The following is a 125,014-nucleotide window of genomic DNA, read 5'->3' as shown; positions in this document are numbered from 1 at the left end:
AGACAGATGGGTAAGGGGAGAAAGAGAGAATGACCACTTGGGAGAGATGAGGATCCCGGTGCCACCACCCTGCTGACCAGAAGGTCTCGGCGTGTCAAAGACGTGTTAAATATAAAAAATGGAAATACCGGATTTACATAAGTATTCAGACCCTTTGCTATGAGACTCAAAATTGTGCTCAGGTGCATCCTGTATGTATCCTGTGCATCCATTCCATGTATCATTCTTGAGATGTTTCTACAACTTGATTGGAGTCCGCCTGTGGTAAATTCAATTGATTGGACATGATTTGGTAAGGAACACACCTGTCAATATACGGTCCCACAGTTGACAGTACATTTCAGAGCAAAAACCATTGTGTCGAGGCACAGATCTGGAGAATGGTACCAAAAACATTCTGCTGCATATTTAGATCCCCAAGAACAGAGTGGCCTCCATCATATTTAAGTGGAAAAAGTTTGGAACCACCAAGACTCTTCCTAGAGCTGGCCGCCCAGCCAAACTGAGCAATAGGGGGAGAAGGGCCTTGGTCAGGGAGGTGACCAATAACCTGATGGCCACTCTGACAGAGCTCCAGAGTTCCTCTGTGTAGATGGGAGCACCTTCCAGAAGGACAAACATCTCTGTAGCACTCTACCATTTAGGCCTTTATGGTAGCAAGTGGGCAGACGGATGCCACTCCTCAGTAAAAGGCATAAGACAGCCTGCTTGGAGTTTGCCAAAAGGCACCTAAAGGACTGACACCATGAGAAACAAGATTCTCTGATCTGATGAAACCAAGATTGAACTCTTTGGCCTGAATGCCAAGCGTCACGTCTTAAGGAAACCTAGCACCATCCCTACGGTGAAGCATGGTGGTGGCAGCATCATGCTGTGGGTATGTTTTTCAGCGGCAGGGACTGGGAGACTAATCAGGATAGAGGGAAAGATAAACGGAGCCAAGTACAGAGAGATCCTTGATGAAAACCTGCTCCTGAGTGCTCAGGACCTCAGACTAGTGTGAAGGACAACGACCCTAAGCACACAGCCAAGAAAACATAGAAGTGGCTTCGGGACAAGTTTCTGAATGTCCTTGAGTGGCCCAGCCAGAGCCCGGACTTCAACCCGATCTAACATCTCTGGAGAGACCTGAAAAAACGCTGTGCAGCGACACTCTCCATCTAACCTGACAGAGTTTGAGAGGATCTGTAGAGAAGAATGGGAGAAACTCCCCAAATATAGGTGTGCCAAGCTTGTAGCGTCACACCCAAGACGACTTGAGGCTGTAATTGTTGCCAAAGGTTCTTCAACAAAGTACTGAGTAAAGGGTCTGAAAACTTATGTTAATATGATATTTCAAAAAATGTATGTTTTTGCTTTGTCATTATGGGGTATTGTGCGTAGATTGATGAGAGAAATCAATTATTTAATCAGTTGTATAATAAGGCTGTAACGTAACAAAATGTGGAAAAAGTCAAGGGGTCTGAATACTTTCCGAATGCACTATATGTATGTATGTATGTATGTATGTATGTATGTATGTATGTATGTATGTATGTATGTATGTATGTATGTATGTATGTATGTATGTATGTATGTATGTATGTATGTATGTATGTATGTATGTATGTATTGCTGTATTACCCACACAGGCAAAAGTACTACCCAACCAACTGCTATTCCACCACTAGATAACCTTCTTTCTGTTAGTCACGATCAAGCTAAGACCAGCAACAATTTGTTTCTGATCTACTCATAGCTAAATATATAAAAATCACAAATAATTTATCACTATTCTGTTTTGATGAGTAAAATGGTGAACGTATCCATCTTTCCTAGAAATAAGTGTATTTTCATGTTCTCCATGCAATAGATGTGTGAAGTAGCTATTTCTACCCAGTGGATTTGAATATCACACCTCTAAGATTTAGATAACAGGTGGAGCTCATTCAAGATAACGTCACGACTTCCGCCGAAGTCGGTCCCTCTCCTTGTTCGGGCGGCGTTCGGCGGTCGACGTCACCGGCCTTCTAGCCATCACCGATCCACTTTTCATTTTCCATTTGTTTTGTCCTTGTCTTACACACCTGGTTTCAATCCCCCAATTACTTGTTCATTATTTAACCCTCTGTTCCCCCATGTTTGTTTTGAGTGATTGTTTATTGTATTGCGGTCCGTTATTGTGGCCTTGGATTTATTTGACGTGTATTGTGATTATTGTTGAGTAAAGTTGCGTACATTACTCATATCTGCTGTCCTGCGCCTGACTCATCTACACCAGCTACACACAGACGCAATACAGATACATTCTTCTTACATTACTGATATATTCACCTGGCACTGAAGGAAATCCTTATGTAAAATACCATATTTGGCAGTACATTATATGCTTGATATATTTCAACAAAGATATAAAATCTTTCAACTAATATCCCCGACTCCCCCCCAAATATCAGGCATAGCCATTAATTTTTTCAACATCAGCCCATACATTTCTAATATTTAAGCCCCATTTATGTACTTTAATTAGCTTTTATAACATGCAAATACATCAAACACAAACTTAAATTGTCTCCTGTGGTCCATCAACTACATTACTCTAGACTGAGTTGAATATGGAACCTCAAGCACTACTTATGTCATAGTTTCCTGTGTGTATGTGTGTGTGTTCTTGGAGGCCATGTTGTTGAGCTGTCAGTCCATGCCCAGTACAGTCTGGCCTCCCAAACCACCCCCATCATCCCCTCCAGGGAGATAAATCACTCCCCAGACTACAGCTTGCACCTTTGTGTCACTTGGAGCTCCCTCACGCAACCTTTAGGAAAAGGCCCAACCCAGTGTCAGCACGGGCACGGCTAGTGCCATAACAGTGTAGGTTAGAAGAGCTGTAAGGGAGGAGTCAGCAGTGTAAAGGCATAGGGGCAGGCCAGGGCTGGATAGACTGACAAAGGCTGTGTGTGTGTGTGTGTGTGTGTGTGTGTGTGTGTGTGTGTGTGTGTGTGTGTGTGTGTGTGTGTGTGTGTGTGTGTGTGTGTGTGTGTGTGTGTGTGTGTGTGTGTGTGTGTGTGTGTGTGTGTGTGTGTGTGTGTGTGTGTGTGTGTGTTGGGGGGGACCTCCCCTGGCAGAAGTGTGGTAGCCGATTAGCGCTCGTGACCCCAAGGCTGATTTCCATCCTCCCTGTCTTGGCTTGCGTGACCTAGTCTGCCCTGTAATATCCTACGCTAATCTGGTCTCACTGTCCTCCCCCTCCCCCTTCTCCCATCCTAATAATGGATCACCTGTAAGCACTTCTTGTGTGTTCAGGACTCAGGGACTATTCATATTTTTTCCTTTCTAAGATGAGTTATTTTCGACCTTTCGAAATGAATTCGGATGTGTTTTCCTCTCCTCTTTCTCCTGACCTTGTGATGTGAGCACTTTGGGTTGATTTGGTGAACCATGCATCGTCTTCTCTACGCCCATGTCTTCTTGTGCTGCTTCAGTGTGGCCCATTCCTTCTGTCCTTCCCAGTGCACTTGTGTTTACCACGGACGGAGTGATGGAACGGGGACCAGGTATTTACGATTGTTTCTTAGAGGACGGTGTCTATAGATATTGTATTATAGTGTAATCTGGACCCTTTTTCCACAGATATACAGCATCACTATCTTTTTAAAATGGTCCATGACTGTATAATAACTAACATAATTCATCAGTTTTATTGTGATTATTTTACCTGTTTTGCCATCTGGCAACTATGAAACATTTACATTTGGATTAATTATTATGTCAAGACAGTGGGTCCTTCTCAGTATTTATTTTAATTTTTATCAAATTCATTCATTCATTCTAGCAGACGTGTAGGAGGTTTGCTGTTTGTTTTCCCCTGGCAACTGGATTGTAGGTTTGATTGAATATACAGATATAGAGTAGTAGAACATGTGATCCAAAGGTCTCTAATAATTCACATAAGGCCCCTCTTAGACTTATTATGAGTTCAATAGAGGAGCACTTTTTTTTCTCTCTCAATATCTATCACACGTTTAGGATGACCGGAATTCAAGAGTTCTGGACATTTTTGGAGTCTTGAAAAACAGTCTGCTTGCAAGTAGATAAAGGAAAAGGATGATAGAACAACTTTTCTAAAGTTCCCCAAGTATGTGAGAAATAAACTGTGCAGGTGGAAGCACAAAGTATAAGCCTACACGCCATCCAGCTCAGAGGTCTATAATCCTGGTCCGTTGTCTGGGCCTTTGTACCAGCCCAGCACTAACACACATGACTCAACATATTAAGTGCTGGATTATCAGATGAATCAGGTAGTTTAGTAGGCTACTGGGCTGAAACAAAATCCTGCACACCCTGTGGTTCTCAAGGACACAGACTGAACCCCCCCCCCCCCCCCCCCTGAATTGTAATCACTTATCTGACTAGACTTGATAGGCCGAAGCTATGTAATGGATCCCTAGATTTGACCAATCCAGAAAAATGATAACTCCATGGAACGGAGAGAGGAAAGATTTGTGATGCAAACTACATGACCAAAAGTATGTGGACAGCTGCTCGTCGAACATCTCATTCCAAAATCATGGGCATTAATATGGAGTTGGTCCCCCCTTTTGACGCTATAACAACCTCCACTCTGTTGAAAGTCACTGAGTTATTCAGTAAGGCCATTCTACTGCCAATTTTTGTCTATGAAGATTGTATGACTTTTCACCTGTCAGCAATGTGTGTGGCTGAAATAGCCGAATCCACAAATTCTTTTGTATGTATCATTTTTTTATTTTTTTTATTTAACCTTTATTTAACCAGGTAGGCCAGTTGAGAACAAGGTCTCATTTTCAACTGCAACCTGGCCAAGATAAAGCAAAGCAGTGCGACAAAAACAAAAACACAGAGTTACACATAAACAAACATATTTAAACCAAGTCCATGTTTTCTGTTCCTCTCAGATCGGTGCTATGCAATGACCCAGACATGTCCGACATTCCGGTCAACGTCCCCATAGATACGGTCAAACTGCGGGTGGAGAAGACGGCTGTGCGGCGCATCCCCACTGAGGCCTTCTACTACCTGAACGACCTGCGCTACCTGTGGATCACCTATAACTCTATCTCCTCTGTGGACGCTGCCGCCTTCTACAACCTCAAGGTCCTCCACGAACTGCGTCTGGACGGGAACCTGATTTCCACCTTCCCCTGGAAGTCCCTGAAGGAGATGCCCAGTCTGAGGACGCTGGATCTTCACAACAACCGCTTGAACACTGTGGCCGTGGAGGCTACCCCATACCTGGTCAACATCACCTATCTGGATATCTCCAGCAACAAGCTGACCACTCTGTCTTCGGACTTCTTGGATATCTGGTTGCCTTTCAACGGAATGCCCGTCTCCTCCAACTTGTCCCAGAAAGTGGTGCTAGGTAAGAGAACTGAGATTAGGGTGTGAGTGGGTGATATGGAGATGAGGGTTTAAGGTTAGGACTTAACACACCCTCACTAGCTACTAGTTGTGCATGCTTTTTCCCCATCTCTAGCAAACTTGCTTCTACTGATCAGCTGCTCTTCAGGAAGACTTTGATTAGCTGACTCAGTTGTATTAGAGCAGGGCTGGAGCAAAACCCTGCACTCCCAGTGGCTCTCCAGGAGGTGGGTTGGCCAACCCTACAGCAAAGCAGGTATTCAGAGATAACAGAAGATGGGATTTACCTGCATAGGAGTGTGTAGAGTTTTTGGTCGTTACATAGCCCATAAATGCATTGTGTATACTTAGTGACTGCTAACTTTAACCCAAAGGCATATTTCAATCTTCACATTGAGGTTCCAATACCTAGTTGGGTAACTCTTTATTTGGAAAGTCCTACTATAGATGCTCAAAAAACTATCAACAGACTATCAACATCATGTCCACAACTTTTGGAAGTGGACTTTAAGGTCCAGTACCTACAGGTTACCGGAGGCGTGTTCAACAAGGAGAATAGTTTGCGAACGTTCGCTAACGTTAGCAAATGCTCGTTAACGTATAATGAATATATACATTTTGAGGCAACGAGGCTCAAAAAGGTAGCGGGCGACGAAGAGAAAATGGACTTTGCCGAGATGGATTCAAGTGAGTCGATATTATTTACATATGTATTGAAGACCTAGACGTAATAGACAATATATTCATCATGTATGGCTCTTTTACTTTGCGTCTATTGACCTTTCATATCATTTTGTTTAGGTTTTCCATCTTTTTTTGACCCTCTTGACTTGTTGTAACGTTACAGGCGAGAGAGATGCACAACAATGTTGTGGGGCTACTGGAGAAAAAGGTAAGCCAACTTGTAGCTAACTATCACAAAACAGTAACAGTATAGCGCGTAAATACTTAGCTAGCTAGCTATCTAGATACCCATCTGTTCATTTCTTTGGTTGATCTACAAATATGGATATTGGTAATGAAATAGCCTAGCTAAAGATAAAGTCAGCCATTCAACGTTATGTGATCTAGCTAACGCTAGCTAGCTAACAGTAAAAGTGAACCTAGCTAGCTAATGGTTTCCCATTTCATCTGTGGTTAGGTGTTACAAGATAATCATAGTTATTATTGTTAAATTATGAAGTGAGGAGACACACACACCATAGTTAGCTAGTAGGAAACATGAATGACTTTATCTGTCTTCAACACAGTATGTATCAACTCAGTCACCTTGCACCCCCTTACGGAGGGGGATCCCTTGCATTAACTGCAGTCGACTGTGGCATTTTGGATGCAGTAATTGTGGAGTAAGTTAAACTGCACTCCAGCTTCAGTTATGCAGCAAAATTACTGCAGTAATTTTTTTTTATTTTGGACACAGTATTTGCACCATACCGCAGTTATACTGCACTCTAATTGCAATCTTGTTTCGTAAGGACAAATGTAACTACTCCCACAATTATTATAAACATTCACACCATCCTAAGGTTAACCATTACAAAATTGAATAAATCTGATCCTGTACCAGTGGTTAGGGGAGACTTGGCCTTATCGCCCAAAATCAGTGCCCGACCTCACTAATGCTCTTGTGGCTGAATGGAAGAAAGTCCCTGCAGCAATGTTCCAACATCTAGTGGAAAGCCTTCCCAGAAGAGTGGAGGCTGTTATAGCAGCAAATGGGGGATCAACTCCATATTACTGTCCATGATTTTGAAATTAGATCTTTGACGAGCAGGTGTCCACATACTTTTGTTCATGTATTATATATAGCCTATATGAAGGAAGAGAAGCTTAGGCCTAACCCCAGAGAGATAGAGAAAGAGAGAGATAGAGATATGCTGGTGGCATGCTACAACACCAACATGCATTTATTTATGTCAGATGGCTACTGCGTCTGCTATACAGATATAGATGTACAGAAGGAGGCTAATTTGTACATTTTCTATCAGAATATTTTGTGTAAAGATAAGCATTATATTGTTAGATTATAGGACTATCTATTGTAGGCCTGAAACAGTGATTGTGAAATTGAAGTCGATCATTGTTTATCAATTTTATAGTCAATTAAATCCCTTTTTTAAATGTTTTTCGATTTTATAGTCTTGTTATTTATGTATGCAATCTCAAAGAAAATGTTTGTCTGTTTTCCCTGTCAGTTCTTCTCTTGTTCTCTCTGCAAAACTAAGTTATTTCTGTAAAAGTTATTTTATTCCATTACATTCTACAGCATGTCAAGCACCTCAACCATTGAAAGTGCTATTTCTTTAAACATGGACACCAGAAAAAACGTATCAACAACAATTATACATTTTTGAAGAGCAGGTGCATTATGTTGTCCCTCTTCTGGACAGCCAGGTTCCGGAGGGCCACTCTGTTGTCTGCAGGATCAGGGACTGGCTCTATGTAATATATGCCACAACATGGTCTTCATCTACAGAACCAGTAAAAGTTTGGACACACCTACCTATTCAAGGTTTTTCTTTATTTTTACTATTTTCCACGTTATAGAATAGTAGTGAAGACATAAAAACTATGAAATAACACATATGTAATCATGTAGTAAACAAAGCTAAATATATTTTTGATTCTTCAAAGTAGCCACCCTTTGCCTTGATGACAGCTTTGCACACTCTTGGCTTTCTCTCAAACAGCTTCATGAGGTAGTCTGTCAGAGTCGTTTGTATAGGTGGCAGGGAAGTCAGGCGCAGGAGAGTCAAACGTAGTGTAAAATGGAGTCTTTTAATGTAAGTCCAAATACATGCTCCATAACACTAAATAAGAAGTGAACAAAACAAATATGGGTACAAAGACCCGTCGCGCACCTATACACATAAAAACAATACTAACAGGAAACAATCTCTGACAAAGACATGAGGGGAAACAGAGGGTTAAATACACAAGAGGATAATGGATGGGATTGAAAACAGGTGTGTGGGAAGACAAGACAAAACCAATGGAAAATGAAAAATGGATCGATGATGGCTAGAAGACCGGTGACGTCGACCGCCGAACACCGCCCGAACAAGGAGAGGCAACGACTTCGGTAGAAGTCGTGACATAGTCACCTGTAATGAATTTTAATTAACAAGTGAGCCTTGTTAAAAGTTCATTTGTGGAATTTCTTTCCTTCTTAATACGTTTGAGCAAATCAGTTGTGTTGTGACAAGGTAGGTGTGGTACACAGAAGATAGGCCTATTTGGTAAAAGACCAAGTCCGTTTTATGGCAAGAACAGCTCAAATAAGCAAAGAGAAATGACAGTCTGTCATTACTTTAAGATATGAAGGTCAGTCAATGCGGAACATTTCAAGAACTTTGAAAGTTTCTTCAAGTGCAGTCGCAAAAACCATCAAGAGCTATATTGAAACTGACTCTCATGAAGACCGCCACAGGAAAGGAAGACCCAGAGTTACCTCTGCTGCAGAGGATAAGTTAATTAGAGTTACCATCCTCAGAAATTGCAGCCCAAATAAATGCTTCACAGAGTTCAAGTAACAGACACATCTCAACATCAACTGTCCAGAGGAGACTGCGTGAATCAGCCCTTCGTGGTCAAATTGCAGCAAAGAAACCACTACTAAAAGACACCAATAAGAAGATGAGACTTGCTTGGGCCAAGAAACACGAGCAATGGGCATTAGACCTTGTGGAAATCTGTCCTTTTGTCTGATGAGTCCATATTTGAGATTTTTGGTTTCAACCGCCGTGTCTTTGTGAGATGCAGAGTAGGTGAATGGATGATCTCTGCATGTGTGGTACCCAGCGTGAAGCATGGAGGAGGAGGTGCGATGGTGTGGGGGTGCTTTGCTGGTAACACTGTCAGTGATTTATTTAGGATTCAAGGCACACTTAACCAGCATGGCTACCACAACATTCTGCAGCGATACACCATCCCATCTAGTTTGCGCTTAGTAGGACTATCAATTGTTTTTCAACAGGATAATAACCCAACACACTTCCAGACTGTGTAAGGGCTATTTGACCAAGAAGAAGTGTGATGGAGTGCTGCATCAGATGACCTCAACCCAAAAAGATGGTTTTGGATGAGTTGGACCGCAGAGTGAGCAGCCAACAAGTGCTCAGCATATGTGGGAACTCCTTCAAGACGGTTGGAAAAGCATTCTAGGTTATGCTGGTTGAGAGAATGCCAAGCATGTGCAAAGTTGTCATCAAGGCAAAGGGTGGCTACAGTACCTTGAAGAATCTAAAATCTAAAATATATTTTGAATTGTTCTTCTTCTTTTGGTTACTACATGATTCCATGTGTGTTATTGCATAGTTTTGATGTCTTTATTATAATTCTACAATGTCGGAAATTGTAAAAATAGAGAAAAACCCTTGAATGAGTACGTTTGTCCAAACTTTTGACTGGTACTGTAAGACTGGTACTGCCCTAATGGATGAGGACCATGTTGAATGAGAACCAGTTAAATAAAGGTTAAATAAAAACATTTTAAAATGTTGTGGATGACTCAAGCATTGGCCATGGTATCTGTGATTTTCTCCAGCAGCAGCATGTTCAGAAGTGGGAACCTATTCCCTTTGCACTTTAACAGCCCAAAGGACGTCTCAATTTGGACTCGGGTGGATCTGCTTCAATCTCTTGTGCTCGTCCAATAGTTGACCATTGTCCCCGAATGGCACATGTAGATCCAGGCTTAGGGGATAAGCAGTAGCCCAAGAGGTGGTACTGCTCTGACAGAGGGTGGGCCTTTACGTTTTTTGCCTGCATAGCCATGCCGCACACAGCTTGCAGCTGGAAGCTGGGCTGGCCTTTACGATTTATGTAGGCATCCCGTATTTCGGAAGGCCCCCTGATGGGAATGTGAGTGCCATCAACATGTATGCACCCAATCACACCAGGGAACCCTCTGATCCTCTGGAACCAAGCCTCCAGAACTAGAAACTGGGTGGGTGTTTGTCACTTTATGTAGGTGGTCATAAGCTGGTTCAGGCCATCTCCTATTTGGAGCAGTTACTGGAGCAAAATCCCTTTGCAAAGAGGTCGGAAACACCACAAGAACTCTGCTGTTTGGCCAACAGCCACAGAAAGGCCAGCATGCGATCCTACAGGCGTTCTCCTCTGTATGGAACCAGAGGGTTGAGTTCCTCACGCAATATCTGAAAAACAAAACAAAATTGTATTCTGTCATGTTAGTGTTTTTGTCCTTCAGCACTGTAACACAGAGGCAATTATTAACGATACAATTATCTATTGTTCATTATAGTCTTACTGTTCACAATGTAGGCTACATTTGAATTATGTGCCCTTTTTGGCAAGTGTTGATAGATAAGGGGCCTTATAAATAATATACAGTACTTACTGTATAACGTTGTAACGTCTGCTTCCAACTCACACTCTCAAACACCTAGATCCCCTGAACGCAGCTCACGCTCCAGATCCCAATCACCTGAATTCTGATGACCTGTTCACACACCTGTATGTCATTATCACACACTATTTAGTTCCGTTCTTTGCACCCCATCATTGTGAGGTATTGTTCGTTTTGTGACACTTCTATTCGGAGCTCTGTTTTTCCCGTAGGTTTGATCCTCCCATGTATAATAGTTTTTTTCCTGCCTCACTAACAACGCCTTTTGCCTATTCCCTGCCTGTCATTTAGCCTCTCGGATTTCCTGTTATCAACCTATTGCCTGATCTCCCGGACGACGTTACTAGCCTTTTCCCTGCCTGTACTGTTGCCTTTTTGGACCCCCTGTGTATGACCTTCTGCCTGCCCCTGGACCCAACTACCTGCCTCCCCCGGCGGTCCCTTACAAATAAACACCTGCTGCGCCCTGCGCTTGAAACCAGCTCTCTGTCTCACATCGTGCTCATTACAAACGTGCATAAATAACAGTTTTACTGATTATAAAGTAATTGGGTACGGTATTGCATTTTTATAGCCTATCAGTTATCACACCCCGGCCGTCTGGTTGGTTGACTGTACACCTCACCCACCCAGCTGTCTGGACGGTCAACTAACTTGCTGGCTGGTGTGCATTTGCAATTACTTATAGATAGATAGCTAACTAGATGCTGCAATCATTGGGGATTTCCGTGACGCTTAACTTTATTAAGACTACTTTAATCAAAACAAAGAGGCCGTCTAGACATGCAAATTACCTGAAAGGTTTCCAAATCAAATGTTATTGGTCACATACACATGGTTAGCAGCTGTTAATGCGAAATGCTTGTGCTTCTAGTTCCGACAATGCACTAATATCTAACAAGTAATCTAACAAAATCACAACAACTACCTTACACACAGAAATGTAAAGGGATGAATACGAATATGTGCATATAAATATATGGATGAGCGATGGCCGTGCGGCATAGGCAAGATGCAGTAGATGGTATAGAACACAGTATATACATATGAGATGAGTAATGTAGGATATTTAAACATTATTAAAGTGACGTTATTTAAAGTGACTAGTGATACTTTTATTAAGTCCATTAATTAAAGTGTCCAGAGATTTCAGTCTGTATGTTGGCAGCAGGCTCTCGGTGTTAGTGATACACCATCCAAAGTGTAATTAGTAATTTCACAATGCTCAAAGGGAAATTCAATGTCTGCTTTTTTTATTTTTACCCATCTACCAAAAGGTGCCCTTCTTTGAGAGGCATTGGATAAACTCACTGGTGTTTGTGGTTGAATCTGTGTTTGAAGTTCACTGCTCGACTGAGGGACCTTACAGATAATGTAGGTGTGGGGCACAGAGATACTGTAAAGTAGTCATTCAAAAATCATGTTTAACACTATTATTGCACACGGAGTGATTCCATATAATTTATTATGTGACTTGTTAAGCACATGTTTTACTGTTGAACTTATTTAGGCTTACCATTCCAAAGGGGTTGAATACTTATTGACCTAAGATATTTCAAATCAAATGTTATTTGTCACATACACATGTTTAGCAGATGTTAATACGAGTATAGAGAAATGCTTGTGCTTCTAGTTCTGACAATGCAGTTATATCTAACAAGTAATCTAACAATTCCCCAACAACTACCTAATACACACAAATCTAAAGGGGTGAGTGAGAATATATACATGTAAGTATATGGATGAGCAATAGATGGTGTAAAATACAGTATATACATGGGATATGAGTTATGTAAGATATGTTAACGTTATTAAAGTGGCATTATTTAGAGTGCATTGTATAAAGTGACTAGGGATCCATTTATTAAAGTGGCCAGTGATTGGGTCTCAATGTAGGCAGCAGCCTCTCTGAGTTAGTGATTGCTGTTTAGCAGTCTGATGGCCTTGAGATAGAAGCTGTTTTTCAGTCTCTCGGTCCCATCTTTGATGTACCTGTACTGACCTCGCCTTCTTGATGATAGCGGGGTGAACAAGCAGTGGCTCGGGTGGTTGTTGTCCTTGATGATCTTTTTGGCCTTCCTGTGACATCAGTGCTCTAGGTGTCCTGGAGGACAGGTAGTTTGATGCGTTGTGCAGACCGTACTACCCTCTGGAGAGCCTTGCGGTTGAGGGCGGTGCAGTTACCGTACCAGGTGGTGATACAGCTCGACAGAATGCTCTTGATTGTGCATCTGTAAAATTTTGTGAGTGTTTTAGGTGACAAGCCACATTTCTTCAGCCTGCTGAGGTTGAAGAGGTCGCTGTTGCTCCTTCTTCACCACGCTGTCTGTGTGGGTGGACCATTTCAGTTTGTCCTTGATGTGTATGTCGAGGAACTTAAAACATCCCACCTTCTCTGCTACTGCCCCATCGATGTGGATGGGGGGTGCTCCCTCTGCTGTTTCATGAAGTCCACAATCATCTGACACCACACTCCGAGGGCCCTCACCTCCTCCCTGTAGACCGTCTCGTTGTTGTTGGTAATCAAGCCTACCACTGTAGTGTCGTCGCAAACTTGATGATTGAGTTGGAACCGTGCATGGACACACAGTCATGGAAGGAGTACAGAAGCGGGCTGAGAACGCACCCTTGTGGGGCCCCAGTGTTGATGATCAGCAGGGTGGAGATGTTGTTTCCTACTTTCACCACCTGGGGGTGGCCCGTCAGAAAGTCCAGGACTCAGTTGCACATGGCAGGGTCGAGACCCAGGGTCTCCCCCAGGTGGTAAAGGTAGGAAACAACATCTCCACACTGCTGATCCTCAACACTGGGGCCCCATAAGGGTGCGTGGTAGCAAGACGTCGATGTCCGCGACGGGGCTTGTTTTCTTTTTGTAATCTGTGATTGACTGCAGACCCTGCCACATACGTCTCGTGTTTGAGCCGTTGAATTGCGACTCTATTTTGTCTCTATACTGACTCTCTGCTTGTTTGATTGCCTTGCGGAGGGAATAGCTGCACTGTTTGTATTCGGTCATGCTCCTTGCCTTGATTAAAAGCAATGGTTAACGCCTTCAGTTTTGCGTGAATGCTGCCGCCAATCCACGGTTTCTGGTTAGGAAAGGTTTTAATTGTCACGGTGGATTCGACATCACCGATTCACTTGCTAATAAACTCATTTTGCATGGTCGGTTCATTATGTTATCAGAAAGAATAGCTAGAACTGACGGAATGCAAATGTTTGTGCAAAAAAAAAAAAACGTTACAAATGATGTTTTTAACAAACATAGTTCACAGCAAATGTTTGCAAATGCATTGCTTGTTGAATGCGCCTCTTGTCAACTTATTTTAGATCCACCTCATAAGAAGTGTGGAGTTGAAGTTATCATGCGATGATAGTCCTTTCTGACCCCTGGCTTTGACAAATCTAATTTGCTATTTTTCCATGCTTCGATTTGCACAAACATGCCATGTATTTTGGGCTTTACTCTAAATCTCACAGATTGTGAAGGTGTCTGAAGGTGTAAGCAGGCCCTCAGATGTACTCAACTTTGAATTGACATGTCAGATGCTGAATAGAAAGCTGATGTACCAACTGATTTTTCCACTGGTGTATCCATCTTTAAGAGCATTCGGATACAATAAAGCATAACAAATAAATAGATAGGGACTTGGTTTGGGACTTACAGTTACAATGGGACATTCATTTAAAAAAACTGAATTAATGAATTATTGATTAAGCAATAAGGCTCGAGGGGGTGTCGTATACGGTATATGGCCTATAAACTGTACCTTGGCTAAGGACTATTCTTTTTTTGCACGACGCAACTTGGAGTGCCTGGATACAGCCCTTAGCCGTGGTATATTGGCAATATAACAAAAATACCTGATATGCCTTATTGCTATTTTAAAGTGCTTACCAATGTAACCAGTTTATAATATACTATACTCTTTGTGATATACTCTTCAGATCACATGTACAATAGACACCTATCAACTAAGCCAGCTGCAAAATATGGACTTCATTATGACTGAAGAAATATGTATAGACTGTTATGACTGAAGATTGTCCAGCTTAAAGAAAACACTCCCTGTTCCACTCTCTGTCTGAGAACTAGCTTGAAGAGTGGGGTACAGCGGCGGCCGCTGATTGGCTGGATATCCAGGGCACGAGGTGGTTGGATTTGTCAACAAAGCAGCATGACAGAAATAGGATGGCAAGTTTTTGAACTACCGGAGAGTTTCTGTGAGAAGATAATGTATATAAAGTGATCTGTGAGAAGATCATGTATATAACGTGATCTGTGAGAAGATAATGTATGTAAAGTGATCTGTGAGAAGATAATGTATATAAAGTGATCTGTGAGAAGATCATGTATATAAAGTGATCTGTGAGAAGATAATGTATATAAAGTGATCTGTGAGAAGATAATGTATGTAAAGTGATCTGTGAGAAGATCATGTATATAAAGTGATCTGTGAGAAGATAATGTATGTAAAGTGATCTGTGAGAAGATAATGTATATACAGTGATCTGTGAGAAGATAATGTATATAAAGTGATCTGTGAGAAGATAATGTATATAAAGTGATCTGTGAGAAGATCATGTATATAACGTGATCTGTGAGAAGATAATGTATATAACGTGATCTGTGAGAAGATAATGTATATAACGTGATCTGTGAGAAGATAATGTGTATAAAGTGATCTGTGAGAAGATAATGTATATAAAGTGATCTGTGAGAAGATAATGTATATAAAGTGATCCGTGCATTTGAACAACAGCATTTCACTTTTGCATGTCAAAAACGGAACAAAAATATAAACGTAACATGCAAAGTGTTGGTACCATGTTTCGTGAGCTGAAATAAAAAATCCCCGAAATTTTTCAAACGCACAAAAAACGTATTTGCCTCAAATGTTTTGCACAAAGTTGTTCACATCTTTGTTAGTGAGCATTTCTCTCCAGTGGGAGAAAGCAAATAGGATGCAGTCTATCACAGTGCCATCCATTTTGTCACCAAAGCCCCATATACTACCCACCGCTGCGACCTGTATCCTCTCATTGGCTGGTCCTCACTACATATTCGTTGCCAAACCCACTGGCTCCAGGTCATCTATAAGTCTTTGCTAGGTATAGCTCGCGCTCCAGCAGGTATATTTCACTGGTCATCCCCAAAGCCAACACCTCCTTAGGCCACCTTTCCTTACAGTTCTCTGCTGCCAATTACTGGAACAAATTGCAAAAAGCACTGAAGTTGGAGACTTATATCTCCCTCACTAACATTAAGCGTCAGCTGTCAGAGCAGCTTACCGATCGCTGCAGCTGTACACAGCCCATCTGTAAATAGCCCATCCATCCAACCAACTACCTAACTCATCCCCATATTTGTTTTTGTTTTTCTGCTCTTTTTTTACATCAATATTTCTACTTGCACATCCTCATCTGCACATATATCACTCCAGTGTTAATTGCTAAATTGTAATTACTTCGCCACTATTGGCCTATTTATTGCCTTACCTCCTTACTTCATTTGTACACACTGTATACAGATTTCTTTTCTATTGTGTTATTGACTGTACGTTTGTTTATCCCGTGTGTAACTCTGTGTCATTGTTTTTGTTGCACTGCTTTGCTTTATCTTGGCCAGGTCGCCGTTGTAAATGAGAACTTGTTCTCAGCTGGCCTATCTGGTTAAATAAAGGTTAAATAAAAAATCTATACAAAAAAAAATAAATACATGGCTGCACCCCTGCCCTGGGCCCTGTGAAATTCATAGAATACGGCCTAATGAATTGATTTACATTTACTGATTTCCTTATATGAACTGTGACTCTGTAAAATCTTTGAAATTGTTGCATGTTGTGTTTATATTCTTGTTCAGTGTATATAGAACAAGCAGCAAGCTCACGAACAAACGAGTGCACCGGGGAGAATGGTCGTCACTAGTTACCACAGCTACAATTTCTCTTCTTAAAATGTGATTTTAAACCTAACCTTAACCCTAACACTAACCACACTACTAACCTTATGCCTAACCCTAACCTTCTTGTTTTCATGAATTTTTACAATATAGGCCCTAGACTGTTTTGACTTGGCTGTGTCTGTGGTAACTACTGGAAAACCAGCGAGAATGCAACATGCATGCAGATGCAATAAGAGGAAACACATTGTCTAACTGGAGATAGCTAACTAACATAATGTCACAAAATATTATGCACTAGACAGTTACATTTCATTCTGAAATAACTTAATATTTCAGAGTTAGTCAGATATTAGTTTAAAAAGACGAGACATTGGCATGGGAGCTAACCATATCCGTGATGAGAAGGTTTTAGCGAGTGTATCCCTCTGTCCTTTGACTCTTGTTGGATGTTGTTGTCCGGTTTATCAGGTCCTAGGATTCCATGACTGTTATGATTATTTATTTACAAGTTAATTACAATTTGCTTTTTGCTTTAGGGTCATCTGTACCTGATAGAGCAGATCTAGTCTCAAGTGTGGAAGTAAGCCGTCTGGCACGAGAGACTCATTGGGTTGGACACCAGAGCAGACCCTGAAGTTCTGACTGAACGGATGCACATTTGAGCGCCCCAGGATGGTCTTTGTGCTGTTATAATTTATGCTATCAAATCCTGCTATTTCATTGGGGCAGTTTCCCCTCACAGCAAATAGCTGGCAAAACAATCCAAGCAATGTTTGCACGACCTATGCTCCCCACAGAGGCAGAGCTGCTGCTGCTGGCTGTCACTGAGGGGCAAATTAGTACGTAACTAAATAGCTTGTTTTAAACAATATATTTTTGAAACAGAAACATTTGCAAATTTACCACACTTTTATGAGCATTTAAAACATAATCCATTAATTATATAATCAATTAGTTTTTATTCAAATGTTTGTACTTATTTTTTAGACCAATTGCAATTTAAAAAAAAAACATGCTTTAACCAATCATAAGTGGGGCACAGCCCATAATGCCCAATGGTGGGGTAATAGGGTGTTTAAGGACAGGCTATTTTATCCCTGACGAAAAAGCTTGTTGTACTGTATGCCCTGGCGGACTGGAAGGAGAAACAAGATTGGCTTTTCCTAAGGAAGACACACAATGTCCCATGTACAGAATATAGATACCTCCCGTACCATCACATGATAGAATACCCTTTTCAGCACTGTTCAGAGGTTGGCCCACTTCCATTTTTTATTTTTTTGGAACTTCTTCCATTTTCTAATAATTGCGCCAACAGTTGCAAATGTATATTAATTACTTAAAAATCATACAATGTGATTTTCTGGATTTTTGTTTTAGATTCCGTCTCTCACAGTTGAAGTGTACCTATGATAAAAATTACAGACCTCCACATTCTTTGTAAGCAGGAAAACCTGCAAAATCGGCAGTGTTTCAAATACTTGTTCTCCCCACTGTAATGCATTCGGAAAGTATTCAGACACCTTGACTTTTTTAACATTTTGTTACGTTACAGCCTTATTCTAAAATGTATTAAATTGTTTTCCCCCCTCATCAATCTCCACACAATACCCCATAATGACAAAGCAAAAACAGGTTTTTAGAATTTTTGTTTGCAATTGTATTAAAAAAAATAAATGATATGACATTTACATAAGTATTAAGACCCTTTACTCAGTACTAGTTGAAGCACCTTTGGCAGCGTTTATAGCCTTGAGTCTTCTTGGGTATGACACTACAAGCTTGAAACACCTGTATTTGGGGAGTTTCTCAAATTCTTCTCTGCAGATTTTCTCAAGCTCTGTAAGGTTGGATGGGGAGCATCACAGCACAGCTTTTTTCAGGTACCTTTTCAGGTCTCTCCAGAGATGTTCGACCAAGTTCAGGTCTGGGCTCTGGCTGGGCCACTCAAGGACATTCAGAGACTTGTCCCAAAGCCACTCCTGCGTTGTTTTGGCTGTGTGCTTCGGTTCATTGTCCTGTTGGAAGGTGAACATTTCCCCAGTCTGAGGTCCTGAGCGTTCTGGAGCAGGTTTTCAGGATCTCTCTGTACTTTGCTCCGTTCATCTTTCCCTCAATCCTGACTAGTCTCCCAGTCCCTGAAGCTGAAAGAATCTCCAAAGCATGATGCTGCCACCACCATGCTTCACCATAGGGATGGTGCCAGGTTTCCTTAAGACGTGACGCTTGACATTCAGGCCAAATAGTTCAATCTTGGTTTCATCAGACCAGAGAATGTTGTTCCTCATGCTCTGAGTCCTTTAGGTGCCTTTCGGCAAACTCCAAGCGGGCTGTCATGTGCATTTTACTGATGATTGGCTTTTGTCTGGTCACTCTCCCATAAAGGCCTGATTGGTGGAGTGCTGCAGAGATGATTGTCCTTCTGGAAGGTTCTTCCATCTCCACAGAGGAACTCTGGAGCTCTGTCAGAGTGAACATTGGGTTCTTAGTCACCTCCCTGACCAAGGCCCTTTCCGCCGAGTCTTTGTAGTTCCAAACTTCTTCCATTTAAGAATGATAAAAGCCACTAAACACCTGTTTTCGCTTTGTCATTATGGGGTATTGTATGTGATGAGGAACAACTTTTATTCAATCAATTTTAGAATAAGGCTGTAATGCAATAAAATGTGGAAAAAGTCAAGGGGTCTGAATACTTTCCAAATGCACTGTACATCACAAAATACTGTAATATAACAAAACCGTTTGACATAGACACACAGCATTTTCGGTGTTTGAAAATAAATTATGTTCATTACTTATGGAATTATGAAAAATATTAATAACATTCCACCCATGAGGCCACTAGAGGGAGATTTGATTATTTGACTGCAGGAAAAGCTACAGGGTCTCTGCAACACAGATGCACTTCCACGTGTGTGTGTGTGTGTGTGTGTGTGTGTGTGTGTGTGTGTGTGTGTGTGTGTGTGTGTGTGTGTGTGTGTGTGTGTGTGTGTGTGTGTGTGTGTGCAGAGTGGGTACATTTCTGCCACAACTAAGAGCTCTGAAGCATGAGGCTCAACTTCTCCAATGTTCTGGTGCCCTGGCTACTACACTGTACACGTGAAGCAAACCTGTGTACATGCACACATACTTTGTGTTACTATGTGAGTCTACCTTTAACAACAAATCCAAGTTAATATGGTGCTCAAAATGTACGTTTTTTGATGTGGGTAACCAAAGAGAGAGAACATTGAGTGATTTATTTACTCAATTTTAATAATATTTCTATAAACGTAATAATTTTAAGTTCTTGCAACAATGTGCCACGGGGCTCCGTTTTTAGAGGATTGTGGGTAATTCAAAATGTTTAGACTTGATGATAATTTGACATAACGTTTTATGCATGTTTTAAGAAATAAAACTGTATTTCTACTTTAGTATTAAGCAGCCTGCTGTGTCATGAGGTGTAATGGATCATGATGAACGGATATCAAAACTGTCAGGCAAATTGACGTTCAATGATGAGACCACTGATCTCTGCAATCACCACTCTTCATGACAGAGGCAATCACAGCATGCTGCAACACTGTGGTTCTACCTCCAATTTTTTTCATATATTTTTTTATTTAGCTAGGCATTAAGAACAAATTCTTATTTACAATGACAGCCTACCCGGCCAAACCCTAACCCGGATGATGCTGGGCCAATTGTGCTCCGCCCTATGGGACTCCCAATCATGCACGGCTGTGATACAGCCAGAATCAAACCAGGGTCTGTAGTGACGCCTCTAGCACTGAGATGCAGTGCCTTAGACCGCTGCACCCCTCGGGAGCCCATTACTGCTGGTGGATTGAGCACTGTGCTCAACAATGACTGACAAAGTGGGTTAAAATGGCAAATGATCAAATACATTAAACAATGTTAAAATTGTGTTTGTGAAACACTAACATTTTGGGTTTACTACTCAATAATAGTTTGTGTAATTGTGTTGCCTTGAAGGGACAGTGCAATCAACAACGTGATTTTCCTGTAGTTTTTAATGATATTTCCACACTGTGAAATTGTGAAAATGATGATAGTGTCCTAGAATTTCATTATGTTCTGGTGGAATGGAGTTTTTGGCCCACAACATGACATCACAATCTGATCTGATTTCTGACCAATGTTCAGTCATCTTTTATTTGCATATGTATCCTCCTACTTTGAAGGGGTAAGCGGTTTGGGAAATCTGATCATTGCAGAAGGATGGCTCAGTTGTGACACTACTGTATGCATACCTAGAATCAGAACACTGAATTACAGTTCTAGCTGTTCAAAAAAGTAATTTGGGTGGAAATATTTATGAAAATATTTATGAACATGGAAATCCTAACATATTATGCAGTGAATGTTTTTGTTGAACTTAGATATGTACAATGTGTATAGAGATGAGATGTTAGAGTTATACTTCAACTAAAATACAAAATGTGTATAATTTGTGTATGAGCTAGGAGAAACTGCAATTTACGTTAATAGCCACATTAGCATTAGCATTGATCATAGCCTTGTTTGCATGTTCTTAATCTCGGAGCCACTGCCACGTTCCTAAACTTTTCACAAACATGTGGGAAGTTGAAATTAACATAACAGTCACAAACATTTCCACTTTTGTCCTCTGCAGGTCTTCAGGACAACCCGTGGGTGTGCGACTGCAGGATCTCAAAGCTGATCGAGCTTTCCAAAATGTCTGACACGCCAGTGGTACTAATGGACCAGTTCCTGTCTTGCAGCGAGCCTGAAAACCTGGCTGGTGTTATGTTCCAAAGGGTGGAACTGGACCAATGTCTCAAGCCATCCGTCATGATGTCAGCCACCAAGATCACAGCCTCGGTGGGCAGCAACGTGCTCCTGCGCTGTGACGCCACGGGTTACCCCACGCCTACCCTCATCTGGACTACTTCAGATGGCGCACGTGTCAACAACACAGGTATCAACAGTGAAACATTTTATTATGAGAAAACGCATACAGTGTGTTATTCAACATGTTTATCAAAAATGGTTTGAAATGAACAAATTCCTTTGTTAAGATTGACTTATGTTCTACAGTTGTGATTCAATAAAATAATCTTTGTGATTCAATAAAATAAAGTCTAGATCTTGGCAATGATTAAGTATTTGCATTTTCATGATCTACCTATAGTTGTCCAGGAGTCTCCAGGAGAGGGTGTTCGATGGTCCATCATCAGCCTGAATGGGGTCTCGTACAAAGACAACGGGGAGTACAGCTGCAAGGCTAAGAACTTTGCCGGCAACGCAGAGGCTGCCATCACCCTGTCTGTGGCAGGTTATGTCACTACAAACATGCCTCCAGAGAGGCCCAACATAGAGGCTGCAAGGAATAGCCCATCCACAACGTCCTCTGCTCCGGAAACTGGCTTCTCAAACTCCCCTAGCGCCCCATCTACCACCCCCGCCCCACCCACGACCACGCATCCAGCCATCTTGCCACCCATCCTCACCAAGAAGAAACCCACGCCCAGCAACGTGCAGCAGATAGCACCATCCAAACCGTCCGAGATTGCGCAAGGCAGCGACAGGAAGCTAGCGGCGGATGAGAGTGAAAAGAAAGATGCTTCCAAGTCTGTCCAAGATCTTGAGATCGTGGAGGAAACGCAGGACAGTGCGGTTCTACTCTGGACGACCGAAGGTTTGCCGAGCAATGCACCTCTCACCGTTGTTTACTCTACTTATGATGAGGAGGACAACTCCAAAAGGACAATGGATACCGATGCTGGGAGTGGCAAAGTTCTACTCGAAGGCTTGACTTCTGGAATGAGGTACCAGGTCTGTCTGGTTTCCAAGGGAAGTGCCGCGGGAAAAGACCCCTGTATCAACTTCTTCACCCTGGACCTTGTTGAGGACAATGCTGCGAACAAGCTGCTGATGATCATCAGCAGCTTTGCCTGCGCCGTGGCTTTACCTGTCATTGGTTTGCTGGTCTACAAGATCCTCTCACTCTATTGCAGGAGCAATGTGCCTTCTTCGGACGAGGAGCTATCTAAAGACACGTATGTGAAGTTTGAGACGATATCAATGAAGCAGAGGACCTTGCACGCTAATCCCGCTGAATTGTGGACCTACAGGCAGACCAAGGAGTCCCAAGAGAGGATGCTCCTCTGCTCCAGGTCGAGCATTGACTCACAAATGACATACAAGAGTGACAGTTCCAGATCAGAATTTTTGTGCTAGCGTTAGATTAAGGCTCTACATGACTCGAAAGTTAATACAAACTCTGGAGATCTTTTGGAGGAAAACTACAAGGTTTTGCGTGTTCAAAGCTTTAGGACAATAGTTGCCAGATGAATCACTGTTTGTTACAGCCTTAATTTCGTTGTAAAACAAAAACTAACTTTGAGATACAGTGAGCTCCAAAAGTATTGGGACAGTGACACATGTTTTGTTATTCTGTACTCCAGCTATTTGGATTTGAAATGATACAGTGACTATGAGGTTAAAGTGCAGACTGTCAGCTTTAATTTGAGGGTGAACTGTTCAGAAATTACAGCACTTTTTGTACATAGTCCCTCCAAAAGTATTGGGACAAATTCACTTATATGTGTGTTAAAGTAGTCAAACCTGTATTATATGGTCCCATATTCCTAGCACACAATAATTATGTGTTGGATGCATTTGCTGTTTGTTTTGGTTGTATTTCAGATTATTTTGTGCCCAATAGAAATGAATGGTAAATAATGTATTGTGTCATTTGTGAATCACTTCAATTGTAAATAAGAATAGAATATGTTTCTAAACACTTCTACATTAATGTGGATGCTACCATGGTTACGGACAGTCCTGAAAGAGTTGTGAATAATGATGAGTGAGAAAGTTACAGACCGGCAAGACATGCTAACCTCTGACCATTGCAATAACATGGGAGGTTAGCATTTTTTGGGTGGGTATGAAATTTATGCCTCCATAACTTTCTCATCATTATTCACTATTCATGAAGGATTATCCGTAATCATGGAAGCAAGTGTTTAAAAACATATCCTATTCTTAATTACAATAAAAGTGACTCCAAAATGATGCAATGCCTTACTAGACATTCATTATTATTGGGAACAAAATAATCTGAAACACAACCAAAATAAAAAAACAGCAAGTGCATCCAACAAATGAGTAGAATCACAGGCTTGATGTAGTCATTGCATGCTATGAATATTGGACCAAATACTAAACTTTTTACTCTTTTCATAGTGGCACCGTAATGGCACCGGAGGGAGGCTAACGTTTTATAGGCTCCTAACCAACTGTGCTATTTTGTTTATTTTTGTTTATTTCTTGTAATTTGTTTTGTACATAATGTTACTGTTAGTCTCTTAGGACCGAAAAGAGCTTCTGGATATCAGAACAGCGATTACTCACCTCAAACTGGATGAAGACTTTTTTCTTTCATGAGTTTGACGCAAAGAATATACTGCTTCTCGGAGACCAGGCTCAAATCCTCGTCATTCGCATGAAGAAAATACGGAAATAAATGGGGCGGAGATCGGGGTGCCTTGTGAGAATTCATCGACGAGCGGGTAACCCGCCTCTACCATCCGTTCTATTGGCCAACGTGCACCCACTGGAGAATAAATTGGATGAGCTCCGATCAAGACTATCCTACCAACGAAACATTAAAAACTGTAATATCTTATGTTTCACCGAGTTCGTGGCTGAACTGCGACACGGATAATATACAGTTGGCTGGGTTTTCTGTGCATTGGCAGGACAGAACAGCTACATCTGGCAAGACGAGGTGTGGGGGGGTGTGTCTATTTGTCAATAAGAGCTGGTGCGTGATGTCTAATATTAAGGAAGTCTCGAGGTATTGCTCGCCTGAGGTAGAGTACCTCATGATAAGCTGTAGACCACGCTATCTACCAAGAGAGTTTTCATCTATATTTTTTGTAGCCGTCTATTTACCACCACAAACCGATGCTGGCACTAAGACCGCACTCAACTATCTGTATAAGGCCATAAGCAAAAAAAAGAATGCTCACGCAGAAGTGGCGCTCCTAGTGGCCAGGAACTTTAATGCAAGCAGAATTATATCCGTTGGACATAATTTCTACCCGCATGTCATATGTGCAGCCAGAGGAAAAACAACTCTAGATCACTTTTACTCCACACACAGAGACGCATACAAAGCTCTCCCTCGCCCTCCATTTGGCAAATCTGATACCTGCTTACAAGCAGAAACTAAAGCAGGAAATACCAGTGACGCCCTCAATACGGAGGTGGTCAGACTGTTTTGCTAGCACAGACTGGAATATGTTCTGGGATTCATCCAATGGCATTGAGGAGTATACCACCTCAGTCACCTGGTGCATCAATAAGTGCATCAACAACAGCGTCCCCACGGTGGCCATAGGTACATACCTCAACCAGAAGTCATGGATTACAGGCAACATCTGCATTGAGGCTAGAGCTTCAAGGAGCACGACACTAATCCGGAACCTTATAATAAATCCCGCTATGCCCTTAGACGAACCATCAAACAGGCAAAGCGTCAATACAGGACTAAGATTGAATCCTACTACACCAGCTCTGATGATCGTTGGATGTGGCAGGGCTTGCAAACTATTACAGACTACAAAGGGAAACCCAGCCGCGAGCTGCCCAGTGACACGAGCCTACCAGATGAGCTAAATGCCTTTTATGCTCGCTTCGAGGCAAGTAACACTGAAGCATGCATGAGAGCACCAGCTGTTCTGGACGACTGTGTGATCACGCTCTCCGTAGCCAATGTGAGCAAGACCTTTAAACAGGTCAACATTCACAAGGCCGCAGGGCCAGGCGGATTACCAGGACGTGTACTCAGAGCATGCGCAGACCAACTAGCAAGTGTCTTGACTGATATTTTCAATCTCTCCCTGACCAAGTCTGTAATACATACCTACATGTTTCAAGCAGATCACCATAGTCCATGTGACAAAGAAAGCGAAGGTAACCTGCATAAATGACTACCGCCCCATAGCACTCACGTTGGTAGCCATGAAGTGCTTTGAAAGGCTGGTTGTGGCTCATGTCAACACCATCAACCGGGAAACCCTAGACCCACTCCAAATCGCATACCGCCCCCAACAGATCCACAGATTACTCAATCTCAATCGCACTCCACACTGCCCCTACCCACCTGGACAAAAGGAACACCTATGTGTGAATGCTGTTCTTTGATTACAGCTCTGTTCAACACCATAGTGCCTACAAAGCTCATCACTAAGTTAAGGACCCTGGGACTAAACACCTCCCTCTGCAACTGGATCCTGGAGTTCCTGACCGGCCAACCCCAGGTCGTAAGGGTAGGTAACAACACATCTGCCACGTTGATCCTCAACACAGGGGCCCCTCAGGGAAGTGTGCTTAGTGCCCTCCTGTACTGCCTGTTCACCCACAACTGCGTGGCCATGCACGAGTCCAACACCATCATTATGTTTGCGGATGACACAACAGTGGTAGGCCTGATCACCAACAAACGATGAGACAGCCTATAGGGAGGAGGTCAGAGACCTGGCAGTGTGGTGCCAGGACATCAACCTCTCCCTCAACGTTAGAAAGACAAAGGAGATGATTGTGGACTACAGGAAAAGGAGGGCTGAACACGCCCCCATTCACATCGACGGGGCTGTAGTGGAGTGGGTTGAGAGTTTCAAGTTTCTTGGTGTCCACTTCACCAACAAACTATCATGGTCCAAACACACCAAGACAGTCGTGAAGAGGGTACAACAACACCTTTTCCCCCTCAGGAGGCTGAAAAGATTTGGCATGGGTATATAGCTGCACCATCGAGAGCATCCTGCCCGGTTGCATCACCGCCTGGTATGGCAACTGCTCAGCATCTGACCATAAGGCGCTACAGAGGGTAGTGCGTACGGCCCAGTACATCACTGGGGCCAAGCTTCCTGCCATCCAGGACCTATATACTAGGCGGTGTCGGAGGAAGGCCCAAGAAATTGTCAAAGACTCCAGTCACCCAAGTCATAGACTGTTCTCTCTGCTATCGCATGGCAAGCAGTAAGCAGCTGTGCAAGCAGCTTCTACCCCCAAGTCATAAGACTACTGAACAGCTCATCAAATGGCGACCCAGACTATTTACATTGAACCCCCCTTTGTTTTTACACTGCTACTCAATGTTTATTATCTATGCATAGTCACTTTACCCTTACCTATGGTACATGTTACATCGACTAACCTGTACCCCTGCACATTGACTCTGTACCGGTAGTCCCTGTATCTAGCCTCATTATTGTTATTTTGTAAATATTTTATAAAAAATGTTACTTAATTTTTTTGTTTATTTTGTAAACATTTTCTTAACTCAATTTCTTGAACTGCATTGTTGGTTTAGGGCTTGTAAGTAAGCATTTCACGGGGTCTACACCTGTTGTATTCGGTGCATGTGACAAATACAAATTGATTTGATTTAAGTGAATTTCTCCCAATACTTTTAGTCCCCACATCTTAGGGGACCATGTACAGAAAGTGCTTTAATCTCTAAACGGTTCACCCGATATGGATGACAATACCCTCAAATGAAAGCTGACAGTCTGCACTTTAACCTTATTTAACATTGTTGTATCATTTCAAATCCAAAGTGCTGGAGTACAGAGCCAAAACAACTATGTGTCACTGTCACAATTATTTTAGAGCTCACTGTAGGTTTGCGACAATACCAATACCGCGATATTCAGATGTATCGTGGCAAGTAAACAAACCATGTTTCAATTTCTTGAGGAAAACAGCCCTATTGGAAACAAACAGCATTATGTTGTCATAGTATCATCATCGTATTCTACTGCTCACAGATGTCAATTCAACGTCTATTCTAGGTTGGTTCATTGAAATGACGTGAAAACAACGTTGATTCAACCAGTGTGTGCTCAGTGGGCTCATGATACTGGTATCGTAACAACTCAATTTTGATATTGCTGTCTTTACAGCTCAGTGCTTAAAATTAAACTCAGTTGAATGCAATTTTCCATAATACTGTAATCAAATAGTATGTCTCAGTGTTCATTATGGCCTACTTCTTTGTCACTATACACTACACCGTACCAGGTTTAAACAGATATGACATTCATTGATCTTAATATGGTATCAATAGACACACCCGCTCTCCTATTCCATGTAAGTCCAACAACACATTTATTTATACTGCTGGCAATGGTGACAAGAATTATTCACTTAAAGTCAAACCTTCAAGCTAATCGATGCCTTACTTTCCTAAAACATTTTCTCGATCCCTAGTATATTAAAATATTTGACCTGCACAACAAACAAATGCCACAGTTTCTGTGTGACCTATTGCATATATTTGTACATAAAATTGTATTTTATTCATATTTTTAATAAAACAAATCTTTATGCATTTCATTTCTTCATATTTCATACAAGTATTTGGGTATATATGGCAGTGTTGGTCAGTGTGATGCACCACTTACAGTGCTGTCATAGGCTCTCTGTACAACAACTCCACTATTGTCTATTAGGTGTGGTGTTTCCCAATGTGATAATCTCTGGTCTTTGTCCATGAATAATGGGATTCTGTGCCCTTTCCTCACTTGAGCAACAGGTGCATATATACTTCTCAATGTTACAGCCCTTCCTCTGTCCTCTCTGTCGATCCCACAGTGAGCCCCACTTCCACTGTCTCACAGATGTTAGGTATTGAGAACGTCGATGTCTGTACATACACCAACCATGTGTGTGACTGTGTATATGAGCATGTAAATGTCAAAATATATCCACTGTCACCCATGTGTGTTCCTTTCCTATCCCACTGGCTGGCGAGCACAGTGAGAAAGCGGGACCGTAATCAATGGGTCACGGCCTTCTGGGTGCCTGAACAGGCATGGCCGTAAATCCCGATAACATGGGTGGAGCCGGAAAGACATTCCCATGGATACCCTGTCCTATGCCACCAGCTGCATGTGTCTGGGTTCTGCCCGTCATGCCAGCTGTTCTGTTAACATGACAATGGCCAAGGTGTTTGACAAACAGATGGGATGGTGTGGTGATGGGATTGGTTAGTGGGCCAGAAACCTGCTAGTCCTGAGCACACCCCCATGCCTCTTTGGTAACACTTTACTGTGTTCTTACTATTGAGTAGTTATTCTTCAGTGTAACATACAATCATTATAGTAGCTAACACAGTAATAAAAACACGAGTTATTGTGTTACCATGTCCCTCAAAATACAACGAAAGAGTTAAGAGTGACACAGTATTCCAAGGTGCATTCAATGACATTTCCAAATACATCATAGTGTTGAGATGACAATGAGAGTCCACTATGTGCAGAATTTGATGTAGAGGGATTTTTCAAATGTGGTCAACAGAGGTGAAATCACAAGACAAAGGCCATTGTTTAGGCACGTTTCCAACTCAACGATAGCTGTGGACACGGAGCCCTTTCCAGCCTTGTTAGCCCTCCTACAGCTACGTCAACGGCCACTTGTGACACTGCTGCTAACAATATGCTAGTCATCCTGGGTATGAATAGGGGTTTGGTTGGTGGAGTCTGACGATTGCACTCCTGAGTAAACAGAAAACAAGCGGGCCACTGACAAGTCTCCTCCACTCCTCCGAGATCTCCCGCTTACTCATCCAGCCTGATTCACTCAGGGAGACGGTCATACAGGAGAGACAGATACACACATAAGGTACACGTTCTAATCCGAACACACACGATATCTGTACAATCTGTACAACAGTGTACAATTGAGCACAGAGAGTCTTCCTTACATGACTGTCCCTGTTGAAGAAAATGGGGGAAAGGGTATAACAGTGGTGTGTGTGTGTGTGTGTGTGTGTGTGTGTGTGTGTGTGTGTGTGTGTGTGTGTGTGTGTGTGTGTGTGTGTGTGTGTGTGTGTGTGTGTGTGTGTGTGTGTGTGTGTGTGTGTGTGTGTGTGTGTGCGTGCGTGCGTGCGTGTGTGCGTGTGTGTGGTGCGTGTCAATAGGTGTGTTTGACAGTGTCTGTTTGTCTGTTACCCTATGTGTGTGTACAGATGTGTGTGGAAGGTTAAGGATGTCAGAGGTCACCTTAATTCTCTTCTGAAAAGAATCCACAAAAGAGTCAGATATCTATGCTAATGAATCCACACGCACACACACACTCACACACATACACACATACACACAAAGGGGTAGGGGGTGGGGTGAGGACTAGGAGCTGCTGTTGTTTTCTGAGACTTTGCTGCAGTCCTTGTCTCATTACTTGCATATTCTGCATTCTGCTTCAGACACCGACTCCTGTTCGAGGAAAATCCTTCCCCAGCCGGGCCCGGGATGTGTAAAATTTACCACGGGGGTGTCCGGAATTTCATACTTTGCTTCCAAAACAGCTAAGCAACCTGGGAGCCAGAGTGAGGAGCCCAAAAGATCCCACACAGCCTAGTTTGCGGCAGAGAATCCACTGGCTAACTCATTGACCCTCCCTTTTGTGTCCACAGCCTCCATCTCTTTTTCCACCTCTTTTGGGATGTGAAACTGGCTTCTCCTTTCTCTCTTCACGCCGGGGCCTTGGAGAAGGATGCCCAACGGCCATCAGCGACCGTCGCAGAGTTTTGGTGGAGTTCTCGCACGCACGGTCTGACCAAGATAAGGAATGCCTGGCTGGTGTGAGTAAAGTGCGGCTCCCCGGATTGAGACGGAGCGCAGGATTATGTTGGTTGTGACGGTCGCAGCAGTGCTGGTCTATTTCTCAGTGCAGAACGACGGAGCCTCAGCGGCCCCTGGGAAGGCATGTTGGCTTGGAAACCCGTCAGGTGTGGGTAATGGGAGCTGTGTGGGTGAGTTGGGTTCACATCTGTACTTTAGCAAAGTGTGCACTGGTTGGTACAGTAACAGTTTTGTTCACTCTAGAACCAAGACAAACTGGTTGTATGGACTAAGGAGCATAGTGTTATGTCTATTTACTTTTTATTTTTAGATTTTGTGAAAAATCGAAGTTTAACAAATTGGACCTTTAATAAATGTAACTTCATCCTAAAGTCTTCCACTTTGACACATGTAAACGATAACCAGTACCAGTGCACAAATGATATTGAGCTCCATTATCAAGCATTGACTTTCTGTCTAATATTCACAAATGACAAGATACATTGTATTGGTAGTACTCTCCTTTACATTAGCCTTACACTATTTTCAGTCAGTCTCCACACCAATATGCATTACAGTACATGTAACCGAAGGCGTCTGACACTATTTCGTTTTTGGCTGTGGCAAGTTGGTAAATAGTGACCCTTACACAAGGGTTACCTTTATCCCTGAGGGAAAACAGTGAGTGGGAGGGTAACAGACGGTCTCCTCATGCGTCACAGCGAGCTGGCTGGGCAGAGTGTGTGATCTGGGTAGGGCCGGTCCTAGCTGGCCGTAGACAGTACTGGTCTCTGGTCAGTTGGACGAGTGCCTGCCTTTAGTGGTGTCAGTGGAGGCTTAATTCAGGGTTATCCCCTCACACCCGGAGAGGTTATCCCCTATGACCGGGTCATGCCACTCCCATCATCATCATGACAAGTGTAGTGGACGCAGTGAAGACTTGTGGAATGCTTTCTCCATGGTCAAGAGGTTATCCCCTAGACTGGGTCACTTCCATGGCAGGTGTACTAGATTATAGGGGGAAATTCCAATTTGATGTCAACATATGTCACTTGTTACACAAATATCTCCCATTTACATAAATGCATGATTTACACAAAATGACCACCATTGTTTAAGGGGATTTAAAAAAAAATCAGAAACGAAGATGGCCCCCAAGGATGGCCCTAAATGGTCTGCATTGTGTATCCTAGCAACTTAGCAATGACCTGTTTTTAAAGTTCACCATCGGGCATCATTGACCTCATGAACCACCACACAGACAGATGATTCATTGTTTTTCTGCCCCTGGCCTATGGAGATTCATTGTTGTCTTCATTCCTCAACACCAGTGACTGGTGTCCATGGATGCACATGATAATGATGCTTCACCCATGTGTTGACATGGACATGTCAGACTAGATGAGCATGTTGTTTTGGGTCAAGGTCAAAGGAAGAGCTATCGAACACAACACATCTCGCATTCATGTTGTTAACCTTTTCAACGTGTCACAAGACAACGGTTGTCTCAGATGTTCTGTTTCCACTTAACAATACGATTTTGGATTCACTCAGTCAACAGTTTCTCTTCCAAACAGCATGAAGTAATTATATTTGAGTGAAATATAACATTATTTGGTATGTTACGCGCTAATATGATTTTAAACTTCCAATGACTGGAATGTCCAAGACAGTCTTTACTGACATATGAGGATGTTCACCATGTGAAAGGAGAGTATGAAAGCACATGTTGCTAAGAGACGACTGTTTTATTGGGAAGCAGCCAGAGCTGCCTTGAACTCCGCCCCGTTAAACGCCATCAATAGGATTTTAGACAGCAACATTGATTCAACTCATTCAACAAAGGTATCAGCACAGAACGGCACACATTGAAAAGGGACGGCCAGTAAAGTTCTATAGCGATCGTGACTTGTGCAGCCCTGGACGTCTTTCAGTCAGGAAACTATGTGACAGTAAGGAGAAAATGGACAGCTATGGATTACAAACTGCCACACTATAGTACTGCACACTCTGCACTGTTTACTCACCTTGAAATGTCCAAACTGCATCTGCATGCCACTCATTTGATCTCAAGCGGTTTAATGGGAATGTGCATTTAGATTTTCCTCAGTTACTGTATCAATGCATATATTCTGCCTAGTTATACGGGCCGTTGAGTTTTGGCTGCATGACACAAGAAATGTGACTATTCAACTTCAGCTCCTAAAATCTCACTCGAAATGAGGAGGTATTTGAGGTATAACAGCAACATTATAGGCTTCCTTTGCTATTGTATTATATTATATTACATTGATTCAGCTTCAGAACATTTTCCCATAAATATTTTTTTAGTATTCTCTGTGTATTCTCACATTGAAAGCGCTCTGGCAGCACTGCAGAGCATAACTCAGTTGGTCCCATCTAGTACCTGATTTCAAATCTTAGGTTACTTCCGGTCCAAGATGTGGTTCCAGTGTGTGTCACTTCTGAAATCCCTAACATCACAGTCCTCCAGGTTTATACAGTATTTTGGTTGTCTGATGGGATAACGACCATTATCATACACCATCTACCATCTATGATTTAGAATTTTTGTTCCTTTTGGAAAGCTCCAGAGCCCTATCTGATCTTCGGCCATGGTAAGGCTATATACCGGATGGACCTTGATGGAGGGAATCAAAAAAGGGTTGTGACCGGTGTTGGAAACTCTATCCTACTGGACTTCCACTACACCGAGGGGAGAGTTTACTGGGCCGATAAAAAGACAGGGGTCATCTACAAAGCAGCGATGGATGGAACACAGAGACAGGTGCATTTACATACTACTAGTTCACCTTAAAAAATGAATCACCTTTAAAAAAGAAACAGAATGTAATATTACGGTGTCCATATGAGGACAGAGTCGGAGTCACAAGAGTCACAGTCGCCTACCTCTTGAAAAGAGTATCTCGATTACTGAGGAAGAGTAAGGTGCTTACTAAGACGGGGATTTGCAGTTGTCTCTCTTAGCTACCTTAAGATGAATGCACTGTAAGTCGCTCTGGATAAGAGTGTCTGCTGAATGACTAAAATGTCAAATGCAGTGTAAAATTCTGTCCTAATATGGACACTGTGACTCAGGCGTTCCTAATATGGACACTGTGACTCAGGCATTCCTAATATGGACACTGTGACTCAGGCGTTCCTAATATGGCCACCGTATCCCATGGACAAAGTATTACCTCCGATTTGTCACTGGTCAATATGCGAATATCTATTGTATCCAAGGTTGAGTCAACGACATGAACGGTTATAGATCCACTACTGTACTGCATCCTTTTTCAGAAGCTGCACTCGTCTGAGAAAGGGATCTCGGGCCTTGCGGTCGACTGGGTTCACAATTTTGTCATTTGGACCAGTGGAGAAGTGGGAAGTATCAAAAGAGTGGATACAGATGGGAAAAACGAGAGGACTCTTCTAAGACATTTATCTCAGCCAATCTCCATAGCAGTTGCCCCAAATGACAGGTAACGCAATACATTATCTCAACATGTATCTCTGTATGTTTTCAAGTAACTATGAGTAAGATTAGAGCAGTGGTGACAAACATTCCAATGCAATTCCTTAGAGTTACCCACCGTCTTGTTTGTGGGTTACTATAATGCTGGGCCTTTAAAGGGTCCTTGCCTCTTTTAACACGGCTGGCACATACCTGTAGGTGTAATCTGTCAGATTGCCTCTCACTTACCTCCACTCTCTGGTCAGAGAAAAAGGGAGCCATTTTGACCCTCAGAGGCGATTGCTTCATGCCAGACAGGTATAAGTGAAGTACACCAAAACACAGATGCATATATTTTTTGATTATCTGTATTCTTCCTACGTGAAATTCTCCAATGTTCACTAATGTGTTCTACACTGAGTGGACAAAACATTAGGAACACCTTCCTAATATTGAGTTGCTCCCACATTTGCCTTCAGAACAGCCTCAATTCGTTGGGGCACGGACTCTGCCATACCCTGTTCAAAGGACCTTCAATCGTTTGTCTTGCCCATTCACCGTCTGAATGGCACACATACACAAACCATGTCTCAAATGTCTCAAAGCTTAGAAATCCTCATTTAACCCGTATCCTGCCCTTCATCTACTGTACACTGATTGAAATGGATTTAACAAGTGACATCAATAAGGGATCATAGCGTTCACCTGGATTGACCTGTCAGTCTGTATCATGGAAAGAGCAGGTGTTCCTAATGTTTTGTACACTCAGTGTTGTGTACATTCAATCTAACCTTGTGTTAATGTGGATGGATACATTTGGTGTAATCACCAATACCCAGAAATTGCATGTGTACTTGGTTAGGCATGTCTGGGCATGTCCTCTTACCTGATTTCAAGTCTTCAACGTGGGCCACTTCCTTATCCCTAAAACCACTATACCTTTCCTCAGATTTATATTCTGGCTGTCCGACGGGATCACACCGAGTATTCAGAGGTCGGACGTTGCTGGAGAGATGATTACTACAGTGCTGAAGATTCCGGAGAGACTGGGAGGGCTGTCGGTCGACCGGACGGACAAGAGACTGTTCTGGGTCCAGCTCAGTCTGGAGGGAGAAAGTGCCGTTGGGTCGTGTGACTACAACGGGAATGTTGTCAATGTCATTGACAGGCCACTACTGTAAGCAGATGTCGTTATAGTTATGTCACTCATTTGTCAGCACAGGTGACCTATAACTCCAGTGGTTAAATATCACTGTTTTGACATATTCTAGTGAGACCATGTTGTAAATGGGCAGCTATCTGTATTTAGCACTAGAGCAGTATACTGTATAATTAGATATATCACTTGTAGGTCGGGTTTATATTATTGCTAACTTCTGAATATTCTTCCCACCAGGTCTCAGTCTTTGGGGATGTCTGTGTTCCTGGAACAAGTCTACTACACTGATATGAGTTCACGGACCATACGGCAAGTCAATAAGTACTCAGGGGTTGAGGCAGAGAACATCAACCTAAAGCGAATGACACACCCCCCTACTGCTGTCAAGGTGGTACATCCCCTCAACCAGCCAATTGGAGACTCCATGCCTGTCTTTCCAGGTCAGAGTTCAGTGCATATTAGCTGTTTCGTCAATAAGTTTGGTCCAACTCTGTTCCAAAACCTTGAACTCTGCTCTAAACTTATTCCATAACCTTTTAAATGCAGCGTGTGATGGTCGTACAGGAGTGTGTGTGAATGTGTGCTCCAACCCAGCTGAGCAGGGGATCTGCCAGTGCACTGAAGGCTTTGCCCTCAGCAAACATGGAAACTACTGTGAAGGTATGGTATTCATTCATTTAGCACCAATGCTGGGCTATGTTATGCTTTGCTATGCTTTGATATACTATGTGATGCTATGAAATTGCAGTATTAGCAATTTATTTTATTAATTGTTGAGTGTGGAATGGATGATTACCTACAAGGATTACTAAGAAATAATTAGACTAAACGTACAAAAATTGAATCCTAGATGTCAATGAGTGTGGCCTGTGGGACCACGGCTGTTCCCTGGGCTGTGAGAACATTCCAGGCTCCTACTTCTGCACCTGCCCCAAGGGTTACGCTCTGCTGCCTGATAGGAAAACCTGCCAAGGTAAGACAGCACTTCTGCAAGAAAGCAATTCTCCTTCAAGGTCTTTGCTGGTGCTTGACCAAAAGTGGTCATTTCTTGTTGATTTGGAAAGTATGGTTATTTACTTCTGAATCTTTCTCTTGACACTAATACAATAAGAGAACAGCGCATTGTTGTACATGTTATGTGTTTAGACTTTGAGATTGGGTGCAATGCAAGGTAATCTTGTGTTCAGTATTGAACACTAGTTACAGCAAATGTTTTTATTTTATTTTGATTAATTAGGATCCCTATTAGTCGATGCCAATGGCGACAGCCAGTCTTACATATAACGAAAAATACATTACAGACAAAAGACTGACATGCATTTAAAAACATGAACATATAGTGTGTGTGTGTGTGTGTGTGTGTGTGTGTGTGTGTGTGTGTGTGTGCATATATCAGTTACACATACATGTCAGTACATACACACAACAAGTAGGTCACATGGGGGAGAGGCGTTGTGCCACGAGGTGTTGCTTTATTTGTTTTTTGAAACCAGGTTTGCTGTTCAATTGCACTATGTGAGATGGAAGGGAGTTCCATGCACTCACGGCTCTGTATAATACTGTACATTTCCTTGAATTTGTTCTGGACCTGGGGACTGTGAAAGAACCCTGTGTGTAAGTTGACCATACAAAAATTTGGAATTTCCAACACATTGGTGTTTCTTATAAAAACAAGATGTAACGCAGTCAGTCTTTCCTCAACTCTTAGCCAAGAGAGGCTGGCATGCGTAGTATTAATGTTAGCCCTCTGAATACAATGAAAGGCAAGACGTGCCGCTCTGTTCTGGACCAGCTGCAGCTTAACTTCTGTGCAGCACTTGACCATATGACTGGACAATGATTAAGATAAGATACAACTAGAGCCTGTGGACCTGCTTTGTGGAATGTGGTGTCAAAAAAGCAGAGCATCTCTTTATTACGGACAGACCTCTCCCCATCTTTACAACCATTGAATCTATATGTTTTGACCATGACAGTTTACCATCTAAGGTAACACCAAGTAATTTAGTCTCATCAACATGTTCAACAGCCACACCATTCATTACCAGAATCAGCTGAGGTCAAGAACTTAGGGAATGATTTGTACCAAATACAATGCTCTTAGTTTTAGAGATGTTCAGGACCAGTTAATTACTGGCCACCCATTTCAAAACAGACTGAAACTCTTTGTTAAGGGTTTCAGTGATTTCATTAGCTGTGGTTGCTGATGCTTATATGGTTGAATCATCAGCATACATGGACACACATGCTTTGTTTAATGACAGTGGCAAGTCATTGGTAAAAATAGAAAAGAGTAGAGGGCCTAGAGAGCTGCCCTGCAGTACACCACACAAGCTAGAGAAGCTTCCATTATAGAAAACAGTCTGAGTTACATTAGATAGATTGCTCTGAATCCATGATATGGCAGAAGTTGAAAAGCCATAACAGATACGTTTTCTCAACAACAGGTTATGGAAAATAATATCAAAGGCTGCACTGAAATATAACAGTACAGCACCCACAATCTTCTTATTTTCAATTTCTTTCAACCAATCATCAGTAATTTGTGTCAGTGCAGTACATGTTGAGTGCCCTTCCCTATAAGCACGCTCAAAGTCTGTTATTAATTTGCTAACTTATAAGTAACATTGTATTTGGTCAAGCACAATTTTTTCCAACAGTTTGCGAAGAGCTGGCAGCAAGCTGACAGGTCTGCTGTTAGAACCAGTAAAGGCCACTTTACCACTCTTGGGTAGCGGAATGACTTTGGCTTCCCTCCAGGCCTGAGGACAAAGACTTTCCTCTAGGCTCAGAATAAAGATATGACAGATAGGAGTGGCTATAGAGTCATTCTCAGTAGCTTTCCATCTAAGTAGTCAATGCCAGGAGATTTGTCATTATTGATCGATGACAATACATTTTCCACCTCTCCCACACTAACTTTATCAAATGAACCCTTATGTAGTCTTAACATTCTGTATACTCCCCTTGTCCTGAGGGTCAAAAATGACCTTCTTTGAATGTGTGGGGTTACAAGTGCCTTTCCCAGCTGCTCCAGGAACACCCTCTTGTTCCGCTTATCAGGCATCCAGGTAGGGTTGATCTTGTTCCATATCATGAAGGCATTGTATGACATCAATGATGTTATGGAAGATGACCAGGGGCCAGCGGGCAGTCATCCTCCTGCAGCTGTAAGTTCCAATCACCTTGTCCAGGTTGTCCACGCCTCCTTTATTGTGGTTGTACTCCAGGATGATGGCTGGCTTCCTGTCCTCACGATCACTGATCTCAGCTGTTTTGTGCAGTGTGCTCAGGAGGACCACATTCTTGTTCCTCTTTCCAAACTTTGATAAGAAGGCCTCTCTCCCCCTTGTTGCGAGGAGTGCAGGGGGAGCTCTGGCTTGTTCTTTCTAATTGTGCCAACCATGGTTATCTTCCCCTTCAGGAGCTGCTGGTTGAGTTCATAAGAGGTGAAGAAATTGTCACACGTGACATTGTGCCCCCTCAGTCCATCTGTCACATCAAGCACAACCCGCATCCCCTGGTTCTTCTCCGGGCCTCCACTGGTCGGTTTACCTGTGTAGACTTGAATCTTCCAAGCGTAGCTAGATTGTGCGTCACAGGCCACCCATATCTTGATGCCATACTTTGCTGGCTTGCTGGGCATATACTTCCGGAAAGGGCAGCGACCTTTTGACAAAAGAGATTACTATCAGTAATTAGTATCAGTGTCACAGAAAACCATCACATAAATCAATGATATTACAGCAATACAGTCAAATTAACAGTGAAAATCACTTACATTACAGACATGGAACCTGTTGCTCATTCACTGTTACTTCAGGCCCAGGGTTGTAGAGGTATGGCAGACGCTCCACTCACTTCTCCCAAACCTCTCTTATGGTCGCCAGTTTGTCTCTCACACGTCTTGCAGGTCTTGACTCACAGTCATCAAATCGTCGCATTCTTTAGAAAGTGTGAAATAATTTCAGTTGCATCGTGGCACAGAAAATCGCCTTTCGACTCTGCATCCCAGAGACTACATCTAGCCTCACCTCAGGACCTATACACACCCGCTAAGATTAGCAGCCCTATCTAGGCATGCACGTCAATCTAATCCATCCCTTTCCTGTTGTCTCCATATTTACAGAAAACCTGAAAATCTGTAATCTCTGGGATGATTTTTTCGATGGCTGGTGAGATGAACATGTAGAATGTCCTGGGCATTGGCAACTGCATGTCTTGTGGGCCCTGGGGTCATCCTTATGACATTTTGTGCTGCCATCCTGCCCTGGTTGTCATATGGTGACAAGGACCATGTTATTTTTTTGTTCTTTGACAAAAATGTCTTTCTTTCAGCTTGGGGGATTTCTTCTTCATCTGAAGATGACGCATCATGCTCTGGGTTGCATTCTTCCCCATTTTCTTCTTCAGATACCTCCTCTTCTAAATCATTGTTCTCTTGTTCCTCCTGGACATCTGAAAAAATCCAATCTACGACCTGTTGGGCACTGAAACGTGCACTCATGGCTTCACCAAAGAGAGAACTGGGGGGACTGTCATCTGCAGCACCTTTATCGCCTCTGACTGCATTCCCCATTAGTAAACAATGCTTTCAAGAAATGTTTATTTTGTCTGAAGTTTTGTTTACTTTGTCTGAAATTGTATCTATTTTGTCTATGAACTTGAGTCATGTGTGGGGTCGTGGATGGGAGATGCTGCACACTCACAAGACAGTTTTAGTTTTGTCTGAGTTTAATCAGTAGCACACAATCTCAACTTCTCAGTGTGTGTGTGTGTGTGTGTGTGTGTGTGTTTTGTGGTGTGTAAATTATTTTATAACTGGTGGGTCAAAATGACCCTAAGACAGTATTTGTACCCTGGTGGTGTACAGCTTTCATGGAAATATGAACAAATGCGATGTTTCCCTTTATCTATTGTTGGGGTCACTCTAGGAAAAGTTATCAAATTTCAAGTTGAAAAAAATATAATTTAGGGGTTTTTCTCTGCTGTTCAACATAGTGGCGGGTCATTTTTTACCCTTAAGACAACACAAGGGTTAAAATTTGCAATGCTTTTCTTTCATTATTTCTTTTTTTTATACTTGAGTACAATGGCTCACTGTTCGTTGTTGGCATTTCCTGACTAAGTTTGCCCACTTTGCCGATAAAATAATCATTAAAATAATTGGCAACATCAAATGGTTTTGTGATGAATAAGCCATCTGATATGATGAAAGAAGGAGTTGAATTTATCTTTATGCCAATAATTTCATTTAAAGTACTCCAAAGTTTCCAGCATTCTTTATATCAGTGATTTTGGCGTCATAATACAGTTTCTTATTCTTTTTGTTGAGTTTAGTCACATCATTTCTCAATTTGAAGTAGGTCAGGGAGTCAAATGTGCAGCCAGCCATATTAGCCACTCAGTTTTTCAATTCCTTTCAGTTCCTCATCATGGAGCCTCATCAGTTTTAACCTCTAACGAGCCCCCCCCCCCACACACACACTGATTAGCATCGCTAGCATAGCGTCACAATTAAATAGTAGCATCTAAATATCATTAAATCACAAGTCCAAGACACCTAATGAAAGATACAGATCTTGTGAATAAAGCCACCATTTCAGATTTTTTTAATGTTTTACAGGGAAGACACAATATGTAAATCTATTAGCTAAACACGTTAGCAAAAGACACTATTTTTCTTTGTCCACCATTTTTTCTCAACACCAGTAGCTATCACCAATTCGGCTAAACTAAGATATTGATAGCCACTAACCAAGAAAAAACCTCATCAGATGACAGTCTGATAACATATTTATGGTATAGGATAGGTTTTGTTAGAAAAATGTGCATATTTCAGGTATAAATCATAGTTTGCCATTGCAGCCACCATCACAAATCTCACCAAAGCGACTAGAATTACTACAGAGAGCAACTTGTATTACCAATTTACTCATCATAAAACATTTCTTAAAAATACACAGCACATAGCAATGGAAAGACACAGATCTTGTGAATTCAGACAACATTTCAGATTTTCTAAGTGTTTTACGGCGAAAACACAATAAATCGTTATATTAGCATACCACATATGCAAACGTTACCCGAGCACTGATTCTAGCCAAAGAGAGCGATATCGTATCATCGCCAAAATATATTAATTTTTTCACTAACCTTCTCAATTCTTCAGATGACACTCCTGTAACATCATATTACAACATACATATAGAGTTTGTTCGAAAATGTGCATATTTAGCCATAAAAAAACGTGGTTATACAATGACAATAGTAGCAAAACAAGCCTGGAAATGTCGGTCGCCATCTTTGAGTGATCTAGTTTAATCAATAGCTAATCATATACTTGACTAAAAAATACAGGGTTGACAGGAATCGAAAGACAAATTAGTTAATGCAATCGCTGATTTACATTTTTTAAATTATCCTTACTTTTCTATACAGGTTGCGCCAAGCGAAGCTATACAAAACAAAATGGCGGCGTAAGCGTTTAACATTTTTCGACAAACACGATTTATCATCATAAATTGTTCTTACTGTGAGCTGTTCTTCCATCAGAATCTTGGGCAAAGAATCCTTTCTTGGGTCTAATCTTCTTTTGGTCGAAAGATGTCCACTTGTCCGTCGAAATGCCCACTAACGTACGACCGGGACCCCGAAATGTGCCCAGCGCTTCAAAGTGCACAACAAAGCAATGCCTCAAAATTCCACTAAAAGGATATAAATTGCTATACAACGGTTCAAATTAACTACCTTATGATGCTGTTAACACCTATAACGGGTAAAAACATGACCGGAGAAATATTACTGGCTAAACTAACGCTTGGAAGGAGGCGAGTCCGATGTCCTTCGCGCGCAGGCAGCAAAGGGAAGCTACTTCCGCTATTTGGTGTCTTACAGAGAAACTGATTGCGCAATCGTCACCATTCAAAGCGTCATCACGCACTGACATCCAAGGGAAGACGTAAGCAGTGTCTGTTTCTCCATAGCATTTACAGTGAGCTTTAAACTGACTCCAGATCAGTGGCCAAAATGTTTGAAATCTGACTCCCTATCATGAAAAGGGCTGTAGATTGAGTTCTGTTTCACTCAGAGACAAAATTCCAACGGCTATAGAAACTAGAGTGTTTTCTATCCAATAATAGTAATAATATGCATTTTGTACATTTACATTACATTTAAGTCATTTAGCAGACGCTCTTATCCAGAGCGACTTACAAATTGGTGCATTCACCTTATGATATCCAGTGGAACAACCACTTTACAATAGTGCATCTAACTCTTTTAAGGGGGGGGGGGGGGGGGGTTAGAAGGATTACTTTATCCTATCCTAGGTATTCCTTAAAGAGGTGGGGTTTCAGGTGTCTCCGGAAGGTGGTGATTGACTCCGCTGACCTGGCGTCGTGAGGGAGTTTGTTCCACCATTGGGGTGCCAGAGCACCGAACAGTTTTGACTGGGCTGAGCAGGAACTGTACTTCCTCAGAGGTAGGGAGGCGAGCAGGCCAGAGGTGGATGAACGCAGTGCCCTTGTTTGGGTGTAGGGCCTGATCAGAGCCTGAAGGTACGGAGGTGCCGTTCCCCTCACAGCTCCGTAGGCAAGCACCATGGTCTTGTAGCGGATGCGAGCTTCAACTGGAAGCCAGTGGAGAGAGCGGAGGAGCGGGGTGACGTGAGAGAACTTGGGAAAGTTGAACACCAGACGGGCTGCGGCGTTCTGGATGAGTTGTAGGGGTTTAATGGCACAGGCAGGGAGCCCAGCCAACAGCGAGTTGCAGTAATCCAGACGGGAGATGACAAGTGCCTGGATTAGGACCTGCGCCGCTTCCTGTGTGAGGCAGGGTCGTACTCTGCGAATGTTGTAGAGCATGAACCTACAGGAACGGGTCACCGCCTTGATGTTAGTTAAGAACGACAGGGTGTTGTCCAGGATCACGCCAAGGTTCTTAGCACTCTGGGAGGAGGACACAATGGAGTTGTCAACCGTGATGGCGAGATCATGGAACGGGCAGTCCTTCCCCGGGAGGAAGAGCAGCTCCGTCTTGCCGAGGTTCAGCTTGAGGTGGTGATCCGTCATCCACACTGATATGTCTGCCAGACATGCAGAGATGCGATTCACCACCTGGTTATCAGAGGGGGGAAAGGAGAAGATTAATTGTGTGTCGTCTGCATAGCAATGATAGGAGAGACCATGTGAGGTTATGACAGAGCCAAGTGACTTGGTGTATAGCGAGAATAGGAGAGGGCCTAGAACAGAGCCCTGGGGGACACCAGTGGTGAGAGCACGTGGTGCGGAGACAGATTCTCGCCACGCCACCTGGTAGGAGCGACCTGTCAGGTAGGACGCAATCGAAGCGTGGGCCGCGCCGGAGATGCCCAGATCGGAGAGGGTGGAGAGGAGGATCTGATGGTTCACAGTATCAAAGGCAGCCGATAGGTCTAGAAGGATGAGAGCAGAGGAGAGAGAGTTAGCTTTAGCAGTGCGGAGCGCCTCCGTGACACAGAGAAGAGCAGTCTCAGTTGAATGACTAGTCTTAACCTGACTGATTTGGATCAAGAAGGTCATTCTGAGAGAGATAGCAGGAGAGCTGGCCAAGGACGGCACGTTCAAGAGTTTTGGAGAGAAAAGAAAGAAGGGATACTGGTCTGTAGTTGTTGACATCGGAGGGATCGAGTGTAGGTTTTTTCAGAAGGGGTGCAACTCTCGCTCTCGAAGACGGAAGGGACGTAGCCAGCGGTCAAGGATGAGTTGATGAGCGAGGTGAGGTAAGGGAGAAGGTCTCCGGAAATGGTCTGGAGAAGAGAGGAGGGGATAGGGTCAAGCGGGCAGGTTGTTGGGCGGCCGGCCGTCACAAGACGCGAGATTTCATCTGGAGAGAGAGGGGAGAAAGAGGTCAAAGCACAGGGTAGGGCAGTGTGAGCAGAACCAGCGGTGTCGTTTGACTTAGCAAACGAGGATCGGATGTCGTCGACCTTTTTTTCAAAATGGTTGACGTAGTCATCAGCAGAGAGGGAGGAGGGGGGAGGAGGGGGAGGAGGATTCAGGAGGGAGGAGAAGGTGGCAAAGAGCTTCCTAGGGTTAGAGGCAGATGCTTGGAATTTAGAGTGGTAGAAATTGGCTTTAGCAGCAGAGACAGAAGAGGAGAATGTAGAGAGGAGGGAGTGAAAGGATGCCAGGTCCGCAGGGAGGCGAGTTTTCCTCCATTTCCGCTCGGCTGCCCGGAGCCCTGTTCTGTGAGCTCGCAATGAGTCGTCGAGCCACGGAGCAGGAGGGGAGGACCGAGCCGGCCTGGAGGATAGGGGACATAGAGAGTCAAAGGATTGTACGAGCAAGAATTGAGTAGGAAGCCGTTTAATCTGTAATGCTAATTATGCTAATGAGAAAACAGCACCCCCTATAGTCGCAAGAAGTTAACAGTACATTTCTTAACAGGTGCACGTTTATCAATAATTAAAAGAAACAATTTCATAAATGTATCTAATCAAATCAAATGTTATTGGTCACATACACATGGTTAGCAGATGTTATTGCGAGTGTGGCAAAATGCTTATGCTTCTAGATCCAACAAGTGCAGCAGTATCTAACAGGTAATATCTAACAATTCCACAACAAAACCTAATACACACAATCTAGTAAAGGAATGGGATGATATAAGTATATATAAGTATAAAATATATGGATGAGCAGTGACAGAGCGGCTAAGATGCAATAGATAGTAAAGAGTAGATTATATACATATGAGATGAGTAATGCGAGATATGTAAACATAATGCCACACAAAGTGGCATTATTAAAGTGAATAGTCTTCCATTTTTTAAAGTGGCCAATGATATCAAGTCTGTAGATTGGCAGCCGCCTCTCTTTGCTAGTGGTGGCTGTTTAACAATCTGATGGCCTTGAGATAGAAGCTGTTTTTCAATCTCTCTGTCCCAGCTTTGATGCACCTGTACTGACCTCGCCATTAAGGATGGAAGCAGGGTGAACGGGCAGTGGCTCGGGTGGTTATTGTACTTGATTATCTTTTTTGCCTTCCTGTGACAACAGGTGTTGTAGGTGTCCTGGAGGGCAGGTAGTTTGGCCCCGGTGATGAGTTGTGCAGACCGCACCACCCTCTGGAGAGCCTTGCGGTTGTGGGAAATGCAATTGCTGTACCAGGTGGTGATACAGCCCGACAGGATGCTCTCAATTGAGCACCTGTAAAAGTTAGTGAGGGATTTCGGTGACAAGCCACATTTTTTCAGCCTCCTGAGGTTGAGGAGGCGCTATTGCACCTTCTCCACCACACGGTCTGTGTGCTGGACCATTCCAGTTTGTCAGTGATATGAACACAGTGGAACTTAAAAACTTTCCACCTTCTCCAAAGCTGTGATGTTGATGTGGATAGGGGGGTGCTCCCTTTGCTGTTTCCTGAAGTCCACGATCATCTCCTTTGTTTTGCTGACGTTGAGTGAGAGGTTATTTTCCTGACACCACACTCCGAGGGCCCTCGGATACTCCCTGTAGGCTGTCTCATCGTTGTTGGTAATCAAGCCTACCACTGTTGTGTCGTCTGCAAGCTTGATGATGGAGTTGGAGGCATGCATGGCCACGCAGTCGTGGGTGAACAGGGAATAAAAGAGGTGACTGAGAACGCCCTCTTGTGAGGCCCCAGTGTTGAGGATCAGCAAAGTGGAGATGTTGTTTCCTACCTTCATCACCAGGGGGGCGGCCCATCAGGAAGTCCAGGACTCCGTTGCACAGAGCAGGGTCGAGACCCAGGGTCTCAGTCTTAATGATGAGTTTGGAGGGTACTATGGTGTTGAATGCTGAGCTGTAGTCAATGAACAGCATTCTTACATAGGTATTCCTCTTGTTCAGATGGGATAGGGCAGTGTGCAGTGTGATGGCGATTGCATCGTCTGTGGACCTATTGGGGCAGTAAGCAAATTGAAGTGGGTCTAGAGTGACAGGTAGGGTGGAGGTGTAATGATCCTTGACTAGTCTCTCAAAGCACTTCATGATGACAGAAGTGAGTGCTACGTGGCGATAGTCATTTAGTTCAGTTACCTTAGCTTTCTTGGGAAATGGAACAATGGTGGCCCTCTTAAAGCATGTGGGGACAGCAGACTGGGATAGGGATTGATTGAATATGTCCATAAACACACCAGCCAGCTGGTCTGCGCATGCTCTGAGGAAGCAATTTGGGATGCTGTCTGGGCCGGCAGCCTTGCGAGGGTTAACACGTTTAAATGTTTTACTCATGTCGCCCACTGAGAAGGAGAGCCCACAGTCTTTGGTAACGGGCCGTGTCGGTGGCACTGTATTATCCTCAAATCGCGCAAAGAAGTTGTTTATTTTGTCTGGAAGCAAGACGTCGATGTCCATGACCGGACTTGTTTTCTTTTTGTAATCCGTGATTGTCTGCAGACCCTGTCACCTACGTCTCGTTTTTGAGCCTCCACTTTGCGACTCCACTTTGTCTCTATACTGACACTTTGCTTGTTTGATTGCCTTACGGAGGGAATAACTACACTGTTTGTATTCGGTTATATTTCCAGTCGCCTTGCCATGATTAAATGCGGTGGCAGGTGCTTTCAGCTTTGCGCGAATGCTGCCATCAATCCACGGTTTCTGGTTAGGGAAGGTTTTAATAGTCACAGTCGGTACAACATATCCTATACACTTCCTTATGAACTCGCTCAACGAGTTAGAGTATACGTCAATGTTATTCTCTGAGTCTACCTGGAACATATCCCAGTCCATGTGATCAAAGCAATCTTGAAGCGTGTAATCCGATTGGTCAGTCCAGCGTTGGATACACCTAAGCTCGGGCGCTTCCTGTTTAAGTTTCTGCCTATAGGAGGGGAGCAACAAGATGGAGTCATGGTCAGATTTGCCAAAAGGAGGGCGGGGGAGGGCCTTGTATGCATCGCAGAAGTTAGAGTAGCAATGGTCGAGCGTGTTACTCAGTCGTGTATAGCAATCGATATTCTGATAGAATTTAGGTAGCCTTGTTCTCAAATTAGCTTTGTTAAAATACCCAGCTACAATAAATGCAGACTCAGGATATATGGTTTCCAGTTTGTATAAAGTCCAGTGAAGTTCCTTGATGTTCGTCTTGGTATCCGCTTGCGGGGGGACATACACGGCTGTGACGATAACCGAGGAAAGTTCTCTTGGGAGACGATACGGTCAGCATTTGATTGTGAGGAATTCTTGGTTTGGTGAACAAAAGGACTTGAGTATGTTGTTACAATTACACCATGAGTCGTTAACCTCTCTGGGATATGTGGGACGGTAGCGTCCCACCTGGCCAACATCCAGTGAAAATGCAGAGCGCCAAACTCAAATAAATTACTATAAAAATTTTACTTTCATGAAATCACACATTCAATATACCAAATTAGAGCTACACTTGTTGTGAATCCAGCCAACGTGTCATATTTCAAAAATGCTTTGTGGCGAACGCAAACAATGCTATTATCTGAGGATAGCAACCAAGCAAACAAACACAGACCATCATATTTCAACCCTCCCGGCACGACACAAACGACACAAAACCCTCCCGGCACGACAAAAAAATGCCTTACCTTTGACGAGCTTCTTCTATTGGCACTCCAATATGTCCCATAAACATCACAAATGGTCCTTTTGTTTGATTAATTCCGTCGATATATATCCAAAATGTCCATTTATTTGGCACGTTTGATCCAGAAAAACATCGGTTCCAACATGCACAACATGACTACAAAATATCTCAAAAGTTACCTGTAAGCTTTGTCCAAACTTTTCAAACTACTTTTGTAATACAACTTTAAGTATGTTTTTTACGTAAATAATAGATAAAATTGAAGATGGGATGATCTGTGTTCAATACCGGAGGAAAACAATGTGTAGCATGCTTTCTGGTCACGCGCCTCTAACAAACAGTACACTTCACTGGAGCCTCATTCTGAACATGGCTACTTCTTCATTTCTCAAAGGAAAAAGCCTCAACTAATTTCTAAAAACTGTTGACATCCAGTGGAAGCGTTATGAACTGCAGGAAGGTCCCTTAGAAATCTGGAAACCCATTGAAAAGAGTGACCTCAAAAAATAAAAAATCTGAATGGTTTGTCCTCTGGGTTTTGCCTTCCAAATAAGATCTGTTATAGTCACAGACATGATTCAAACAGTTTTAGAAACTTCAGAGTGTTTTATATCCAATACTACTAATAATATGCATGTATTAGCTTCTGGGACTGAGTAAGAGGGAGTTTACGCTGGGCACGCTTTTCATCCAAACGTGAAAATGCACTAGAGAAGTTTTAATCATGAAACATACACCCTTGCCGACAGCATGTCCCCAGCTAGCCATGTTTTCGTGAAACAGAGTATGTTACAATTCTGGATATCTCTTTGGAAAGCAACTCTTGCCCAGATTTCGTTAACTTTGTTAACTAGGGACTGGATATTAGCGAGTAATATACTCGGGAGCGGCGGGTGGTGTGTGCGCATCTGAAGCCTCAATCGAAGACCGCTCCGGCACTCTCTCCTCCGGCGGCATTGTTTTGGGTCGGCCTCTGGAATCAGTTCATATGCCCTGGGAGGTGCAGACAAAGGATCTGCTTTGGGAAAGTCGTATTCCTAGTCATCATTTCACAATGGTGAAATGTATGAGTAGACCTACATAAGCCTCTTACTTTGATTGGTTCAGGTGAAGTCATCAATGAGGAACAATGTAATCCAGTTGGATTTGAACTTTTTTTAATCATAAATTAATAAGTGATTCCAAACAAAATAAAGTTATGTCAGCATATTTCAAGAGATTAAGGCAGAAAGCTGGGGCAGTTCTGCCCCTGAACAAGGCAGTTAACCCACTGTTCCTAGGCCGTCTGTCACGTTCTGACATTTATTTCCTTTGTTTTGTCTTTATTTAGTATGGCCAGGGCGTGAGTTGGGGTGGGCAGTCTATGTTTGTATTTCTATGTTTTCCTATTTCTGTGTTTTGCCTGATATGGTTCTCAATCAGAGGCAGGTGTTTTGTGTTGTCTCTGATTGGGAACCATATTTAGGTAGCCTGTTTTGTGTTGGGTTTTGTGGGTGGTTGTCTTCAGTCTTCGTGTGTCTGCACCAGATAGAACTGTTTCGGTTTCGTTTATGTTCACATTTATTGTTTTGTATTTTCTTAGTGTTCAGTTTATGTTTGATAATAAACGTGATGGACACTTACCACGCTGCGCATTGGTCCTCTGATCCTTCTAACTTCTCCTCCTCAGACGAGGAGGAAGACGACAGCCGTTACACCGTCATTGAAAATAAGAATTTGTTCTTTTGACTTGCCTAGTAAAATAAGGTAAAATAAAAAGGCAGAAAGCTTCAATTTAGTCTCCACTTCAGCATTACCAGGTAACGGTGGTACATCACACACGTTCGTTGACTGTGAGCCTTGAACTTAGAAAGCATTCTCATTACACTTTCACCTTTTTGGATGGGATTAGTGCAGACATCTTAAAGGGATTTCATTGAGGTGCGTAGAGGTTAAGAGGCTTTTTTCCACTAACCATCTGGCTTTGTCCAGTGTTGTTGTTGCCAAAAATATGCAAGAGAGTAAAATTGTCATGCACGCTACTTATTTAGGCCCATAGCTCCTCTGGGAGCATTGGCCATCGACAAATCCACTCCACTGTTCTGGGCAGTCCTCTCCAACTCACTCCAATTCCGGTTTTCTTTGTGTCTGCTTCTGTAAAGTGTGTGCTGGGAGTCGGGAAGCAAGTTCAGGAGGTGAATAATCAATGAACTAAACATAATACAAAACAAGAACAATGCACAGACAAGGAACAGAAACAATGACGCCTGGGGAAGGAACCAAAGGGAGTGACATATATAGCGCAGGTAATCAAGGAGGAGATGGAGTCCAGGTGAGTGGGGATGGTGACAGGTGTGTGCCATAACGAGCAGCCTGATGACCTAGGGGCCAAAGAGGGAGCGCACGTGACAGCTTCAAGCTCCTGCCTCCATGCACATCAAATTATAGGCCTACAATTGAGATCTACCTTGGATTTAAATGTTGTTACTATTAGTGTTATATTAGGTGGTGTTAGGAGCATTATGGGATTTTTGGTTTTCATCACTGGTGTAAAGTACTTAAGTAAAAACACTTTAAAGTTCTACCTAAGTAGTTATTTTAGGTATCTGTACTTTATTTACTTTTTATATTTTTGACTACTTTTACTTCACTAAGGAAATAATGTACTTTTTACTACATACATTTTCCCTGACACCCAAAAGTACCTGTTACATTTTCAATGCTTAGCAGGACAGGAAAGTGGTCCAATTCACTCCCTTATCAAGAGAACATCTCTGGTCATCTCTACTGCCTCTGGTATGGAGGACTCAATAAACACAAATGCTTTGTTTGTAAATGATGCCTGTGTGTTGTAGTGTGCCCCAGGCTATCCGTAAAAAAATAAAATAATTAAACAAGAAAATTGTGCCAATTTGAAATGATTTTTACTTTTACTTTTGATGCCTAAGTATATTTAAAATCAAATACTTTTAGACTTTTACTCAAGTAGTAATTTTCTGTGTGACTTTCACTTTTAGTCTTTACTTTTACTCAAGTATGACAATTGGGTACTTTCTCCACCATTGATTTTCATCGCTCACAACCCTTCGTGCATAGCCCTCAATCATTTGTGATTGTTGGTTCTGTAGTGTGTTCACTGATGTTGTAGCATGAGAGTGAGGATATTAGTGCCTGAGCATTGGATGTGGCCCGGGGTTTAAGTTCAACGTACAATGCTTTGCGCGTGACACAATTGATAAGGTCAGCTCAGGCAAAGAAAATTGAAATCAGTCAAAGTAACAGGACATCTGATTCTGGAATAACATGTTTGTTGGATTATGACCACTTCAACGGAGATAGGGCTGCTTTGCAACATTATACTATCATGGATTTCGAATAAAGTAATCTGTATGTCCGCCAAGCTGCAATACACCACCGGGTTCTTCATATCTTTGCTAATTATCTGCCCTTGCATCAACAGAGACTTCACCATGTCTGGCCAATATGACCCAGTGCGATAATGGATGTTTTGCTACTGATGAGGGGACCATCTGTGTGTGTCCAGAGGGGTCCATACTACAGCCGGATGGACAGACCTGTAGAGGTACTACTACACTAAATGTTTTCCTAAAGCCACTGGAGATGTGTTACAGAGTGGAGGTTTTTTCAGTGTTACAGAGGGGAGATTCTATCAGTGTTACGGAGTGGTGGTTCTATCAGTGTTGCGGACTGGTTTTTATCAGTGTTACGGAGTGGTTTTATCAGTGTTACGGAGTGGAGGTTTATCAGTGATACAGAGTGGAGATTTTATCAGTGTTACGGAGTGGAGGTTTTATCAGTGTTACGGAGTGGAGGTTTTATCAGTGATACGGAGTGGAGGTTTTATCAGTGATACGGAGTAGAGGTTTTATCAGTGTTACGGAGTGGAGGTTTTATCAGTGATACGGAGTGGAGGTTTTATCAGTGATACGGAGTGGAGGTTTTATCAGTGATACGGAGTGGAGGTTTTATCAGTGATACGGAGTGGAGGTTTTATCAGTGATACGGAGTGGAGGTTTTATCAGTGTTACAAGGGGGAGGTTTTATTGCTCAGTGTTACTGAGTGGAGGCTGTGTCACTGAATCTCTCCCTTTTTGTGTGTGTGTGTGTGTGTGTGTGCGTGCGTGTGTGTGTGGTTCACCCAGGCTGCTCCTCTTCTGACCGAGGGGGCTGTAGTCAGCAATGTTCCCCCATCACTCCTGGTAGGTGGGAGTGTGACTGTCTGCCTGGGTACAAGCTCCACCAAGACGGTAAACGCTGCACAGCCACTGGTGAGTCCTCACTGATACACATTCACGCACACACACCACACACGCTGCCACGCATACAAGTACATGTAAACACACAATAAATAAACACACAGGCACACACACATTCACATGCAAAAATAGGTATGTTTGCCCTCTTGTTTTTTATTAGTCATCACTTCATTTCATTATATTCCAGGACCCCCACCTTATCTGCTGTTTGCCAACATAGTAAACATCAGGCGTGTTAATCTGGATGGGACTGGTGACCAAAGCCTTGTGGAGGAGCCGAGGGGAACAGTGATAGCTCTGGACTATGATCCTGTACAAAACAAAGTAAGGAAATGCTTTGGGTTTTCAAAGGTAGAAGTGATCTACAGTGAAGTCCGTTTTACCACTTCAAAACTGCAGCGCAAAATCACTCGACTGTTCTGAATTTACTATGGAGCACGTTGGGTCAGCTGTATTCAGGTCTGTTGCCACCTATTGGTCATTGCTGGTTACTGCATGACTCTCAATGATGAGTTAGTGAAACTGTTTGGTCCATGTCAGGCAATGATGCTTATGAGGCATATTGATTAAAAATAATAAAAGGTGTGTGTTTTTCTAGGTGTACTTTGCCAGTACAGTACTGAAGCAGATTGAGCGGGCTGATTTGGACGGCGGGTCCAGGGAGGTTTTGCTCACTGAGGGGTTGGACTCACCAGAGGGCCTGGCTGTGGACTGGGTCAACCGCAAGCTCTACTGGACTGACCGAGGGTGTGTGGTGTACCCCAGGGTTCAGAACTGGGGCCAATGCTATTGTCAGAACCTCATTTAAATTTAGCACACACATAACTACATTGACATTGACATTCAGACTGAACTATTTGAAGTTCAAACTATGAATTATATCATGCATGGTTTATTTCTATTCTATTCATTCTCCTCAGATTATATCTACTCTTTTTGAATGTATTTTTTAGCTTAGGTCTTGGACATTACTTTGGAATTCTGTGTTTCAGCCTCTCAACTATTGACCGCAGCACCTTGGATGGCTTCGACAGAGAGACCATTATTAGCGAAGGCATACAGAAACCAAGGGGAATTGCAGTTCATCCTTTAGCCAAGTACGGTATTTTGAATATATTTCTTTATCAGAATTTTTGCTACACAGTGTCTTCTGCCTTTTAATTGCAGATGGGTGAGTTATCATTTCTGTTCTGTTTCTTGAGGAAGTTGTTCTGGACCGATATGGGTACCAGGCCTGTGTTGGAGAGTGCGTCTTTGGAAGGAAGTGATCGTGCGGTCATCGCAAGCGCCGACTTGGTGTCTCCTAGTGGTCTGACCATTGACTTCACTGAAGACAGGCTGTACTGGTGTGACAGCAAGAGGGGCGTACTGGAGACGGCATCCCTGGATGGCTCCAACCGACAAGTCTTGACAGAGAACGAAGTAGGTGAGGCTTCTGTGGAACACACACACAGTCAAAAGGTTATAGCACATATTAACTAAATATGATACATGTTCTTATTGTAATTCCATTATCTCTTCTGATTGGTCCAGGTCAACCTTTTGACCTGGTAGTGTTTGAGGACAGGTTGTGGATCACGGACAGGGAGCAGCAGCTGCTCATGAGCGTTGACAAATGGACGGGGATGAACCCAGAGCGTCTCCATGGCAACATGGTCCAACCAGCATCCATAGTTGTGGTTCACCCCCTCGCCAAGCCAGGTAGCAAGACGAGTGAGAGAGAGAGACTCCATAATATTATTGTTAAAAACATATGTTTGCTTTATTGCAGTCTTTTACCAAATGTGTTTAATTGACATCCTCAGGAGCAAATGTTTGTCTCTATCGAAATGGGGGCTGTGCTCAGGTGTGCGAGAGCAGGCTAGGATTCGCCCACTGCTCCTGTCACTCCCACATTGCCCAATCAGCTGATGGCAAAGGCTGCTTGCCATCCTACGGATCAACAGGTGATATAAACCTCAGTTGTCACCTTTCATAAAGATTCAGGTTGAGTTTGATAGATACAACTTTGGTCTGCTCATCATTTTTCCTACAGATTCTGGAGATGGCGAGTCTGCAGACCCGTTCTCTGTGAAAAACAAAACTTTGAACGATGAGAGCATGCCTCTCCCTGTGCCTGGTCTCTCTACTGACGGGGAGGAGGCAGAGGACAACATGGACGAAGGGAGCGAGCCCACACTCTTCATTGAGAAGATGGTGTCAGGTAAAAGCCACACTGCTATAACAACAATACTGTAGATTTCATAGTAGTACAAAATGGCTGCCACTCTGATTTTGTCTACATATACAGTTTATATAGTGAAATTGGTTCTTTTGAAAAAAATTCGGCAACATCCTTGCACTTCCAGACCAGGATGACTGTTTCTCTCTCCGTTGTGATGTGAATGCACAATGTCTACTGGACGGAGGGAACCCCACCTGCCACTGCCTGGAAGGTTTCACTGGGGATGGAGAGCTGTGTGTGGGTGAGTGCGTGTGTGCATACATGTGTACCTGTGAACCCTTTTTGATTTCCAATTCAATTCCTATTTAGGAGAATTGGGCGGCAGGTAGCCTTTAAGAGCATTTGGCAAGCAACCGAAAGGTCGTTAGTTTGAATCCCCAAGCTGACGAGTTGAAAAATCTGTTGATGTACCCTTGAGCAAGGCACTTAACCCTAATTACTCCTGTAAGTTGCTCTGGATAAGAGGATCTGCTAAAGGGACTTAAATGTAATTCCTGAACTCAGAAAGGGAATTAGGTGTGTATCTTGATGTGTAATGTTGTGTTTCTAGACCTTGATGAGTGCATGTTGGGGATGGCCCTGTGTAGTATCCAGAGCTCAGTGTGTGTCAACACTGCTGGTGGATATTACTGCCAGTGTCGCCCTGGCTTCAGTGGAGAGGAACACCACTGTACCGGTGAACACTCACTCATGAACTTTGATGATTTAAAATACATTTTCTTAATTTCTTTTTCATGTCATTTAAATTTTCACAATCGTTTTCATGTTATTTTTTCCCCATTTAGATATTGACGAGTGTAAAATGGGAACACACAAATGTGATGAGCGAGCGGAATGCATCAATACTATAGGGAAGTACCGCTGCAAGTGTCCAGCTGGCTACAGTGGTAATGGACACGCATGCCAAGGTGCAGTTCTACACACAGTATCATAACAAACATTACTACTGCAACAATCTCTATAAAGATAATTATGCTCAACTTCTCCTTCATTTTTTTTACAACACCATAATCCCCTTTGTTTCACCTCCTTTTTTCTTTGTGTCTCCTCTCTCTCTCTCCCTCTCCACCCTCCTTCCCTCTCCATGTTTGCAGAGTTGTCAACTACGTCCTCGTGGGTGACCACCAGTAGGCCTATGGACGTCACCAGCCAATGGCTGAACACTAACACAGTGGAGAGCTGCCCCTCATCTCATGACACTTACTGTCTCTACGAGGGAGTCTGCTTTTACTTCCCAGAGATGGAGTCCTATGCCTGCAAGCAAGTACCCCTATTTCCCTCCTTGTACATGGGTCAACACCGTTATTTTCTGACTTGTCAACAACATTAGGAGGGCAAAAATGCAGTTTTTATTACTCTTATCCAATCCTTTCAGATACAGTGGCTGGGAGTCTGGGGTTAATATTGTTTCTTCATAGGGATTTTCACTCTAGTAAGTCAGTCTTGATAATGCCAGTAGGTGGCACTATTGTTCCATATATACAGCTTTTCTTTACCTATGGTAACAAAGTGAGATAAAGGATTGCATCAACAGTGGGATAAAGGATATAGAACAAACAGGATTCTAAAGTTTGCCTCTGCATTGGTCTGCAAAATATACAGAATTGTTCTCAATAAGCATTCGGTCGACTTTTCTCATAAATCAGCCAACACCAGTTTTGAGTTTGTTGTTTTTCAGAATTTGTGTTGTGTCATACTGTATGTGTGTATTATATTAACAGTGAGTATTGTGTGTGGTGTTCCCAGCTGTATCTCGGGCTACATGGGAGAGCGCTGTCAGTTCAGTGATCTGGAGTGGTGGGAGCTGCAGCAGGCCGAACAGGAGAAGAGAAGGAACGTGGCTATCGCCCTGGGCATGGTGGTCCTCATCACCCTGCTCTCCATCGCTGCCTGCGTCACCTACTGCTACGGGTGAGAGAGAGAAGTGGAGTGGCGGGGGGACTGGGATTGTTGGTTGGGTGGGTCTTATACCACAGTAACCCTCACTGTAACAAGCTGATGTAGTCCTTACCACATTTGGTCAAGAACAGATCTAGCTGTGGTACGCAGTACACACAGTGTTACGGCCTGTGTAACGGCTTTCTTCCTCCTCTTCATCCGAAGAGGAGGAGCAGGGATTTGACCAAAACGCAGCGTTGTTATATGACATAATTTATTTAAACAAGACGAAAAAACACAAAACGAAAACACTTGAATAATTAACAAAATAACAAAACGGAGTAGACAGACCTGGACATGGAACTTACATAAATACACAAAGAACTCACGAACAGGAACAGACTACATAAACCAAGACAGTCCCGTGTGGCGCGACAAACACTGACACAGGAGACAACCACCCACAAACAAACAGTGTGAAAACACCCACCTTAATATGACTCTCAATCAGAGGAAATGAAAACCACCTGCCTCTAATTGAGAGCCATATCAGGTCACCCTTATACAAACATAGAAACACATAACATAGACTACCCACCCAAACTCACGCCCTGACCGTCAAACACATACAAAATAACAGAAAACCGGTCAGGAACGTGACAGCCTGTACTTATATATTAAGTTCAAGACAATTACATAAGCTATTCCCTTTTGGAACCATAGAATAAAGAGTATTAAATACCCCAGACATAAATAGGCTTCGTTCAATTTTGCTCAAAATGAATGGACCAAATTGTTATCAGACTGGGGCCATTTGCTGTGTGTTCACTGTATAGGCGATGTTGGTGTGTGTGTCCATGTAAACGTGATGCGTAAAATTTTATATTAGGCAGAGGCATCGGGAGCATAGGCCCAACAGATGAAAGACGTGGGCCCTCCGTGGGGCTAACACCATGACAAGTATGCAATCCCCTTTGCAGACACCTAAAGAGGTGTCTATCAAATGCAGAGTGGCGTGGTCCGTGTAATATAGGTGACGGCGCGACAGCAGGGGAGAAATTACAAAATGAGCTAATCACACAGAACAAATGGCGCGTGTGGCCCCACTTTTGCTGAGGTGCCATGAGCATACATAAACTCTATATTCCCGTCCTTTCCATTTCGCACGCACACACACCCTCCCTTAACTGAGTTAAGTGGCTGATTCTCTTGACAGATGTTTTGGTGGCTTAGAGAGACACAACGGTGTCTCTGTGGCTCTTTTGACTCACAAAGCAGGGCCTTTTTCTCTTCCAAGGTCTCTTCCTTTGGCTTCCCGCTGAAAGAGGCATGCTTTCAATTACATGCTTGGTTTAGCTTGTTCTACAGCAATTGCACATCAAAATAGGTCATTTCTCTGCCCCAAGATGGACCCACTGAGCTATATCCCAGTTCAAACGCTACACTGGTGACAATAGGCAGTAGCTCTTTACCAAAATTGCCTTTCGCACTTGGCTGCAGGTGCAGATGTACCTTTGTGCAGTTTAGTTTTTCTAGCTGATGCACCCAACACACTTGAGCGTGCGGGGACACACAATGCACACTCACACTCTCGCTCTCTCTCTCACATTCTCTCTCTCTCTCTCTCTCTCTCTCTCTCTCTCTCTCTCTCTTTATGCTTAAAATGTAGTTCACGTCCAAATACATACACACGCACGCACGCACACGCACACGCACTCTTCTCCAGGTGAAAAGACAGGTCACAGAGATCAAACATACACCACTGTAATAAAGTAATAAAGCCACTTACTTTATACGGCTACAGTGGACTGTAAAATGGATGTTTCGCCATCCTTTCCTTCATGACTCACGGCTCTTTGCATGTGATATTATCTAGAGGCATGCTGTAGGCCGTGGAGACATGCTTTACTGTGGAGCTGATACGGTCTGTCAAAATGATACCACCAGTCAGGACTCCCAGGTCACCATTTACATAGATATGAGCATCCATATTTACTTGTCGGTATTGACACAGCCTACTCTCTATCAGTGTATTCTATATCCGGGGCGACACTGGCATTGGAGTTGCCGTGTGTAATGCGCTGAAGACAACATAACCCCCATTCCCTCTAGATCTGTGAATGAGATACCCTATGGTTTCCATTATAATATGAAGGGTTGTGTCTTTTATCATGCAATGCTTGCTAACAACGGCTCATGGTTGCTAACTACAGCCTGTATAAATGAATGTACACTTTAATAATGCATATGCTTTGCATGTTACTGTACTCTTTGTCCACCGGAATGATTTGACACGTATGTGACATTTTTACAGGTTAGCAGACACTCTTATCCAGAGCGACTTACAGTAGTGAGTGCATGTATTTTCATACTCGTCCCCAGTGGGAATCAAACCCACAGCTCTGGCATTGCAAGTGCCATGCTCTACCAAGTGAGCCACACAAGACTATATGTTGACATATGACATAATGATATACCATGTGATTGCAGATCCAGGAGATTCGTTCGGAAACACCCCTCTGTGGATGACATGAGCGAGACAAGCACCAGTGATGACACCATGTCAGAGACCACCGTCCCCAAGACGCCACGGGTAAGTCTGAACCCAGTTAATGGTGACTTCCGTACAGAAAAAACAATGACCAATCACAAAAGGCCGTGTGAGTCACATGCAAACAGTTTCGAGAATTTTGTTTCAGCGGTGTCCCAAAACTACTAGTAGGCTACTGTATGTTACTTTACTGTGTTCCCCAACGGTTATCCCTTCTGTTTAAGTTCTATGTTGTTTTGGAACACGGTGGCGATGGAAAGGTCATTCACGTCATGGGCTGTCCAAGAAGAGCTGTTTGTCCCTCTTGCTCCTCCGAAACAGGTGCCGTCACACATGCTTGTTTTAATGAATCCCAATCAAATAAAACATGTTATTTATAGATTATTAATATGTACTTATGGCTTTACTATGTAATTCCTTTGTAAGTACCTTCCAATTTCTGTATAGTGAAATAAAGCACAACCATGTTGTATTATTGGGCCCTGGATTGAGGCGAGCTTTGCTTTGATTGGACAGGTGAAAGCTTTGTGTCAGAGGAGGCAGTGACTCTTCCCAGACTCAACGAAGGGTATGAGTGCTCTCTTGGATTGGCTACCATGGAGACCAACAAGACAGGCGCCAGCCACCTCAAGTCCATCGACAACCTCATCTTCCTGGATGACCCTCAGCCTGCCTCTGCCATCCCTCAGCTCACCTGAGGCCATGCCCACTCATATACCCTTATTAAATGAACCCACCCCCAAATGAGAAACCAAAAACACACACTGGAACCTGGAGATTGCTAGCCTGGAATCCACACTGAATATCGTCCTAGTGGACGGTCCAACTGCCCATCTATTGGAGCTTCTCCAGACTGAGTTCGGGAAACAATAGTGAAACAAAGTGATATTCAGTGTCGATTCCAGGCTAGGAGAACCCTTAGGTTGCTTAAGATTCTGTATTCTCTAGGGAGTGGCTGTATTACCGGATTCTCTGGATGCCTCTTTCCGATAGCTAAACAACAGCACCTTCTGCTCATGTGAGACACTCGCAGAGCACCTACACGCACAGAAAGTCTGGCTGCCCAGAGGCGGAAGGCTATTTCATTGATGCGCTGTCTATCAAATCGTGCAGTATTGCATGATCACTGAGAAGCGAAATAACAGTTGAATCTTATTTATGGTTAAAATGCGATTGTTTTGCCCCAATGCAATGTAAAGACATGGCTAAGCTACATGTTACATGTTACGTTGTCACGCAGGCTAAAATGCGTTTGGTTTCATCCCACATTTAGGATAAGGATATTGTCTGTGTCCTGCTTATGTTTATGGAACTGCAAAATGCTTAGTTAGAACATAATTTTATAGGCACAATTTTATAGGTAATACGGTTGTTTAGCTCTGGGGAAGAGGCATTCTGGGAAAGAGGTGTCCTGGGGGGCGAGACTGGGGCTGAACAGGCGGTCCAATCTGGTCACACAACCTCTGCCTAGTCTATATTTAGGTAGACATATGTGGGGGGGAAATTAATCTCTATCCGTAACATTTGCATATCCTTCATTTTTCCAGTGTTCCAACTAGGATATTTGTTTATAGTGACCTTTCCTTGTTAGCTGCTGTATAAGAGATGTTTTATCAGACAAAATGTGCCATGCTATATCACATTTAAAATGCATGTATTGAATCAAGGCTTGCTTTATATAAAAAAAAAAAAAGAAAAAGATCGTTGATTAAAAAGTTGCTTCTCTGAGTGGAAGGGTGATCAGTGTAGATTTGTGCCTTCCAAAGACTGCGTTGCCATAATACATTTCAAATGTTTTAGACAGGTGTTTCTTTCTGTCAGCTTCAGTGTGATGATATCAATGTGACCTATTCAAAGATTGCTTGCTTTGGTAAAGATAAGTGGTCAACAACCGATTCGATTTGGACAGTACCTGCGATGTACAGTGATGCATTGTATTGCGACCACACCTCTGAGTCACTCAGAGGTTTAGGCATACTCATTAATGGCAGCATAGTGAGATAGAGGGAAATAGAACGTAGTGACAGAACATACCAAAAATGGACTGTTCAGGCAGAGAACCTGTGTATAAGCTTGGAGGAGGAGAGTGGAGGATATTGGCAACGTCAATGAACAAATGTATAGCTATGTCAATTTTATGAATAACTCCAGTAAATCTTTTGCTTGTATTTTAGTGCATTGGTTAGCCATCCAGGCATTTGTCAGCATATAGTTTGTGTGACTTTGATGCTATATTTATTTTATACAGGCAAATACCGTTTGATTCCTAGACCTCAAATTTTCAGATATACACTACCGGTCAAAATGTTTTGAACACCTACTCATTCAAGGGTTTTTCTAGATTTTCTACATTGTAGAATAACAGTGAAGAAATCACAACTATGGAATAACACATATGGAATCATGTAGTAACCAAAAAAGTGTTAAACAAATCTAAAGATTTTATATTGGAGATTCTTCAGATCACTACCCTTTGCCTTGATGACAGCTTTGCACACTCTTGGCATTCTCTCAAACAGCTTCACCTGGAATAGTTTTCCAACAGTCTTGAAGGAGTTCCCACACATACGGATCAATCGTTGGCTGCTTCTCCTTCACTCTGCGGTCCGACTCATCCCAAACAGTCTCAAGTCGGAGGATTGTGGAGGCCAGGTCATCTGATGCAGCACTCCGTCACTCTCTTTCTTGGACAAATAGCCCTTAAACAACCTGGAGGTGTGTTGGGTCATTTTCCTGTTGGAAAAAAAATGATAGTCCCACTAAGCCCAAACCAGATGGGATGGCATATCACTGCAGAAGGTTGTGGTAGCCATGCTGGTTAAGTGTGCCTTGAATTCTAAACAAATCACAGACAGTGTCACCAGCAAAGCACCCCCACACCATAACACCTCCTCCTCCATGCGGAGATCATCCATTCCCCCACACCGCATCTCACAAAGACACGGCGGTTGGAACCAAAAATCTCCAATTTGGACTCCAGACCAAAGGACACATTTCGACCAGTCTAATGTCAATTACTCATGTTTCTTGACCCAAGCAAGTCTCTTCTTCTTATTGGTGTCCTTTAGTAGTGGTTTCTTTGCAGCAATTCAACCACGAAGGCCTGATTCACGCAGTCTCCTCTGAACAATTGACATTGAGATGGGTCTGTTACTTGGACTCTGTGAAGCATTTATTTGGGCTGTAATTTCTGAGGCTGGTAACTCTAACGAACTTATCCTCTGCAGCAGAGGTAACTCTGGGTCTTCCTTTCCTGTGGTGGTCCTCATGAGAGACAGTTTCATCATAGCGCTTAATGTTTTTTGCAACTGCACAGTTCATGAAATGTTCCGGATTGACTGACCTTCATGTCTTAAAGTAATGATGGACTGTCATTACTCTTTGCTTATTTGAGCTGTTCTTTCCATAATATGGACTTGGTCTTTTACCAAATAGGGCTATCTTCTGTATACCCCTCTACCTTGTCACAACACAACTGATTGGCTCAAATGCCTTAAGAAGGAAATAAATTCCACAAATTAACTTTTAAGAAGTCACACCTGTTAATTAACATGCATTCCAGGTGACTACCTCATGAAACTGGTTGAGAGAATGCCAAGAGTTTGCAAAGCTGTCATCAAGGCAAAAGGTGGCTATTTGAAATATACATTTAATATACATTTATTTTGATTTGGTTACTTTTTTGGTTACTACATGATTCCATATGTGCTATTTCATAGTTCTAATGTCTTCACTATTATTCCACAATGTAGAAAATAGTAAAAATAAAGAAAAACCCTTGAATGAGTAGGTGTTCTAAAACTTTTGACCGACAGTGTAGACTAACTTTTCTTATTGATCATGTAACAGATAAGATTGATGCTGGTTTTTAACTGCATTGTTTTGTCTGGGAAAAGGGAAGGTTCCATTGGAGATGCTGGAGGTGTCTGAATAAAAGAAAAAGAGAGAGAGAGACATGGGATGCATAGTGTACCGCAATGTGCATCCCAAATGGCACCCTATTCCCTACATAGTGTTCTACTTTTGAACAGAGCCCTATGGGCCCTGTTCAAAAAGAGTGGACTACATATGGAATAGGGTGCAATTTGGGATGCAAGCATACTGATACACTATCTGTGAGTACTAGTGCAGACCACATAAAGACTACTAACAGTAGAGAAGGAAAGTGGAGGCTTGTTATGGTACTGCCTTCTGCTTTTTCTTTGTTTTCATATGACCTTTTCTATACCGTACCTGCTCAAGTTATTGACATCTTCTTCAGTGATCTTCTTCAGGAACTTCATAACAACTGGTGTCCTATTCTACTTAGTTTTGCTGTATTCTGTTGTTCAGCACACACATGCTCCATTTGACTAGATTGACCTGTTAAAACTTACATTTGTTTCAATGCTTGTATGTCTTTGCTCGTAATAAAATCCTTATATTCACCAAAAATCTGTCTGGTGTAAAACACCAAGTGGGATATGGGTTTGTCTCAGTGCAAAAAAAAAAGTGGAAATTGATTACAAAGACAATATTCAATAATCAATGGCGACAACAATGCCACCTGGCCTTAGTTATCTAACAAGGGAAAGCATGTACCACCATTATCTCAAGATCACGGCAAAAAAGCACTCCAACTATGATTAAGTGTAAGACAACTGTGAGAGAACAATAGGTCAAAATCCTTGGGGCTAGATTACTCTTATTGTATGGATCCTCCCAATACAGCCTACTGCCTCAACCCATAAGAAGAGCTAACAATGAGGAGAGTCAATCAACGGCAGAGAATTATTTGAGTATTCATTATGAAACGTCTAAATATTCGAAGGAGGCTATTATTTCACTGAATCCTTCATGGATTGCATAAGCCTCTCTTCCGCTGGATGGAATTCAATACTGCCTGCCTGCCTGCCTGCCTGCCTGCCTGCCTGCCTGCCTGCCTGCGAGCGATGCATTCCCATTCAGGGACCAAATGGTTTTATTTGTAACGCTCTGGCAACGTTGGTGCCCAATGCGCCCGCCGCTCTCTCAAGCCTCACTGACGACAGTTAATGGAGGGCCACTGTCGCTTCTTTGTTTCAAGCTGATAGGAGGAAAACAAAGCACTTTCCTTCAAAAACCATCATTGGCCACATCGATATTGATTTCCTGGCAGGGGAACACTTATCTATATATTGCCCTCAGTTATATAGCCATTGCCCTCTACTCTAAACAGTGGTAGATAGGCCCTGAAATAAAGATGCAATTGGACCTGTGTCCATTCTTTTTGTTTTACTCCTCAATGGGGGCAATAGAGTCAATCATAAGTAAAAAGCTTTTTCTTTCAAAATATTAACATTTGTCACGTACTCAGCCTCTAAACTTTTAGGAATTGTATTTGTTTGACCATGTGGTGACAGTTTTTATTTGGATAATGTGATGTTGAGTTCACAGTTCAATAGCGATGCACATTCTGTCAAATGAATATATGACCCGTGCTGAGCTAGTACTACTACTACAGAAACAACTGCATTCACTGTGTATGATACAGTATGCACAGTAGGACTGCGTTTTCAATAGCTAACTGTATTGCGTTGCCATTCACACTAAAACCACACTCATTTGCAAGACGCCTCAAAGCCAGAGTGAGTGGAGGCAAATGAAGATGTCTTACACTTCCATCTGTGCACCTCAAGATGTACAGGACGTATAAACTACCCAACCCCTCCTCTTTCCTCTGATGGACGGCAAAAACTGGAGCATTTGGGTTTTGAGCTGTGTGTGTGCGTGCGTGCGTGCGTGTGTGCCACAGTCAGGTCCCATTTTCACTTCAGCTGTTGGGAATTAAAAAGGGATCAAGGGATGAGGGAGGTAATCCACCTGAAAGGGATAGAGCGAGAGAATGAGAGAGGGAGAGCAGGAAAAGAGAGAGAGAGAGCTAAAGAGAGAGAGGAAGAAAAGAGAGAGAGGGCAGAAAAAGGAGCGAAAGGGGGAGAGAGGGAAAAAGCGAGAGAAAGACAGGCAATGACAGACAGACAGACAGACAGACAGACAGACAGACAGGGATGGAAAGAGACAACACCAATGCACACACCTTGCCTTCCCAGACATAAGATTATTGTATCTTATTATTTTCCCCTTAATTTCCCAGTCAGATGGTATATGGGAGCCGTTGGCCCAAGATGGCCGTTGTTTCTTCACTCTGCTAGGTCCACAGATGAGGGTGGCTAAACAGAGTATTAGCTTCCCACTCAAAGGCTTTACCCTTATCCTTCAGGTTACTAATTCGACCCCCTGGCATCTGACCTGGGCTCTTCAGGCCTGTTTTCCAAGGCTTTGGGGCAGATTTAGAAAGAATTGGGGATAATGTGTCTTTAGTGTATTTAGGCTTGAACACATGTGCCCAAAAGCTGGTGGTCTATCAAACAGTGAGTGAGTCCCCGTATGTCTTGGTGCTCCCTTGATGGAGTTGTCGAGGTGACGGAGGAGGTCAGAGGGATTGACGGGAGAATGAGGTGTAGTGTGTTTACCCGTTTCGAGGGCTAAGCCGTGGAAAGCTGGCACGCTGGTCATCTAGATCGGTGTGCCTGCAACGGTGTGTCTTCGAGTGGCGAGTACGTAATGCAAAGAAGCACACGTATTCACCGAACATCAAGCAACTTGATCGATCCAAGAAAACTAAACTGACTTATTGTATGATAAAATATCCGTATCTGTTTAAATGTTTACATTTGGGAAAATATGTACATGAACACAAATAAATTCAATCTAGATGCAGAATCAGAGTAGGAGATTGATCATTGAATTTGATATCAATGGTGTAATAGAGATTAAAATGTCAGGTGAAGTACGCAGTTCTCAAGGTCAATGAAGCGGATTGTCACCTGAATCTGAGTTATAAGTGTATTTTGTCCTGAAGATGGCGATAGTGGACTACATAAACCTTTAAAATAGTACACTGTGTCTCACAGCCCTTGCTCTTAGTCAATTTCATACTCTTCCAGTGGTTCCCAACATTTTTTGGTTACTGTACCACCAACTGAGTTTTGCTCTATCCGGAGTACCCCTGTATGTGCATTTCACCAGTAGACCTATGGTCTCACGAGTGTATTTTATCCAGGACACACATTCACAGTAAAAGCCTATGTCTAAAACCCATCGGTGTTCCTTTGCCCAATCTTGATATTATATACTGTACATGTTCACATTTAGGCCATTGGTTGTGGCTGAGAAAAAATCAGACTCTGATATTCAAAGATCCATCTGCCCAGGTCCCACTTTCTCAACTCCAGGCAGACCAGAGGGTACCCGCCTCTAAAGATTTTCTTTCTTACCTGGTGGATTCAGATTGGGACCATCAGGTGAGTACAATCTCTGGCCAATAAGTGGCGTAGGATTCATTTATGAGAGATATTTGTTTCCTAAGACTCATTCATATATTTCTCAAATCTGTGGAATCAGGATTTAGAAATATCGATGCTAATTGATTATTTACAAAGTAAATAAGCTCCTAAATTGGAACGCAGTGGGTGTAGAATAACATGCTATAACATACTTGACGTCTGAGCTCAGGTTCTCTACTTCACAGCGCTGTATGGGTTTTGACTGACAGCAGTTATAAACGTGAGCACTGCTCGGGACAAGAAGATGCCCCCCATCCCTCCCGCTAATTGGTTACTTTAGCACGTTTGTTGTTGTCTGAGAGAGGGAAATGCTATAAATCTGCAAGGAGTCGATGTGTTCTGAAAGGTGAGATGTTGAGAATTATAATAAATAGGGCAAATCATACAAGCAGACCACACACCTGTCCAAACATCCACATCATCATATTTGAAAACTCATGTAATTTACAGTTTCAAGGGCTATTTCTGATCCACAGTTACAAGGATGACATGCATTTAAACCCTGAGTTGTCCTGAACAGAATGAGCCTACAGTATATTTGTTGTATTGAGAAGAAAATTAGACAGGGAACACACACTTGAATGCACTCCTTATTCCATTCTGTGCAAACTAAAATTACAATCTGTTTTGTCTAAAGAACCTTTTGAAAGCCTAACACTTTAAAATCCTATTTTATAACTTAGTACATTTTCATATTATGCCCATCTGACCCAGATTGAGATTTATAATGGAACGTTTTTCGATTGCAAAAACAACAGTAATTGTGTGATGGTGGTGATGCAGGGCTGTGTTTCAAACAAAAACTACAAGTGTGCCTGCCTCAGCTCCTCAATGGCAAAGCTAGGAGACCTCAAAAAAAGCAGGTTATAGTTGAAGGCTCTGTCCTTGAGTCATAAATGTGCATTGAATTGACTTGAACTACGCACAGTTTGGAGAGGTGTGGGCCCCTTAAAGACACCAGCTAGACCGCTCACTCAAACCCTTGTAATAGTTCTTTCTTTAAATTATTATTATTATTATTATGTTACTGAATGTATCGAGTATTTTTCAGATTTCGTTATTGACAAATGCTGCCACAAGTACAGCAAATGTAAAATGCACATCAAATCAATAGTGTAATGTTTGGATTCCGTGTTGTGTCAGGTGAACTGTTATGTCCTCACCTTTAGCCCGATCATTTCCCAGTAATCTCCAAACTGTTCTCTTTCGATCACTACCATGGTCATGCATATTCTTGTTAGAAACATACAGGCCAATTTCCATGAGTGTAAGGGGTTAATACTGATTGGCCAGATGTTGTTACCTCTTGAAGAGGAAACAGGAAGTCGATGCTTGGCTGTAAATGTGGCCAGTTTTAAAAAATCTGCAGAAGAGTAATCTGTCTCCATCCAGTTTGTCCACACAGAAATTCACCCACATACCTTATAAAGAACTCTGCAGTGGCATCAATCAATACATGTCCTTAAGGGAGAAAAGAAAACCATCAGTACAGCCTCAATGTTTGGATTTCTGGACCCCTTACCGAGCTCACATGAGAAAATACTATATTGGATGATGGTAAAAATAGTATTTAGTGTAGTATACTGTAATATTTACAGTTAATTATAGTATATATACTGTAGTAAATAAAACTGTCACATACACTGTAGTAATTAATGTATTGTTTTTGAAGTTTGTAATATACTGTAGTATTTACTGTAGTGTTTTTACAGACTATAGTATTTACTGTAGTGTTTTTACAGACTTTAGTATTTACTGTAGTGTTTTTACAGACTATAGTATTTACTATAGTGTTTTTGATTTATTATCTTTGACATAGAAGTGGAGGCTTTCTTCTTGAGGAAACCTACTGGATAAGTACTAAAAGAGCATGTGCTTAACTTTAGGTAGGTAGGTAGGTAGGTAGGTATGGTAGGTAGGTAGGTATGGTAGGTAGGTAGGTAGGTAGGTAGGTAGGTAGGTAGGTATGGTAGGTAGGTAGGTAGGTAGGTAGGTAGGTAGGTAGGTAGGTAGGTAGGTAGGTAGGTATGGTAGGTAGGTAGGTAGGTAGGTATGGTAGGTATGGTAGGTAGGTAGGTAGGTAGGTAGGTAGGTATGGTAGGTAAGTAGGTAGGTAGGTAGGTAGGTAGGTATGGTAGGTAGGTATGGTAGGTAGGTAGGTAGGTAGGTAGGTATGGTAGGTAGGTAGGTATGGTAGGTAGGTAGGTAGGTAGGTAGGTATGGTAGGTAGGTAGGTAGGTAGGTAGGTAGGTAGGTAGGTAGGTAGGTAGGTAGGTAGGTAGGTAGGTAGGTAGGTAGGTAGGTAGGTAGGTAGGTAGGTAGGTAGGTAGGTAGGTGGGTAGGTAGGTAGGTAGGTAGGTAGGACTGGGGTCTGAACAAATAGATCAGAGATTCTGCTCTTTTCAATAACATGTAGGGAACACAAAATGGTCTATCATTGGCATGTAGGTTTCTTACTTATGGGTGCACAAATTGTCATATGGGCGAGGGGAATGTGCAGAGTATATGCTAATTAAATACTATAGTATTTACTTTAGTTCAAAACGTGTAGTACTTTTGCGGACTGAAGTGTTTTTGTAGACATTACTACAATAATTTCAACAGTGTTGTTTTTGCATATAATACTGTTGTTTTTACAGTATACTACAACATTCTATAGTAAGTACTACACATTATTGAAGGATACTACAGTGTGTAGTATTGTATTCTACAGTATACTACAGTTTACTATAGAATCCTATAGTAAGTACTGTAGTGTTCTATAGTAAACTGTGGGAGGCCACATGGAAGCTCTAAGTCTTCCCTGTTTCCCACAGTAAGTATCAGTACCGTGGTCCATTTCTACTGTATCTCAGATCAAATGGTGAAATAGTTGTAACTCAGTTCATACCTTGGTCAAGTGCCATTTCTTTCTGTCTCCCATGCTATTTTTTTTTTGCCTAAATCTTCTCATTTAGATTTCCTAACTTAACTGGAATTGAAATACAATTAACCCCAATGTTGTAAATAGCCAGCCGTATGTAGTGCCAGTTAGACAAGTACTCACTATTTCACATAAATTCCATTATATTTAATTCATAGTCTTAATATATTGTATAATTGTACATAGTCCTCCTATGTTGGTACATACTGTATGCTACTGCCATGTTGAAGGAAATAGTTCATTTGAACCCTAAAGGGTAAGAGACCCAGTAGTAAATATGCAAACCTATTGTAGGCTTCTCTTTACATATGGTGTGTACCGTGAGCGACAGCTACAAGCCAGCATCTCCCCCTTTGAATATGCATTTCCCATTATATGCTCGGGATGGTCTTAAAACAGATCGATTCATCTCAGAGAGATGTTTAAGCAGAGGTGCACGTTTGTGGATGCAAATTCATGGCGAATCTTCCTTTGATTATGCAAAGTGAGAGCCACCATAAGCACATGTTCCGGCGAAGGTGTCATACCAATGCAAATATGAAGGCCTGTTGCATTACACGGTAATTAAGAATTGGTGTTGTCAGGCCACTTGGTTATCTCCACTAGTTAATTAGCTTCGGAGCTTCATTGTGAATATTTAATGAGGGTAATGTGAAAGGGCTCATATTGGTTGTTGGTCCACCATTGCTATCGCAGTCATGTGAACCGTCACCCTTTATATTGTCGAATAGATGATGTTATTGGTGATGTGTATGAATGTCTTTGTATCTCCTTCCTGTTTTTAGGGGAGGGGGGGGGGGGGGGTATTATGAAAGTTCAAGTTAATAAGTAAAGATACTTTAAAGGTAAGGTATAAATAACATAATTCAGCATTGTACTAATCTGATGAATATATTTTAGAATATAAAACCCAAAGTGGCAGTGGGGACATTTCTACTTAGAGCATTTTACACAGCCCCAAATATACTATCTCCATTGCAGGCACGGAAATAAGCCAAATGCAACCTTTTTGTCATCCAGTATCAAGTCATTTTGCGTTTGATAATGGCGCAATATGCATATTGCGGATAGATTGCATTTCGGATGGTCTTATTTAAAATCCGCTTTATGATGCGTACGAGCTTGAATCATTTGACAATGTGGAGCTTGGGAACATGCACTGGCGCAACGCTTAACCATTTGTTAGACCAGCGTAAGTAAACATTTAAAAGGCTGGACATAGATTGAACATACGCTGACTTCATATGTTTTTTATAACTTCCTATTCCTCATTTTACGTGATCCTTCTCGCCAATACAATTAAGCCAATGTGAAGTAGGCTTACGCAGAGGTCTATATCTGAAAAGGCTGTACTGTACGATACTTTAGCAGTGACAGAAATGAATTCCTGTGCACTGTAAGCATACGCACGCACGCACACATCCTAATCTCAATTTTGACCGACTCTCTAAAATGGAGTGCTTATGATAACGGAGATACGGTGGAATAGAAAGGATATTGAGTTTATCTGACAATAACTTGTTTATCTTTCGAAGCACCTTCAAGTAGATAGCCATAGAATAATCTATATGACGATAGTAGCCATAAGTATTGCATGATCGCTTATCACCCACCTGGACTATAACTGAACCAATTGCAGGGTAGATACTCATGTGCTCATACAAAGTTGACAATGTATTAGCATCTACTGTAAACCTGATTGTTGGGTTCGTGACACTTGTACAGACAGATACGCTTGTTGCCGTCAATTGCAAGGGCGTTTCCTCTCTTTAGTTGTAATGAGCAATGAAATCTTCTCACCTGGGAGATAATTATAGTTTTACTTTTTACCAATATGTTATAGAATAATGTATGTTTTCAATTATTTTCGTTCGAATTTGTGAGATGCAGTTCCTTCTGCAAGTGGTTTACATAATTCCCCCAGCCTCAGGTCATTTAATTGTCTTAACTTTAAACGACCTCATTTGCGTCGTACCTATGAAGCATGTTTCAAACTATGTTCTGTCTGTAGTGTGGCTGTGTGTGAAGCTGTCCTCAGTATCCAACAGACACTAGAGACATGATCTACTATGATGTTGTTGTGGCTTCGGTTTCTCAGCCAAAACTAGCAGGTGGAATCTCTGCTATCTTTTGGTCAGACCATCCCGCTGGTATGCAATTTAACCAGTTTAGCTCTTGGTTAAGAAAAATAAGAATATGCTAAAGAGATGAGGTGCAAAAGGTCACTTTCTCACACACTCTCATACAGGTGCAGCTCTCTCACACATGTGCAAGCTGCTTACGGCTGTGGTAATACAAGCTGCTTACGGCTGTGGCATGATGTGTACTCTTTACCTTCACTGACATACAACTAAACCACTAATGACAGATGCCAAGACAGTCGTTGCTGAGAATAAAATAAACAGAAACGACACCGTCGGCAGCATAATAGTCCTTTGTTTGCACTCTTGGTTGATACGTTAATATCCCATGAACAATAGCATGACAGACACCATTAAAAGATACAGGTTACGTTATAACAGTGAATTTTGACAACTGCATGCTTTTCTCTTAACCAAAAATATGTTTTAAATTCAACTCACTTCGATGTCCACCGGTCTCGAGGCCTTTTTCAGAGACCTTTTCTTTAGTTAAACTCTTTGGAAATGTATGGGGTCTCACTTTCCAATGTGGTCGGTGACTTTGTGTGGTCATTACAGGCAGGTGAACAGGTCACTGTCAGACTCCGTTTCCCATCATGCCACATACATACAGTGTGGTCACATGATTTATTGTCTCCAATGGGCCTTCAGATCAGATGTTTGTATCTAATTAAGCAGCCTTCCCCTTGGATGCCTTTTAGCATCTTTAAGCCCATATCTGATCTTTATCAAGATGAAATGCATATTTTATGAAAGAATTAGAGAGAAACCTAAGACCTGAGAAAATGTTCTGTTGCAAAGATGGATACAGAAGTTACAGTGTCGTTCACTCCATCGGTACAAGTCATCCACTGAACATACATCAGCCGTCATACAAAAGTCTACCTCTCACACACTCCCAGTGTCTAAAACAATTCGACATAGCAAAACAGAAAAACAAAGAATGATGAAGAAAAGACATTGACAAAAAAACACCTAGATGGTTTCAATCGTAATTTGAAGCCACCTCATTCTTCATAAGTACCAATACACTTCCTATTTATCAAGTAACACCTTTCAAGAAGATGCATTTCCTTTATCTGGTATAAATGTAACTGTCCCTTTGATATTATTTTATATTTTTATAAAAAACCATGGAGAATCAAGTGGGAGCCAAAGAAACATCAGGTGAAGGACGTACTGACTGTTTGTCGCCTTGGTAGGTAGTGCTTTGGTGCTTTGGTAGGTAAGGATTTGACATTTCCACGTTAGTAGTATTCTAAAGCACCAACAGACAGCAGCCCGCCGTTTGTTCCTGCATGTTCCACACAACCCCAGCCTACCCTCCCACTTTCATTCCTCCACCCACCCATCTATCCATCACCCATGCATCTCTCCATCCATTCCTGGATAATTCTCCCCATCTCCCCAGTCATTGTTTACCGCGTCTCGTGTACATCCTTTTCTTCCTTTCTTTTCCCCCCCAAACGCGTCTACTGGGTCTTCCTTGCGGCTGCGGCGGCTTCTGCTTTAGCTGTGGCCTTCTTGGTCTTGTCAATGTAGGCCTCGTGGAAGAACTGGCAGAAGAGCACAAAGTAGCTGAGGTACATGAGCGAGGACCACACAATGTTCTGCATGTGCGACGGGCACTCCTGGCCCTGCTGCATCCACGAGTACACCAGGTAGTTCACCACGCAACCCACCAGCATCTGGGTGATCTGCGTGAGCGTGATGAACATGGCGAATTTCCTTGAGACCTTGAAGCCGACCGCCCTCAGGGCGTAGTAGGAGTACATGACGGCGTGGACCACGTAGTTCATGGTCATGAACCAGCCGCCGCCGGCCACCATGTCCTTGTAGGAGTACCAGGAGTACAGCAGAACAGTCATGTGATGGTACCAGTGGAGGAAGATGAGCTTCTGCTTCCGCAGCACGATGAACAGGGTGTCACCTGCGTGGTGGGTGTGGTGAGAGAGAGAGAGAGAGAGAGAGAGAGAGAGAGAGAGAGAGAGAGAGAGAGAGAGAGAGAGAGAGAGAGAGAGACGGAATAGAGGGAAGGACAGAGAAAGTATACAAAAGGTGAGAGACAGAGACATTGAGCGAGGGAAAGAGTTAGAAAAGGGGAAGGAAATGGGACATTTCACAGTTACCAATTGAAGGGAACAAAAGCTCAGACCTTTCATTTCAGGGAACACTTATTACTAGCATTGAGTTCTACTTCGTTGTTATCTTATAACACCATGTTCTTGGCAAATCAATGTTGTAAGATCACGATGACAACATTTAAGCGCGATAAGACGAAGTGAGGACCCAAATAAATCTCTACTGTGCTCTACAACTTGGCCTTCTATTTGTCTTTATAAGTGGATGCTGTGTCTCTGGTCGTGTTTAATACATCTAGGTCTGAATTTAATCACAGATGAAATGCACTGTGGGTTCACTCAGAATCTTTACGCTGTAGGTGTACTTTCACGTCAACATATATTAACAATGTCTGCGAACAGAGCAGTCTCTAGGGTGTATCGCTTTTAAAGGTTTGGGGAAGAAAATTAAACTTTGCTCTGCAAAACGGGGCCCACCATACCTGACTAATTGGTGAACCCACTGCTTGAAAGTGGAAAACTACCAGAGGATTCAGAGTTAGCTGTGTGGCCCCGTCTGTGTGTGTGAGAGAGTGTGTGTTTGTACAGCATCTCTCTCTCTGCTCTCTCTCTCTCTCTCTCTCTCTCTCTCGCTGCTCTCTCTCTCTCTCTCTCTCTCTCTCTCTCTCTGCCTCCCATATGCCTCTGTTTTTTATTTTATTTCTTTATTTTACCGTTATTTTACCAGGTAAGTTGACTGAGAACACGTTCTCATTTGCAGCAACGACCTGGGGAATAGTTACAGGGGAGAGGAGGGGGATGAATGAGCCAATTGTAAACGTTGTGACAGCAAGCAGTGCTTTGGCTAAGTGGCTGCTATGTTCCATTTGCAGGCCTCAATGTGTTGGTCACGGGCCAGCAGTTTTGGCTCCACCCAACCAAAGCGCTAGAGCCACGTTAAGGGTAGGGGCTTCTATCCCCCTCCATGTGCCCCTGAGAGGGAGCTCCTGCTATGGGCTCGTACTCAGAGCTGACAGGGTGTGGAGCCCCAGTGACCGCAGGACTGGGCAAATACAAAAAGGGCTACACAGGAAGAAAATGTATTCCCAGACAGACTTTGGGGACGAGCGAAAGGTCATCCAAACTTGCACCCGTTGGGGTGAGAGGGCACGCCTGTCGCTGAGGGCATTGAGGACAGAAAAGATAATTGAAGACGTCATTTGTTTCTTGTGCTACTGTGTGTGACATGTCTGACATGGCAGCATTTTCATGCCTACAGATCCGTGTGCCGATCCTCGGGTGGGTTATTTCAGCCACATGGGGGCAGAGATATTTCATGTAAATTATTAACATATTTTCATATGTTCAAGACCACAAAGTCTCATAAACCACAATAGACACAAAAAGGCCTTCACATGTAAAACACTTTATTTCAGATAATGGTAGTAGTAGTATACCAGTAGTACTAGTAGTATACTAGTAGTAGTAGTAGAAGTCAGTCATCTTACCCAATTCTGGTGCTTTACTGAGCACAAAGGCGTAGGCCCAGAACTTGCTGACCGGCCCGTTGTAGAAGCTCTGATCACACACTGACTGCTTGAGCCCTTTAGTCATCAGAATGTATGTCATGTAGCTCCCAGTGCGGACAGCACCAAATATACTGGACAAGAGAGAGACAGACAGACAGAGAAAACAGTTAGCAGAATACACTAAGTCAAGCCCAAGAAGCATGGAATACGGTCACTCCTGCCACAGCAAAGTTTGTACAGCATCGTTGTTTACACAACTACTGCCTATGCACACAGGTGAACATTTGCAGCAGGACGTCTTCTACACAGTGAGTTCTTTACTCAAAACTATCCGGGAACATACTTTTATAATTGACCTGATTGTTATACATAGCTATTTAATGCTATACAACATGCTTACAGCATATGCATTGGTTGTGTTAACGTTCCCCAATAAGAAACCAAAAAATCGTCACTCAACAGAAATAGGGAACTAACAAATGGCCAACTGACAACCAGAACGAAACAGGTGGGGTTTTAAAATGGGTCCTAAAAGGCATCCATAGACTTTTACTGACTGGGTGCTTGCCAAGCCATCTCCAGTAGGGTCTTAACAAACACTCACCATGGACGTCCACTAGATTTGCCTGACATCAGACAAACTAATGGAAAAGAAAACCCACAACAACTTCGGTGAAGGAGTGCAAATAAATGTGGGGCAAACCAAACAGGGGAGACATGAGATAAAAACTGAAAGAGGAAGAGCAAAACAGCGGTGTCGCTCTTCCGACATCGCTCATGCTAAGCTGAGAACTCCGCCAGCCGCTCCGCAAGCACAGGTGAAACTACCGACTGACTAATGAGGCGACAGGTGCAACACATCCTGACCAATGAGGACGATTCAAATGAGAGCAAGCCACGCCCAAACAGAGCCAACCTCGAAATTGATATCGAGCAAAACCCCGAAAGCCCATAACAACTGGACCGATGTTGGAAATATCTGCTGCCTCTTACCTGAACACTGCGAGAGTGAGGGACCACAGCACCAACGGTTTCCTCAGCTCAAACTTCTCCCTTCGTTTCATCACACGGCGACCGCCTAGTATGAAGGCAGCGTAGAGGGCTGAGAAGAGGAATGACTTCTTCCTGTGAAGGGTGGAGTTTTGTGAACATTACGCATTCGGAACAGAGGGAGTAAAATATGCAGTAGTACTTTATGATAAAAGTGTTTTACTTTAGTTTATTTAGTAAATATTTTCTTAACTCTATGTCTTGAACTGCATTGTTGGTTAAGGGCTTGCAAAGTAAGCATTTCACGGTAAGGCCTACACCCGTTGTATTCGGTGAATGTGACAAATAAAATGTGATTTGATGAGATTTTTTGGGAAAACCCTAGACCTTGCAAAACGTAAATGGCAATAACTCCCCTTCTCCATTCTGCACCATCAGCTTCGTATGGTGGCAACAGCACTATTTATTGCCCTTTTCAGCTGACTAGGTCTACGAGAACCAGGAGATAAGTGCACTATTTTGCGTAGCTTCCCTGTGAAAAATGGTTGAAGAGAGGAAAAAAGAGAAAGCTCATTTAGGGAAATTACGATCAAAGTTAGATTGAGGAAGGAAATGCGGCTTGTCATTATGCTTGAGTTCTCTAACTATGACAGCAAGGGCGTCGCCTCTCGGCCTATGTACCATCCTCCAGGCCAGATTGGAGTTGTTTTTGGAGTTGTTAGTAGATGGGAAGTTTACCTTTGGGCACTAGCTATATACATTTATGGATAGATCCATTTGCTTTGAAGTGAAGGATGAACTGTTTCCTGACCGACAAAAAAAGGCTCTGTAAACAAAGTAAATCTAACGTTATAGAGATGTAATAGATCCTAACTTCCTATAGGGACACTCCCTAACTAGCCTGTGTTGACCATGTGCATAATGTAATGCTGACAGAATCACTGTAACACTTCTGAACAATCTTACACCAAACGATATCCCGAAAGGACATTACGGTTACTGACGACATGTCACTCTTTGTGCAAAATGCAAAGAAAATGAAAGCTTACAGGCTTGATAACTGATTGAACAAAGGACAGAGCAGTGCAGTTGAAGTCCAAAGAATCTGCTTCCACCCAGTGAGCGCAGAATGTCCTCGTTGTTTCGCTGTAAATAAACAAGGCTGAAGAACGGAGCGACTCAGAGTAAGCACCCTACGTAGCGAGGCAGAGCGAATTCGAGATGAGCAACAATCCCCACATTCCTCACACACTGTCTTCAGACAACAAAAAAAAGGTTAAAAGGTCACAAGGATAAATGGCCTTCAGTGTGATTCCTCATAACAGTACGAAGCTTCAGAGATGTGGATACTAGGAAGTAGAGGACCAAATACCCTTTTCACACTATCGCACCAAACCCAAAACAAACTCTGCTGGTTCGGTTATTTTCTTGTCACATTGTCCTTTTCAGCACAGTTCCTAGAAACCAGGTAACCAGGTCAGCTCAGTACAGCTTGGTTTGGTTCAGCTCGGTTTGTCTCAGTAGTGTGAAAAGCCCTACAGAGTACGGTCTGAATGAGATACAATAACATGAGACGAGGTATTGCTATTGGGGAAAACCCACAAAGATCAGAGAAAACCTGAGGCATGGTCAAAGTCTACAAATGCGTTCAAGGGCTGTCTCTCTCCTTGCTTGATCAGGTCAGCTGTGGCCAAGCTATGCCTCCAGGAATGGAAATTAATTTGAGATGTCAGTGTGAATTCACATCATGCCTCCACGACTCGCAGTAGCGGCAAGTGGCAAGAGCATTCAAGTCAGAGCTTCCATTAGGGCTGAATATGTCTCTTGCTGCCTCTCTATACCTCGGTCACATTGAAGATTCCTCTAGATGCTTATCACTGGTCAGTTTAGCATTTTCATCATGGTTAAGGTTATGATTGGGGGAGTGTAAGCTGATCCTAGATCTGTGCCTCTAAGCAAATTAGAACAGAGCAGCTCTGTCAGGGTCATAGTTGGGGATATGCAATCATCTCTGAATGACAACATCAGAGAAGGTGTATTAATCCATCTTCACCTGAAACAAGATTTATACACTTCACTTCAAACAATTCCCCAAAATTAGACTTTCTTGACACTGGACTCATTTCTTCATGACGGATTTATTTGTACTCTACTCCTTTCTGACAATATTGAAGCACAAAGCGACATGAGACAGGATATATTTAGATGAGAACTCTGTTTGTAAAACAACAAAAAAGTGTCTGCTTAAATGTAAATGCAATGCTATTTGGAAACCCCAAATTACAGGAAAATTTACACCATAAATGCTGTTCCTGACTAATGGCACAGCGATGGCACAACCCACTGGGCAAAAACTGGTTGAATCAACGTTGTGTCCACATCATTTGAAAAATGTAAACATTACGTAATGAAGCTGAATCAACGTGGAAAACTGATCCGTTTTTTTAAAAAGTCATCAACGTAAGGATTTTTTTTTTTTTTTTTTCTCCATTCAACTTTTAACTTAAATCCAATGACATTGTGAAATGTTTTGTTGATTTCACATTGAATTTCCGTTAGTTGACAACTCAACCAGCGGTAGACATTTTTCTTCATCGGTATATTGCACCTCTCACATCCCTGAGAACTATCCAACAGAGCTCCTCTTTTTTGCCAGTCATCATCAGCGTCCGCGGAGAGCCAGCCAGCTCCCATGCATTCCCTTATCGCTGGGTGAGACTTGAGGGGCGGTAGCCGAGTCTGTGTATCAAAGCCACTGCTGGAGCAAAGAAAACATTAGGCGCTGATCTAATGCATTTCTGATAGAGCGAGCAAAGCAGTGGCGGGGATCGCATTCCGTCGTATGTCTGCGTCATGCATCAGGTCATCCTGTCAAACAGAGCTAGCAAGTGGCGTGAACTATATATATATATATATATATTAATAAAACGTTGATGACTTTTAATATTTAGGTCATATTAGAACTAATGACTGAACCTGGTTTTAATCATAATGTAGGATCGCACAACACTGGATCATAACGGCAACCACATACTGCAACTCTGTGCATTTACTCGTGGAAGAATATGTCCACTGGTTTGGGGCTTTATTGAAAAATCGGTGCAATAATTATCTTGCTCTGCGAATATTTAAACAGTATAAGAGGCCTTTTTCAGAGCGAGAGACTAGGGAAAGTGTGAACAGATTTCGAAACAAATCTTAACTGAAGGCATGAATCACACCTGAGCAAGATACTGCACAATGGCAGGAACTATTTGGCTCAATTTCTGTAATACAAAGGAGTCTTTCAATTTTGCTGGCTAGATCTGCACACACCTTCCAAGCAGTTCACAATAAGTGGCAATTCCCCTCCCCTAGCTGTGTTGGTCAAATCTGCTAGCTAACCTGCTGTGTAACTTAGATCTGTATTAGCTGGAGCAGGAGATTTCTCCCCTTACGTAACACTATAGGCTTGGAGTACTATAGGCTTGGATCGGAACATACAGTGTTTCTTGCATCGAACAAAACCGAACCTTGTCCCCAGGCTCGAATTTCTGGCCCATAGAGTCTGGTAACAGTGTGGGACTGTTTGGAACTTTGTGGGTGTGGATTTACTGAGTGACATGCTAATCCATTTGTATTCTGAGAAAATTACACGACTATGAGGTGTGGCTCTAAATCGAGGTGGGAGAGAGTCGTCACTAATCAACACAGACACAAAGTCATAAACCCTGCCTATTTCTACAATTTCTCTTCTTAAAATCTGATTTTAAACCTAACCTTAACCACACTACTAACCTGATGCTTAAACCTAAATGTAGCTTAAATTAACCCGTTTTAAATTTGTGGCTATGGAAGCTAGTGGAAACCGAGAGGGAGCGAGCCTCCGACACTTATTTTGGGTGAGACCAATTGATTCTGAGTTCAGGCATATAATGTTGATGTTGTATGTGAAAACTAATTCTAAGATGCGTACTTTCAGATTTTCCCGAACTCACTTCCTTGCTCAAATCACGTGCACTGCTTGTGCTTTGAAGTCCACAAAGTAGGGGGAAGGTTCTAAAGGTTCTAAAGGTTCTAAAGGTTGATAGACTGAGAGATCATTCAGTTGTTGCCGTTCCTGCCATAGACTCCCATTCAAGTTCCATTCTGTGGCGTTGGGAAACCAGACAGGTTGACAGAGAGAGAGCCATCTGTTGGACGAGATTATACAAAACCTAACACTAAAAAGTGTTACTTTAGGTATACGGCAGTGTATTTCATGAAAATGGGAAGAAGAATGAGTTCCAAAATTAGATGATTATTTAACGTTGCACTACGCCGAAATCGCTCCGCTGTTTCCCAGTTGCTGAAACTCGAATAGTTCGCCTAATTTCAGTTTCTGTGGCAAAATAAGATGGGACAATGATTCTCTACCTAAACTGCTGTGAAATACATAATATATACTACCGTTCAAAAGTTTGGGGTCACTTAGAAATGTCCTTGTTTTTGAAAGAAAAGCACATTTTTTTGTCCATTAAAATAACATCCAATTGATCAGAAATACAGTGTAGACAATGTTAATGTTGTAAATGACTAGAGTAGCTGGAAACGGCTTATTTTTTATGGAATATCTACATAGGCATACAGAGGCCCATTATCAGCAACCATCACTCCTGTGTTCCAATGGCACGTTGTGGTAGCTAATCCAAGTTTCTCATTTTAAAAAGGCTAATTGATCATTAGAAAACCCTTCTGCAATTATGTTAGCACAGCTGAAAACTGTTGTTCTGATAAAAGAAGCAATAAAACTGGCCTTCTGTAGACGAGTTGTGTATCTGGAGCATCAGCATTTCAGTGTTCGATTACAGGCTCAAAATGGACAGAAACAAAGCCTTTCTTCTGAAACCCGTCAGTCTAACGCCTTTGTTCTGAGAAATGAAGGCTATTCCACGTGAGAAATTGCCAAGAAACTGAAGATCTCATACAACGCTGTGTACTACTCCCTTCACAGAACAGCGCAAACTGTCTCTCTCTTGTCCTCTGCACAAAACCGAAGGTAAAATCTGCAAAAACAAAACTTAAGAATGGGAAGCATAGAAATAGCACACATAGAACAGATCTACCGATTCGTAGACTTGCATTCAAGTAGAATGATAGATCTATAACTAACAATTCTATGTGAATTTGGTCAGGTTGCCCCTAAAGGTTACATATTGCCACTTTAACATTTACACTGTTAGTTTCACTGCCTATTTCAGTTGAGCTGATAATAATTGTACAACAAGGCAAATTATGTTGTTTGGCTCTGGCAGATAATAGTTTCAGCTTGTTAAGGGATTAAAGTGTAATGGTGAGTGGCTGGTTTATTTATAGTAGGAAGAGAATGAAAGCTCTGCAAAGGTTTGAATTAGACCTATTCCCATTTTCCTTTGCAAAGGTTTGAATGAGACCTATTGCCATTGTGCCAAATGTAGATCACTAGGGAATAGAAGGATGCATGGTAAGTGGTGCAAATTAGATGTACATTGCACCTCATGGCCACTTGCACAAATGCAAAAACACATTTAATGTGACACACTGTTGGGATGAAAATGGCTATGCCTCGGCAAAAGCTGTTTGGTGAAATTGACTTGATGATGAAATTACTGCATCTTAACTCTCAGCTGGGACTGTGACGAGATGGCAGAGTCAAATTAGAGAGAGAGAGTTTTTCTCTTGAGAAACGTTCACCCAATATCTTCATCTCTGTCTCCCCAATTCAGATGAGCTGCTGGGTGAATCAATGTCAAGCCAGGGGTGTCCTCCTGGTCGATGCAGTCAGCAGCCATCATAATCTTTGCAGCCTGTCCCTCTGGGAAAAGCAGCATGCAAAACATTACTCCCAGGAGTCGATACCATAACTCATTGGAGAACAGCTAGCTGGCCTAACCTTAGAGAAAGGAAAATGTTAACCTTTGTCAGAGAGTCACAATCAGTGATGATGTAGTATTAGCTACCGAGGGGAGAGGAAGCCGAATTAGCACAGAACGTTCTAAAAACCATATGTTAGAGCTTGGTGAGAGTGTGGTAGTGCTGTAGTTATTTTGCATACAACCTTCCCACAACTTTCTGGGAATGGTGCAGGATAGTTGCTTAGCTTTGGAACATTCTCAGCACATTTAAGGAACTTCACAAAAATGTTATAGGAACATTCTCCACCTGGTTTGACATTGAGAATGTTCTCAAATTGTTCTAAGAAAGTCAAGAAACAATGATTTTCTGTTGGAATTTCAGTATTTCAGCATAACATTCTATTTAAAGTAATGTTCTCAAATTGTTCCGAGAACATCAAGAAACAATGTTCTTCTGTGGGAATTGCAGTACTTCCACAGAACATTCCATACAAGTTCCAATGTGGTTCTGATTAATGTCATATTTTTACATTCTGGGAATATAAAAAAAAAAAAATCTGTCTGAAGCACAGTTCTTAGAACATTCAGAGAATATATGGTTTCTCTTTTATGTCCGTTCCTGGGAATATTCGGAGAATGTTCTAAATTTTTTAAATCTACACATGAACATCAATAAGCTTCACATTCCATTCTCAGGACATGAAGAAAACATTCCCTGAAAATCATAAGGAAAAGTTAGCAACGTCCAAAACATGTTTCTAAGAATGTTGTTTGAAAACATCGAGTACATTCCGTTCTCAGCGTCAACCAAACTCGCTCTAGGTGTGTTGGCCATGCCCACCTATTGGCCACACCTGGCCTTAATGAGTGCCTGTTTCTTTTGAAATAGGGCCTGTTGGAATAGACTAAAATGAACAACTTTGTATGCGTAAAAATACATGACATGTCAGTTCCATCCTGGAGTTGCAATGGACTAATTCCTGGGGTAGAGAACAGAAGATCATACATTTAAATCTCACTGATGCCGAGTCACAAAATACTACATTTAAATGTTATTTGCTATCTTATTTGGGATGAACTTTTCTGAACTCCAAGCACAGATACAGTACGACGACTTGAATTTGTTTTTAAAAAATGCATTAGGCATTAGTATATATATGTTTTCATTACTAATGCCTAATGCATTTTTTTTAAACAAATTCATGTCCATGTTGTCCTAATGTATCTGTGCTTGGAGTTCAGAAAAGTGAATCCCAAATAAGATAGCAAATAACATTTAAATGTAGTTCTTACAGGGTTAAGAAAACTTTAAATGATAACCATAACAAAACGATCACAACGTTTAGAGAATGTTCTCAGAATGTTATTTAATAACCTTAAAATAACCTATAATTTCTGATCTCAGAGCGTTAATAAAACCTCCCAGGAACACTTTCAGGGAACCAGAGTAAAATGTTCTCAGAACCTCCCTAGCAACCTAAAAATGTACATTCCCAGAACAGGCAACATTTTCACATCTGTTCAGTTTTACGTTCACTTTTACCGGTCAGTAAACATATGGCTTTGCTCCCACAACAAATGTGAAAACAAAAACATATGTTCCCACAACTTCCAAGGAACTGAATGCGCTAGCTGGGAGGTTCCTCAAGAAATTGGAATGTGATGGCAAGATTATACTGGATAACTGAGGACCAAAGACTTCGGGTGAAGCATTGCCTGCTCCCTCTAGGAACTCCTGTAGATCTGAAACAATTGGACAGATAAGCAATATGATGCAAATTCCATCCAGCCTATCAGAAGGCAAGTTGACACATATTGCTTACACCTACAGTTCCCAATCCCTTCACGTTTATAGGAGTTCCTAGGAGGTAGAGGTCCCTTTCTAATGAACCCATTGGGAGGGCATTCTCCACCCAGTGATTAGAGCTCTAGGAATACATGACAAAAGGCTACAAATGTTCTTGGCGGCTGAACAAAGATTGAATAAGCAGACAAGTCGGACTGGATCGGTAACACGAGTAACATGAGACTGCAAGAGGAACAGTAATCTTCCTTAGACCTGCAGGTCTGTTTTCATGAATGGGCACATCCTCAATAGTACAGCATACAGACAACACCATTTGTCTTGCACATTTAAACCTCAACTGAATATTAATCAGAGCAACACATCTATCACCATAATGCTCTGACAAGACCATGCGATATTTGAACAAAGAGCACAATAAATACTGTCATTTAAACCTCAACTGAATTTTAATCAGAGCAACACATCTATCACCATAATGCTCTGACAAGACCATGCGATATTTGAACAAAGAGCACAATAAATACTGTCATTTAAACCTCAACTGAATTTTAATCAGAGCAACACATCTATCACCATAATGCTCTGACAAGACCATGCGATATTTGAACAAAGAGCACAATGAATACTGTATGTCCACGCAACAAGCTAAAACATGGGTATCCCATCATCCCACCACACTTCCTTCAGAATTGCACAAAACAACTGATTCTACAATGACATGCAGTCACCCAAGAGGACGGTATCCAATTGCTTGGAAGCCCATTGAGGGTTTCAACGACTGAATATCCTATGCAAATTAAGCGACCATCACTGACGCTGAGCATTTGGGACGTCTGTGGGGAATTCAGTGAGAATGACTCAGCAGGTAAATTGAATATATGTGTATTTCAGTGGCAGGCAGACACAGTGTGCTGGACATTGAGACCAGCCTTAATCTTAATTGCAGGCAGATAGCCAGCTGTGAGCTGATCTGTAAGGTTGTTGTTTGGACACTTGCTGGCACAGAGCCGTACACTCATGTTTACAATTATGCTTAGCCTATTGCACTTGAACGGTGATCTCTTGTGAAAAAATCTGTTTAATGTCATCATCTAAATGTCACAGTGACACTTTGTTGGCTCACTGCAAGAGAAAAGGTTTCTTATTCCAATCAAATGTCTATATATTCCTGAGAAACAATCATGCAAACAAAATATGACACCAGGGGCAGCTTACTTAGCCATTAAGTGAGGGTAGCTATATGCTGATTTTCAAGTTCAGCACACTGGCCCTGAAGCCGTTGCAGTGATGCAAGCCTGGATTGGCCAGACGCCATTTCCAGAAATGCTGAGTCAACCATTACCCTTCTCTCCTGTTTGTATAATTGAGCACCCCAATAGCCGAGAGGCAGCAGAGAACCAACCCTTGTTACAACAACGAGGCCAGGTTTGCATAAGCTTGATTGTTCGCAGTTGTTCACAAAAGAGCTTATCATCTGTCCTCGCTCTCCCCAGGGGTTTTGTTCTCGCTGGACTCAGGTGCACTTTCCATAAGTCTATGTTAGTACTGGCTGCTACAGAGTGCATCCCTGCAACCATTTCATCACACCGTTGTCAATAGACAGCTACTACAGCAGCCTACCATTAAACATTTCATCTTTCCCATTGGTGTTTGGTAGGCCTCAACATACCGTAGGCCATTCAAGAAATGTGATGAGAGAGAAGGGTTTTTTCCCACATAGTGAGAACACATTTCAATTACAGTGCCACAGAGTTTGAAAGTGTTGTTTTGACGAGAACATGGATCAGAATGTGTCATTAAGGTATTTGGTTTGATTGAATAGGGCCCCAAAGAGTGAAGGCAGTTCAAATATGCCAAAACAATCTATCACACATGAAGCAATGCATTGTTATTGTATCTGTATGGCAGAGAAAGAAACAGGTTGGTTAACATGAAATCCTTATTTTCCTCTCTAGGAGTTTATGTTGAAGGGCTGCAACTATTTACAACCACTTTCCTGCTCTAAAAATCTCTCTCAAACCATGTTTCATGTTCATACACCTATTGTAGGCCTCTTTCTATTTAATTTTCTTTTGGGTGAATATGACTAACCACTCATGAATGATTATTTCCTCTCAGAACCATGCGACATGGTCTTGCCAGAGCAGACATCCCTGCTGCAAACGCTTCCCAGAAGAGTCGGCACAGATCAGCTGTGATGTGATTGGCTAGCACTCTGTCAGCAGACATCATTCTATTGGTCAGTTGGTAGTACCAACTCATGGACAGCTCCTGTACAATGTTTCCACACGCTTGATCCTGACAAGGATCACATTTGGACTCACCCAGGAACATTTCCATTTTAAATTAAGTGTTTTATAGCAACATAAATGTTTCTACTATAACAAATTACCACACTTATTTTAGCTACTTTATAGTTTTGTAGCCTACCCATTCACCAGCACGTGGCATTAGTATAGTTTGCTGCTGTTGCTGCGTTACAACTTTGATTTCTCCCTGCCCATTGAAGGTTTTTCAAAAGGTATAAATACTTGGAGCATCTGTTTGAAAGTCAATTTATAACCAATGCTAGCCCGTTAAACTCAACTCCACGATTTACGGTGGAGTTAAACAACATAAAACACGACTGATTTCAGCACCCAAAGACCAGCCCGCAATTACACACGACGTTGTTCTGTGTAATTGCGCGCTATTCTTTGGGTGCTGAAAAGTTTTTAATAAAACGCTCAACTCCATCATAAATTGTGGCGCTGAGTTTAGTCGGCTAAACCAAAGCATGAGTGGTAACCTCTTGCAGGCTACAACACTGGTAAACTCAGTGGACGAATTGGACACTGATGGCTATAAAAAATTATCAATAAGCATAATGGGGATTTATTTCCTGAAGTCACTTACCAGTATTAAGAGGGTCGTGTGATTGCAGATTGAGCATAACCTGCTTATAAAATAAGAGATAAGATCTTAAACCATTTTTGGTGAGCATATGTCAGGAAACATGAACACATAGCCTATCCAGACAGTGCCATTATTATGTTTCATGTTTGGCTATAATTTGATCACCTTTTTTTTAGGAATGTGGTTGTAATTGTTAGCATCATAGACATATCGCTCTGTTTCAAAGAATGAACACGTTTGTTTAGTTATTCTGACCGTTTGGCCAGAGAAACGTGCCTACCGACTCCAAGCCAGAGCGCGACGGACGGTAGGCTAGATATAATAGTAATAAACTAACAGTCTACCTCTGTCAGCACGCCGCCTACCAATGTCGAGTTTCTTTCATTCATAGCCTGCCAGTGTTCACACGAGCTATGGGGCAGCAGTGAATGTAAGATGCCTAAAAGCCTAAAATAAACATACCACTTTTCTTCACTGACAAATCACTGAAAGTCACATCAGAAGATGCTATGATCAGTCAGTTCACTGACACCAAGGGACCCTTCCTTGATTCATTGTAACTAATGCACAGCAGGCATACATGCACCATAACAATGCTGTGAATATGGTAAACTACTGTGTGCGGACGATACTCTAACTTCATAGGAGCTTTTATTATAGGATAGCCTATAAGCAGACCATAAACTATTTGCAACCTTGAAGTTAGCAGCATCCAGAAACATAGGCTATTTTATTCTTATTAATGAAATTCCAGTTTCTATTTATAAGATGATGAGGACATTATGCTACATATACACCAACAATCATTCCAACATCAATATGATATTTCACATAGCCTACCAGTTTTCTTGCATCCATCGTATGGCTTCGTCCTCGTTGAACTCTTTCTCAAATTCGTACTCTTGCAGAGCCAACACCGACATGTTCTCTGTGAGCTTTCCTATAAACGGAGACAAATTTATATTCTGACGATGTGTTATATTTAACTGAATTCTCTCTATCTCAGCAACACCCCTTTTCTCGCATTGCTCTTGCCACAGCCAGAAACTCCCAACTAAATGCGAATGTCCGGCTATATGCCTTCCACCTAGAGCCGGCATACGCCCTCTCCACCAAGGAGTTGGATTCAAGGTCCTAATGCCCGTTGCTAATATATCTTCTCCAACTACAGTAGATCATCACTGTAAGGCCTGTGGTCACTGAGACTGCACATGCTTACCACAGCCTATTGGGAAATGTGCAGCAAAAAATAAGTCTTCACATGAATCCAAGTTTCCTTTCCTTCTAATAGTGCATCAACATTTGGTAACACTTCATATGCAAACCCTCTTCATGCTGCATTAGAGCACATTCCTAATGCCTTATAAGCCACGCATAACAGGTGCTAATAACACTGCATATAAACGTACATTACAACATCCAAAGAGCATTATTGCTAGTAAATTATAACAGTTTGCTTCATAAGGTATTACAAAGCCTGGCCGTAAATGTGGATGTTATAATACCTTAAACGAAATGCTCCACAGGGGTGTAAACGACATCAGAATCCACGCAAGAGTTCTGAGTTCAGTGTTATGCCGCCCTGTATGGAATGCTCCATAGGGATGTAACGACTTCACCAGTCCATGCAGGAATTCCGTATTCAGGTTTGGTCACCAACGCAGAGTGTGGATGAGACTATACCACTTAACGAGCACATGCATATCATGCCATCATAAGTGGTATAGTCTCACTCCACCTTACAGATGTAACTCTGCCTTGAGGGACAAACCTGAATAAGGAACTCCTGCATGGATTCCCAAGTCGTTACACCCTTGTAGATAATTTCATACGTGGCATTTTAACACTTGCTTCATATAGATAGGCCTATTTCCAGGCTAAGGTTCAACCCAGTCCGGCCAAAGAATCATGCCCACTTATTGGCAAGATAATAGCTGCCAGGGTACACTCTGATTAGGCTGCTCTCCGGTGATCTGCCAACTCTTGTCTTGGGAAACATCACACTTTGATCGCAAGAGTTCAGATCAGTTCAGCCCACTGCGAACATACGCAGGTGCAAACTGATGGAGCAATGCATAATGATACTCCAGCAACCTTCTGTCTGCTTTCCACAGCCTACCACCCTGCTAGTAGGACATAACTCTAACTAATGTAGTGAATTTAGGGGACATCCTGGAGCAGAGTAGAACCAGAAATGTATAATCACTTCTATTATCAGTTCCTATTGTAATACATTGATACTCACTCTTGATTTTCTTTCTTGAAGTGAAGCTTCACCCTTCACCAACTTTATGAGAAGAAACACACACACACACAGACAGAGACACACACTCAGACATGCAGACTGAGCTTGAGTTGTCTACAGTACCTTTGACTTGATGATGTGACTAACTGTTTGCATTCTGTCTTACCTCATCCAGTCATCCAATATGGAGTGGACTCCCACAACCTTGTCCTAGATTTGACAGGGGGAGGAAATATCACCTGATGTAGAAAGAAATACTGTCATCATCAGTGTGTGATACAGAGGTACTATTTCTGTCTGCACATATTGCATTATCGTGTCTGTGTAACAGAGGTGGTACGGTGAACCAAGCTCGCCTGATGAGTAACCTCACCTGAGACCTGAAGACTTGCATTAGCTTCCTGAGCTAATCCCTAGGCTTTAGTTCTGTGGGCTAACCCAGTTTTGTGATGCGTATGATTCCTGGATTTAAATCCCAATTGGCCAACCTTGTACAAGTTAATTAGCAAATAGCCACTTGTGTAACTTTACTTCCTCACACAATTATATTCTGGGATTCAGGGTGGTGTACTGATGCGCCTTCCCGTAAATGTGAAAATTGTCATTTTAAGTTTGAAGGATAGATGCGACCACAGGTGGCAGAGCTAAACTGTCCTCTTTCAATCCTAACGTCAACTGAACAATACAGATCCTGGAGGGTAGGGTATAACATAACCCCAGGGTCAAACACTGTAACAATAACATACATTTTCTACTGTACAGCAGGCTGACGCAGAGGTGGCAGAGCTGCTGAGGCGTCCAGCCAGGCAGCTGGTAGGGCTGCAGGGTTGGGCTTGTTAACCCCTGGGCCGGGAGTCACATGGAATGTGACTGGTACAAGCTGCCGCCTCACCTGAACAGGTTTTGACCAGAAGGACTGGAGCTTGTTGATTAGATTGGGCCATCTGATCCGGACCCAGTCAGAGGCGGCTATGACTGGTGGCCTAACCCACCGTGTTTTGTCAAAACGGTCTTTCATCCACTGCTGGTTGGCCACGACTGTGGCCCAAGCATAGTGAACGGGTGGTTGAGCCTGAGCAGGGAGATAAGGGCGGAGTCTTTCCAGGGGCAGCTGCAGCTCACGGCCCAGCATGAAGGATGCTGTGGAGACCCCTGTGGCGGAGTGCTGCTTGGCACGGTAGTGCAACAGTGTTTGGAGCAGCCTGGTGGCAAACGTGCACCCTTGTGTGAGGTGGGCCCTGTTGCCATTCTTGAGCGTCTGGTTGAAGAGCTCTACCTGGGCAGAAGAGGTTGCATTTAGGATCTGGTGGATCGGTTCAGTGTTGGAGTGGAGTGGGGAAATTACCTCGATTGAGAAGCGAAATCCCACAAGTCAATGGCGGGACGGAGAATAAACACTTTTCTCCATTGAGAGCGAGGTGGTGTTTTGTCAGTGGAGTGCACAAACTGTGAAGGTGCTCATTATGGACCCAGGTGATGGGCTAAAAATAGCCCAAATGAATATATGGTTCATGAAATTGGTTCATGAAATCGATATCTTGCTAGTAACAGATAACGTTCACATACTGACTATCTCTAAAACTCACTTAGATAATAGCTTTGCTGATACAGTGGTAGCAATACATGGTTTCAACATCTTCAGAAGAGACTGCCAGTGGTGGAAGTGTAAGCATGTATGTTCAGAGTCATATTCCTATAAATCTTAGAGAGGATGTCATGTCAAATGCTGTTGAAGTAATATGGCTACAGGTTCACCTACATTACCTTACGCTCATTCTTGTGGGAAACTGCTACAGACCACCAAGTGCTGACAGTCAGTATCTGGATAATATGTGTGAAATGCTTGATAATGCATGTGATATTAGTTTATGATGGCGCCGGAGGGGAGGGCTGCCGTCTTATCGGCGCTCAACCAACCATGCAAAAAAAAAAAAAAGATTTGTTCGTAACTTGTTTTGTACATAATGTTGCTGCTACCGTCTCTTATGACTGAAAAGAGCTTCTGGACATCAGAACTGACATTGCTCACCTCAAACTGGACTAAGATTTCTTCTTCAACGAGTCAGACGGGAGGGATATACTACTACAGACACCCGACCAGGCCCAGATGATGATTCGCTGGAGAAGGAAACAGAGATTTTGTGGAAAAAGAGCCGGGTGCCTTGTGAGGATCAGGCGACGAGTGGCTAATCTGCCCTTGCCTTCCGTCCTGCTAGTTAATGTTCTATCGCTGGAAAATAAATGGAACAAGCCGAAAGCATGTATATCCTAACAACGGGACATTAAAAACTGTAATATCTTATGTTTCACCGAGTCGTGGCTGAACGACGACATTTAGAACATACAGCTGGCGGGTTATACACTCTATCGGCAGGACAGAACAGCAGCCTCTGGTAAGACACGGGGGGGGGGCCTATGCATTTATGTAAACAACAGCTGGTGCACGATGTCTAAGGAAGTCTCAAGGTTTTGCTCGCCTGAGGTAGAGTATCTCATGAAAAGCTTTAGACCACACTATCTGCTTAGAGAGTTTTCATCTGTATTTTTTGTAGTGGTCTACATACCACCACCGACCGATTCTGGCACTAAAACCGGACTCAGTGAGCTGTATACCACCATAAGCAAACAGAAAAATGCTCATCCAGAGGCGACGCTCCTAGTGGCTGGGACTTTAATGCAGGGAAACTTAAATCAGTTTTACCTCATTTCTATCAGCATGTTAAATGTGCAACCAGAGAAAAATACATCTAGACACCTTTACTCCACACACAGAGATGCGTACAAAGCTCTCACTCGCCATTAATTTGACAAATCTGTCCATAATTCTATGTACGTACAGTCTGCGTTGACATTTGATTAGCTGTTCAGGAGTCTTATGGCTTGGGGGTAGAAGCTATTTAGGAGCCTCCTGGACCTAGACTTGGCGCTCTGGTACCGCATGCCGTGCGCTAGCAGAGAGAACAGTCTATGTTGGCTGGAATCTTTGACGATTTTTAGGGCCTTCCTCTGACACTGCCTGGTATAGAGGCCATGGATGGCTGGAAGCTTGGCCGCGATGATGTACTGGGCCGTATGCACTACCCTCTGTAGTGCCCTGCGGTCGGACGCCAAGCAGTTGCCATACCAGGCAGTGATGCAACCCGTTAGGTTGCTTTCAATGGTGCAGCTGTAAAATCTTTTGAGGATCTGAGGACCCATGCCAAATCTTTTCATTCTCCTGAGGGGGAATAGGTTTTATTGTGCGCTCTTCACGACTGTCTTGGTGTGCTTGGACAATGTTAGTTTGTTGTTGATGTGGACGCCAAGGAACTTGAAGCTCTCAACCTGTTCTACTACAGCTCTGTCGATGAGAATGGGGGCGTGTCCGGTCCTCTTTGTCCTGTAGTCCATAATCAGCTCCTTTGTCTTGATCACGTTAAGGGAGAGGTTGTTGTCCTTGCACCACATGGTCAGGTCTCTGACCTCCTCCCTATAGGCTCTCATCGTTGTCAGTGCTCAGACCTACAACTGTTTTGTCATCATCAAACTTAATGATGGTGTTGAAGTTCTGCCTTAACGTGCAGTTATTAGTGAACATGGAGTACAGGAGGGGACTGAACACGCACCCCTGAGGGGCCCCCGTGTTGAGAATCAGAGTGGCGGATTTGTTGTTACCTACCCGTACCACCTGGGGGTGGTCCTTCAGGAAGTCTAGGATCAAGTTGCAGAGGGAGCTGTTTAGTGCCAGGGTCCTTAACTTAGTAATGAGCTTTCAGGGCACTATGGTGTTGAACTCTGAGCTGTAGTCAATGAATAGCATTCTCACATAGGTGTTCCTTTTGTCCAGGTGGGAAAGGGCAGTGTGGAGTGCAATAACGATTGCATCAACTGTGGATCTGTTGGTGCGGTATGCAAATTGGAGTGGGAATAGGGTTTCTGGGATAATGGTGTTGATGTGAGCCATGACCAGCCTTTCAAAGCATTTCATGGCTACTGACGTGAGTGCACGGGTCGGTAGTCATTTAGGTAGTGTCACGATCGTCGTAACGTGGAAGAGTGGAGGACCAAGACGCAGCGTGATAACAATACATCTTCTTTCATTGAAGACGAAGACGAAACGAAACGAACACTATACAAACTAAACAAAACAACAAACCGACGACCGTGAAGCTATGGTGGACTATGGTGGACCCCACCCCACCATAGTCAATTCCCGCTTTCGCGGCCTCCTCTTAACGGCGACCCTCCAAATTAACCCCACTGGACTGATGGGCGCCTCTGGACGGAGGGGCAGCTCCGGACTGAGGGGCAGCTCCGGACTGAGGGGCAGCTCCGGACTGAGGGGCAGCTCCGGACTGAGGGGCAGCTCCGGACTGCGGGGCAGCTCCGGACTGAGGGGCAGCTCCGGACTGAGGGGCAGCTCCGGACTGAGGGGCAGCTCCGGACTGAGGTGCAGCTCCGGACTGAAGGGCAGCTCAGGGAGCTCTTGACTGGCGGACAGCTCGGGCAGCTCCTGACTGGCGGGCGGCTCTGGCAGCTCCTGACTGGCGGGCGGTTCTGGCAGCTCCTGACTGACGGGCGGCTCTGGTAGCTCCTGACTGACGGGCGGCTCTGGCGGCTCCTGACTGACGGACGGCTCTAGCGGCTCCTGACTGACGAACGGCTCTAGCGGCTCCTGACTGACGGACGGCTCTGAAGGCTCAATACAGACGGGCAGCTTTGAAGGCTCAGGACAGATGGGCGGCTTTGAAGGCTCAGGACAGACGGGCGGCTCAGATGGCGCTGTGCAGACGGGCAGCTCAGACGGCACTGGGCAGACGGGCAGCTCAGACGGCGCTGGGCAGACGGGCAGCTCAGATGGCTCTGGGCAGACGGGCAGCTCAGACGGCGCTGGGCAGACGGGCAGCGCAGGCGGCGCTGGGCAGATTTGCAGCGCAGGCGGCAGCGCTGGGCAGATGGGCAGCGCAGGCGGCAGCTCAGACGGCGCTGGGCAGACGGGTAGCGCAGGCGGCGCTGGGCAGATTGGCAGCACAGGCGGCAGCGCAGGCGGCGCTGGGCAGATGGGCAGCGCAGGCGGCAGCTCAGACGGCGCTGGGCAGACGGGCAGCGTAGGCGGTTCTGGGCAGACAGCAGATTTTGGCCTGCTGAGGCGCACAGTAAGCCTGGTGCGTGGTGCCGGAACTGGTTGTACCGGGCTAAGGACACGCACCTCAAGGCTAGTGCGGGGAGCAGCAACAGGACGTACAGGACTCTGGAGACGCACAGGAGGCTTGGTGCGTGGTGCCGGAACTGGTGGTACCGGGCTGGAGACACGCACCACAGGGCGAGTGCGTGGAGGAGGAACAGGGCTCTGGAGACGCCCTGGAAGCCTGGTGCGTGGTGTTGGCACTGGTGGTAATGGGCTGGGGCGAGGAGGTGGCACCGGAAATACCGGACCGTGAAGGCGTACTGGATTTCTTGAACACCGAGCCTGCCCAACCTTACCTGGTTGAATGCTCCCCGTAGCCAGGCCAATACGGCGAGGTGGAATAGCCCGCACTGGGCTGTGCTGGCGAACCGGGGACACCATGCGTAAGGCTGGTGCCATGTACGCCGGCCCGAGGAGACGCACTGGAGAACAGATGCGTTGAGTCGGCTTCATGGCACCTGGCTCGATGCCCACCCTAGCCCGGCCGATATGAGGAGCTGGGATGTACCGCACCAGGCTATGTACACGTACAGGAGACACCGTGCGCTCTTCCGCATAACACGTTGTCTGCCCGTACTCCCGCTCTCCACGGTAAGCACGAGGAGTTGGCGCAGGTTTCCTACCTGACTTTGCCACACTCCCCGAGAGCCCCCTCCCAATACATTTTTGGGACTGCCTCTCTGGCTTCCAGCCGCGCTTCCGTGCTGCCTCCTCATACCACCGCCTCTCGGCTTTAGCTGCCTCCAGCTCTTCACGAGGGCGGTGATATTCTCCAGGTTGTGCCCAGGGTCCTCCGCCGTCCAGAATTTCCTCCCAATTCCAATAGTCCTGCGATCGCTGCTGCTGCCTTGTATCACGCTGCTTGGTCCGGGTGTGGTGGGTGATTCTGTCACGAGCGTCGTAACGTGGAAGAGAGGAGGACCAAGGCGCACCGTGATAACAATACATCTTTTTTTATTGAAGACGAAGACAAAACGAAACGAACACTATACAAACTAAACAAAACAACAAACCTAACGACCGTGAAGCTATACAAACAATAAGTGCAGACACAAGCAACTTACACAGACAATCACCCACGAACTACCTAATGAATATGGCTGCCTAAATATGGTTCCCAATCAGAGACAACGATAGACAGCTGTCTCTAATTGAGAACCAATCTAGGCAACCATAGACATACATACACCTAGACTGAACACTGCCCCATAAACATACAAAAAAACCTAGACAATACAAAACACATACATCCCCCATGTCACACCCTGAACTAACTAAAATAATAAAGAAAACAAAGATAACTAAGGCCAGGGTGTGACAGGTAGGTTAACTTAGTGTTCATGGACAAAGGGACTATGGTGGTCTGCTTGAAACATGTTGGTATTACAGACTCAGACAGGGAGAGGTTGAAAATGTCAGTGAAGACACTTGCCAGCTGGTCAGCACATGCTCAGAGTACACGTCCTGGTAATCCATCTCGCCCAGCGGCCTTGTGAATGTTGACCTGTTCAAAGGGCTTACTCACATCGGCTGTGGAGAGCGTGATCACACAGCCATCCGGAACAGTTGATGTTCTCATGCATGTTTCAGTGTTACTTGCCTCGAAGCGAGCATAGAAGTTATTTAGCTCATCTGGTAGGCTTGTGTCACTGGGCAGTTCCTGCTGTGTTTCCCTTTGTAGTCAGTAATAGTTTGCAAGCCCTGCCACATCTGACGAGCGTCAGAGCCGGTGTTGTATGATTCAATCTTAGTCCTGTATTGACCCTTTGCCTGTTTGATGGTTCGTCGGAGGGCAGAGCGGGATTTCTTATAAGCTTCCGGGTTAGAGTCCGGCTCCTTGAAAGCGGCAGCTCTACCCTTTAGCTCAGTGCGAATGTTGCCTGTAATTCATGGCTTTTGGTTGAGATATGTATGTACAGTCATTGTGGGAGGACGTCTTTGATGCACTTATTGATAAAGCCAGTGACTGATGTGGTATACTCCTCAATGCCATCGGAAGAATCCCAGAACATGTTCCAGTCTGTGCTATCAAAACAGTCCTGTAGTTTAGCATCTGCTTCATCTGACCACTTTTTCATAGACCGAGTCACTGGTGCTTACTGCTTTAATTTTTGCTTGTAAGCAGGTAGGTATATGGAAGGTAATCAGAGAGGTGATGGAGTCCAGGTGAATCTGATGATGCACAGGTGTGTGTAACGATGGTGACAGGTGTGCGCCATAACGAGCAGCCTGGCGACCTAGAGGCCGGAGAGGGAGCTCACGTGACATTGAGAGAGGAACAGCATGAAAAAAAAACATCTGAATAAAAAAAAATGGAATCCCTTAGAGAAACAGACACAGAGCACAAGAATCTTTGGATAATGCCGAGAAACCCACCCCCCAACCACCCCCAACACACTCAAAAATTAAATAAAAGTGATAGTACAATACCATTCAAAGAAAATAAACGGAAAAAATACAAATCCTAAACTCGTTATGTGAACGAGACGAGCAGCAGGAATTCTCTCTTACTCAGCATCCGTTGATTACCCTTAACATGTGCAGTGAGGTTAAACTGACCTAGGAAAGAAGTTATATACACCCTTGAAATTAAAAAATAAAATATGGCAGTAGGCAAGTCTACATTTTGGGTTTCGGTCACACTTTAAACAAAGAGCATTAACCTTCAGCTTCAGTTATTTAAAAATGTTAACAGCTGTCATTTCAATGGCCGTAATATGAATGTAGTCCACTAGGTGTCACCACAGGCCTGAGTAATGGAAAACATTTGAAATTATCCAGCAGGATATGAAAGAGGTTAGCCCCTGTCTTGGTAAATTGTTACAGACAACCTTAGGGGGCTCTATCAGTGACCAACATCACCAATTAAGGCCAATGTAAACCACGGTAGTTCAGAATGTCCATAAAAAAATAAGAAAAAAATACAATAAAAAACGATTCATCAAGCAGACCCCCAATGAAAAATGTAAATATGTATATACACTGCTCAAAAAAATAAAGGGAACACTTAAACAACACAATGTAACTCCAAGTCAATCACACTTCTGTGAAATCAAACTGTCCACTTAGGAAGCAACACGGATTGACAATAAATGTCACATGCTGTTGTGCAAATGGAATAGACAAAAGGTGGAAATTATAGGCAATTAGTAAGACACCCCCAATAAAGGAATGGTTCTGCAGGTGGTGACCACAGACCACTTCTCAGTTCCTATGCTTCCTGGCTGATGTTTTGGTCACTTTTGAATGTTGGCGGTGCTTTCACTCTAGTGGTAGCATGAGACGGAGTCTACAACCCACACAAGTGGCTCAGGTAGTGCAGTTCATCCATGATGGCACATCAATGCGAGCTGTGGCAAAAAGGTTTGCTGTGTCTGTCAGCGTAGTGTCCAGAGCATGGAGGCGCTACCAGGAGACAGGCCAGTACATCAGGAGACGTGGAGGAGGCCGTAGGAGGGCAACAACCCAGCAACAGGACTGCTACCTCCGCCTTTGTGCAAGGAGGTGCACTGCCGGAGCCCTGCAAAATGACTTCCAGCAGGCCACAAATGTGCATGTGTCAGCATATGGTCTCACAAGGGGTCTGAGGATCTCATCTCGGTACCTAATGGCAGTCAGGCTACCTCTGGCGAGCACATGGAGGGCTGTGCGGCCCCACAAAGAAATGCCACCCCACACCATGACTGACCCACCGCCAAACCGGTCATGCTGGAGGATGTTGCAGGCAGCAGAACGTTCTCCACGGCGTCTCCAGACTCTGTCACGTCTGTCACATGTGCTCATGTGCTCAGTGTGAACCTGCTTTCATCTGTGAAGAGCACAGGGCGCCAGTGGTGAATTTGCCAATCTTGGTGTTCTCTGGCAAATGCCAAACGTCCTGCACGGTGTTGGGCTGTAAGCACAACCCCCACCTGTGGACGTCGGGCCCTCATACCACCCTCATGGAGTCTGTTTCTGACCGTTTGAGCAGACACATGCACATTTGTGGCCTGCTGGAGGTCATTTTGCAGGGCTCCGGCAGTGCACCTCCTTGCACAAAGGCGGAGGTAGCGGTCCTGCTGCTGGGTTGTTGCCCTCCTACGGCCTCCTCCACGTCTCCTGATGTACTGGCCTGTCTCCTGGTAGCGCCTCCATGCTCTGGACACTACGCTGACAGACACAGCAAACCTTTTTGCCACAGCTCGCATTGATGTGCCATCCTGGATGAGCTGCACTACCTGAGCCACTTGTGTGGGTTGTAGACTCCGTCTCATGCTACCACTAGAGTGAAAGCACCGCCAGCATTCAAAAGTGACCAAAACATCAGCCAGGAAGCATAGGAACTGAGAAGTGGTCTGTGGTCACCACCTGCAGAACCATTCCTTTTTTGGGGGTGTCTTACTAATTGCCTATAATTTCCACCTTTTGTCTATTCCATTTGCACAACAGCATGTGAAATTTATTGTCAATCGGTGTTGCTTCCTAAGTGGACAGTTTGATTTCACAGAAGTGTAATTGACTTGGAGTTACATTGTGTTGTTTAAGTGTTCCCTTTATTTTTTTGAGCAGTGTATATATATATATATATATTCACATACATACACATATATTTATATAGGGGGCTCTATCGATATACACTGCTCAAAAAAATAAAGGGAACACTTAAACAACACAAAGTAACTCCAAGTCAATCACACTTCTGTGAAATCAAACTGTCCACGTAGGAAGCGACACTGATTGACAATACATTTCACATGCTGATGTGCAAATGGAATAGACAAAAGGTGGAAATTATAGGCAATTAGCAAGACACCCCCAATAAAGGAGTGGTTCTGCAGGTGGTGACCACAGACCACTTCTCAGTTCCTTATGCTTCCTGGCTGATGTTTTGGTCACTTTTGAATGCTGGCGGTGCTTTCACTCTAGTGGTAGCATGAGACGGAGTCTACAACCCACACAAGTGGCTCAGGTAGTGCAGCTCATCCAGGATGGCACATCAATGCGAGCTGTGGCAAGAAGGTTTGCTGTGTCTATCAGCGTAGTGTCAGGAGCATGGAGGCGCTACCAGGAGACAGGCCAGTACATCAGGAGACGTGAAGGAGGCCGTAGGAGGGCAACAACCCAGCAGCAGGACCGCTACCTCCGCCTTTGTGCAAGGAGGAGCACTGCCAGAGCCCTGCAAAATGACCTCCAGCAGGCCACAAATGTGGACTTTTCTCACCAAAGAATGCATCTCCTTCCTGAGCGGTAATACGGCTGCGTGGTCCAATGGTGTTTATACTTGCGTACTATTGTTTGTACAGATGAATGTGGTACCTTCAGGCATTTGGAAATTGCTCCCAAGGATGAACCAGACTTGTGGAGTTGTACAATTTTGGCTGATTTCTTTTGATTTTCCCATGATGTCAAGCAAAGAAGCACTGAGTTACATTGTGTTGTTTAAGTGTTCCCTTTATTTTTTTGAGCAGTGTATATATACATACACACATTCACAAATATCGGTAGACAGTATCGGTAACATTAGTATCCAAAATTACCTAAATGGTGGCCAAACTACCATGTGGGCTATAGATTGCCATAAGTGGAGCAGCAGGTTCAAATTCTGCACATCGATTGTCTTTGATTAAGAAACTAATCAAGATGAAATTAAAGTTTAAAGAGCAGTGAGACAGCAAAGTGTGTCCCTGTCAACAACACAAACTAGTTTTGTGCTGCCTCAAACATACCTAACGTAGCCAACAAGCTTTAACATAGGATTAATTCACTAGAAATGCATGTAGCCCAGTTTCCACACGATCACTAGGACTAACGTTACTCACATAATACAGGCAGGTCAAAAATCATCCCAATCCAGGCATTCAATATACTGTTGAAGTCAGAAGTTTACAGTTTACATACACTTAGGTTGGAGTCATTAAAACTAGTTTTTCAACCACTCCATAAGGACGAGCTCCTTTTCTTTGTATCGATGGAACCGCGCTATGATGGGACACTGTTGGTCGCCTGGCTGAGGTTTTGGTGCAAGGCTGCGGTAGGCTCTATCGAGTTCAGGAAGATTGGGAAAAGCCTCATCGCCCAAATCCTCCTTGTACAGCTCCGCCATGAACTGGGTTGGAGATCCTGTCTCAGATATTCTGGCATTTTGAACATGAAATCAAGTCTTCCACTTGTAGCTGCAGCGACTTGTTGGCGGCGGCCACATTGTCAATCCTGGTTTCCAGCGTAGTGAGTTGGTCGCTGTGGCCCGACAGCCCGATCTCAACTTCGTGCCGGTGTGGTAGTGTGATGCCACTTCCGGCGCCGACAGAGATGGCCGCCTCGCTTCGCGTTCCTAGGAAACTATGCAGTATTTGTTTTTTTCCGTGTTATTTCTTACATTGGTACCCCAGGTAATCTTAGGTTTTATTACATACAGTCGGGAGGAACTACTGAATATAAGAGCAACGTCAACTCACCATCATTACGACCAGGAATATGACTTTCCCGAAGCGGATCCTCTGTTTTGCCTTCCACCCCAGGACAATGGATCTGATCCCACAACGTCGCCGTGAAAAGGGGCAAACGAAGCGGTCTTCTGGTCAGGCTCCAGAGACGGGCACATCGCGCACCACTCCCTAGCATACTACTCGCCAAAGTCCAGTCTCTTGACAACAAGGTTGATGAAATCCGAGCAAGGGTTGCCTTCCAGAGAGACATCAGAGACTGTAACGTTCTTTGCTTCACGGAAACATGGCTCACTCGAGAGACGCTATCCGAGTCGGTGCAGCCAGCTGGTTTCTTCACGCATCGCGCCGACAGAAACAAGCATCTTTCTGGAAAGAAGAGGGGCGGGGGGGTATGCCTTATGATTAACGAGACATGGTGTGATCATAACAACATACAGGAACTCAAGTCCTTCTGTTCACCTGATTTAGAATTCCTCACAATCAAATGTCGACCGCATTATCTACCAAGGGAATTCTCTTCGATTATAATCACAGCCGTATATATTCCCCCCCAAGAAGACACATCGATGGCCCTGAACAAACTTTATTTGACTCTATGTAAACTGGAAACTACATATCCTGAGGCTGCATTCATTGTAGCTGGGGATTTTAACAAGGCTAATCTGAAAACAAGACTCCCTAAATTCTATCAGCATATCGATTGCGCAACCAGGGCTGGTAAAACCCTGGATCATTGTTATTCTAACTTCCGCGACGCATATAAGGCCCTCCCCCGCCCTCCTTTTGTAAAAGCTGACCACGACTCCATTTTGTTGCTTCCAGCCTACAGACAGAAACTTAAACAAGAAGCTCCCGCGCTCAGGTCTGTTCAACGCTGGTCCGACCAATCTGATTCCATGCTTCAAGACTGCTTCGATCACGTGGATTGGGATATGTTCCGCATTGCGTCCAACAACAACATTGACGAATACGCTGATTCGGTGAGCGAGTTCATTAGAAGTGCATCGGCGATGTCTTACCCACAGCAACTGTAAAAACATTCCCAAACCAGAAACCGTCGATTGATGGCAGCATTCGCACGGAAATGAAAGCGCGAACCACTTCTTTTAACCAGGGCAAGGTGACCGGAAACATGACCGAATACAAACAGTGTAGCTATTCCCTCCTCAAGGCAATCAAACAAGCTAAGCGTCAGTATAGAGACAAAGTAGAGTTGCAAGTCAACGGGCTCAGACACAAGAGGTATGTGGCAGGGTCTACAGTCACTCACGGATTACAAAAAGAAAACCAGCCCCGTCGCGGACCAGGATGTCTTGCTCCCAGACAGACTAAATAACTTCTTTGCTCACTTTGAGGACAATACAGTGCCACTGACATGGCCCGCTACCAAAACCTGCAGACTCTCCTTCACTGCAGCCGACGTGAGTAAAACATTTAAACGTGTTAACACTCGCAAGGCTGCAGGCCCAGACAGCATCCCCAGCCGCGTCCTCAGAGCATGCGCAGACCAGCTGGCTGGTGTGTTTACGGACATATTCAATCAAGCCTTATCCCAGTCTGCTGTTCCCACATGCTTCAAGAGGGCCACCATTGTTCATGTTCCCAAGAAAGCTAAGGTAACTGAGCTAAACAACTACCGCCCCGTAGCACTCACTTCTGTTACAGGGCTCCGGGCAGCCGAGCGGAAATGGAGGAAAACTCGCCTCCCTGCGGACCTGGCATCCTTTCACTCCCTCCTCTCTACATTTTCCTCTTCTGTCTCTGCTGCTAAAGCCACTTTCTACCACTCTAAATTCCAAGCATCTGCCTCTAACCCTAGGAAGCTCTTTGCCACCTTCTCCTCCCTCCTGAATCCTCCTCCCCCCCCCCCCCCCCCTCCTCCCTCTCTGCAGATGACTTCGTCAACCATTTTGAAAAGAAGGTCGACGACATCCGATCCTCGTTTGCTAAGTCAAACGACACCGCTGGTTCTGCTCACACTGCCCTACCCTGTGCTCTGACCTCTTTCTCCCCTCTCTCTCCAGATGAAATCTCGCGTCTTGTGACGGCCGGCCGCCCAACAACCTGCCCGCTTGACCCTATCCCCTCCTCTCTTCTCCAGACCATTTCTGGAGACCTTCTCCCTTACCTCACCTCGCTCATCAACTCATCCTTGACCGCTGGTTACGTCCCTTCCGTCTTCAAGAGAGCGAGAGTTGCACCCCTTCTGAAAAAACCTACACTCGATCCCTCCGATGTCAACAACTACAGACCAGTATCCCTTCTTTCTTTTCTCTCCAAAACTCTTGAACGTGCCGTCCTTGGCCAGCTCTCCTGCTATCTCTCTCAGAATGAGACTCATCCAGAACGCCGCAGCCCGTCTGGTGTTCAACCTTCCCAAGTTCTCTCACGTCACCCCGCTCCTCCGCTCTCTCCACTGGCTTCCAGTTGAAGCTCGCATCCGCTACAAGACCATGGTGCTTGCCTACGGAGCTGTGAGGGGAACGGCACCTCAGTACCTTCAGGCTCTGATCAGGCCCTACACCCAAACAAGGGCACTGCGTTCATCCACCTCTGGCCTGCTCGCCTCCCTACCACTGAGGAAGTACAGTTCCTGCTCAGCCCAGTCAAAACTGTTCGCTGCACTGGCACCCCAATGGTGGAGCAAACTCCCTCACGACGCCAGGACAGCGGAGTCAATCACCACCTTCCGGAGACACCTGAAACCCCACCTCTTTAAGGAATACCTAGGATAGGATAAAGCAATCCTTCTGACCCCCCCCCCCCCCTCCCCCCTTAAAAGATTTAGATGCACTATTGTAAAGTGGCTGTTCCACTGGATGTCATAAGGTGAATGCACCAATTTGTAAGTCGCTCTGGATAAGAGCGTCTGCTAAATGACTTAAATGTAAATGTAAATGTTATCATGAAGTGCTTTGAGAGACTAGTCAAGAACCATATCACCTCCATCCTACCTGACACCCTAGACCCACTCCAATTTGCTTACCGCCCCAATATGTCCAGAGACAACACAATCGCAACCACACTGCACACTGCCCTAACCCATCTGGACAAGAGGAATACCTATGTGAGAATGCTGTTCATCGACTACAGCTCAGCATTTAACACCATAGTACCCTCCAAACTCGTCATCAAGCTCGAGACCCTGGGTCTCGACCCCGCCCTGTGCAACTGGGTACTGGACTTCCTGACGGGCCGCCCCCAGGTGGTGAGGGTAGGTAACAACATCTCCACCCCGCTGATCCTCAACACTGGGTCCCCACAAGGGTGCGTTCTGAGCCCTCTCCTGTACTCCCTGTTCACCCACAACTGCGTGGCCTTGCACACCTCCAACTCAATCATCAAGTTTGTGGACGACACTACAGTAGTAGGCTTGATTACCAACAACGACGAGACGGCCTACAGGGAGGAGGTGAGGGCCCTCGGAGTGTGGTGTCAGGAAAATAACCTCACACTCAACGTCACCAAAACAAAAGAGATGATTGTGGACTTCAGGAAACAGCAGAGGGAGCACCCCCCTATCCACATCGACGGGACAGTAGTGGAGAGGGTAGTAAGTTAAGTTCCTCGGCGTACACATCACGGACAAACTGAATTGGTCCACCCACACAGACAGCGTTGTGAAGAAGGCGCAGCAGCGCCTCTTCAACCTCAGGAGGCTGAAGAAATTTGGCTTGTCACCAAAAGCACTCACAAACTTCTACAGATGCACAATCGAGAGCATCCTGTCGGGCTGTATCACCGCCTGGTATGGCAACTGCTCCGCCCACAACTGTAAGGCTCTCCAGAGGGTAGTGAGGTATGTACAAAGCATCACAGGGGCAAACTACCTGTCCTCCAGGACACCTACACCACCCGACGTCACAGGAAGGCCATAAAGATCATCAAGGACAACAACCACCCGAGCCACTGCCTGTTCATCCCGCTATCATCCAGAAGGCGAGGTCAGTACAGGTGCATCAAAGCAGGGACCGAGAGACTGAAAAACAGCTTCTATCTCAAGGCCATAAGACTGTTAAACAGCCACCACTAACATTGAGTGGCTGCTGCCAACATACTGACTCAACACCAGCTCACTTTAATAATGGGAATTGATAGGAATTGATCACAAATGTATCACTAGCCACTTCAAACAATGCCACTGAATATAATGTATATGTTTATACTGTACTCTATCATCTAATGCAACTTGCCATCTTTATGTAATACATGTATCACTAGCCATTTTAAACTATGACACTTTTGTTTACAAACCCTACATTACTCATCTCATATGTATATACCGTACTCGATACCATCTACTGCATCTTGCCTATGCCGTTCTGTACCATCACTTATTCCCATATTTTTATGTACATATTCTTTATCCCTTTACACTTGTGTGTAGAAGGTAGTAGTTGTGGAATTGTGAGGTTAGATTACTCGTTGGTTATTACTGCATTGTCAGAACTAGAAGCACAAGCATTTCGCTCACTTGCATTAACATCTGCTAACCATGTGTATGTAACAAATACAATTTGATTTGAGAGTACAGATGGTTCTCACGGTTGCCTGAATGGGAAGCCAGAGCAGCCGCCAGTGAGTTTTTCAGCAATTCGGGTGAGTTCTTCTGCCAAACTTTCAAGTGATTTGTTATCGGATTAGCCGTATCGCCCGGATTGGCTATTGAAGCCTTCAATGAAAGTGGCATGGGAGCCATTTTAGCTGGAGTTGATTTGGTTGAGTTTGAATTTTTTTCCGACGATTTTCCAAAGCGTGTTCTCTGGTAATGTAATTTTGTGTAACTTTTTCTTTTTTACTTAAGTTGATGTAGTAAATTTTTTCTTAACTCTATTTCTTGAACTGCATTGTTGGTTAAGGGCTTGCAAGTAAACGTTTCACAACACCTGTTGTATTCGGCGCATGTGACAAATACATTTTTATTTTATTTGAATGTCATTATCTTCATGGTGATGTATCCTGAATAGGTTCACAAAGGTAGACAAATGTAATATCCTCCTTTGCATGTTTTGGTGTTATTCTACACACTGGCTATGATTTAATGAGCTACACCCCCAAACGACCAATTTGGAAAATTGTTTACGTTTTTGATGTGCCTTAATTTAAAAAAAATGTAGACTCTTACCTTTCATTTGACACCAAATTTGATGTGCTACTATGAACTTCACATGTACTCAAGGGGCCTCTCCGTGGAAATGCCCGTAACCATATCAGACCCCGGCCTTAAGAATAATCATGACCCAGCCTGCAACCTATATGACCCTCTGCCTGAGCTCATTACATTAAGGACCCTGCAAAACTTATTCTTCGTGGTTTGTGTTTATTCTTTCCTTCAGGATAATATAAGTGCAAAGCACTCTTTTGCTTCAAGTCATCCTTAAAATGCTTTTAAAAAAGAACAAGCTTTAGGGTCAACTCAAAATGGGGAGAATCAGAAAGGCATTAAGTTGTTCATTTTGCTAGAGTCCAGGGGAGGATGAACTGATTTGGTCTGCAGTGTGTGTGTGTGTGTGTGCGTGTGTGTGTGTGTGGGGCCCTTGCTTCGGGTGAGTAGCCAGCTACTCTGGTCGGGCATGCAAGGCATCTGTGACTTTTTCTGTACAGCTGGGATAGGGGAACCCTCAAAGTTACTCTGGAGATAGGGAATTCATCAGGGTGAGAGAGAGGAGCCGTAGAAGGAAACATCAACTTACACAAATGTATTCAGTTATTTTCTGATATCAAGAGAGGGTCAGGAGTGGATGGGATGACACGAAAGAGGGGGTGAGAAAAAGAGAAAGATAACGGAGATAGAAAGGCCCCTTGATTTTCCAGCAAAAAGCGAGGGAAGGAAAAATAAATAATGACAGGTCGTATTACACTTGATGTATTGCTTTTTCCCTCTCTGCTCGTGATCTGAACCATGGACGCTCAGGTGGACCACAGGGGAATCTACATAATGTTTCCGTATACACTCTTGTTTGTACTGAGCACCTCTGGATACTTGAGGTGGCACTAAGATGGAATTGTACAGAGATCGTGCAGAACCGAAGATGTCATACTTAAAATGAGGTATAGGTTGAAAATTAGAGATTCAAGATTACACATTACTCAAATGTGGAGAGTCAGAGAGAATTAATGTGATTGGTGTTATCTATTTTAGAATATTCTCCTGGTTGTACAGAATATGGTTACTTAGCAGAGGAGTTCAAGTGCTGCTTGACCACCCTCATAGCAACATAAGATGAGTCTTACTTTAATTGAATTTTGTATTTACTTTTCTGTGCCTTAATGTGTGGCCTTCAGAAAAAAAGAAACAGCTATTAGTCAGCCTAGGTAGTAACAAAGGATTTTGTTTGATTAGACATTGGCCTGTTTCTCAGACACAGACCAAGCCTCTGTTTCTTCAAGCGCTTTCAATGGACATTCTCTTTTGAAATCTTATAACAAATGTATGACTACTATATCATATGTTTGTGTTGAATTTTTTGTCCTAGGAAAACAAACCAGAACAGGAAATAGACCTTGACACGATGTGGATCCAACTCAAATTGAAACTAAAATGTAATATCTGCCTCCATCTAGCGCCCTTTAAAGAAAAAGTTAAACACTCCAAAACCTTCTGTGGTCCACATGAACTATGCCTGGATGGGGTAGCACTTACCAAGCTCAGCGGGGTTGCTTTTGGAAATCCTGCAGTAGTGTGAACTTTACTGAATAGGCTTTTATATGAACTCCAAATGCGTGTTCTATGTGTACTTTGTGGTTAGACCCTGTAATTGTGGAATCCCAGCTAAACTCCAAGACATGCCCATTCCTGCAAGGCAATGAATGAATGGTGTCACAGGCCGGCTCATAGCCTGTGACAAAAATGAGGGGACACGAACAACAGGTATAGGCCAATTAAAAGTGTTCTTTATTATAAACCAAAACTATTCACTTTAAACAAAGAAAAAGGAATGAGGTGTGGAAGTATCATAAGGTAAGGTGTATGTAAAGTGCAGGGATGCGTGAATATGTGTGTGTGAACATGACTGAGTGAAAACTGAACAAAACTACAAAGGAACAAACAAAACAGGATCATACCTGGAGAAGCAGAGAGAGACAAAATTGGTTAGTGAAGCAGCTTAAACACCCTGAGCCCAGGTGGCTCCAATCACTAACGACCCTCCTCTGCCTGCAGGAGGAACCGCCCCTGCAATGCAGAGGGGCTGTGACAATGGTATACAGCTTGTCTGCATGTTCCATACGGTCATTGGTTTGTTCCAGTAGTGCCATCTGCTGGTTGTATATTGGCAGGGAACTTCAAGGAGCATAACATAACTATTTACTCACCACAAACAGGATGGATAATATAGCCTCGTTCTCTATACAATTTACACAATAAACTCTGCAACTCTGCCATACATCACGGAATTACTCTACTCCAAGTAAAATGTTCAGAATAAGGGGGACATTTTCAATAAGAAATGAGAATGGGTGATATGATGCGTGATTGAACAAACGACCGTGATCTTTTCTAGTCGAGGAGAGCTTCAACCAAAAGACATCAGGTGCTGTCACAGGGTTGTGCTGTGGGAAAGTGGCAATATAATGTATCGGTTTAGAGAGGATAAAATACATTTTGCCTGACCTTTCTGCTTCACTACCCCGAAGGATACAAGAGAAATTGCCAGAATGCATGTCCAACCGAGTAAGGCAACGTTTTCTGTGACCATGGCACACTGTTGTGACTCTGTAGATGAAATAGCCATAACATGAACACATAGAAATTGTGTCATTTTACAATGCTTACAACGTGTGTATAATGCAAATCATTGATGATGATTATGTGGTTTAATTCATTTCAAGCACAGTTAACTAAGACGTTTTCAAATGACCCATACACTGAAGCTCACTGAACTTCTCAAATGATATGACTCATTACACAGTTTTAATTGGTTTGACTGGTTTTGCTGCCCTCTTCTGGCTATATGCATTCATCAACAGACTGAGCATGCTCCTCAGGGACTAGGGTTGTGTGTGTAGCTACTCCTACTAATAAAAGTGGCCCTATACATTTTTAAAGCATACAGCCCTATTAAGAATGGAACTTTTGTCCCAACTTTTCTTCACAGCTCCAGCAAAAGGAAGGTTGGCGAAGTCACGGAGAAGGACGAACGAGGAAAGAAATGAAGAAAGCAGGAACCGACTTGAATGATGTCAAGGAAACCGGCCAGACCAGGGTTTTCTGGAGCCCTTTGCTCCACTAGGAATAAGTCAAGTAGGCAGAGTGAAGTCCAGAAATGGGTCACAGCCATACTTGATTCAGCAAGGAACATGTTAATGGGAAAAGTCATATTAGGCCTAGGCCTCAATGGTAGGCCTGCCTACACCCATGTCAAGAGAACACGTCTTTGTCGGGCCATTTCAGGAGAACCACATCATATTCTCCCTCAGAGAAAAAACCAAAGCATTTGATCTGCGGTTGTGTGTTGTGAATCACATCCGTCTTCCATCCTTCCAATCCCCTGTGCCTCGCCTTACCTTTCTATTAATGACAGTGTGATCGTGACGCCTTCCATCCTGGATTACCGTGTCGCACACAGTGGTTCTCCCACTGCGCCCGGTAATGAGCGGGGATGTTGGAATGGAAGCGTGGGCAGATTACTTTTCGCCAGAGTTTATTCGAGTGAGAACGGGTTTGAACGTGCCTTCCTTATTAAAGACTATAATTGGCAGAAGAAGGGAGGTTGGAGGTGGCCAGTTGGCTGTTAATGGTTGTGTGGTTGTATGGACATAAAACGGAATGCAAGGTACATTTACACCGAGTATACAAAACATTAAGTACAACTGCTTTTTCCATGACAAAGACTGTCCAGGGGGGGGGGGGGGGGCAGACTCAATATCTGGAAGGTGTTCCTCATGTTTTGTATACTCAGTGTATACGCTTGATATCTCAACCTGCCCGGCACGTAGGCCTACCCGTGCATGGCCCTTTCACCAGGGTGCAATTTCAAAGTAAACAATTTAAGGGAGTCATGTCAAGCTAGCTGGCCAGTTTAGGAGAGACTGCTATTCATGGTTTAGTATTGCTGAGTGAGGAACTATAGGGTGCCAATTGAATGTCCCCTGTTGGACTACAAAACTCACCTTTCAGCAACTTCAAACCAATTTACAGTGCCTTCAGAAAGTATCGACACATCTTGACTTTTTCTACATTTTGTTATGTTACATTGTTTCATTGTAATTTTTTGTCAATGCCATTTGTAAAAAATAAAAAAAATATTTAAAAAAAACTAATATATCTTTATTACATAGGTATTCAAACCCATGAGTCAATAAATGTTAGAATCACCTTTGACAGTGAATACAGCTGTGAGTCTTTCTGGGTAAGTCTAAAACGCTTTCCACAACTGGATTGTGCAACATTTGCCCATTTATTATTTTCACAATTCTTCAAGCTCTGTCAAATTGGTTGTTGATCATTGCTAGAAGACAATTTTCAGGTCTTTCTATAGATTCTCAAGCATATTAAAGTCAATGGGTGGAGACAATCACAAAGACAGGTGAAACAGATTAGGGTGTGACAGCAGCCAACACTCTGCTTGAAAATATGGAGAGTGGTACTCAGTAATGTGTTGTATTGGATTTGCCCCAAACATAACACTTTGTATTCAGGACAAAAAATGTAATTGCATTGCCACAGTTTTTACAGTATTACTTTAGTGCCTTGTTGCAAACAAGATGCATGTTTTGGAGTATTTTTTATTCTGTACAAGCTTCCTTCTTTTCACTTTGTCAATTAGGTTAGCATTGTGAAGTGTTATTGATCCATCCTCTCCTATCACAGCCATTAATATCTGTAAATGTTTTAAAGTCACTATTGGCCTCATGGTGAAATCGCTGAGTGGTTTCCTTTCTCTCCGGCATCGGAGTAAGGAAGGACGCCTGTATCTTTGTAGTGACTGGGTGTATTGATACACCATCCAAAGTGTAATCAATAACTTCACCATGCTTAAAGGGATTTTACATTTCTGCTTTTTTTTGAACCAACTACCAATAGGTGACCTTCTTTGTGAGCCATTGGAACACCTCCCTGATCTTTGTGGTTAAATCTGTGATTGAAATGTACTACTCGACTGAGGGACCTTACAGATAATTGTATGTGTGGGGTACAGCGATGAGGTAGTCATTGAAGAATCATGTTAAACACTATTATTTCACACAGAGTGAGTCAATGGAACTTATGTTGTGACTTGTTAAGCACATTTTTACTCCTGAATTAATTTAGGCTTGCCAAAATAAAGTGGCTGAATACTACTGAAGACATTTCAGCTGTTCATTTTTTATACATTTGTAAAGAATCAACAAACAAAAAAACATTTCCACTTTGATATTATGGGGTATTGTGTGTAGGCCAGTGATTAAAAAAAACTATGTTTACTCCATTTTAAATTCAGCCCGTAACACCACAAAATGTGGAAAAAGTCAAGGGGTGTGAATACTTTCTGAAGGCACTATAGTCCAGGTGTGATCATGTTAAGCGGGTTTAAATATGTTTGCTTGTGAAAAGATGAACTATCCTTTAATGTTTGTGAGACAAACTCTCTGTAACGCTCATATCTTGTACTTCCTGCTTTTCATAGAGCTGGGCAACAAAGTAGGGGAAACTGAGACATGGGTTGGTTGTCACAGTTCTCCAGACCTGTGTCAAATACATTCAAATACTTGAGGTGCACTTGATTATGTTCACAATAAAACCAATGGAATATTAGAGAGCAGACTCCAACCTAAATCAAGCATACCTTAAATAATTTGAAGTATTTTAAAGTCGCTTCAAGATTTTCTTTGTCTAAATAGTTGTCTGATAGTATATCTGACAGTTGCTATATCTGAATTGCCAAGTGGTCTTAACCAATATAAAGCAATATAAACACCCTGTCGCCTTAATCCTTTTTAAACCAATTTTTTTTTATGGAAATCTTTATTTATTGAGATAATAATCATCCTTACTAAAAACAATCTAATCTAATTGCGTAAATCATGCCATGACAAACCATATACATTTTTGCATTTGCATACTTTAATATACTGGTATAAAAACAACAAAAGATTTCCATATGATTAGATTAGTTATGCAGTATCACCAGACATTGTATTTCACTGCAGTACGGCCATGCTGTAGTGTAGAATCTAGATGGAGAGATGTAGAGCTGTGGTCCATGTAGCAGGTGTCTGTCAGAGGGAAGTGGGTACTATTGGAAATCCCAGTAGCTATGTCTCACTGCAGCCCCCGGTGGAAGTGGACATCCTGTGGATATCAGGCATAGAGAGGATGTTTCCACAGATCAATATTACTCAGTGGATTTCCTACATCAACTCCCTGAGATCCTACCATCTGTGACATATAGTTCGAGCACATAAGTCCCTGCTGGGCTGGGTTCCAATACTATCCATTGCTCCCTTCCCTCTCTCCTTGTTGATTCCTCTTGTTCTGATGATCGTAAAGATCTGGGTAGGTCTTTTCATTGACGAGGTGTAGTTTCCGACAACAATGATTTGCAGATCTGCAAGGGTAAGTAAACAATGTCAGGGCCTGGGGTAAGGGAACATGTTTTTGGTTTGGAATTGAGCCATAAACATAGAACACCACTCAATGCCTGACAACCACAACTGCCAGAGGTTGGCCTCTGGGGGGGTGGGGGGGGGGGGGGGGGGGGGGCTCTAGACAGTGAAGTGAGTGGGTCTGGTATGTCTCAGTTCAAATAAGGGTTGTATTCGAATTGTTGGAATTTCTCTTAAAGTATGTTTTTATCATTTATTTGTTGAAAGTAATAACATTAAAGGCAAGCTCATGCATAGTCGATAATTAATTTTTTAAATCAATTTTACAATATTAGATTTTTGTCCTTCTAGGAAATGTATCCTAGATAAAATTCTAAATCAGCATGAAAGTATGCTCTGTATTAAGGTAGTTGTCAGAGAATCTTTGGGCGGCTGACAGTAGGGGTAGAGGTAATAGCCAATTATATAATGTTACAGTAGGTGACTTTGAGGAGCGAGTGACGCTGTTTGAAAAGAAAGCAGACAGACAGTGTAAAGTAAAGGTGTCTGAACATGACTCAGATGAGGGTGAGACTCAAGGATTGTCAGGTTAACATGAAGGGACATGAAGAGGAAGACATTGCTAGTTATAGTAGGAGGTGTGTTCGTTGGATAATATGGCTCTAAGATAGGTTTTTTAGGCTTCTTATGGAGGGACACAACAGTTTTTTGTTCATAATGCATTGCTAATGAGGCACTGTAAATGTGCTTATAATGCATTGAAACGGATATTCAAAGGAAGTGTGACCAGCTTTCTCACCTCAACCTCTATGCAAAATGTGTCTTCAAAAGTTTGTTTCGGGTTTAAAAACTCCTCACACCGTAAAGGCATAACTCCTCCCATCCACCAACAAAGTCAATGTAATGTTATCCTTTTTCTGCTCGTCTGAGCTGCTTAAATAATGTATGGATTACCATTTGTTTGGTCTTATCATGTACAGCAGACATTCCTATGACATGTTCAACAAGTCTTTCTGTCTCTGTTTCCCCCACAGTGAAATGGATCACAGGTCATACAGCAACTACAGTACATCACGCTGACATAAGAAATACACATCTATCCATTCAAGAATGTATTCAGAAGTAACCGTTGTTGTTTGAAGCCCTTGCTGTGACCTATATCAGTCACAGGAAGCAGAGTGACACCAGACGAGCAGGGTCCCTTTGTTTCAAGTGTCACAGGTCCCGTCTGGCCATGCACTCATATTTATGTTGATCTAAAAGGAAAAACGAAACCCAAATCAGCACCCTGAGACGCTTGATACATCAACTACTTCCCACAGTCTCAGGTCAGAATTAGATGTTAATCCATGTTTCTCAAACATCCCATTTCGAAGTTGTTCCAAAAATCAAATTTCAAAGTGGTTAAGGTTAAATTTAGGCACATTTTTTAAGTTAGGGTTAAGTTTAGGCATTAACTCCAAAATCTCACGCTTAGGCATTAACTTTGAAGTGTTAAGATAAAGGTTAAGGTTTGGGATGGGATGGGCTTAAAACAGCAATATCTCAAACAACTTTCTAAAGCTGGATTCAAACTTGCAACCTTTGGAATCAGAGAATCAGATGCTTACTCCCATTCACCATCCCCACCCACAACGCCCTAGCAAAACCAAAACCTTGTTGAAGGTAACAGCGCTCACTGTTGCCCCTAGTGGCCGGTTTCCACGTTCCTCTCCCGACGTCCTCAGACATGGATGGACTTCGAATACTGACTTCTATCACGGTGACCTGGCTGGTTACATATGGCCGGCCCAATGGCACCCAAAAGACACTTAGTGCACATTCCTAATAGGCAATTACCCATTACAATAGACTGGTTAGCTGACAACGTCACAAAAATGATGAGCGTGCTTTGATGTGCCCGGAAGACGTTCCTTGTTATGATTCCGAATAGTCAGATAGCTAGCAACAATGACAAGAAGCTGCCAGGTGGGGAATCATACGTGGCTCGTTTCAGCTTGTTGTATCTTGTAATTGATTCCATGTCTTGTTTTGACTGATGTCATGTCTATGCTAATATGGCTAAAATTCGCTAGCTAGCTAACCAACAACTGTAACAATGTATTTGAGAGCAAGCAAGTGCTCATTGTACAAACATATTTATGTTTTCAAGAAACATTTGGGGACTAAACATAGTTTACATGTTGTCAACAGTCTAAGCCAACCCCATCTGTTTAACCTCATAGTTGCACACGCGTCGGTTTTGTTGCTAAACAACCAACCCGTCCATATATTTGTGACAAGACTACTATAAAACCGAATACTCAATATAACAACACATGGCTGAAGAAAAGACTATTAGAGAACAGGGCTGTTTATTTAAGCAATCCAGCCACGGATCATATCATTTTTCTATTCCAGGCACATTAGGGCCGTGATACCGATCCTTTGAACACTTTCAAGGGTGAAGCCAACATGCTCAATGTGTAGCCATCGATTTGGAGCCAAAACATCAGAGATGTGGTGTTTTTTCTGTAGCCTTTAATATAACTTCACAGAGCAGGAAGTGTGTGAGTCATGAAATTTGCCCTGGTTATCTGCTTTCACACGCTCCGGCCAGCCGGCCAACGGCCCTCGGAGAAGGGACGCCTGTGGCGGGAGCAGCTAGAGCTGTTTCAGCTTCACACAAACTTGCACGCTCCCAGCCTTCAAAGCATGAGCCTGTGACTGACACGAGCAGACTTATATACACACGCAAGCACACTCATATACAAATGCACACACACAGGCGTGCACACACACACACCACAGACACACACGTACACATACACATGCAAGCTAACAGACAGGCATACTCACACACACATCTAGGCATACACAGGCACACGCACACAGGCGTGCACACACAGACAGACAGACAGACAGACAGACACCAAGTGACTTTAGAACTCCTTCATAGTAAGGTTCTCATTTGTAGGGGGGGGGGGGGGGGGGGGGGAATGTGTGGGGTCAGCTCATATGACCTTTTGCTGCAGCCCCTGTGTCAGGATTGGTCAGAAGCCTCCCACTGGCTCAAAGTGGTTTGGTCAACATTTTTGTGTGAGAGAGGAGAATAATTGGAATTGATCTGAATGAACAAGTTTGTCTGAGATTATTCATTGTCTATTCCCACTATCCAGACAATTCAAGAGGGCTTGCCATTCTCTTTGACATTTAACTGATTATGACAATAGCACCATGACTTGTATAATACAGTAGAGCCATCAAAAGCAAGGTACATGGCTGAATGGGAATTTGCATTTAGTGGAAACCTCTAATGTAGGCCTGCTCAATAGTTATCTGTTTATTGTTAGCCAATTTAACTTATGGGAATATTGTATTTTACCAAAAAGTAGGCCTACTAATGTTGAATAAGGTCGTCAATTACGCTATTGTAACATGCTAATAGCCTTGACTACAATGTAACAGTGTTGAAAGTGTTAATACATTGGTAGCTTTTTAAATACTGTAATTCAAATTGACACGTTGGTAAAAATCTAAGGAAGAATACAGGTATTTGATTTTGTCCATGTTGTTTCGATAGTAAGACTTAATTCACCACCGTTCCCTGTTCAAAAGAGAAGAAACGAATATTCGCCCGCCATAACTGGTTTGCACCCATAGGAAAACATGCATTTCTATTTTTAAAACATAGGTCTACATATTCTGTTGGTCATGAATTATTAATAATAATCCATTAATATCACAAAAACGATGGTTGATTTGTTTGGGAGGGTGGACAATTTCCTCCAATATCTCTGGGAAATCAGACACGTTTGAATACAAATTTAATTGAATATGAAATTGCTAAGCATGCATTTATTTAAACTTGTGCACCCGTGTATATGAAATGAAAAATTGCAAGGATATTTCGAGCATATTTGGACAGAACAGAAAGGCCTAAAGAAGTTGACATGAATAACAAAGTCGGTGGAAAATAGCTTTCAGAAGATCAGAGTTGCATGTAATTGGTGTGTGTAATTGGACAATAAATAGACACCATATTGGCAAAATGTCTCACATGTTTGGCACACCATGACATGAATATTGAGAGCTTGTTAATTATTTAGATTAGAGTTAACGAGACAGGCACGGGTGTGTGCTCTCACTTGCTTCATTTGAATTCCCAGTGGTGGAACAGAGGTGATTGGCTCACTGCATTTTCTGTAACATCCGTATCATAAGGTACCCAACATGAGTTGGCTATTTTAGATAAACGAATTGAATCAGCATGCCCATTATGTTCCGTGATATGTAGGCTAAAATCACAATGGCAATACAATAGGAGAACCACAAGTAAACGAAAACATTTGCAAAGGTGTAACGCATCTGCAAAAAGGTTAAGAAAATGTTGCTTATTCTCTGAAGTTTGTTCGAAGTTATTATATTGGTGTTGTTTGAACGATAGCCTGATAAACTTTGAGGTGGTGTTATAATAGCATCATAGGCCCAGCACAGTGGAAGATGGTAGATGAGCTCTTGAAATAACAAGAACTTCATGAAACAAGTCGAGATTATTTTTGAATGATTGTCTACAACGATTTAATAAAATGAATCTCAATCAAGACGGCAATCAAACGGAATAGTTTTTAATATTACTTAGGATGCTAGCTTCGCAAGAGGCAAAATTGAGCTGCATAAAAAAGAAATGTGGTCAATTGATTTCCTTCCAAAAATAAATGGAATCTTAAAAATGTTGCGTAATTTTCACTTAAAAAATGTGGAATCTTTCGGTCACTGAAATAAATAAATAATAGCAAAGCACTTGTTTTCCATTACCAAAATATAGGCATGTTGACCCTGTCCGAATTTCGTTTTTTAGAAACATCTAAATATATTTCTTACCGGGTAGTCCATGCTTTATAGAAGGAGAGGTCCGAAGTCTTGGGCGGTTTCTTTGCGAGTGAGATGTCTCCCCCTGAAGACTTGTCTCTTCAGGCCCTCAGCGCCCAAATGTTGATTGGGTTGTGTATTGAGACGTAGACTGCGTATTCGCCAAGCTGCCAAGACTTATCCTTGTTAGCCTATTATTGCTTCACGTTACCTACTCAATCAAGCTCGAGATGATCTGAAATAGAAAATGTATGGCCTCCAGGTCTCTAGAAACACATTAGGTGGGCTGTTTTTATGGAAAAGTGTGTTTGGTGTGGCGCTCCAGCTGGTGGATTCTGCTATTAGGGCAACATTTTTACCAGGCCTGTTAAGAGCAACAAGAGGTCCAATAAAGCATGTCATTTTAGATAATTTATTTTCGCCAATATTTTTTTCTGACTAGAATAACGTTCATAGCATGGGCCCATGAAAATACTGATTGGCTGTGGCTGCAGCACAAATAGGATTCCATAATAACATGAATCACCTTTCCTTCCAAATTAGGTCCATTGTTTTTACTTTCATCGCATGGGCATGATGAATAACAAGTTATAAACGTAACAATAGCTCACCTGGAAATATGAAATAATCCCACAAGCCAAAATAAAACTACCCTGCACATTCCATTTGATTTAGAACGGAAGGCTATTTCCCTCGACATCTGCTGAAAGTTTGAAGGGGGATTTGTATCCTTAGTCAATGTGGCCAACAGTGGTGACTTTTCCATTTTTCATCTGCCACCTAAAATGAGCTTGAGCTCTGTCCTGAAGTCCTGAAATCACACGTCTCCTCCGTCCCCTAGATATATTCCTCTCTTTGTTTGTTTGTTCAAACATGTGAATGATATTTTCTCGGTACGGTGGAGTGGTTCGGATTTTCTATAAACGCGCTGGTGCATTTGATGACGGACCACAGCACATCATAAACCGGACGGTCTAGACAAATCTACAATGGCGGATCAAACGTGTCAGTCAACACAATGTATAAAAGAAGGTTGGCTATCTGTAAAAATAGTAGTCGGCTCGGCCACATAAAAAACAAATGTATGCACTTTTCAGCAAGGTATAACATTGTTATTGTCGTAGTCATAGTTGTCCAGTTGTTATTGGTATAATGATGATTATTGTTATCTAATTGGAAAGACAGGTTGTTGTCCATCTGCCCGACAGATAAGCTATAGCAAAAGTGCACATATTAACCATATGAACGCCTACGCCTAGAACATGACGTCATAGGCCTAGCTCTCAATGCTCAACTGGCTACAGAATAGTTTTGCAATAGTTTATCGTTGTGTTTATGAGAGATTCGTAGAACATTGCACTGGTCAAAATACAATAGCCTAACCCTGTATTGGTATTATTGATTTTGGTAATGTATTATGTACAATTATTGATATAGACGAATACGTTATGTAGGCCTATAATCACATGATGGATCAAGAAACCCATCTTAAACATCCAGTGCTAGGCTATATTTAGCATCTCTTTTCAAGAGTCGTGCCCTCATGATTAATATACGTCAGAAGTTAATGAGCTCGTGCCTTTGTTGTTCGTTCCAATTCCTGTTTGTTGATTCCAGTGTTATTTCAAGCATCAGTGATCACTCGGGGGCCTTGGCTAAGAGGCAGACATGTAATTCAGCAGTTAATCTGACGGGGCATCTTGACTCATATGTGTATTGGAGAGGGCCATTGTTTTCGCAATAGATTAGTCGGGTTAGTAGGCTCGTATAATCGAACCCCAACAGACACATAGACTCGACAAAACTCACACGAATACTTGGATCGGCACAAAAATCGTCAACAAAAGTTTTGAACAATGTATTTACTTCCATTAAATAAAACACATTAGTTTATTTTTTTGATGTTGAAAAAAACGAAACAAAATTCCATACCAAATAGTGTACACAGAGCAAAACCAATGTCATTTTGCAGGAACCTTTGATGCGTCTTTTAATACCCAGGATTGCTACTCTAAATCGATATTCACACAGACATTTATTAATAAATTTATATGTTAGAAACACACAACTGGTGCGTTTAGTATGTACATTCCCTTGTTTGCAAGCAAAACATTATTCCTTTAGGGTTTTCCACATGCTTTGTTAAATTGAACCTTGAGAAGAGAGCAAGAGCATTCGCCTCAATAAACTGGAAATGATATTTAGATATATATATACAACCTTTCAGTCAATTAACGTCCAAAATTCGAAACTTTCAAATAAACACGCTTCGAAAATAAAGTAGGTCTATCCTAAATTCTGCACTCGCGGGTGAAGAACAAAATACTCATTAGCAAAAAATGCCTAATAACTTCCGTTTAAGTTTAAAGCTCCATCGCAGGGTTTAGCTCATTTCAGTGGTTTAGTCTTCTAGTGCCCTTTTGAAAAAGAAAAAAGGTAGTCTATGGTTCCTGTGACTGGGGTTTATGTATTCTCAGGTATTAGACTGGTCTATCCACGGCGTACTGGCAAGCGCTCAGATTTGAGGCCGGATTCTGAACACTGGTGTATCCAAAACTCGAGTGCTGCTTGGCTTTCAGTCTCAGGCTAGCCAGACTGGAGTTGCAAGTGTCCCTGTACACATAAGGGGGGGTCGGCGGGGCGTACGGGCAGGTTGGCGTGGGAACTCCCGAATTAAGAGAGGGGTTGCTGAGGTTGTTCAAGTTATTGAGGCTGTTAAGGCTTGAACCGGGCACGCCAGTGACCGCGGACGGCACCATGCTAGAGGTCATGCTCATTGAAGAAATGGAGTTCGGCGGGGAGAACATCGTCTGCGATGACAAAGGGTTGACATTCATGGAATTGAAAAAAGGGAAGCTTTTGGTAGACAGGGAGGCCGACGTTAGCCCTTTGGCGGCCCAGTTGTTATACGTGTAGCTGGGGTACATATCATCGTAGGGCTGCATAAGTCCATTGAACTGAGGACCGAAGCCGTTCTTGCATAGCTCAGCTTGTTGATTCCTTTCTCTTTTCCTCCATTTTGCTCGCCGGTTCTTGAACCAAACCTACAACAAACAAAAAGAGGAGTTCAGAATTTGATAATTATGTAGGCCTTTAGGCTATTAACGCAACATGTCGGCCACATGTATATTATATTTTATAGCCAACGTAAGTACGACTTGTTGGCTATTCGGTGCAATTCAGAATAATTGATGGGTAGCCTAATTGGTCAGCAATTAACCAAATGTCGTATTTTTTTTTCTTCATATGTTTGGCCTTTAGATGCGTCTTAATAAATCAAAATCAGACATAGAACTGTAAATCAATTCAATTAATTTCTCACTAATGACAAATCTTGACCTTATCAGTTTGCAAAAATACACCCACAGCCAAAAGTGTTAACACAGTATATGCTTTAAATATATAGAGTTGTTCTCAAACGTTTAGTTAATTGACGTTATCAAAACAACTATTGTCAAGTAATTTATTTCAAAGCGCAACGCTCCTTGTGATACAATCCTGTGTTGGATTGCAACAGGACGCAATTGAGTCCCTTTCTCTCATGCAAAGAAATCTGGGTCGATTCCAATATAATCCCAACAACACATCCAGCGTTCCTAACTGTCATTGGACCATCTTAATGTGGTTTCTGAAGATGTGTAAGCCTATTCCTCCATAGGCAAAGACAAACACGTTAGTGACCTTATTTATACATCACGAGAGTGACAAACACAAAATACAAGTTTTTGCACCTCTTTCACATGAACGTAGTAACACGATTGGTATCTGTCTGGGGCTAATGTCAATAGTCCTAACCGTTAACAGTTTAGCCTGTAGTTATTATTTGTTTTCTACAACAACTAATAAACAACCTTATTTATCTTGTTATCGGCAATGTTAGATATCTAACAATACTGTGATATTATTCGTAAATATAGTAAATGTGTGAAATTGTCATATTTCAACCATTTCCATTGTATCCACTTAATTTATATTGACAGTAAATCGTACTATTTTACAGTAAAACATATTTGTGTAAAGTGGATGGCCTGTCATTTTAGTCTTTCTAAATAACAATAAATTATAGGCGTAGCCATCTAATGTTTGGTGTTTTGTGACTTGTTAATTGAGTCATATAATTGTAAAGAATAACCAGTCTGAGTATTTGCTTTTAGGCAACCTATTATGTCCTAAGAAAACATGTTCTGGCCGCGCGCAATGAACGTTATGCTTGTGTAATAATTCACGTCCTTGCCCCCACTCAATGTGAGTGGCGCAAATCACCCGAACTTATGCACATAAATAGTGTTTGTTTATTCCCAAGGGCCTTACCCTGACGCGGGCCTCTGTGAGGTTGGTCCACACGGCTATCTCCTCTCTTGTAGACATGTCCGGATAGCGATTCCTCTGGAACGTGGCTTCCAGTTCCTGAAGCTGCTGGCTTGTGAAGTGAGTCCTCTGTCGTCTCTGTCGCTTCTTTTTAGAAGGGTCATCTGAAGAGTCGTCATTTTTGCTCTGGCCCTTTGAGTCTTTCTCTGTGGAGAGAGTAAACAAATGCATCATTCATTGTGATCGGGTCAGTCACAGGCGTGAAGTATCTTCCGTTGATATGAACCTCGTAAACCCTGAACCCATTTGAAATCCTTTGAATCAAAAATCAAATCAAACTTTATTTGTCACATGCGCCGAATACTACAAGTGTAGACCTTACCGTGAAAGGTTTACTTACAAGCCCTTAACCAACAGTTACTCTCATGCTAATACTACTAATAATGTTACGATTTCTTATTTTGGAGTGTTGATGCAGATACATGACAAGAAGGTAATATAAAACGTGACTCCAAAACAATGTCAGTATGACATTGATTGTTTTGTTTTATTTGCACAATGTGCCAATGGTAATACTGTACAAATGGTCATTTAAAACGTTGATCTGTTTTGTCTTTCATCGAATAAAGGCTTACATTTCACATTTTAAAAGTATTACACGTATAAAGGTGTGCGTAAAGACGTTAAACATGATCACAACAAAAATAGAACTTCACCAGAGTCAAAGGTTATGTAAGTAATGAGAGCGTCAAGTTCGATGACACTTATAACACAAATAAACCAATTACTGGCACAATCACAATCCGAATATCTGCATAGTCAAACAAAGTGACCCTCTGTCAGTCTGATATGTCCAATGACTATTTGCATTCGTAAAATAATATCTTCCTCGGTCTCAAACTGCCTTTGTTGAGAGGGGCTGTAGGGAGCCATCTTTTGTTTCTTATCAACAGAAAAACGGCCATCCCCTCCTCTCAAAGTCATGTGCTGACAGTATGCACAACGGGATGATTCTTACCTACGGACTCTGGACTGGAGGTGTCCGATACTGTGTGTACCTCTAACCGGTGTTTGGAGTCCACAGACCGCTGCAACGGCTGCAGACTAGAGGCCATTGCTAGTGCCTTGTGGTGCGTGGAAGAGAGTTTAGTCCCGGTTTGGTGGTGGTGGTGGTGGTGGTGGTGATGGTCTAAATTCAATGGATCCTTCATAGAGTTCATATGGATAGGAAAGCGCTCGACTCACTGTCAGAGGCAGATTAAGTTCTCTCAGTGCAAGCAAAAAAAGAGAGACGTCCGACGGATAGCAGAACGTGGGAATCAATGGTGTCAAGATTTATAGCAACGCTTCTCCCTCGCAAATTAAAGTAAACCAAAAAAAAAAACACCTTTGTTTAAACTGCTTAAAATCTATTTAGAGGAAACCCAGCATATTTCGCGTCGCAGAAAAAAAAACACAGCGTTTTGATTGAAGTAGGGGCAAATAGATAAATCGGGCTGATACTGCTTGCTGCGCGGAGAATCAGAGTGACAAGGACAGGTAGGTGATATTAGATCCAGAGGCATACACACACTACGCCGCTCGCTCTTCATTTCAGCTGTTCGCTGCGCCCTGGCTGTCCCACTGCTCTCTCCTATGCCTTTGACGTCACCGAGAGCACTCCCATTTTCTGACAGACCGTCAATGTAGACGTGAAGGTTTGCCCAGCCAACCCGCGCACGGGGAAATAAAATATGTCTGCCAATGTGTTCATGCGGGGTACATTGCTTATTTTTCTTCCAAATAAAACCACGTAAAGAGAGACGGGACGCATAGTGTAGTGTACCGACGATGCACCGAATGCCCATTTTGCAGACCCCCAAGATAAAAACACATACAGTCTTCTTTCTTTCAATGAGAAGTCTATAGTACACCGTTATAAAACACCAGTATTGAAACGCACGTCACTCACGTCGTGTGCATTCTACTCTCAGACATTTACATAAGGATTTGAATGGAAAACGTACCCAACTAGGGAAATTGAATCTAACATTCAAGTCATACCAACAAGGGCTCATGATGCATTTATTTGGTCAAAATTGGCTAGCCTATTTATTGTGTTCTTGCTAATCTTATGTTCTCCCCATTGCAAAAATCATGCAATAGAGATCACCTGATGAACTGACCTTCCATAAACAGTCGTCTCCGAGCAATGCGCAAAAGAGCAACGCTATATTTATATGATGGGGAACCCAGGACGCGCTGACCCCAGTGCCGATAGTTCACAGAACGGATGTTGGCATTTTTCAAGTTGTTGGCCATTTCGAGCATAACAGATAAATGATGACCAGCCAAATCAATCATATCAGATGTCAAGTGACACAATCTAGTCACACATTTAACTTTATTAGTCACCAAACAATTGGGCAAAAATGCAAGGGCCTTGGTTTAGTAGGGCAGTGTTTCCAAAAGTCGGTCCTGGGGACCCCAAGGGGTGCACGTTATGTTTTTTTGCCCTTAAACTACACAGCTGATTGAAATAATCAACTCATCATTAAGCTTTGGTTGTTTGAATCAGCGGTGTAGTGCTAGGGCAAACAAAACTGCACCGATTCGGGTCCCCAGGACCGAGTTTGGGAAACACTGGTTTAGGTCATTCGATTTGCTCGAAATTACTCATTTTATCTCGGTGCTTAGCAGGGTATCCTGTGCGCTTAGACCTTTCAGCTGTTCTCAGGAAGTCGACTTGTAGTGCTTTTTAATCTAATAAGATTCTCATTTGCCTAACAATTTGGAATAAGGACTTTTAATGACTTCGAGCTGATTTCCCATTGCAGATAAATGGCCGTATGCATGGGGGTTATTCTCTATGCAGACTTTTGACAGTAGTTGACATGGGACTAGTATTCTTCCCCTTAGGCATGTGCGTTAATACTGTAAATGCAAACAGCATTCAAATGTCCATGGAATAGAAATGAAATGAATATGTAACATGATAGAAAATGATTTGATTGTCAGTCTCCACATATCATATAATAGATGACATGTATTATAGTCCGTTGAATGTATTGTTAATAGCAATACTAATAATACAAATAACTTTCTTCATAACTACACAAATGCTTTCTAATTGTTTCATGCATACTTTGTATTTAATCTGGATGTAAACCGCAGAATATTTAGACATCACGCATCTTTTCTTCACAATCTCCTGGATATCAGGATATGGGCGCTGCTAATACATTATTGGGCTAATCCCGTGAAAGCCCTTGATATACACCTCATTTGCACTCTTGTGGGAGAGCCGCGCGCGGACCATGGAGCGAGGGAGAGAGAGCTGTCAAAACCACGGGTATGGTTATGCCTCCATCCTCCCTATAGAGTTATAAAAATAACCTCGCGCTGTGTGTTTAGCCACCCCACTGTACACAGCTGGACAATAATATATGCGGTCCTTGAATGAAGATGTGAATGTAGCCTGCATGTCTTCCTTTACATCATTTATTTATTCAGTTTAGGTGAATATTCTCACGCCTGTCTTTTCGTGGGCCCTATATCAGGTGGATTTTATTTGTTTAAATCCCCCTCATATGATTCGGTCAGAGGTTGGGTCTATCACAGGTCATTTGGTGCAATGCAATTCGTTTGGGTCTTATACGTTGTGATCTACAAGTGGTAAGCCCATTTTATTTGAATATGACGTAGTCTCGGGCCTTATTAAGCAATAACCTGCATTCTGCGTTTTAGCAAGGATTTTGTGAACAACTTAACTGTAAAAATTCCCATTGGGCACAGAAGTCAACATCTATTCCGCGTTGGTTCAACGTAATTTCATTGAAATTTCATTGAAATTACGTAGAAACAACGTTTATTCAACCAGGTTTTAATGATAGTACTACCACCACTACTACTACTATTCTACTACTACTACTACTTCTACTACTACTATTACTACTACTACTACTACTAATAATAATAATAATAATAATAATAACAATATACTACTATAAAAATAAAAACATTTAAATTGATTTGAAGTCTACATTTTTCTGTAGTCTCTGCAAGCCAAGAAATTTTGATTGCTCAATTATTTTGCTGAAAGTAATACTAGATTTGCAGTGGATTATCGGTTTCCTCTTCATTTTTACCTTCAGAATGCTTTATCTCTCTTCTGTGGATTATCGCGCGCGATACGCCATAGAGGGCCATTAATTAGCAATTCAGTCAATATAAGGGAGACGACAAGGCTTTTTTACATAGGATTAAGGGGACATCAAATTCCTCCATTAGTATATTCCTCCTCACGAATAAGCTTTCATTATACATTTAGTTTTCCCTGGAGTCAATCTGACAAGACCTGAATATATTAAAGCCGTTGTAAAACAGTTGAAAAGGCATCGCCAATAATCAGGTGGCTCGAGTGTCTCTTCACACTCTTCACTCTTCACGCTCGTCTTTGCATTACCTCATATAATTATGTGTTTCTATTTATCTTATTATTGTTAATCAATGAGAGATCACAACGCCGTCCTTGCTCAAGTTGCTGCTATGGAGAAAAGTAGGCCCACGGGCTGATGCCCGCTTTGCCACTTGATTGGATCCAA

At 42.9% G+C, this 125,014-nt stretch overlaps 4 protein-coding genes and 1 long non-coding RNA gene across 9 annotated transcripts in view; 2 read left to right on the top strand and 3 right to left on the bottom strand.

The window, feature by feature from the left end:
• The first annotated feature begins 3,417 nt into the window (after positions 1-3,417).
• On the top strand, positions 3,418-22,862 carry LOC129827263 (leucine-rich repeat, immunoglobulin-like domain and transmembrane domain-containing protein 3). Its single transcript, XM_055888000.1, has 4 exons — positions 3,418-3,533; positions 4,914-5,380; positions 21,295-21,600; positions 21,814-22,862. The coding sequence occupies exons 1-4, from the start codon at positions 3,418-3,420 to the stop codon at positions 22,860-22,862; spliced, it is 1,938 nt and encodes a 645-aa protein (XP_055743975.1).
• Positions 22,863-29,856: 6,994 nt separating this feature from the next.
• On the top strand, positions 29,857-60,709 carry LOC129827963 (pro-epidermal growth factor-like). The gene is made up of 24 exons (XM_055889279.1): positions 29,857-30,450; positions 32,848-33,047; positions 33,563-33,744; positions 34,666-34,893; positions 35,113-35,315; positions 35,422-35,535; positions 35,726-35,848; positions 50,879-51,001; positions 51,582-51,707; positions 51,883-52,019; positions 52,294-52,442; positions 52,688-52,792; positions 52,898-53,121; positions 53,229-53,396; positions 53,501-53,641; positions 53,731-53,898; positions 54,044-54,160; positions 54,470-54,595; positions 54,705-54,827; positions 55,014-55,179; positions 55,666-55,830; positions 58,288-58,390; positions 58,573-58,669; positions 58,865-60,709. Exons 1-24 carry the CDS (start codon positions 30,324-30,326, stop codon positions 59,044-59,046), a joined length of 3,597 nt encoding a protein of 1,198 aa, XP_055745254.1. The 5' UTR covers positions 29,857-30,323; the 3' UTR covers positions 59,047-60,709.
• A 10,344-nt stretch (positions 60,710-71,053) lies between these two features.
• On the bottom strand, positions 71,054-88,254 carry LOC129827962 (elongation of very long chain fatty acids protein 6-like). Of its 3 annotated transcripts, none has more exons than XM_055889277.1 (5): positions 88,155-88,254; positions 86,750-86,849; positions 75,359-75,490; positions 74,345-74,496; positions 71,054-72,706 (listed from the first exon to the last, which is right to left on the bottom strand). In XM_055889277.1, exons 2-5 carry the CDS (start codon positions 86,830-86,832, stop codon positions 72,249-72,251), a joined length of 825 nt encoding a protein of 274 aa, XP_055745252.1. In that variant the 5' UTR covers positions 86,833-86,849; positions 88,155-88,254; the 3' UTR covers positions 71,054-72,248. The 3 variants fall into 3 exon arrangements, with proteins under 3 accessions (XP_055745252.1, XP_055745251.1, XP_055745250.1); XM_055889276.1 differs by lacking the exon at positions 88,155-88,254 and adding an exon at positions 87,415-87,652; XM_055889275.1 differs by lacking the exon at positions 88,155-88,254 and having other exon boundaries at positions 86,750-86,966.
• A 22,514-nt stretch (positions 88,255-110,768) lies between these two features.
• Positions 110,769-116,484, bottom strand: LOC129827961 (uncharacterized). The gene is made up of 2 exons (XR_008755231.1): positions 116,136-116,484; positions 110,769-111,274 (listed from the first exon to the last, which is right to left on the bottom strand). It is a non-coding gene; the product is annotated as an uncharacterized LOC129827961 (long non-coding RNA).
• A 37-nt stretch (positions 116,485-116,521) lies between these two features.
• The window catches only part of LOC129827959 (pituitary homeobox 2), a 14,213-nt gene continuing 5,720 nt past the window's right edge, over positions 116,522-125,014 (bottom strand). For 2 of the 3 annotated variants that reach the window (XM_055889274.1, XM_055889273.1), the window contains exons 3-4: positions 120,435-120,637; positions 116,522-119,167 (exon numbers count right to left, since the gene is read on the bottom strand). In XM_055889274.1, coding sequence (XP_055745249.1) covers positions 118,604-119,167; positions 120,435-120,637 — 767 coding nt within the window. In that variant the 3' untranslated portion in view covers positions 116,522-118,603. Of the gene's footprint in view, positions 119,168-120,434; positions 120,638-121,449; positions 122,050-125,014 lie in introns of those variants that run through there. The other variant, XM_055889272.1, reaches the window with a different exon arrangement.

This window comes from Salvelinus fontinalis, chromosome 29 (genome assembly GCF_029448725.1).
Source record: "Salvelinus fontinalis isolate EN_2023a chromosome 29, ASM2944872v1, whole genome shotgun sequence".
NCBI classification, from domain to species: domain Eukaryota; kingdom Metazoa; phylum Chordata; class Actinopteri; order Salmoniformes; family Salmonidae; genus Salvelinus; species Salvelinus fontinalis.
This window is presented reverse-complemented; position numbering and strand designations above follow the sequence as displayed.

What these genes read in the sequence shown, in the direction of transcription:
- LOC129827962 (XM_055889277.1), bottom strand. Translation starts at nt 86,832, where the DNA reads ATGTCGGTGTTGGCTCTGCAAGAGTACGAATTTGAGAAAGAGTTCAAC. An exon ending in CGATGGATGCAAGAAAACTG is followed by an intron (nt 75,491 to 86,749) that starts GTAGGCTATGTG and finishes CACCCTTCACAG; the next exon opens with GAAGAAGTCATTCCTCTTCT. An exon ending in CAGTAAAGCACCAGAATTGG is followed by an intron (nt 72,707 to 74,344) that starts GTAAGATGACTG and finishes CCCACCACGCAG; the next exon opens with GTGACACCCTGTTCATCGTG.
- LOC129827963 (XM_055889279.1), top strand. Translation starts at nt 30,324, where the DNA reads ATGTTGGTTGTGACGGTCGCAGCAGTGCTGGTCTATTTCTCAGTGCAG. An exon ending in GGGTAATGGGAGCTGTGTGG is followed by an intron (nt 30,451 to 32,847) that starts GTGAGTTGGGTT and finishes CCTTTTGGAAAG; the next exon opens with CTCCAGAGCCCTATCTGATC. An exon ending in TCACCCCCTCGCCAAGCCAG is followed by an intron (nt 53,397 to 53,500) that starts GTAGCAAGACGA and finishes TGACATCCTCAG; the next exon opens with GAGCAAATGTTTGTCTCTAT.
- LOC129827263 (XM_055888000.1), top strand. Translation starts at nt 3,418, where the DNA reads ATGCATCGTCTTCTCTACGCCCATGTCTTCTTGTGCTGCTTCAGTGTG. An exon ending in GTCCCAGAAAGTGGTGCTAG is followed by an intron (nt 5,381 to 21,294) that starts GTAAGAGAACTG and finishes TGTCCTCTGCAG; the next exon opens with GTCTTCAGGACAACCCGTGG. An exon ending in CGCACGTGTCAACAACACAG is followed by an intron (nt 21,601 to 21,813) that starts GTATCAACAGTG and finishes ATCTACCTATAG; the next exon opens with TTGTCCAGGAGTCTCCAGGA.